The sequence below is a fragment of the Geotrypetes seraphini genome, chromosome 17 (assembly GCF_902459505.1).
Source record: "Geotrypetes seraphini chromosome 17, aGeoSer1.1, whole genome shotgun sequence".
Lineage (NCBI taxonomy): Eukaryota > Metazoa > Chordata > Amphibia > Gymnophiona > Dermophiidae > Geotrypetes > Geotrypetes seraphini.
The window spans coordinates 41,286,714-41,420,552 of record NC_047100.1 but is presented as its reverse complement, the minus strand read 5'-3'; the positions used below and the strand labels follow the sequence as shown (position 1 = coordinate 41,420,552).

Genomic DNA, 133,839 nt, shown 5'->3' with positions numbered 1-133,839 from the left:
TCGGTCCTTGAGGGCCGCAATCCAGTCGGGTTTTCAGGATTTCCCCAATGAATATGCATGAGATCTATTAGCATATATAGAGATCTCATGCATATTTATTGGGGAAATCCTGAAAACCCGACTGGATTGCGGCCCTCGAGGAGGGACTTTGACACCCCTGCTCTAAAACAGTGTTCTTCAACCTTTTGACACCTATGGACCGGCAGAAATAAAATAATTATTTTGTGGACCGGCAGTTGAAGATCACTGGGCTAAGTCGTGCCAATCTCCGCCCCATAATAGTACTAATTGTAACACCATTTTTTCCATTCATTTTTCACATATACAGTGGTGCCTCACACAACGAACTTAATTGGTTCCAGGAGCAAGTTTGTTATGTGAAACGTTCGTTGTGTGAAACGAAGTTCGTTGTACGGATCAAGACATAAAGTTCGTTGTGCGCAGCGTTCGCTGTGCGAGGCGTCCGTTATGCGAGGCACCACTGTACAAACAATATACTTGTATTAACAACACATAATGGTTAACCACAAAATTAAAATACACAAAGCACACTGTATGCATTTCAACATTTATTCCTACCAGAAAACAGATAACCCCATGCAAATGCAGGACCAAAAACTAAAAGCACTAATATTTACAAACAAACCCTAAGATGCAATACTCTGCAAGCAAATGCATTTCTTCCTGAACAGACAAATCAATCACTAAATAAAAAAATAAAAGCATTCCCCCTACCCTTGTTGTCTCTCTCCCTCCATGCTGTGCCTTGCCTTCTGGCCTCCCCCCACCCCCACCCCGCTGTTATCTTTGGCCGGTGCACGGTGCGATCAACGCAGCGTCTTCGGGCCAGCTCCCTGACTGCTGCAGTGCACAAAGCTGTGGGCAGTGGCTCCTCGCGCATGTTCCGTGCCTCATCTGGAAGCTTTCCCTCTGACGTTGCGACATCAAAGAGAAGGCTTCCAGATGACTACGACAGCAGTTCACAGCAGCCATTTCCTATTGGCGATCTACACGGGGCAGGAGCGTAGGAAGTTCGCTCCTGCCCTGAAAGCCCGCTAGACCACCAGGTAAGGAATAATCTGTGAAATGCTGAATTTTAAGTCCTCTAGGGAGGCGGGAAGGTCCTAATCTATGCTTTCCCTCCCCCCCAAAAAAAAAATTGCGGATAATCAAAACTGCGAACTCCGAAACCGCGAATAGGGAGGGGGAAGTGGAACAAATGGATAGAAAAAAATTCCATTACTATTAGAACTATTATTATGGGGATGGGGTCAGGAGCGGAGCTTGGGCGGGTCAGGGGTGGTGCTTGGGTGGGGGTACTCAGTTGATATTTGTTAGACTTAGGGGGTACTTGGCTTAAAGAAGTTGAGAAACACCGCTTTAAAAAAAGTACATGTCCTGGTTTTCCCGGACCTACTTCCCTGTAATGCCCCAGCCTAATTCTGGAAGACCCACTTCAGCTGATGAGATAATGCACTCCTATACCTAGTGTGTTGGTCTCAGACCAGTACCTTTTTGGGTTGGTGGACACCTGCCTTCCAGAAGGACCTATTCCCTCCCCCCCCCCCCCCCCCTTTAGAACCTTTCTCAAGCCAGCTCATTCATGAGCGTCTTTATAATAATCTTGCTCTTGTTGTTTTTGTTTCCCAGTTGACTCAGCAGGGACCTGCCCAGGGCCGGTTCCAGTATTTCTGCATCAACTCTGGGCTTGTCCTCTGGTGAGTCAGTTATTCTAGAATTACTGCTGCTGTCCAGCCCTCTGCTTTCCTTATATTTTGTATTGACAAATTCTGCCTCTGTTCCCATATTTGCTTTGTTTCTGTTTGCCTCTAATTCTTGCTCCTTCTCAGGTTAATTCCTGTCGGTGTTTGTGGTGGATGCATTTCTGAGGTACTGTGGCATTACATTTACCTTAAGAATTACCAGGAATACATACTTCTGAACTTCTAAGTGCAGCAGGATTTCATACTGTTTAGCACTGAAGCTCTTGATCGTTCTGCTTTTTTTCCACAGCCTTTTTCTTTCTCTCTTTCCTGCGAATGACTCAGACGCTGGCTCCTGTTTTTTCTTTCTATCGGTAATTTCCTGGCATTTGTTGCTAGCTTTTATTTCCTCATTTTTCTTTCATAGATTTTGGACAGTATTTATTGATTGTGGCATGACTGGCTTGCTTGCTTCTTATTAAGAACAACACTGACTTTCATCCTTTGCTCTGAAGTCCCTTGCTCTTGCTCTTGCTGTGGTCAGATGGCAGAAAGCAGTAAAGCACTAAAGAAATAGGAGGGGTATAGTTTGGCCTTTTTACCTGCAGTAGCTTAAGGATATCGTATGGTTTTCATTACAGAACGAGCCTGGTTTAGGCAGGGCAGTCGGATGTATAATACATTTACTGGCATTTAGCCCCAATGGATATGAAGTCTGATTGCAGTGTTGCTTGGATGTCAAATAGGAACAGAAGAAACATTAAAGGGTGTGTGGCTTTTATTGTTTTCTATACAGTTTTAGTTGCTGACAAGGCTCTGTAAAAAGCTTATTGGTGTCGCTGTATTAATTAAGGCTATATATTGGACAGGGCTAATGATATGAGCATATAGATTATGTGCATTTCATTCTCTGCTTTGGGTTAGGAAACCAAAAGGATGAGTCTGCACCCAGCAGTGCCTAGAGGGCAGTTTCAAATCAAACCCTAGGTTTCCAAGTCATGGGGGTATTGCTGTAACTTGTGAAGGAATGGTATCCACTTCCAGAATTCTTGTCTCTAGAGATGCCTAGTCTCATTCATAAAAAAAAAGTCTCACTCTTTTGAAGGCTGTCTCTAACACTGGATTGAGACAGAAATATTTGGGACTATAACACTATCACAGGGGGTGACCAAGTCAAAGAGACATTTCTGCATATCATACCTAGTGTGACCATATGGCTCCAGAAAAAAGGGGACGGATTGAGACATCCGGGTTTTACTTCCATTGAAAGCAATGGAAGTAAGGAGAACAGATTGAGACATCTTGGTTGCTTTCAATGGAAGTAAAACCCGGATGTCTCAATCTGACCCCTTTTTTCTGGAGCCATAAGGTCACACTAATCATACCCCTCCTCCTCACTTTTAAATTAGCAATAAAGAACATTCCCCCCAGCCAGTTTCTGCAAACCAGTAAAACTACCATTATAATTGATAGCTTATAGCAGGGGTAAGGAACTCCGGTCCTCGAAAGCCGTATTCCAGTCGGGTTTTCAGGATTTCCCCAATGAATATGCATTGAAAGCAGTGCATGCACATAGATCTCAGGCATATTAATTGGGGAAATCCTGAAAACCCAACTGGAATACGACTCTCGAAGACCGGAGTTCCCTACCCCTGGCTTATAGCATCATTCAACCTATGTGGAAGTGAAGTCAGAATCTCAGTTTACACCCTGAAGCTCCAGTTCTGTTTCACAACAATGGAGTTATCCTCTTTACAACTTACCACACACCCTGAAGCTCCAGTTCTGTTTCACAACAATGGAGTTATCCTCTTTACAACTTGCCACACACCCTGAAGCTCCAGTTCTGTTTCACAACAATGGAGTTATCCTCTTTACAACTTACCACACACCCTGAAGCTCCAGTTCTGTTTCACAACAATGGAGTTATCCTCTTTACAACTTGCCACACATCAAAAAAAAAACATTCAAATTGTCATAAGAACATAAGAATAGCCTTACTGCAGGGGTGTCCAATGTCGGTCCTCGAGGGCCGCAATCCAGTCGGGTTTTCAGGATTTCCCCAATGAATATGCATTGAAAGCAGTGCATGCACATAGATCTCATGCATATTCATTGGGGAAATCCTGAAAACCCGACTGGATTGCGGCCTTTGAGGACCGACATTGGACACCCCTGCCTTACTGGATCTAGCCCGTCGTCACGGAGGCCGATCCAAGTCACAAGTACCTGGCAAAACCCCAAATAATAGCAGCATTCCATATCACCGATCCAGGGCAAGCAGTGGTTTCTCAACAACAGATTATAAACTTTTCCTCCAGGAACTTGTCCAACCCTTTTATAAAACCAGCTACATTAACCACATCCTCCAGCAACACATTCCAGAGCTTAACTGTTGTCGGAGTGAAAAAATATTTCCTCCTATTGGTTTTTAAAGTATTATTCCGTAACTTCATCGAGTGTCCCCTAGTCTTTGAAAATCATGATGCAGTAAAATATCAATCCACTTGTACCTGCTCTACACCACTCAGGATTTTGTAGACTTCAATCATATCTCCCCCTCAGCCGTCTCTTTTCCAAGCTGAAGAACCCTATCCTCTTTAGTCTTTTTTCATAAGAGAGGAGCTCCATCCCCTTTATCATCTTGGTCTCTCTTTTTTGAACCTTTTCTACTGCCGCTATATATATAACCTCAGGAGCAGCACCTGCTCCTTCCACTGTCAGCCACTTTGTTTAAAGCAGATGGGTTTTTGTTTGTGTGGTGACTATAAGATATGGAAACCACTAGTCCTAAGCAGTTCAAAATCTTGTCGCTGACATTTCATTCTTTACAGTCTGGTCATTCTTTTGATCTTGTGAAATGGATTGCACCATACTCCCTTGCACATATGCTCAGATCCCTGCAACAACATCTAATATTTCCCCCCACCACCACCACCCTTTTTTTTCTCTCTCCATATTTGATTCAGAATCACTCGCCATTGTTCCTTGTTTGTTTGTCTAGACCAGGGGTGTCAAACTCAGTCACATAAGGGGCCAAAATCTAAAACACAGGCTAAGTCGCGGGCCGAATTTTGAAATACAAATTACTTAGTATTAATAAAAGATACTTTGTATTAGTAGAAGTATAGATCCTTCCTCACCCTCAGACACCTGTGGTGCGGTCAGGCACTTGTGTGGAGTGCCCTGCTCCAACCTAACTGTTACACTGGCACTGGGGCCTGCAAATAGATACTGAGCTAGTGTAGTGAGGAGTTTGGAGCACTGCTGGGAGTGGGGCTGCACAGTCAGGCGTTTAGATGTGGCACAGTCACCGTGGACCACATAAAATGGCCAGGTGGGCCGGATTTGGCCCCCGGGGCCTTATGTTTGACATGTGTGGTCTAGACTCTTTGTAAAATAACACAAGATCCTGCAAAAAGGCACTCAAAACCTACGAGGGGTATTCAATAATTTATCTACCTGAGTGTGAAAGAAAGTTGCAAGCATGTTGAAACAAGTCTGTACATGTTGCCACATGACTCAAGATTACTCATACACAGTTGCGGCTCAGTGCAAATCTAACATTGCAAGAGACAGGATGTCAGGAGAGTCCTCGTGTGAATCAAGTAAGAATCTGCTTGATTTGGAGTACCGTTCAGTGATAAAATTTTTCACAAAAGAAGGGGAAAAGCCAAAGAAGATCCATGAATACATGACTGCAGGTTATGGTGAGTCTGCCCCATCATCCTACAAAGTAAAATTTTGGAGCATGCAGTTTAAGTGGGACAGAGAGTCCATCAAATATGACCCTCACGCTGGATGGCCTGTGGAAGCAACTTCCACAGGCATGTGCAAGGAAGTCGAGGATTTCATTTTCTCAGACAGATGAATTAAGGTTTCCTAAGTAGATGAAGAAATGGGCATCTCGGCAGGTACAGTTTGGAAAATAATTCATGAAAGGTTGGGCATGTCCAAGGTTAGTGCAAGATGGGTTTCAAGAATACTGATGCTATGTCAGAAGGCCACAAGGCTCCAGTGCTGTCAGGAGAACTTGGAGATGCTCCGTGAAGAACAAGTGAATTTTTTTTTATTGTTTGGTGACTGGTAATGAGACTTGGGTCTATCACAGAAATTCAGAGTCCAAAATGGAGTCACTGCAGTGGAAGCACAAGTCATCCCCCACCCCAAAAAAGTTCAAGACAGAAAACTCTGCAGGCATGGCAACTGTCTTCTGGGATGATGAAAGACTTTTGCTTCTGGAATTCACGCCACACAAGACAACCATAACTGGGAAGAGTTATGCCAACACAATGATCGCTTTGCAGGAGTCAATCAAGGAGAAAAGATGAGGAAAAAACTTACAGCAGGCTTCTTGTCACATGTCACGACAATCACAGGCCGTCCTCAGAGAATGTGGGTTTCAGCAGTGAGCCATTCATCCTACAGTCCTGACCTGGCTCCCTCGGATTATTTCCTGTTCCAAGTTTTGAAGAAATCTCTCCTTGGACAGTGGTTTTCAAGTAATGAAGTCATCAAGGAGGCTATGACGTCCCGGTTTGAAGGTCAAACAGAAGAATTCTTTTCAAAGGGGTTAAAATCATTGCAGGAAAAGTGGATGAAGTGTATGGAACTATCAAGGACTATATTGAAAAATAAAACAAAATTTTTTGAATCTTTTCTTTCCTAGTGAGGTATATAAATTACGAATGCCCATCATATATAAGAAATTACATTACATTACATTAGTGATTTCTATTCCGCCTGTGCCTTGCGGTTCTAGGTGGATTACAAATTAGAAGAGATCTGGACATTACCGAGAGAATTACATAACAGTGATTCATGTACTTTACATGGTGTGGTAGAGGATTATAAGATATCTGGATTTTTCCGAAAGAATTACATAGCAGAGAATCAAGTGATAACAGGATACAGTGGAGAATATCAGTATATACGGGTTACAGAAGAAAAATTACCAAACAATGAAGGAAGAAGTTTGTTGGATACTGAAAGTAGATGCTTATTTAGGAATCAGAATATTTTTGGAAGGTAAGGTTCTAGGAGTTGACTAATGTGTTATTCATGAGAGGGAGAGCTTGTGCGAAGGGGGAGGAGATTAGTTATTGGGACGTGTTTTTTTAATAAACCATGAGAGCCTTAACTCATGAATGAAAAGACCAGTGCTATAAATATTACGCTAGGCCCCAAGCACCTTTATACCTGCTACTCGGAAGCTGGACTATTACAGATTTTACAAGGACACTACATGCTTCACATGGAGAACATGAACACAAGGTTCCCTCTAAGGACCGAGTTCATGTGGGCAAAAACTTTTTTTCGTGAACAAAAGACTGAGTTGATGTTATTAAAAATTTTCGGTTGCATTACCCTGATGGTATTACACTTCTCCCTCCATATTTGCTGTGATAGGGGATTAACAGAACCGCAAGTACAGAAAAACTGCAAATAACTTTTTCATGTTATTCGCTGTATTCTATTAAAAACCATCGTGAATATGGTGAAACTGCGAATAACATGGTGGGAGACCTGGCCTGTTCCTGAAGGAGAGGCAAAACACGGTGAAGAAAGTGCTGGGAATCGGAGATTTTCTCTGTAAATGCTTGGAATCAGCGATTTCTCTATGCAAGCTGAAGTCATTTGGGGGGAGGAGCCAGCAAGCTAAAAAAACGTGAATAACCAAAACCGTGAATGCTGAAACCGCGAATACAGAGGGAGAAGTGTATACAGACTAAACATTAAGAATGACACGGGAGCGAACATCAAGCAATTGAAAGAGTCGTGGAAAACAGGAAAGCCTGGCGAGGACAGGCCTACAGAATATCCAAGGGCCGGACGTGACTGAACGGATATGACGCGATCTACCTCTTTCTTGAAGCACAATTAATTCTTTCCAAATCTTTCGTAAATATCTGAAGACTATCCTACTATTTCAAACACTTTTACTAAGGTGCGCTCTGTGTTTTAGCATGTGGTAAATATACGCCCACGCTAACCGCTAACTCGTCTATAGACTAAGAAGCACGTGTTAGCATTGCTTAGCACACCTTTGTAAAAGGAGACCTAAGTTTGTCTAATTTAGATGATCTAGTTTCATTGTGAACCACATTGGGCCTTTTTTTTAGGGACAATAGAATATATAAGACCAAAGATTAGATTGTAAGCTCTATTGAGCAGGGATTGTCTCTTACTTGTTTAATGTACAGTGTTGCGTACGTCTCACAATGCTATAGAAACGATACGTAGTAGTAGGGTCTAGTACCCCAATCATGAAAAGTTGCTTTTATGACTCACTGCATGCACAAATGTTTAGAATACGAGAATACTGTATATACACATAGGTGTCCACTTACACCTTTATATGCCAGTATGCTGCCTGAGTGCTATTCTGTATATATTCAACTATCTCGCAGAGCGCATATTGCAAGGGGGGCATACACATGAGCGGAGCTTGCATAGAACATAAGTATTGGCAAACTGGACAGAAAGAAGGTTCATCTCTAACAGTGGCCAACCAAGGTCACAAGTTTCTGGCAAGATCCCAAGCAGGAAACCAGATTTTATGCTGCTTATACTAGAAATAAGCAGTGGATTTCCCCAAGTCCATCTTAATAATGGCTTATGGACTTTTCTTTTAGAAAATGATCCAAACATTTTTTTTTTAAACCCTGCTAAGCTAACTGCTTTTATCACATGCTAGAGTTTAATTACCCATTGAGTGAATAAATATTTATTACTTAGTAGCCTCATTGCATGCCTTCTAGTCTAGTATTTATGAAATGAGTAAACAAACTAGTCATGTCTACACATTTCACTCCATTCAATATTTTATAGACTTCTAGCATATTTCCCATAACCACTTTAGCTTGGGTGGGACACAGGCAGGGTTCCCACTTGCATATGTAACTTTCAGAATATTGTAAGTTATGCATATCTCTGCTGCATTTAGATGCCTACACTTATACCAACTCTATGGTTTTTGTAAGATCAAGAAGTTAAATGTTAGGCATTGATACTGGGTTTTACTAGTATTCTGTAGTGGAACCCAAGTTATAGAATAGGCTCCTACCAGTCACCCTTGGGCACTTCAATGACTTGGTTGTAGAATTAGCCTCAAAGCCTTCACAGAAAGGGGAAGGGGAAATAAGATGAAATAGCATTCTGGTGGAGGTGTTGGAAATAGCAAACAATTCAAGAAAGCTTCTATAAGCATAATGGATCCTAGTCTATGAAGGCATGCAGAGGAAGCCATTTACTTTATGGCAAAACATATAGGATGAATAGCACTAAAAAATGACACTAATTCCCTTGCCTAAGTTTGGATAGATAGTGAAGATGGGGCTAATGCAGTGTTCTCCCTAGCGTCTTTTAGCCGGGTGCTCAAATGACGCGCTTCCCCCCTAGTCGGTGTCTCACCTTTAAAACGCAGTGCAGAGGTTTTTAGTGCGGGCCAGCGAGGTAAGTGCTCCGCTGCTCGAGCGCTGTGCTGGTCCGCGCTAAAAACTTGTCACAAATGAAGATCCAGGAGTAAATATCGAAACCCGAAAAGAACAAATCATATGATGAACAGGAGATGCTAAAATGTGATGTGATATATAGTGAGTGCAAGTCAATACAGTAAACACCCACATATACATAGCAAAATAAAAAAAATTTCAGCTTGTGGATAAATGGTCGAGAAAGTAAAAATGGGCTGAAAAGTACGAAAATACTGTATTTCAAATACAATGGCGCCATCTGGTGGAAACGGAAAAACATGACTGAATGTGAATGGGCTGAAAAGTAAAAAAAATACTGTATTTCAATTACAATGGCGCCATCTGGTGGAAACGGAAAAAAAAGACAGCGAATGTGAATAGGCTGAAAAGTAAGATACAGTATTTCAATTACAATGGAAACAATACAAAAGCAATGAATGGACTGGCTCCTGCGCTAAAAACTACGATAGCAGTTTGGATAGAATAGTTTATCACATGGACAAATTATGATGTAAACAACTTGATAGGCATTGCAATCGGATGAATGATGTATATTGAAACCTTTATTAGTTTGCGGATCTGTGAAGGAATCAATGCATACCACATGTTTGCAGACAGCAGCAACCACAGGCTAGTTGGCCAGTGTGTGCAGGTAGCTGAGTGTCTGAGCCAGGTAAAATAGATGGCATCAAGATCTCACATACGGCCTATTTTACAAAGCCGCGCGGCAACAGCCCCGAAGCCCTTTAAATCTCTATGGGCTTCGGGGCGTTAGCGCAGAAGCCGATAGATTCCTGTTTCTCGTACGGGCAATAGTAAGCCTCGCCTTTAAAGCATGAATGGCGACCAGGCAACATCAACAATATTTTATATACGGAAGAAAAGAGACTCAGTTATCAGCTTAATACTCTTCACTATTATGGTCTGAATGCTGATATTTATTATATTGCCCTTTTAAAACATTTAAACATTTATTTATTTAATACATCTTTTTTTCACTTCATTGTCCTTTGTGATGGTTTCCACCAGATGGCGCCATTGTATTAGAAATAGAGTATTTTGATTACTTTTCAGCCTATTCACATTCACTTTTTTTTACCGTATCCATCAGATGGCGCCATTGTATCAGAAATACAGTATTTTGATGACTTTTCAGCCTATTCACATTCACTCTTTTTTACCGTTTCCACCAGATGGCGACACTATAATTGAAATACAGTATTTTTTTATTTTTCATTGTGTTTTTTACCATCTGCACGAGATGGCGATACTACTACATTACTATTATACATAGATTTCCCCCATCAGTTTCAGCTTCTTTTAAATTCTATGTTTATTTTCTCGCCCCCGATTTACCTACAGGTTTTTATTTTATTTTGCTATGTATTTGTGGGTGTTTTCTGTATTGACTATATAGCCACATGGCATCTCCGGATCTTCTCTCGTGATATATGATGACTTACCCCCTCTTCTACAAAACTGCTATAGCTAATAGAAGAGGGCCAAGTCTTTTCTCTGCATGTCCCTAGGGGCTTTGGTGCATTTCTCCCTACTGCAGCTTTGAAAGGGAAGCCTTTGGGGATTTTTCAATGTCTTTGGGCTGGCGCGATTCCTTTTTCTCGCTGACCTCTTTTGGTTCCTTTCCGTTTATAAGGTGAGAGAACAGAGAGTCATGAGCTTCATGCCCATCACCTTTTCCGTCTGAATACTGAGACTTGCTTAAACATTTATTAATTTCATCTCTTTTCACTCTGCAGCCTAGATGGCGCCATTGTAATTGAAATACGGTATTTTTAACTTTTTTCAGCCTATTCACATTCAGTCTTTTTTTACTGTTTCCACCAGATGGCGATAGAATGCGCATGCGCACTTCTACTCTCGTCGTCTTCGGCCACCCCCGAACCCCCTTGAGCCTCCCATCCACCCCGAAACAATAAAAACCCTTCCGGAACCAGCAGCGTCCCCAGCACTTAAAAGACGCGGCTTTGCGACCTTCTAATGCCGATTTCCTCTGTCGCGTCTCTGTCTCTAATGATGTCATCAGGGTCGCGAAGCCGGTCTTTCAAGTGCTGGGGACGCTGCTGGTTCCGGAAGGTTTTTTTGTTGTTTTGGGGTGAATGGGAGGCTCAACGGGGTGGGCTGCACGGTGGGGGGAGATGGAAACAGGCTGATCACCGGTTCTACTACACAGGGGGATGGGAGGCAGGCTGGCTTCGGGGGTGGGGTTGGGTCAAAGTCTGGAAGGCAGTGAGGGGGACAAAGGAAGGAGGCACTGGGGGTACTATGGACACAGGATAGAGGCACTGGGGGCACTTATGACATGGGAAGGAGGCACTAAGGACGTAGGGAGGAAGCACTGAGGGCACTAAGGATATAGGAAGACAGCACTGGGGCCACTAAGGACATGGGAAGGAGGCACTGGGGGGTACTAAGGAGGTAGGAAGGGGTATTAAGGACATAGGAAGGAAGCACTGGGGGGCACTAAGGACATAGGAAGGGGCACTAAGGACACAGGACAGAGGTACTGGGGCACTAAGGACGTAGGAAGGGGTACTAAGGACATGGGAAGGAAGCACTGGGATACTAAGGACATAGAAAAGGGCACCAAGGACATAGGAAGGAGGCACTGGGGGGCACTAAGGACATAGGAAGGGACACTAAGGACACAGGAGAGAGGAAGGAGGCACTGGGGGGTACTAAGGAGGTAGGAAGGGGTATTAAGGACATAGGAAGGAAGCACTGAGGGCACTAACGACACAGGAGAGAGGCACTGGAGCCACTAAGGACATGGGAAGGAGGCACTGGGGGCATTAAGGGCATAGGAAGGGGCACTAAGGACACAGGGGGCACTTAGGACATGGGAAGGAAGCACTGGGGGCACTAAGGACATAGGAAGGAGTCACTGAGAGATAGGCAGGCATGGTGCAACAGAGAAATACAGGGGGCCAGGGAGACAGAGACAGAAAGAATGACAGACAGCGTCCAAGGAGAAAGAGACGAAGAACCCCCCCAAACAAACAAAAAAAAAATACATCTACTCTAGCATCCGTTAATGTAAAGGCCTAAAACACTAGTTATACATATATTTTCCCCATCAGTTTCAGCTTCTTTAAATTGTATGTTTATTTTCTCGCCCACCATTTATCTACAGGTTGATTTTTATTTTATTTTGCTATGTATTTGTGGATGTTTTCTGTATTGCCTAACACTCACCCTCTCTTTTATTAAACTGCGCTAGCAGTTTGTAGCGCGGTGAGCTGCGCTGAATGGCCCGCGCTGCTCTCGACATTCATATGAACTCTACGAGCGTCAGGAGCAGCGTGGGCCATTCACTGTGGCTCCCCGTGCTCGAAACTGTTATCACAGTTTTGTAAAAGGAGGCCACATATTTCCTATGAGCGTCGAGAGCAGTGCTGGGCATTCAGCGCAGCTCCCTGTGCTCTAAAAACTGCTATCGTGGTTTAGTAAAAAGGGAGGGGGGTATATTTGTCTATTTTTGTATGGTTGTTACTGAGGTGATAGTGCATAGAGTCATCTGCTTTGACCTCTTTGAAAAACCCTGGAATAGGAATGATAATTAACATTTTCTATGCGTACAGTGTGCGTTGTGTTTTTTTTAAATTTTATTGTTGGTAGATCATTTTGACTTGGTCATTTTAAAAGTAGCTCGCAAGCCCAAAAAGTGTGGGCACCCCTGCTCTACATGTATCATTTCATTTGTCATACTTGTGTATCAAAACTTCTAGATGTGTGATGGTCGCATGAGACTCTGCTGAAAATCTGCTTTCCAGCTATCTGTATTGTGTTCATGCTGTTATGACTATCGGGGAAACACTCGCATAGGGCTCTGAAGATCTGCTCTTCAGCTGTCTGTGCTGTATACAACTGTGTGCATCTTATTAGAAAATTCTCAGGAGGAAATCGAATACCGAGGAACATTGGTTATTTCACTGGTTTTTGAGCAGGACCTGAATTTAATTATGAAGGCCTTTTTTCGATTTCCCCATAGTCTTTTTATGGGACAAAAAATTAGAATTTTCCCAGATGTTACTAAAATAACATAGGACTGCAGAAAGTTGTTTCTGAGGGAAGAAGCTGTAAAAATGGGAGCAAATTTCTTGTTATCCTATCCATGTAAATGTCAGATAAAATATGTATTTGTTGAGCCAGAGCAACTTCGAACCTTTCTGGATGCAAAAAAAAAATAATGCAATAGTATTAGAGCTGTAAAGAAAAGAAGGCCGGTTTATACCGCGTTAAGCTTTACTTGTGCGATGTCTTCTACTGAGAGCCCTGCCACCTGCCTCGCAGGCCCCTGGCTATGCACCATCTGGTGACCCCCGCTCAGGACCGGGTGAGCCGCAGGCTGAGCCCCCACAAGATCGCCACCTGCAAGGCCCACGAGCTGGAGAACCACAGCATATACTGTGTGCAGTGCAAGATGCCCGTCTGCTACCAGTGCCTGGCGTTGGGCAAACATTCCAGGGGCCATGTGGAAGCTGCACAAGGTGAGTGCACATAATTAGTGCCGGAGGGGTGCGGCAGCAACCAACACAATCCGTGCATTGGCACTCCACATGGGCGGGCCACGTCGAGGGATGGCAGGATGGGCAAGCTGCAAGCATAGAGAGGTTAAATAAATAGCTTAACCCAGGGGTGTCCAATGTGGGTCCTCGAGGGCCGCAATCCAGTCGGGTTTTCAGGATTTCCCCAATGAATATGCATGAGATCTATTAGCATACAATGAAAGCAGTGCATGCAAATAAATCTCATGCATATTCATTGGGGAAATCCTGAAAACCCGACTGGATTGCGGCCCTCGAGGACCCACATTGGACACCCCTGGCTTAACCCAAACTGAAAGGATAATTGGGCTACCCTGTGTTCATTTGGTTGATTTTGCGGGCACGGTGGGGGCGGAGAGCAGTGATGCACGCTGCAAACTTCCCTGAGGACTTGTGGGAGTTGTGTGTTCTCACTGCTTTTCCTTTCTCAGAGTGCATTGCCAAAATCCAGGCTTCCTTTTCTGCAGTGCAAAGGATTTTCTGCAGAAAAGGGGCAATAGCAGAGTTGTGGAGGTGCTAGGCAGTTTGGCTACTGAGGGGAAAGGCAATACCTAAAATGTAAACTAATCTGACCTTTCAGAAGGAAGCAGGGTAACAGGAGGGGCCTAGTTACTAAAAATTTGATCCCGTTTGGTGCCTATGGCAATGGAAAAATATGAGTTCTTAGGAAATAGGGCTCTGGTTTTAGATTTTCCTTCCAAAGCCAGTTCTATTCAGGTGCACTGTTAATCTCTGTGCAAGTGGACTTAGCAATCAAGTCTGTATGCATTCTAGCTGGATATAAACCTAAATGACTCAAAATTGATGTTTGAAAGGTTTAAATTTAGGGAACTTAGTTTTACTTTAACACAATTTGACAATGTTCAAACAAAAATAACTTTCCTATCCAGAGCCTAGAGTGCATCATCTGCTCTTTCCTGATTCATTTGTGCTGTGTATTGTGTTTTCTTTCTTCCTATGTTGTCATCCCAAATTGATATCAAATACTTGAGCAGGTAGGGGTGAGTGAGGGATGACTTTAGCAGGTTAACAATTGTATAAGGTGGTTAGAAAATGCACTTTACTCTTCATTTCATAACTTTTAGAAACAGAGAATTTCAGAATAATGGACAGGTAGAATTTTGCAAATGAAAATAATATGCATTGAAAAACAAGTACTGGAGTATTATGTACATCTGATACAGCTAAATGGAACTGCATGGAATTGCTGTGAAGAATATACAATTGATCGGTTTTCATAAATATTGCAGACTAAAATCATTAGGATAATTTTGTGAGTCTGTTCCTCTTGTATGCTTTTCAGCTTTGTTAGTGCCCCATGACCCTTCATTTGCAACTACGACGTGCTGCTGAAAAGTTTTCAGCCCAACCAAGCAGAGCAGTGTTCTCCCTAGCGCCTTTTAGCCGGGCGCTTCCCCCTCAGCATCCTCCGGATTCCCCCTAGTCTCACTGTCTCACCTTTAAAGCTAATTACGGCAGCCTGCAGAGCGAACCTAGCAGGCTGCCGTCGGCCTCCGCAGAACATTCCCTTTGCCGCCCCTGGGTACCGTGACCTGGATTGGCCACCATGAGAACGGGCTACTGGGCTTGATAGACCATTAGTCTGACACAGTAAGGCTATTCTTATGTTCTTAACGTGCTGCGGAGGCCAACAGCAGCCTACTAGGTTCGCTCTGCAGGCTGCCTTAATTAGCTTTAAAGACTGGTCCTCGATAAGCGGCGGTCACAGTGTGAAAAATGACCTCTCACGCTGGGTGTGGGAAGCAGCTGAGGTAAGGCCCCGCCCGTCGTGAGGGCCCCAGCGGAATTGGGATTGCCATAGAGACACTGGATCTGGGAGGGAGAGAGACAGAAAAAGACCTTGAGGAGGGACGGGAAAGCAGACTTGAACCAAAAGGGAGACAGGGACAGGGCAGATGCTGGACTAGAGGGGGTAGATATGGGAAACACCCTGAACTGAGGAGAGAGAGATGCCAAGCCCTGGAGAGGGGGGTAAGACAGAGTGAGAGAGACAGAAAGACCCGGATCAAAGGTGGGAGGACTCAAAATGTTAGAAGGAAGATAGAGAGAGGGAGAAACCTGAAACAAAGAGGCAGAAGAGAGGGGGCAGATGTTGGACTTAGGGGTGTATAGAGGGAAGAGAGTGGGAGAGACTGCAGAGAGGTGGAAAGATTCTGGACCAGGGAGGGAGGGAGGAAGGAAGAGAGAGAGAGGTAGAAAAAGGAGAACAAATGATAGACATGGAAGGGAGGGGTGTTGTAAGCAGAAGAAAGAGAGAGAGAGATAGACCTGGACCAAAGGGGAAAGACAGGAAGCAGATGCTGGACTATGGGAGGTGCAGACAGTAGAGACAGAGGGAGAGAGACCCTGAGGAAGAACAGAGAGATGCAAGATCATAATAGAGGAGGGAGAGAGAGGGAGACATGTTACCAATAGGGGTGGAGAGAGGAAGAAAAGTTGGACTCATGGCGGGACAGAGAGAGATGGTGGTTGGGGGAAGGGAATGCACAGTCAGAAAGAATTCCTCCCAGAAATTAATTAAATCAGCAGACAACAAAGTTAGGAAAAATGATTTTATTTTCAATTTAGTGATCCAAATGTGTCAGTTTTGAGAATTTATAATCTGCGGTTTATTCTTCTATAGTTGTTACTGAGGTGACATTGCATATTTTAAAGGCATCTGCCTTGACCTCTTTGAAAAATGAAACAAATATAAATGATAATTAACATTTTCTCTGCATACAGTGTGTTTTTAATTTTCCCCGCCACCAAATTTTCCCATCCCACCCCACCCGGCTGGAAAAAATTTCTGGGGTGTACACTGTAATGGATCCTTAAAGTTCTATATTTTGATGGAAGGTCACAAATACCACAGTGAGGTGGTATTCCAGTAATTATTTTGTACCATTGAGAAACTCCCAACGGTATTTTGTATGTTTATTCATAAGCATGTATAATCTGCCAGGGCAGTAGAGAGCCCTACCTCTCAAGAGATGCAGGTACCATTTTCTTGTGCTGTCTTTATGGAGATTGGCCTGAGCCTTTGTGGTCCTCTGTTTCCTCTGTCTAGCCCAGGAAGATGGCTCCCAAGCGCAAGGCCGCAACCAAGACCAGCGTCTCCAGAAAAGGGAAGAAAGTGAAAACCGAGCCAGAGGAGGACAACTTCCGATCCACCATGGAGGCCCTGAAGGCTGCTCCCAAGGAGAAAAGAAAGGCCAAAGTTGATTCAGCCTGTTCTCTGAGTCATTCCGGCAACTCTGAGGTAAGTGAGTCAAGTTGGAGACAGACAGGAGAGGAGGCTGTAGTGTGGCATAGTTATGCAGGTGTTTACTTTTGATGTGTAATGATACGAGGGTTCTTCACAAAGTTTCCGCACTTTCATAAAGGAGTTTTACCTCATGCAAAATTGTCATTTCTTTAATAAGACATTAACTATTTTTTTTCTGAGGCCATCCAAGTACCTACAAATCCAAATATGGCCCTACAAAGGGTTTGAGTTTGAGACCACTGCTCTAGAGGGTTACTTTTTTTTTGCTTCACTCTCTACTTGCGTATAGGCCAAAATTTCACTTAAGCACTATTCTGTAAATACACACATATATTACATGACTTGTACAAATGGGAGGAGCATGGGCAAAGCTTATAGAATATTATACGTTGCATACATCTCTGATGCAGCTGTGGACAGCTAATGAATATCATCCCTGATGCCCTGTCAGAATCAACAGCACTTTTGTTTTTAACAGACACTGGCTGCAGAAAGAGTGAAATTTTATAAACAGCTAAGCAAAAGACTGAGTTTTGTACTTCTGGTAATACTGTATTGGTTTAAAGAATGGTTTCATATATCAATGCTGTATAAAACTCCTAAAATAAAGAGTAATGAAGTAAATTATATGTATACTAGTCTTTAAGCCCGTTACATTAACGGGCTAGAGTAGATGTCTGTCTGTCTGGGTACTTTTTTTCTTTGTCTCTCTCTCCTTGCATGCTGCCTGTCTGTCATTTTTTTCTGTCTGTGAATCTCCCTGTGTCCTTAGTGCCCTCAGTGCCTCCTTCCTATGTCCTTAGTGCCCCTTCCTATGTCCTTAGTGCCCCCAGTGCCCCTTTCTATGTCCTTAGTGCCCCCAGTGCCTCCTTCCTCCTCTCACCCCCCTCCGATGCCAGCCTGCCTGCCTCCCATCCCCCTTCCACTGAAACCCCCCACCCCACCACCGATGCCAGTCTGCCTGCCTGCCTCCCATCCCCCTGAGCAGCATGTTTCCATGGAAACCACTGCCCTAATGCCATCCTGCCTGCTTGCCTTCCATTGAACCCCCCACCCCCCTCCGATGCCAGCCTGCCTGCCTCCCATCCCCCTTCCACTGAACCCCCCCCCCCGATGCCAGTATGCCTGCCTGCCTCCCATTCCCCTGAGCAGCATGTTTTTAAACCCCCCCCCCGCGCCAACCCTAGGCACACCACTAACACACCGTGACTCCCCCCTCCCCCGCTGACCCTACCCGGCACAACAGAAACCACCGTTGACCCTCCCAGCGCTAGACGGCTGACAAACCTGGCAGCTCCAGCAGCGTCCCAGGCACACTAAACACGCTGCTTCGGGTCTTCTACTGGCCTAATCTCCTCTGCCACGTCCCTGATGACGTCATCAGGGACGCAGCAGAGGAAATTAGGCCAGTAGAAAACCTGAAGCGCTTTGAAGAGGAGTGGCAGCGGGAGGGAGGAGTCGCTGGCGCAGGCCGCGTGAGGACTGACACAGAAGCACACCTCACGCCACCAGGACTCACGATCGTTCAACAGCGCATGCGCGCTCTAGGGTTTTATTATTATAGATGTATGTATAAAGCTTGTAATTCTTTCACATACACTCAGAATTGTGTAATTCGGCCAAGAGCCGAAGCTCCTATAGCTGAACCCACCACCCAATCACTGTGTATGGAATTTTTGAAAAAAGCGCTGATAAATGTACTATTCAGAAAATAAAAAATGTTTTCAATGGCAAAAAGAAAGGGGGAAAGAAATTCCCACTTAGCTTTTAAAGGTATTCAACAGGTCCCGACATGGACCATGTTTCAAAGTTCTTTTTCAAGGAACCCAAAGATAAATCTGAACAACTCGAATGCCAAAGAACTGGTGATAGTGCAATTGGGGCAATAATCTTGCATTCTATTAAAAGAGAGAAAGACATAAATGTATAACAATCTAAAAGTGACTGTATTGAATCACTATAAAAGCAACACACACTGTGGGTACTTGCCATATATACGTGGTTAGGAGAAATACTTCTCTGCTTCTTCTTTCGTGTAATGGCTGTGAAAACGCCGACTTAGATTTAAAGTAGAGCATGCTGACGTCATCCCGCCTGTGCGGGGTGACGTAAAGACCAGCTGAGTCTGATCGAACTGTCAGTAAGAGCAAATGCTGAGGCCAACCGAAACCTACAAAAATGCTTGCCGTTCTATTTCGCGGTTTAGACCCTCGGGATGTAGAGTGTGTAATTTGAGAATCAAACGCTGTTCTTTAATCCATAAGACCCGGGAGAGGTCACCGCCTCTTGATAATTTAGGTACTTCTACAACTGAGAAACGGAAGTCTCCAACGACATGCTGTTTGTCCGTCCAGTGCTGTAATAAAGGAGCCTCCAGCTTATTAGTCTGCATATTGCTACATGGTTTCAGACAGCTTTTAAGCCTATGATTGAAGAAAAGGAGGATGAGCCTGATCGCTAAATGCTACCCAAGAGGCTTCTTCCTACCTGTTCTCGAAATACCAAGGTAACGATTCAGGACAATAGCCCCCTTCGTAATCCCACCCAGATCTGATCTTGTAAACTGTTAACCTCCGATCTCTAACTATGAATGCTCCATTCAATTTATGGAATTTCTCCAATTCACTGTAAATCGCACGGAACTTCACGGTCCTGCAGTATATAATCTGTTGCTATTATTATCACTGTTGTTACTATCAGATGTTCTCAGCTATACTCTGTAAGTCGCTGTCTGTACAGTTTCTCTTCGTTGTGAACCGCCTAGAAGTCGCAAGATTGTTGGCGGTATATAAGAATAAAGTTATATTATAAATTTTGGTCATGCGGTCATAAAATAAAATTGATTGAGATTGTATGGGTTGATATACAGTGGAAGTTTTCTTTATCATCTTTTTAAACAACTCTATGGCTGATCGCATCTAAATTAAAGGCGCCTATTTCTTCCAGTACAATTGTGTTCTATAACGGAAAGTCTAGAATTGCGTCTCTGCTTGTTCTAATTTCAGATTCATGAGGACTTTGACTGCATGCTGAACCAGACCAATATTGGCCATAACAACAACAAGTTCTACGTTATTCAGCTCATCTGCGATCAGGGTCGGTATTACTGCTGGAACCGCTGGGGGCGTGTGGTGAGTATAATAACCCCAGCTCACTGTTCTGTCATCCAGGACAGTATTACTGATGGCAGTGCACCTGAATCATACTGGAATGAAGAGGATCGTGTGGGGGCGGGGCTGGGGCAGAATAGGGCGGGGCCACATGTCCTCTTTTTTTGTTGTTGTTAAAGAGGAAATCTGGTAACCCTAACAAATATAAGGAGTGGCTTGGGGACAAGACCCAAACCTGTAACCTGGGAACAAAAATTGGCCGACTGGTAGCTGAAGAAAGTGCATAGCGGAGTCCCTCAGGAATTGGGACTGGCTGGGGCCTGTTGACTTTGCTGAAGGATTCAAAAGGAAAAGTTTGCCCTTTTTGTGGATTACAGAAAAGATTTACAACAAGAATGGTCACCCCGGCAGGAGTACAGAATATGAGGAGCAATCCACCAAACTAGAAGACTGGTATAATATTTAGCAGTTGAAATTTAATGCAAAGAAGTACAGAACGATGCAGTTGAGGAGCAGGGCCCTTTACCCAGATAAATAGTCTTATACAGCTCTGACTAGACTGTTGGTGTAATTTGGATAATCAATATAAATCCAGTGAAGAAAGAGAACATAAGTATATGAGGTATTGGTGAGTAGGAATACAATTGTGGTTTGTTTTCTGCTTATTTTGCTGAGCAGGGAGAAGTTGGTCAGTCAAAGCTGAGCCCTTTAGCCAGTTTGGATGCAGCAATAAAAGACTTTGAGAAGAAATTTAAAGACAAGACCAAGAATGACTGGAAGAATCGTGACTCATTTGTGGCTCACCCGGGAAAATACACTATGATAGAGGTGCAACACGAGGATGAAGGAAGCGAGATTATGGTGAAGGTGAGGGGTAAAGAGCTCCCAGTAAAGATAAGGAATGGCAGAGATGAAGGGAAAGGGCAGAAAGGTAATGGGGAAGATGAGAAGATGAGGGACCAGGTGCTGAAGGATCCCAGGGAAGGTAAGATGGCAGATGTTTTGTCTAACTTTTAATCGTTGTACCTCTTCCAGGTGGACACAGTTGATGGGGCTCATCAATCAGTAAAAAAGAAGGTGTTGCCATGTCGCCTAGACAAACCTACACAGGATCTGGTTTCACTCATCTTCAGCAATGACATGTTCAAGGAAGCCATGGAAACCATGAACCTAGGTAACCCCTTAAAAGACCATAGCAGACATGAATTTCCACTCGAAGCCTTTCTACATATCAACATAAAAGCATATGCACATATACCCAAGTACATACACACAGCCATAAGTACAGTGGTGTGCCGAAATTTAGGCATCCTTGTTCAAATTATATTTTTCACTCTGCTCGACACAACCTGTACATGATACCAAGTTAAACACAGCAATAATTATGCATTCAAATGTGCAGAAAGATATGATTTTGCTCATTTTACGACAGGTACAAAGTTTGACAAAAATTAATACAAAAACAAGTCTGGATATTTATAAATAAATAACATTACATTACATTAGAGATTTCTATTCCGCCATTACCTTGCGGTTCAAGGCGGATTACAAAAGATTTATGAAAGGGGGTTACAATGGAAGAACATTTGTCATTACTAAAGTTGTAAAGAGTAGATCATTTGTCAATATTTGAATGGTAAAAAGTGGAGAGGAGTAGGTAGAAATTTAGGAAGAAAGGGAAACTAAGGAAGATCATTTGTTGTTTTTCAGGTTGTAAAATGGAAGAACATTTGTCCTTTCTAGAGTTGTAGAGAGTAGATCTTTTGTCATTTCAAGAGTTGTAAAGAGTGGATCATGCCAGGATTGTTTCAGGAATTTCTTGAAGAGTATGTTTTTAATTTTTTTCTGGGGTGGTTATCAGTAAGTTAGAGATCTGGTTATCTAGAGAAGAATATACAAACTTTGTACCTAATATGCACCCAAAATATCCAGAAAACATCTCACCACATAGGGCTCCTTTTACGAAGCTGCGTTGAGCTGGCGTTAATTCTGGGTTTAGCACGCGCTAAAAATCTGCGGGCGCTGAAACCACTGATGCGGCTTCGTAAAAGGATCCCATAGTGGCCTCAAACTGACACAGTCTCATAAATACACTATAAAAAGCGGAGAAAAAACCTCAGTGTCTTAAGGGGAGCCAACAAGAACAGTTCCCTACACACAATCCTGACTCGAGGAGAGACATCCTTGGTCAGAAAAAACTCCTCCAATAGTCTTATAATTTGAAAATTTTCTAATCTCTGCATATCATCTTCACATAACATCTGTAGTAAATTCTGTAGCCAATAAGAAGACAAAAACTTATCTGTTGAGGCAAGAGCAGGGAAGGACAGAGTTGTTTAACCTTTTCCTATCCTGATGGGACATTCCAAAAATGTCGTTGCCATTATGGATAAACAGTCTGTATGGACTAATAAAGAGCCAGGAACACAAAATATTTGAATTTACAGACTTATGATTTATTTACAATATGTTTACAATAGCCGTAAATGATAACGGTGAATAATACAAAACTTTGCTAAAATAATTACGATTTGAACCAGCGTAACGTAAAATTTATTACGATAGGAAAAGGTTAAACCTAGAGCGTATACATCTGTTTCGCGGTAAGCAACTTCCACCACTGCAACGCTATCACTTCTTTTTGAATTTCCAATTTCCAACAGGGCCCCTGTTTCACCGTTGCTTCAGCGGGGAACTCAAGCACTAACCCTCCCGCTTCATCATCTGTTGAAAAAATATCCAGAAAACAGTGCTTGATTTCCCTGATGAAGTTACGGCGAAACAGGGGCCCTGTTGGAAATTCACTTATGAATGTTACCCTTAAATTGGGACAGCAACTAATATTAACTAACGTTCAGCTTTGATACAGAGAGAGAGAGAGGAGATTTTTATCCCGATAAGGTAATCTGTACCCTTTCTAATTAGAGAAGGGTAGTTCCCTAAAGGGGTTCTGAGGCTTTTCCTCCTCTAAACTCTCTGCTTCAAACAATTTATTCATGGCTTGTTGATGTTTTTGATATCATTTTTGGCTGTGCAATGGTTATTTTTGAGTGATTATAAGAACTCCACTATTTACCTTTCTCCACTGAGAATATTGACCATTTAAATCCACTCTCTGTTTTCTGTCTTTCATCCTGTTCTTAATCATTACCAACCCATCCCATAACTTTCTAATTTCCTCAGAAGTCTTTCATGAACTATGTATACTTTGGAGGAAAGGTGAGAGAGGAGAGATATGATAGAGATGTTTAAATGCGCATGAGGCAAGTGTCTTTCATTTGAACGGAAGCTCCAGAATAAGAGGTCATAGGATGAAGTTAAGAAGTGACAGGCTCAGGAGTAATATAAGTGAATACTTTTTTTCAGAAAGGGTGGTAGATACATGGAATAGTCTCCTGATAGATGTGGTAGAGACAAAGACTGTGTGTGAATTTAAGAAAGCTTGGGACGGGCACGGGGGATCTCTTAGGGAGAGGAGGAGATAGTGGATGCTCTGGATGGGCCTTTGTCTGCTGTCATGTTTCTATGTTATCCCAGAGTTGATGAAGAAACTGAAGATGAAGAGGTTGGCTTTTTTGGAACAATGATCTGAAACATCCCTCAGAATTAACAATGAAGAACTCAAGGAAATAAAGTTGAAAGTTTTGGAATGTGATTCATAGCCCCTATACTGTACAGGAATATCATAGAAAATGTAGGGGGGAATGTGTAGCCCTATTTTGTCTAGGATCAAGGCTGGACTCTTAGCATTCAATCCACATGCTTCTCTCTCCACTGGTACGCAACTCATTTCAGTCCAGAATTTTTTTTCTGAACCAAAGGCTTTACTTACAATTTAGGCACATCAATTTAGGCCTGCCATTCATTTGCTTAAATATACAAGTCTAATTTATGAGCTGAAAATCAGTGCCAAACTCCTAACTTCTTTTCTCTGCCCTAAACCCAACCCTTTTAACACCCATTTTTGATGCTCCTAAATGTAAGAGTTTAGTGAAATTTTCAGTAAAAATTTAGCTCTGGTAAATTTTCAAAGAAGCCAATTCATAAGCGTAACTCTCAAAGTTAGGAGCATACATCCTTTGTATTTCAGGTACCATGTTTTTAACTGAATCCTAAGGCACAATTTATCTTGAGAACTGTTAAGATTCCCAGGTAAAATCTTTGGAAAATTTCCCTCAGAAGTACTAGTTAAGCTCATACAGAGTGTTTTAGTGGTTAGATTTCGGCAGTGGGAACCCAAGCACAGTACCGGGTAGAGCTTTGGATTCTTGCCCAGAAATAGCTAAGAAGAAAAAATTTAAATTGAATCAGGTTGGGCAGACTGGATGGACCATTCGGGTCTTTATCTGCCGTCATCTACTATGTTACTATGTTAGAGCAATGGGCTGAGAACCAGGCAAGCCAGGATCCAAATCCACTTCGGCCCCCAACAGTCTATGTGACTTTGGGCAAGTCAGATTGTTTCAGGTACCCACTGAGATTGTTATTGAACAGCACTTATACATCCGCCACATTATATGTATATCTATATACCATGAAATAAATATTATGAGATTAGAACTGAGATACAATGAGATAAAATAACTTTAGTAAGTGGTGAGCTCTGATATTATATAATTAAGTGCTGATATTCCTAGTCTAGGCCACTTCTCCTTTCTGAGGCCATAGTAACAGTGACTAGTCACAGCTGTTTGTACTTTCTGGACCTGGTCAACTTAACCAGATGGATTTACATATCCCTTGCTGTCATCTACAGATGTGAAAAAGATGCCTCTTGGCAAGCTGAGTAAGCAGCAGATTGCCAAAGGCTTTGAGGCCTTGGAGGAGATTGAAACTGCCTTGGAGAAAGCGGACTCCAGGGCCCGGCTAGAGGAGCTGTCCTCCCGCTTCTATACCATCATCCATCACAACTTTGGGCGCACGCGGCCTCCTATCATCGATTCTGCTGCAGTCATCCAAGCCAAGAAGGACATGCTACTGGTAAGAGCTCTCCCACCCTCCAGGTGGCTCTTAAATCTCGACACTTGGCTCTTCCAGATCAGAGCTCTTTTGATTTTAACCATATTATCCACAATCAAGAAGTCTACGTGAAATCAGTATTTACCTCTTTAAATCTTGTCTTTTAAGTATTTATCATCCTTTGTCCAGGTAACTTGGTCCACATAAAACGTTATTGTGTCCAAAAGTACTTGGACATAAACACCTGGATTCTATAAATGGCACTGAACATTGTGCATGCAAATTTAAACACGTGCCCAATTTGCATATGCAACTTAATTGGTTAATAAATCAATTAACATCAATAATTAGGCCCTAGCATTAATTGTCACCAATTTGGATTTGGGCACATATCTTGGTGCTTTTCTATAAAGATTTGTGTGCAAATCTTCTAGCATAGCTGAAAAGGGAGCTTGGCCATAGGCGGATCAAAATTGTTCACCAAAGATGCCGCAATATTATAGAATCTGCGTGAGGATTTACACCAGCTTTCAGTTGACGTAAATTAAGTGCGGATCCTGGCGTTACACTATACCATAAATGGCACCCGACTTTGAGCACCGTCTATAGAATAGCGCTCAATGCAAAGGTTTTTTTCGGTACTCAGATTTGGCGCTAGGTATTGAATCTACCCCAAATTGCTGTGTGGCTGCATTTCTGCACACATTGGTCTAGCAAATGGCAGGCCTAAATTTATCTGGGCCAGAAATTCAGTTATCCAGATAAGTTATCTGCTCATCATCTTGTCATTTAGCTCACACCTTTTGATAGGTAGCTCAAGCTGACTTATTTTCATCACAATAGCTATTTCCCTGTCCCCAGAGGGCTTAAAACGTAAGGGGCCTAGTTACTAATCTGCGTGAATATAACAGTGGGCAGCATTTGCTGAAAATGCAGCTTATCGCAGGATTATTTTAGCCCAAGAGTAAGGAAACAAGAAGGCAGCCAAACTACTAGATCCACCGTGAGGAGTAATAGAGAAGCAGACCAAAATCCAAAACCAATCTTTACTGATATTCTCTCAGGACATAAAAATGCGCCTGATGTGGCCACGTTTTGCCAAATGGACTTGGGCATATTTGTATTGCAGCTTTGGTGTTTTCAGTGTGTCATTCACCAGCTGGTAAGTTTGACCGGTCGCAGTTATTTGGGCAAAACGCAGCCACATCAAGCAGGCTTTTATTAAGGTTGCCATATTTGTGAAGTAAAAAAAAGAGGGCACATGACACCGCCCTGGCCCCACCCCTGATCCTGCCCTGTCCCACTCTGGACCCGCCTCCCACAAGTCTCATCCCCACCCGCCCCACTTTAACCCCCCACCTTTCACCAGTTTCGCCCCTACCCTGACCCACTTTTCACCCATTTCTTAGTCCCCCGTCTCATCTTTTTAAGTTCAATTATTTTATTGAAACTTTGTAAATAAACATAAAACAAAGATAACAAACATGTATTGCATGGTACAAAGTGGTAATGAAAAGTAATATAAAAAAATTATTCTTCAGTGTAAGGCTTGTAGTAAAATGGTCAGCGCTTTCAGTGCTTCTCTTTCCTTCCCTCCAACCCCTTCCCCCTCGAGTTCTTCTCTCTCTTCCTCCACCCCCTCCTGTGGGTGCTTCTCTCTCCCTCCCTCCCTCCCTCCCTTCCCCCCCCCCCCGAGATAAATAAAAAAAAAAGATTTGACATCAATATGTGAACATTTATTAAGAAAGAACTGAATATTTCATGGGGTGTCTTCATTTTTTCACATGACTGTAAATACGGCAAGGGCATGTGCAACTTACAATATATTGTAAGTATGTGGGAGCCCCAGCCTTGCAGTTATACCCTTGCAGAATGGCACTTAAGCATCCCCCTAGCATTTAGCGTGAAAGTTGTCGTATTCTGTGATTTTACATGCATAAGTGCTGTGTCAATGGAAGCACTCTGTTCTGAAATTTCCCAGATAAACGCATGTGAAGCAGCTCATTAAGATGCAAATTGAATCACACAATACGCGTTATTCATGGAAAAAAGGTTCTGGGGAGCAATTGAAATGAGAAGATACTTATTGAAAAGAACACACCCGCCGTATAATTTCCCACACTTACTGATCCCTGTTCAAAATGCTGCTCCCCTCTGGACTCCTTGTGCCCCCTCCAGTACCTTATAGTGTGCACTAAATGAGTTTACGGCACATTAATGATGAATTTAATGCATGTTAAGTCAATTGGCATTTATTAAAACATTTTCAATGCACATTATTTTTTTTTTTTATTATTAAAATGAACTGAGAAAACATCTAAAAATGCGGGGAAAAGTCCAGCTAAACTGAAAATGTTTGCCCTATGCACATTAGACGTGCCCGATTCCCGATTCGAATCAAATCGATTCACTGATTCACTTCGGGTGAATTGATTCGTTTCCAGAAAAAAACAGACTCATCGATTCATGAGCACCAGCCCCCTTGCCGCTGATCTATTTTGCAGAGGCCTTTTTGGGCTTTCCCTCTGCCGGAGTCCTTCCATCTAATGTAACTTCCTGTTTTGCGAAACAGTAAGCTACATCAGAAGAAAGGACTTCGGCAAAGGAAACACTTGAGCGGACCTGTGTGAGCAGATCAGCAGCAAGGTGAGCCCACATCTCCCTGGCTTCTTTTCTTTTGCCTTTTCTTTTTTTTACTGGTTACTCCTTCCCGGAATCATTCCTGTCACCCTTCTCCCCCAACAGCATTTATCTAATTCCCCGCCCCCGCATCTACCTTTAATTCAATGCAAAAGTTATTGCCGAGCGGTGAAACTGAATGCAATTCACAGAGCTACCCTGCCGCTAGTCCCGGTGTCTTCTCTCCATTGCGGCTGACCCAGCAGAAACAGGAAGTTGTTGCTGAGGGCGGGCTGCAAAGAGAGAAGAAGCCAGGAGTGGCAGCAGGAGAACTCTGTGGATCGCTAAATTCGCTACCGCCACCGGCAACAAATTTTACAACAAAATAAAGGTAGATGCGGGGGGGGGGGGAGATGAAGGAGAGGGAGAGATGGACTTGGGAGAGAGGAAGACATGGACATGGGAAGGTAGGGGGAGATGAATTTGGGGGAGGAGGGAAAACTGGGATAAGGAGAGATGAACAACGCAGAGATAGCAGAGGAGGGACCCAACAGCTGAACGCAGTCTGCTGACACCTGAATTTATATCAAGCCACAACATTTAGCAATTCAAGGAACTAGGGCAGTGTATTGCAAGTTGTGTGTCTGAGATTTCAGGTGTGCTGCATCACACTGGAGAGAAGGAGAAGCACTGGCTTACTGCCTACAGGACGAGCCTCTCGTGGCGAGAAGCACATCCTGTAGGCAATCAGCTGGCACCTGTCCTTCTCTCCAGCCCTCTTCCCTGCTAGCACCACCCCTTGTTTCTAACTAATTTTAAAGTGATGTTATAGATTGGATGTTCCTGTTTTTGACATGATATTGCCTTGGCTAAATAAAATGTTTAAACTTAAAAAGCTGTGTCATTGAAAGTGAATCGAATCGAAAAATCGATTCAACAGGGCAAATCGAATCAAAATATTTTTCTCTGAATCGGGCAGAACTAGTGCACACCCCTAGTTTTGCTTAATTATTGCCATAGGTAGAAAGTAGCTGCAGTGTTTGTACTTGTGTTTTTCGTGGGTAAAAATCTAAAGGAATATGATGGGGTAGATAGTCAAAGCAATTAAAAAAGCCAAGAGAGGCTGTATTTTTGCTAGTGCGTATTATACCACTCATTTGACTACTGAGTTTTTGGTAATGACTGTGTTTTTAATATGTACATCGTCTAGAAGTTTTATAGATGATACTATCAAATTTTAAATAAACCTGAAACCATTCAAGGAGAGAAGATAGGGTGGAGCAGAAACTTAGCTAGTTAGCAGTGATTTATCAGTTCTAATCATCTGTCCTAATTTTATGCGCCAAATTAATTGGACACTGGTCTGGGTGGGTTAACATCTGGGTCATTGATTATAACAAGATATTCGGTGCCAGGAGCCATGCATGTTTTGGCATTGAATATCTGGAGTTAGTTTAGCCCTTGGCTGGATATCGCTTTCCAGCCTCTTACTGCCATGGGCGGAATATCAGGCCCGATATGTCTAAATTTGAAAACGCAATCTAAGTGTGCGCTTTTTCTCCCTGACTTAATCATGCCTTTGGAAACATGTTCTGACAAAGAAGTAAAACTAGATGCTCACTTTAACCCACATTGAGGGTAACTTTATAGAGGCATCTTCACACACACACACATGGGTACATTCACATAGAATATCTCTTAGAAGACTGACCCGTACGTAAAAGTACATGCGAGGTCCAGACACAAGTATGTGATCCTGGTGTAAGTCAATTTTGGGTGAGGTGTACACTAACCTGTAAAAATGCCAGTTTCTATAAATTTATGCATGCAAGTCGTGCGTAAATGTGGTCAGGCAGTTCTAGAATATATGCCGTACATACAAAGAGCCCCTCAGAGGCTGCGGGGTCATCTGGTATGTGCTCTACAAATGATGAACCATGACAGCGGTTCTTGCCTCATTCCTGCTGTTACCTCTTGGCAGGTCCTGGCAGATATTGAGCTGGCTCAGACTCTGCAGGCGCAGAAGGTGAAGGAGGAAGAGGAGGTGAAGGAAGAGGAAGTGCCTCACCCTCTGGATAAAGACTACGAGATTCTGAAGTGTGAGCTCTCCCTGCTCGATCCAAAGACCGAGGAATACAAGGTAGGGCACGGAGCCTGTGGGGATGTCCTGCGAAAGCGTTACATGGAGCCGTCTCGGTCAAGAATGCACTGTGATCCGTGACCCCCATCAGAAAGGGAGCAATTCTACAAAGGATACTAAAAATAAGGCACTAAAGATTTGCATGCTAATCCAGTGTTCTATAACGATACATTTTCACACAAAAGCCATTATAGAATGCAAGCAGAAGTCATTGAACATGTGCCTAAAGTCAACTGTAACAACTTATTTATTTAAAAAAATGTATGGTGATGCTTTACATTTCTCAGTAACTTACATTTGCTCTGTGGCAGGTGTAAATAGTCACTCCTAAATGCACTATGTAAGTAACAGGATTCTAGAGAGCGTAGATGGAATTCCCATGACCTGACAACACCCCACTCACATTAAAGCAAGATTAGGTTCTCACCACAATAATCTTCTTTCTTGTAGATGTGTCTAGTGGTTCTGAATGCTAGTGTTATTCATCTGAACCTGCAATTTGCTTGCAAAATTCTGTCAATCACCTTTTAAACTCCGTTCCCTTTCCAGGGAGCTGCTTCTGCCCCCTCAGTTTGTACAAAAGCATTCAAGTAGATCGTAATGAAAGACATAACTGGAAGGAGAGAAATGAGGAAAAATCCCTAACACTACAATTCTGTTCTGCTCTGTAAAAAAACATTAATTAACATTATGACATTCAAGAAACTGCTCAAACCAGACACAAAAAGGAGTGCAACCGACGGTAATCTTATATAGAGCTCATAGCTACTGGCATGTCCTGCTATACAAACTTTACATTAAGAACATAAGAACATAAGCAGTGCCTCCGCCGGGTCAGACTATAGGTCCATCCTGCCCAGCAGTCCGCTCCTGCGGCGGCCCAAACAGGTCACGACCTGTCTGAATCACCAGAAGGGGCCCCCTTGCCACCTTGGTTTCCCATTGAGTCCTATCTTCCCATCGAAGTCCTAACCCTCCGGTCTTGCACATGCACTACCTGGTTGGGTTTCTATACTTATTACCTGGTTAGCTTTCTATACCTGTGTTACATCCCAGCACCTCTCTCAGTATCCCACGATCCCTTTATCCCTCAGGAATCCGTCCAATCCCATTTTGAATCCCTGTACCGTACTCTGCCTGATCACTTCCTCCGGTAGCGCATTCCAAGTGTCCACGACCCTTTGGGTGAAAAAAAACTTCCTTGCATTTGTTTTGAACCTATCTCCCTTCAGTTTCTCCGAATGCCCCCTCGTACTTGTTGTCCCCTTCAGTCTGAAGAATCTGTCCCTATCCACCCTCTCTATGCCCCTCATGATCTTGAAGGTCTCTATCATATCTCCCCTGAGCCTCCTTTTTTCCAGAGAGAAGAGCCCCAGCCTATCCAACCTCTCGGCGTATGGGCAGTGTTCCAGCCCTCTTACCAGTTTTGTTGCTCTCCTTTGGACTCTCTCAAGTACTGCCATGTCCTTCTTGAGGTACGGCGACCAATACTGAACGCAGTATTCCAGATGTGGACGCACCATCGCTCGATACAATGGCATGATGACTTCCCGCGTCCTGGTTGTTATGCCCCTCTTTATGATGCCCAGCATCCTGTTGGCTTTTTTCGAGGCTGCTGCGCACTGCGCAGATGGCTTCAGTGATGCATCCACCAGCACACCCAAGTCTCTCTCTAGACTGCTGTCTCCCAGCAATGCCCCCCCAATTTGTAGTTGAACAACGGGTTCTTTTTCCCTATATGCATGACCTTGCATTTTTCCACGTTAAAGCGCATTTGCCATTTGTTTGCCCAGTCTTCCAGCTTGTCCAGGTCCCTTTGCAGGTCCTCACACTCCTCCCTGGATCTAACTCTGCCGCACAGTTTGGTATCGTCTGCAAATTTTATAACCTCGCACTTTGCCTCCTTTTCCAGGTCATTGATAAATATGTTGAAGAGTAACGGCCCCAGCACCGATCCCTGTGGCACACCGCTCGTGATTCCACGCCAGTCAGAATATTGTCCCTTTACTCTGACCCTCTGCAGTCTACCCGACAACCAGTGCTTGATCCATCTGTGCACATCCCCTCCCACCCCGTGGTTCCACAGCTTCCTAAGCAGCCTTTCATGTGGCACCTTGTCGAAAGCCTTTTGAAAATCGAGGTAAATGATGTCTATGGGTTCCCCATTGTCCACCCGACTGCTTATTCCCTCAAAGAAGTACAAAAGGTTCGTTAAGCATGACCTTCCCTTACAGAATCCGTGCTGGCTTGTTCTCAGTAGGCCATTTCTCTCGATGTGCTCGCAAATACCATCCTTGATCATAGCTTCCACCATCTTCCCTATAATTGAAGTCAGGCTCACCGGCCTGTAGTTCCCGGGGTCAGCCCTCGATCCCTTCTTGAAGATAGGTGTGACATTCGCCAGTTTCCAGTCCTCTGGTACCTCTCCAGTTTTCAAGGATAGGTTGCAAACATGCTGGATTGTGCCCGCTATTTCTTGTCTTAGTTCCTTCAGAACCCTTGGGTGGATCCCGTCTGGGCCCGGCGATTTGCCGCATTTTAACCTGTCTATCTGTTTGAGGACATCCTCCTTACTTACCTCTATGTGTTCCAATTTTTCAGCCTGTTCCCCACTTATGAGCTCCTCTGAATCCGGTATGTTAGATGTGTCTTCTCTCGTGAAAACCGACGAGAAGAACGTGTTCAACCTCTCAGCTACCTCTTTATCCTCCTTAATCACTCCCTTCCTATCCCCATCGTCCAACGGCCCCACCTCCTCTCTCGCTGGTCGCTTCCCCTTTACGTAACTGAAGAATGCCTTGAAGTTCTTCGCCTCCCTGGCCAGCCCCTCTTCGTAGTTCCCTTTTGCTTTTCTAACCTCCCGGTGGCATTCCTTTTGGCATTTCCTGTGCGCCTGGTGATTTTCCTCCGTTGGGTCCTTTTTCCATCTCCAGAAGGATACTTTTTTGTCATTTATTGCCCTCTTTGCTTCTGTTGAGATCCAAACCGGGTCCTTTGATCGCTTGTTCTTGCCACCTTTCCTGAAACTGGGGACGTACATTCTTTGTGCTTCCTGCAGGGTGTCCCTGAATAGGGTCCAGGCGCTTCCTACAGTCTCCATCCTAAGGATGTTTCTGAGCTTTCTCCCCACCATTTCCCTCATAGCAGCATAGTTCCCTTTCCTGAAGTTGAGCGCAGTTGTTGCGGTCCTCCTTACTGTGGGTGTCCCCCTTTCTAATGTGAATCTGATCGCATTGTGGTCACTGTTGCCTAGTGGTCCTCCCACTTCTACCCCTCTTGCAGGCCCCCCTAATCCGTTTAGGATGAGGTCAAGAGTAGCACTCCCTCGCGTCGGTTCCCTGACTAGTTGCTCCATGAAGCAGTCCCTCACAGCTTCTACAAATCCTGTTTCCCTAGCGCAGTTGGAGTGACCCGTACTCCAGTCAATCCCCGGGTAGTTGAAGTCCCCCATCACTGTTACACTTCCAGTCCTGCATTCTTGTCTCAGTTCAGCTTCCAAGTCGTGTCCGACTCCTTCCGGCGTACCAGGTGGGCGATAGTACAGCCCCAGTTTTATGCCTGCACTCTTGTTTCCCGGCAATTTGACCCATAGTGATTCCAGCCCCTCTGCCTTCGTTGCCATATCCATCCCGACTGAGTAGATAGAGTCCTTTATATATAGTGCTATGCCTCCCCCCTTCTTGTGGGTCCTGTCCCTCCTGTAGAGCTTGTACCCCGGCAGCGCCACATCCCATTGATTCTCCTCTGTCCACCATGTTTCTGTAATTCCAATTATATCCAGGTCCTCCCCCTTGGCCACGACCTCTAGTTCACCCATCTTGGCCATGAGGCTTCTTGCATTTGCGTATAAGCACCGCAGGTCCCGTCGTTTTCCCTCCACCTCTGTATTTACCTGGGCCGCCTCCCCTTGAATTTCGGGCAGTTCTCCTGTTCCCTGTGCTTCTGCTTTGCCCTCAGCCTTTACCCTCATAGCTTTCGGTTTCCCCACATTCCTGCCACCCCACTTCCCCGCTTTTCCTCTGGGTTTTCTAGCCCTACCGGCCCCCTCCTGGGCTATCATCCCTTGAGCCTCCATTTGATCCCCCTCGCCTTGTGGCACCTCTATATTGCCCTCAGCTTTTGCCCTCGTGCCACCCAGTCCCCTTGTGTCTCCATGCCCCTTAGTCTCCTCCCAGCAAGCTCCCCTTACCTGATGTTTCCCTCGCTGTCTGATCATAAGATTCACCGGTCTCTCTACTTCCTCCTTGCAGTCAGCCCGTTCAGCATCTGTTCTGGATACTGTTGTCCGAAGCGTCAACATCAGATCAGCTATCGGCTTTCCCCCTCTCCTCAGTTTAAAGCCCTCTCGATCTCCTTCCTCACATTGGCTGCCAGTAGTCTAGTTCCCGCTGTGCTCAGGTGCAGGCCGTCCCGCCGGTAGAGCTTACTCTTTCCCCAGAAGGACGTCCAGTTCCTCACAAAGTGGAAGCCCTCCTCCTGGCACCATCTCCTCAACCATGCATTCACAGCCTGGAGGTCTGCCTGCCTCTTTGCATCTGCTCTCGGTACAGGCAGGATCTCTGAGAATGCTATCCTCCGGGTACTCCGCTTCAGCTTTCGTCCCAAGACCCTGAACTGGTCAGTCAGTGTGGCCATGCTGAAGTTCTTCCGGCTCACATCATTCGTTCCGACGTGGATTATCACCGCAGTCTCCTCTGTCTCTGCTCCGTCCAGGATCCTCTCGATCCTATCAGTGACGTCTCGTGTCTTGGCCCCTGGGAGACATGTCACTAGCCGGTCCTCGCTTCCTCCAGCTACGTGACTATCTACCTCTCTCAAGATCGAGTCTCCCACCACAATAGCAGACTTCCCTTTCCTCAGCAACCTCTTCTGTCTCAGGTCCGTGTCCTTGGTGTAGTGCGGTGTCTCTCCCTCGGGGTCCCGGTGAGTCACGGTCTCCTCCTCTTGCGTGGTTCCTCCGCTAGGTCCTTCCCCGGTGTCACCTTGTGGATCCTGGGTCTCGTCTGCCGACATCCGTCTGTGCAGCTGCTGGTCCTGTTCCTCCACCTTCCTCCTATAGGCCTCCTCGATGAATCTCTCGAGGTCCCTCACCTGATCCACAATGGGGCCTCTTCCGTCTGTGTCCTCGGTTGACCAGCTCGTCTCCTCTGTGTTGCGCAGTCCCTCTAGTCCCTCCAGTTCCTGGACCCTGACCCTCAATCTGCCGACCTCCATCCTCAGGCTTTCCAGTTCCTGACACCGACTGCATATGTACTCCCGCCTTCCCAAGGGGAGGTAGTCATACATATTACACTCTGTGCAGTATACCGGAAAGTACCTCTGGGATCCTGGGTCCTCCATCGCTCACGTGAAGTGCTGGTGTGCTCCTGCTGTGGGTAAGAGAGAGAGAAAAGAGAAAAGAAAGTGAATTACTTGGCGTTCCTGGCTCCCTCGCAAGGCTCCTACGCAAAGGCGATCTTGCTAAGGCGAGCGCCTTTGCCGCTCGCCTTCGCCGTGCGCCGAACGGCTGGGCGCCGTTGGCTCCCTTCTAATTAAAGGGGGAGCCCGGGCCCGATGCAACCTGTGATGCGGGTGGGGGTGGGCGGAGCTAACTCTCACCGCGACCCCGGTCTAAACAGCCTGCTCCGGCTGCTTCTTCCTGCCTTCCCCTCGCTCCTGTAAGGAAAGAAAAAAGAGAAACAAGCAAAAAACGCTGCCGAGGTTTGCCTTGTGCCCTGGCTCCCTTCTAATTAAAGGGGGAGTCCGGGCCCGATGCAACCTGTGACGCGGGTGGGGGTGGGCGGAGCTAACTCTCGCCGTGACCCCGGTCTAAACAGCCTGCTCCGGCTGCTTCTTCCTGCCTTCCCCTCGCTCCTGTAAGGAAAGAAAAAAAGAGAAACAAGCAAAAAACGCTGCCGAGGTTTGCCTCGTGCCCTGGCTCCCTTCTAATTAAAGGGGGAGCCCGGGCCCGATGCAACCTGTGACGCGGGTGGGGGTGGGCGGAGCTAACTCTCGCCGCGACCCCGGTCTAAACAGCCTGCTCCGGCTGCTTCTTCCTGCCTTCCCCTCGCTCCTGTAAGGAAAAAATAAAATAAAAATAGTGCATTCTGGAGCGTTTTCCTTTTGTTCCTTATATATCCTCTCAGTTCATCTGAGAGACAGAGAATTTGCCAAATTCAGACTGATCTTAAGACAGAAGGCAGGCAAAGCTCACTGACACATCTACAAGAAAGATTATCGAGGTAAGAACCTAATCATTTTTTCTAGTGCAATGTGTCTAGTGGTCCTGAACGCTAGGGACATACCAAAGCAGTCCCCAGAATCTAGGGTGGGCCCGCTGAGCCTGCCTTCAAAATGGAGGACCGCCCAAGAGATAGCAACTCCTCTAGTGGAGTGTACTTTTAATGCGATTGGCGACTGCTTACCACAGCCCACATACGTGGGGAAAATGCCCATTTTAATCCATTTGAAAATCGAGGCTTTAGATGCTGGCTTCCCTTTCTTTGCATGACTGGTCAGAACAAAAAGGATATCGAATACATGAAACTCGTTGCTAACTTTGAGGTACCGGAGGAGTACTCAGTTGACATGCAGCAAATGCAAAACTTTATCCTTTTTCTTAGACCCCCGTAGGGTGAAAAGCGGGCAAACAGACTTCCTGATTGACATGGAAGGCTGAGACTACTTTTGGTAGGAAGGTCGGAACCGTGCATAAGGAGAGCCCTGCTTCCATAATTTTATGGAACAGTTCCCTGAAGAAAAGAGCTTGCAACTTGGAGACTTGTCTTGCTGATGTAAACGCAACCAAGAACACTGTTTTGACCATAAGATCCAGAAGGGAAGTCTCCTGTAAAGGCTCATACAGAGATCCACTGAGACCCTGCAATATGGTGTTAAGATTCCAGGAAGGGAAAGGGGGACGCACTAGAGGGCGCAACTGAAGAGCCCCTTTCATGAACCAGGTGACATCTGGGTGAGACACTAGGGGAGCCTCTCTCTCTCAGCACTTGGAAACAGGAAAGGCCTGCTATTTGCACTTTCAGTGATCCGACCAACAGACCCTTCTGAAGTCCCTCCTGCAAAATGTCCAAAACTACCGAAATTGGAGCTGAGAAGGGCTCTACATTCTCCACAGTGCAGTAGGGTTGAAAGGATTTCCAGGCTTTAGCAAAGGCTGCCACCGTCGACGGCTTATTAGCTCTGAGCAAAGTGGTGACAACCACATCTGAATAACCTAGCTCATTAGGGCTGCCCATTCAAGAGCCATGCTGTAACCCAAAGTGTTCCGAATTCTCGATAGGAACAAGTCCTTGAGTGAGAAAGTCCTCTTGGAACAGCAGTCTAAGACAATCGTCCCTCTGGAGATGGATGAGGTCCACATACAACAGCCTGCAAAGCCAATTGGGTGCCACTAAGACTAACAATCCTGGATGACTTCCAACCCTGTGAATGACTCAACCAAGTATGGGCCATGGGGGAAACACGTATAAGACCTTTTTCTCTGTCCACAGCTGGACTAACTTGGCCAACCCCTTGTTTCTGGGATCGTATCTTCAGCTGTAAAAGCAAATCATCTTTGTATTTACTGCCAAGGCCATCGGATCCATTTGTTGAGGCCCCAACCATTGAATGCCCGGGGGAATAGAGACCATTCCCCTGGGTCAAGTGTCTGCTGACTGAGAATCTAATCTAAGCCTTAGATTTATATACCATATCATCTCCTGAAGTAGGGGCTCGACTCAGTTTACAAAAAGACTTCAAAAAAACAGGGAATTAGTTTAACTAACATGTGAATTACTAAGTACCATTTCCCAAAACTGTTGAAACAGTATTGTTTTCATCAATTTACGAAAAATCTGGAGAGAGAAAAGGGTTCTAATATAACTAGGAATTTCATTTCAAATCATTGTAAACCTATACAAAAAGAGAGCAAGAGATGTAACCAACAAGCTTTATCCCTTTCACTGAAGGAAATGAAAGTTTGTACTTCTGAGAATTCCTTGAAACAACAGACCAAAGAGAATTCCATGTTAGAGGGACTATAAGCAAAAATAGACCATGGATAATTTTGAATATCATACAAGCGCATTTAAATCAAATTCTAAGAAGAATAGGGAGCCAGTGAAGATTTCTCAGTAATGGAAATACATGATCAAATTTCCTTTTTCCAAAGGCCGCCGTATTCTCAATCAATTGTAACCGGTTTGCGTTAGCAGAGTCTGGATGTCTCAGCTCCAATTTCCATGTTCTATGTAAAATGGGGCCTCATGTGTTGTAGAAATGAGAGGGGGGGGTTCTTTCTAAGTTCAGTTCAGAAGTCTTTTCTTCTTGGCACCTCTCTGATGCTTCTTCTGCTTATGTTCCTTTCATTTCTTCCCTCATCAGGTCATTGAGACTTATGTTGACATGACGGGCTCCTCCTCCTACATGAAAGTGAAAATCTGTAATATCTGGAAGGTGGACCGAAAATGTGAGGTAAGGAGCAAGCAGCAAGTCTGTGAGAAGAGTTGTGCTCTCCCCATCCCATTCCCAGCCTCCTCCATTGCAGGTGGTTTGCTCTACTGCCCACTTCTTACACTTTTTGTTTAAGTGGCTGGATATAAATTGACACTGCGCTGGTGACTGCAAATGGCTCCTGATGTCCAATCCCTGATGAGATAACTCACCTGTTAGGCTTTGATTCACATGTTTAGCGGGTGCCCACACAATTGCAGGTCCAGAGAGAGACACTGGTTTTACCCCAGAGCATGCCTGAAGGTGTAGTTCTGATTTCTTTAAGAAAGACAGGACTTTATTTTGAGACCTGCAATGGGGTAAAACCGAGATTATGATGAGAGTTCACGGCAGCCATTTCCTATTGGCGATCTACACAGGGCAGGAGTATAGGAAGATCACTCCTGCTCCGAAAGCCTGCTAGACTACCAGGTAAGGTTGGGATGCCTGGGGGAAGGCGGGAAGGTGGGAAGGCCCTAAACTATGCTTTCTCCCCCCCCAAAAAAAAATCATGGATAATCGAAACCGCGAATCCCGAAACCGCGAATCCCGAAACCGCGAATAAGGAGGGGGAAGTGTATTGTAGAACTAAGACCAGTACTGGGCAGACTTGCATGGTTTGTGTCTGTATATGACCATTTGGGGAAGGATGGGCTGGGGAGGGCTTAAATGCCTGGGAGGGTGTAGATGGACTGGAGTGAGCGTTGACGGAGACTTCAGTAGTTGGAACGTAAGAGCAGTACTGGGTAGAGCTTTAGATTCTTGCCCAGAAATAGCTAAGGAGAAGAAGATAAACAAAAAAAAAAAACCCAACAAATTTTTAGATTGAATCAGGTTGGGCAGACTAGATGGACCATTCGGGTCTTTATCTGCCATCATCTACTATGTTACTATGTTATTATTAACTGACATTGTAAGTTGTTCCCTTTCCCGAGGTATGCCTGGGTTCTAACCGTTTGCTAACCACATTGAACTGACATGGGTATATGTGGAATATAAGCATTGTATTAGTAATAGTAGATATGACCTCACTTCCTGCTTTCCTTTTGTAGGGAGATCGCTTTAAGGTTCACGACAATCTGGATAACCGGCGCTTGCTGTGGCATGGGACCAACATAGCTGTGGTGGCTGCCATTCTGAAGAGTGGGCTGCGCATTATGCCACACTCTGGTGGCCGTGTGGGCAGGGGGATTTACTTTGCATCAGAGAATGGCACCTCAGCAGGATATGGTAAAACTCTACTATTCTTCTTCCTGTGTCAGAAAGATATGGTGGCGCTGGCGAGAGTTCATAGAGGAGCGACCAAGATGGTAGGGGGGGATGGAACTCCTCTCGTGTGAGGAGGAACTAAAAAGGTTGGGGCTCTTCAGCTTGGAAAAAAGATGGTTGAAGGGAGATATGATTGAAGTCTACAAAATCCTGAGTGGAGTAGAACAAGTGGATCGACTTTTCACTCCGTCATGACTAGGGGACACTCGATGAAGTTACAGGGAAATACTTTTAAAACCTATAGGAGGAAATTTTTTTTCACTCAGAGAATAGTTAAGTTCTGGAGCGCGTTGCAAGAGGATGTGGTAAGAGCGGATAGCGTAGCTGGTTTTAAGGAAGGTTTGAACAATTTCCTGGAGGAAAAGTCCATAGTCTGTTATTGACAAAGACAGGGGGGAAGCCACTGCTTGCCCTGGATCAGTAGCATGGAATGTTGCTACTCCTTGGGTTTTGGCCAGGTACTAGTGACCTGGATTGGCCATCATAAGAACTGGCTACTGGGCTTGATGGACCATTGGTCTGACCCAGTAAGGCTATTCTTATGTTCTTATGTCAGGCTCTCTAGTGGAAGGGGAGGAGGAAAGGGCAACTGGTAGAGTAGAAGTTGGTGAGAGCTAGGAGGGAGAGTCAGGGACAGATTTGTCCTTTTGGGTGTAGGAAAGGAGGATCCAAAGAGAAAGGGGGAAGTAGAAAGAAAAAGGATGTGTACTGAGCTCAGATCTTTATGGCTGATGTTTCTGTCTTCATGGGGCTCCTTTTATTCTGGACACAGCTGAGCTCATTAGTGGTTTCACAGCAGATACACTGCTTCCAATGTGAGAGAGAGCTGCATTCTGCTATCTGGGCCATAAAGAGTCACATAAAGAAGGTTTCCATCTATGCTGTGTATGAGGACAATATCCAGAGAAGCACCTCTGATCTCTTTGTACACAGGGAGATTAGTCTCAACTGAAGTGGCTCTGAGCTGAGTGTGTATAGGGAGATCAGCTGCCTCACAATAAGTTCCCCCGAGCTTAGAATTTATGGGGAGGACAGTCTCAAGAGAAGCACCCCCAAGTTCAGTATATGCAGGGAAGGTAGTCTCATACTAAGTGCCTCCAAGCCCAGTGTTTATGGGTATGAGAGTCTCAACAGAAGCATCCCCTAGCTCAGTGTACACAGGGAGAGCTGTCTTATCAAAAGTGCCCCCAAGCTGAGAGTTTACAAGGATGACAACCTCAAAGGAAGGTGCCCCCAAGTTCAGCATGTGCAGGGAGTCTCAACAAAAGGTCCTATGAGCTCATTGTGTACAGGGAGGACACCCTCAACAGAAGCACCCCTGAGCTGAGAGTGTATGAGGAGGTCAGGTATGCTCATAGAAGGGTCATTCCACATCAAGTGGACCACTTTTGAAAATCGTTCACACTTGACCTCCAAATTGAATAAAATTTTGTGTGCACATTCACTAGGGTTTCAAACTAAATCATGCAAAAATTTTTGGCTGGATCTTTATTGGTTTGCGATTTACAGGCAGCAGAATGGAGGTCAACTTCAGAGTGCCACACTCCATAGTAACATAGTAAATGACAGCAGATAAAGACCTAAATGTGCCATTCAGTCTGCCAAGTAGTCACACATTATACATTCATGGTCAATTTATCTTTTTTTTCTTTAATATTTCTGGGCCATAGACCATAGATGTCTGCCCAGTATCATCTTTAAGTTCCTACTACTGAAGTTGCTGTCAATGCTCACTACAACCCATCCTAATCATCCTGTTATTTGTAGGATACAGACCGTAAAGTCTGTCCAGCACTATCCTCACATTCCAAATCATTGGAGCTTCCGTCAAAGCCCTCCCCAGCCGATCCTAAACCAAATCACCATATATAGACCACAGACAGTGCAAGACTGCCCAGAACCAGCCTTAGCATAACACAAAACAGCCACTTTGTCCAGGCGCTGCAGACCAACAAAACCTGTCAGTAGACTGAATTTTTTTGGATTACTACAATCCCTGGTACTAAGCTCTTTTGCAAAATTTGGAACTTAACATGAGCTTGCCTCTCTTTTTATGGGCCAGTAAACTATGTGAAAGATGTTACAAAAAGAAATTTAAGGCCTACTTTAAGGCCTCAAAAGTGGTTTCATAGAGGAGACAATAACGTGCGCTTTCTTCTTATTCACTTTTGGCATTTACTTTCACTACACTACATTGAGTTTGTCCATACTTCAAGACAAAAGAGGGCTATTTAATAAGTTCCATACAACTGTTAAGACTCCTGATGCAGGCTGTGTAGGCCAAAACACATAAAATACTTTAAAACCCAGAGGTTGCCTTCACTGCAGTGGCGTACCTAGGGTATGTGGCACCCGGGGCCCATCATTTTTTGACACACACCCCCCCCCCATGTAAAAAAATTTTTTTTTTTTTTTTTTTTGCAATAACCATGAAATGGAATAAATGGTCAGAATAGAAACAGGCAGTGAAAATTTTCTTTTATTGAACCTCATATATGTAACCATTATTCCAAACATAACATAACATAAATTATGTCTAAATTGTCATGACATTAGAAGTACATATGGAGTAGTTGCAGGTGATGCTTGGGACAGTTCTGATTGTGTTAGTTCGGTTTTATGTGTTTTTTGAATAGAAGGGTTTTTATTTCTTTTTGAAGGTTTTGCAGTCTGTGGTTGATATCAATTGGTTGTAGAGTTGGGGGTCGAGTGTTGCAGCTCGAATGGCTAGGAGGTTGTCGAACAGTTTTTTTCTTTTGACGTTTTTGGTTGGAGGGTGTGTGAATGGTGCACAAGTTCTCCTATGTCTGTTTGAAGTGGATTGAATTATTTAGCTGAAGAAATTAGTTACCCCCCATTCCACACACATTAATTCTCTTCCATTTTTGTTCCCATTATAAAAAACACTGATAAGTTCCCAGAAAAAAAATACATTAAAATAAGAAGTGAAAACAAAGGCCCCTACAGATTAGAACATAACATAAGAATAGCCTAACTGGGTCAGACCAATGGTCCATCATGCCCAGTAGCCCATTCTCATAGTAGCCAATCCAGGACACTAATACCTGGTCAAAACCCAAAGAGTAGCAACATTCCATGCTACCGATCCAGGGCAAGCAGACACTTCCCCCATGTCTTAATAACAGATTATGGACTTTTCCTCCAGGAATTTGTCCAAATCTTTCTTAAAACCAGCTACACTATCTGCTTTTACCATAACTTCTGGCCACTTCATTTTTAAGTTTAGATCTTTCCTTTCAAACAGAGACCTTGCTAGATGTCAAATACAGCACAAGGTAACTTCACATGGACTTAGCTGTGCAGGAAATGTGAATCTCCTCATACACCCACCATATAGTGCAAAAATGTGCAAAGGTCTGTTTTTTTCTTTCGATCACTACATAGCCTAATGCCACACAAGCAGCGCTGTTACAAACATATTCTGTAGGTCAATGCTAAGGATAACAAAGTTTCCTTCCTTGGACCAGAAGGAGATAAACCACTGGAAGAGATCCCAAAACAACACCCAAAGACCCACTCAGTGTGTGAATCAGTTGAGTGGAGTGGACTAACTGGGGGGTGGAAATGGGCCCGGAGTTTGCTCAGCAGAATTTCCCAGACCACCTCTTCCTCTCAACACATTGACACGCTGCCACCATCATCACTAGGAACACCTCACTGGGTAGGCCAGCTATGCTATAAACTTTATAAAACACATTATTATATTTTCTTATAAAGCACATATTTTAACTGACCTCTCTGACATCCTCAGCCTTTCCATTCACAAAAATAGAAGGAAGAAAAGTTCCCATTTCCTGCTGTCTCATGTCCCCGGCCTATACAATATTTTTTTTCTGCAGACCCTTCAAAAGTCTGACCAAATCCTCGTTTCACTTGCATTATAAAGTACTGAGGATGCCATCTCTCCCCAATCCCAGGTCCTAAAGTCTAAGACAGTAGCGCAAACTAATGCTGCCAGATACAGGAAAAAAAAATTTTGATTCGATTCAGCCCTATTGAATTGGTTTTTCAATTCGATTTTCCTGCCCAGTTGGGTGATTTTTTTCAAAACTCCTGGTGGGTTTTATAGCTTTTTCACCCCCTTTGGCTTCTCCTAACCACACTGGCGCTGTGGTGTAAATAAAATAAAGAAACAAAAAGGACTTTTCCTCTTTCTGTTAAATCCTAGCTCACGTTTGCAGTCCAACACCAGCTCTGGCAGGATACACATTTCAAATCTGACATGTTATAATCACAAAACAGAAAATAAAATTAATTTTTCTACCTTTTGTTGTCTGGTTATATTTCAAATCTTGTTGGTCCAAGGCTCTGGTTTTCTTCTGATAACTTGCTTGCCAGGGTCTCCTTCTTTCTGCATGCTAACCATCCATCTGCCAACTCTGTCCTCCCTTTCCATTTCCCTTCCCTTCCCAGGAAGTCTGGTATCTTTCCTTTTTTTCATCTCCCTCCACAGATCCACCTTTTCTTAAATACCCTTTCATCCGGCATCTCTCCCTCCTTCCCCACCATCCCAGAGTCCACCATCTCTCCGTTTCTTTTCCTAATTACCCTCCTATCCAGTATCTCTATCCCTCCTCCACACCATCCCTTGTGTCCAATTTCTCTCCCTTTCTGTTCCTTCCCTCCCTAAATCCCATGGTCCATCATCTCTCTCCCTCTCCTCTATTTTCAGACCCATTATTTCTTCTCCCCCCCAAAGTTTGGCATATGCATGTCTCTTTGAACACCCCCTTCCCTCCGTGTACTTCTAAATCATGGTCCCCCCCCAAAGGCCTGTCCCCCCCTTAAAGGTCTGCCTGTCCCACCTTGAAGGCCTGCACCCCCCTTGAAGGCCTGTCCCTTCCCCTTGTAGGCCTGTCCCCCCCTTGAAGGCCTGCCTGCCTGTCCCCCCCTTGAAGGTCTGCACCCCCCCCGAAGGCCTGTCCCCCACTTGAAGGCCTGTCCCACCCCCTTGTAGCTTCTCCCCCCCCCTTGTAGGCCTGTCCCCCCTTGAAGGCCTGCCTGCCTGCCTTTCCCCCCTTGAAGGCCTGTCCCCCCTTGAAGGCCTGCACCCCCTTGAAGGCCTGCACCACCCCCCTCGAAGGCCTGCACTCCCTTGAAGGTCTGCACCCCCCCCCCGAAGGCCTGTCCCCCACTTGAAGGCTTGTACCACCCCCTTGTAGTTTCTCCCCCTCTTGTAGGCCTGTCCCCCCCTTGAAGGCCTGCCTGCCTGCCTTTCCCCCCCTTGAAGGCCTGCACCCCCTTGAAGGACTGCACCCCCCCCCCCGAAGGCCTGCACTCCCTTGAAGGTCTGCACCCCCCCGAAGGCCTGTCCCCCCCCTTGAAGGCCTGTCCCACCCCCTTGTAGGCCTGTCCCCCCCTTGTAGGCCTGTCCCCCCTTTAAGGCCTGCCTGCCTGCCTTTCCCCCCCTTGAAGGCCTGTCTCCCCCTTGAAGGCCTGCACCCCCCTTGAAGGCCTGCACCCCCCCTTGAAGGCCTGTCCCCCCCCCTTGTAGGCCTGTCCCCCCCCTTGTAGGCCTGTCCCCCCCCCCCTTGTAGGCCTGTCCCCCCCCTTGAAGGCCTGCCTGCCTTCCCCCCCTTGAAGGCCTGTTCCCCCCCTTGAAGGCCTGCACCCCCTTGAAGGTCTACACCCCCCCAAAGGCCTACACCCCCCCCGAAGGCCTGCACCCCCCCTGAAGGCCTGCCTGCCCCCCTTGAAGGCCTGCACCCCTTGAAGGTCTGCACCCCCCCCCGAAGGCCTGTCCCCCCCTTGAAGGCCTGCCTGCCTGCCTGTCACCCCCTCCCCCTTGAAAGCCTGCTTGCCTGCCCGCCCGCCCCACCCTGAAGGCCTGATGCCCCGACCCACCCCGAAGGACCGCTCGCCCTCCTGGCCTCCCCGCACCACCTATGAAGCAGCCGCAGCAGGATCGCGAAGTCAGCGTCAGCGATCCCTGCGCTGCTTCCTGCGCCACGGTCCCGCCCCTCCTCTGACGTCAGAGGAGGGGCGGGATCGCGGCGCAGGAAGCAGCGCAGGGATGCTGACGCTGACTTCGCGATCCTGCTGCGGGCTGCTTCACAGGTGGTGCAGGAAGGTCAGTGGGGCGAGCGGTCCTTCGGGGGTGGCAGGGGACTGAACGGCAAGGCCGGGAACACCCCCTTAGGGCTGGTACCCGGGGCGGCCCGCCCCCCCCCCCCCCTAGGTACGCCACTGCTTCACTGTTCTTTGTTTGACTTCTCCGGTGTGAGAAGGCATTTTCTCCTGTGTCTGCAGTTTTCATTTTGGTTTTTGCTTGCTGCTTGGTTTACTGCAGGTTTTGTTGGATTTTTCTTCTGAGAAAAAGTGGGCACCATACCCTCCGGCGATCAGAGCGCCAAACAATAACTGCGAAGCTGAAGGTAGGCGAATGCAGACCCCTCATTCCATCCCCACCGATCCTGACACGCCATAAAAGAGGAGACCACCCCCGACCCCAACTCAGCAACCTGCCCCACAAATTGACATCCAAACCTCCGAGCTGAGGAAAAAAAGGCATGAAACGAACCAGCAGGGAACCTAGGATTATCCACAAATTCCGTAAAAGGCAAAGGACCCACCACTTTCTCCAGAGAAGATCGCCGCCAGCACCATGCCATGCTCGAGGGTCGAAGCATAGGAGCGCAAGCCCCGGCCCCGTGCCACAGGATATTAAAGACCGACGCCGGGGCCATCAAGAGATGCCAAAACCCTACCGGAGCAAACTTGTCTTCACTCGTATAGATTTCATGCACCCACCTCATCAGAGCAGCAATATTGTAGAGACGCAAGTCAGGCAAATTCGCGCCACCCTGCTCTCGCTCTCATACTAGCTTGTGATACCCAATTCTCGCCCAGCGTGAGCACCATACAAAAGAAGAAACAACCCCCTTATAAGCCTGCACATCCTTCTGCTTAATCCAAATAGGCATCATTTGGAGAGGGTAAAGTAGCTTCGGTAAGAGGTCCATTTTAATAAGGGCAATACGTCCCCCCCCCCCCCCCCCCCGGTTTTCTAATTTACTCAGAAGCCTTCATGAGGTACTTTGTCAAATGCTTTTTGAAAAGCCAAACACAAAATATCAATTGACTCACCTTTATCCACATGTTCACTCACTCCTTAAAAAAAATGCAGATTAGTGAGGCAAAATTTCCCTTGACTAAATCCATGTTGGCTTTCTGTCATTAATCCACGCTTACATATATGTTCTGTCATTTTGTTCTTTATAATAATCTCTACCATTTTGCCCGGCACCAACGTCAGACTCACCAATCTGTAATTTCCTGGATCACCTCTGGAACCCTTTTTAAAAATTGATGTCATGTTGACCACCCTCCAGTCTTCTGGTACTATGCTGGATTTTAAAGAAAAACTACAAATTACTAACGATAGCTCTGTAAGTTCATTTTTAATTCTGTCAGCGCTCTGATATGTATACCATCCAGCCTAGGTAAGTTGCTACTTTTCTAATTGGTTTATTACATCTTCCAATGTTACAGAGATTTGAGTTTCTCTGATTCATAAGAATGAAATAAAATTTCTGGCACTAGTAATTCGCCCACATCTTCCTTGGTGAGGAATGAATAGCCCCTTTTATCCCTCGGTCATCTAGCGGTCCAACTGATTCGGCCTGCCTGTAAGTCTTGAACCAATAGAGATCCAGCCCAAAAAATTTGTATTATTTTGCTTGAGACCCTAGGGAACACCTGCTCAGCAAGGTGAGGGGGGAAGAGAGGTTATAATTTCTAGTCTGATTTTGAATCTACCGGTAATAGCTAAGATGAGGCTGATCCTCTAGTGTGCACCACTGAAACCAGACACTACTTTTGTAGGTTAATATTTTTGTTTCTCTTTTTGTCTGTCACTTTTCCCCATTTCTTCTCCCCCTTACTTTCCTTTATATATTCACAACTTGTCTTCCTCCTTGTCCTTTCTCCCATCCCCTCTTTTTTCTCCTGTATCTTCTCCTTCCACCCACTTCCCTTCTTGTCCCTCTTTGCCTCCTTCATCTCTTCTTTATATTTACTTTTCCCCTTCCTTTTCCTTGTCCTGTCTTCCTCATTTTTCAGTCCGTTGCACCTCCCAGAACATTGGGATCATGTTTCTGAATGAAGTGGCCCTTGGTAAGGAGCTTCATATCACCAGAGATGACCCTTCTCTATGTGGAGCCCCAGCAGGGTATGACAGCGTAGTGGCACGTGGATGGACAGAGCCAGGTGAGCTAATTACACTCACAGATCAGAATAATTCCTTTTCTCCACATCTGCCTTCCCTCTCCTTATTTCCAGATACAGAACTGGCAGTATAAGATCATTCAGCAGGGGATACTGATTAATAGGAAATGATTTATATAATATATATCAGTGTTCTTAAACTGCTGGTCCGTGGACCGGTATCAGTCCACAGAAATTTTCTGCCGGTCCACAGAACCGGCACATGCATCGGGCCCGAGACAGTGTTATTTAGCCACTGGTCTGCGATGCAATCGATGTGGTGTTATCTTTGGGCCGGCTCCCTCTTCCTCAGTGTTGTAGTGCACAAAGCTGCGGGCGGCGGCTCCTACTCGCATCCTGCACCTGAACCGGAAGCCTTCTCTCTGACCTTGCAATGTCAGAGGGAAGGCTTCCAGATGAGGCGTGGGACATGCGAGGAGCCGCTGCCCGTGGCTTTGTGCACTGCAGCACTGAAGAAGAGGGAGCTGGCCCAAAGATAATGCCAAGGGTGGCATAAAACGGCCAGACGGGAGAAGGCCAGAAGGTAAGGCACAGCATGGAGGGAGGGAGACAACAAAGGTAGGGGGAATGATTTTAGTTTTAAATTTAGTGATTGAATTGTGTCAATTTTGAGAATTTTAATCTGCTGTCTATATTTTGCACTGTTCAGGAAGAAATGTATTTGTTTCTTTTTCTCTGGGGTTGTACTGCATGCAGAGTCTTGAATCTTAGAGTTTCGTTTGTATATATTAGTACAGTAATACCTCGGAATCCGAATGCTCCAGAATTCGAACAACTTGGAATCGTACAGACTTGTACGGTCTGTGTCTGTGCATGGCCGTTTGGAGGAGGATGGGCAGGGGAGGACTTCAATGGCTGGGAGGGTGTAGATGGGCTGGAGTAAGTCTTAACAGAGATTTCGGCAGTTGGAACCCAAGCACAGTACCGGGTAAAGCTTTGGATTCTCGCCCAGAAATAGCTAAGAAGAAGAAAAAAAAAATAATAATAATTTAAATTGAATCAGGTTGGGCAGACTGGATGGACCATTCGGGTCTTTATCTGCCGTAATCTACTATGTTACTATGTTACTATGAATCCGAACTATTTTTTTTTTATTAAATTTTGCCCCGGAATCCGAACACTGCTTTGGAATCCGAACGTATGGGAACTGCAAGCGTTGCTCAGCTCAAAGCGTCCCCTCTGATGCAGCTTCCTGTTTCTGCCTGGGTGGTTTGCATCAGAGGGAAGCTTTGGACTGAGCAGTTGCCGATCTTGCTGCCTATTCGAAAATCTGAGTTTGTGGGACTAAGGAATGGATTAATCCAGTTTCTATTATTTTCAATGGGAAAAATTGTCTTGGAACTCAAACGGGGTTCTGGAATGAATTAAGTTCGGATTCCGAGGTACCACTGTACTTTGAGTTTTTGGTCCTGTATTTGCATAGGTGTTATCTGTTTTCTGGTAGGAATGAATGTTGAGAAGCATATAGTGTGCTTTGTGTAGTTCAATTTTGTGGTTAACCATTATGTGTTGTTAATAAGATTATATTGTGTGTATATATGAAAAATGAATGGAAAAAATGGTGTTAAAATTAGTACTATTATGGGGCGGGGTCTGGGGTGGAGATGGGCGGGGTCTGGCCCACGACTTAGCCCAGTGTTCTTCAACCGGTGCTGGTCCACAAAATACTGTAATTCTTTTATTTCCGCTGGTCCATAGGTGTCAAAAGGTAGAACACCGATATATATGATTGAGTTCATGTTTAGGTTTATTTGTTTTGTAGAAAAAAAAACCTAGTGAACGTGAATTCATAATGAGAAAATGAAGATGAAGGTGAGAGGATGGAATGGAGAATGGAGAGAGAACAGTCTGGGTGCTGCATATCAGCTACACTGTTTTGAATGCTTAACCTCTCAGCCTTGGAGGCAGCCAAAGAATACAATGTGAGGCCTTACAATGGCCAACAGGAGGCCTTGAGTTGGGTGTGATCCCATGATGGTAATACCCATTGTGATCAGCCGAATCCTTAGCAGCTGAAAAATAGGAGGAGATAGTTCAGGCAGCTGATTTTGATGTGGGTCAAAAAGCTTTCAATAATGTCTTCTTGTAAGACAATTTTCAAACACCGTTTACTTGTGTCTGTTATAGAACATTAGCGTAAGTTGGCATTGGTGAGCATACTTTACATGCTAAGTCAGTTGTGCACTCACATTATAGAATACCGCTGAGCACACAATTCACACTTAGGGGGGTTATGCTCTAAAGGTCTCCCAAAGTTAGGCTCCAGGATGATGCATGCTAAGCGTGAATTCCATAAAGGAAGTTCTGCAAGGAATTGCCTTTATAGAATACAAGCCTACCATGCAATTTCATGCTTAACTTTGGGCATGAGCACTTAAGCCAGCCAAGCATTGGTGCAACTGTTTGTCAGGCGCACAAATTCAAGTATTCATATCTCCTAGCAAATGCTACCCCTAAATTTAGAGCTAGCCTCATGCAATGGATACAAACTACACTCACGGAAGATCAATTCCCAGCAGAACTAGGTGAGATTATAATCACCCCACTATTGAAAGATCTCAAAGGCCCAATAGACAACCCCTCCAACTATAGACCCATTGCCTCAATCCCATTATACGTTCAACTAATAGAAGGTTTAGTTGTACAATACCTCACCAACTACCTTGAAGACCATAACATACTCCACCCCTCTCAATCATGATTCAGAACCAACCATAGTACAGAGACACTACTAGCAACTCTACTAGACACAGCCCGACAGCATCTTAGTAAAGGAAGAAGGATGTTGATAATCCAACTCAATCTCTCTGCTGCATTCGACCTAGTAGATCACACCATACTACTTCAGATACTAGACGCCATAGGGATCTCAGGCGGGGTATACAACTGGTTCCAAGGATTCCTTAAAACAAGATCATACAGAGTAAAATCAAATGATCTTTAATCAGACCCCTGGTCTAACCCCTGTGGAGTATCACAAGGCTCACCATTGTCGCCCATGCTCTTCAACCTCTTCATATCCTCCCTCGGTACCACGCTAGATACTCTAAATGTAACATCATTCAGCTACGCAGATGATATAACCATACTCCTCCCCTTCGACACCCAAGACCCCACCTCAACAGGCAACCTGAAAACAACACTGGAAGCAGTGGAAAAATGGATGTTAGACCACAAACTAAAGCTAAACTCGGACAAAACAAAATTTCTACTACTTGAAAAGGACAAAACCCCATCCATAACAGAATTAGAAATAAATGTCACCAAATACCCCATACAGTCTTCTTTAAAAATCCTTGGATTGATGCTGCACAATGCAGGACCAAATCAACAAAACTACTCAAAAAACATTTTTCACCATGCGCAACCTACGGAAAATAAGAAAATTATTCGACAAAGAGCAATACAGGATCATAGTCCAATCCCTTGTCCTAGGACTATTGGACTACTGCAATATCCTCTTCCTACCATGCCCCACAAACTTGATAAAACAACTACAGACCATTCAAAATACAGCCCTCAGACTGATCTACTCACTTGGAAAATTTGACCATATCACCAATGCCTACCTAGACTCACACTGGCTACCGATACGAGCTCGAATTCAATTTAAATTTTACTGTCTATTATTCAAAGCAATAAACGGAATTGCACCTACCTACCTACACAACCGCCTAAATCAAAACCTCACATCCAGACTAAGGAGAACCCAGACCCCATTCTCCTACCCACCACTCAAGAGTACTTAGCGCAAGAAGATGTATGATGGCCTCCTAGTGACGCAGGCCGCAAAATTGGACCCATCTATTTCCAACCTGCTGACAGCAACAAGTAACTTTAAATCATTTCGAAAAGAACTCAAAACTCTGCTATTCAAAAAATCTATAGAGTTCTCTCAACACTCTTAATCTATAGAGTTCTCCTCACCTTCCTTGCAATCTCCCTGTTGTCTTCCTACCACTCTTGTAATTTCTCCTCAATAACTCAATCATGTAACCAGCCCCTAAGCTGTAACTTCCCTAAATTCAATCCTCTTATTTCTATCTATCCTCAATTGCTCCTCAAAGCCTCTACTACTATGTAACTAACCCTAAATTGTAACTTCCTGGAAATGTCCAGCCATCTTCTAATGTAATTCGCTTAGAACTGCAAGGTACAGGCGGAATAGAAGTCACTAATGTAATGTAATGTATTCTATAACCATGTGTCTCAGAGGCCAACCAAAACTAAATCTGTGGCCGAACTGAAGCTGAAACTGAAAAGCTGTGCCTGCCTCCTATACCCCTCGGTGGAAGATACAGCCCACCCCCTCTCCCCATGGAGAATGGATCCCAATGGGCTGACACTGTCCTTCCCCCAAAGCATCAATAGGCCCTCCTCAGGCCTACCTGAAGAAGCGCTGGCGGTCTATTGGCCTCTTTGGAGGAAGAAAAGAACCCCATTCTATTCTACCCACTGCTCTGCTACCACTTTAAAATGGCTGCCAAGATCTCAACGAGGCTGCTGTAGGAAATCCTAGCAGCCATAATAAGATTGCTCTTGCTTATGCTGATGCCAGTCTCAATATGGCTTGCCAGACCTCCTGCGGCAGTCTCAGCGGCCATTTTAAAGCAGCAACAACAGCAGAGCAGTAGAGAGGAAAAAGTTTGGTCTTTCCTGTCCCCAAAGAGTCCATTAGACCACCGGGCCTTGTTAAGATAGGTCTGGGGAGGTCTTACTGACATTCGTGGGAAGTGGGGGATGGAGAGTTTTGGTTTCAGCTGAAAATATTTTCAGAAAAATTTCAAGTCAGGTTTTGGTGGTGGACCTGAAACCAAAGTTCAGTTGGCCTTTATTTAACATACCTAAATCCTGGGAATGTCCCCATTTTGCCCATGCCCCTACCCTGGGCATGTGTTAGGTGTGCAGATTATAGCATAGAATCATAGGGCAGATCCACATGTAACTAATGACTGTCCATTGGTGCTAGTTAACGCCAATAATTATCATTTAATCAGTCAATTAGTTTATGAGCAGACCTGTGACCCAGAATCCAGCAGTTAACATGTAATTGTGCATTAGACATGTAAATGTGCTAGTATTCTTTAACGTGCACAAATGGTGTCTAATGTTAGATGCCCTGTTATAGAATGAGCAGGAAAGTGTCTACGGAAGAAGCGGGCACAAAGAGCGGTGGGTACTTTGTGCTCACAACAATTTTCAAAGCAAAAGAATGTGCAAGCTCTTTAAAAATAGGTACAAAGACTGGGGTTAAAATTACCTCCCATTTGCAGTATTTGGGAAATTTGAAAATGTATGGGAGTTTCCACGTGTTAGGGGTTGCACCACATGATCCTATATAGTAAGCCATGGCTTTTATTGTGTTTACTACTGTTCTTTGCAGATCCCAAGAAGAATAAGGAAATAACCTTGGACGGAAAGAAAGTCGTTGTGTCACAGGGGAAACCCATTCAGATGCTCAAATACAAGGACTCGAGTTTTAGTCAGAGCGAGTACCTGGTGTACAAGGAAAGTCAGTGCCACATCCGCTACCTGCTTCAGCTCCAGTTCCAATACTGAGTGGACAGGAGACCATGGTTTGCCCCTCCTCCATATTACTCCACTGCATCTGCCTGGTTCCAGTTTAAGAAATGCTTTCTTCTTAACGTGCTCCATTCTAGATTTCCACAGTATCCTTCTCCCATCGACATATACTCCACTGCAATCCTCCAGTGAATGGCTGCTTACAGCATCACGCTCTTGGTCCTGGTCTTCAGTTCTAAAACCATTTCACAAACTGATATTAACCTAGGACTATATTAACATAAGAACATAAGAACATAAGCAGTGCCTCCGCCGGGTCAGACCATAGGTCCATCCTGCCCGGCAGTCCGCTCCCGCGGCGGCCCAAACAGGTCACGACCTGTCTGAATCACCAGAAGGGGCTCCCTTGCCACCTTGGTTTCTCATTGAAGTCCTATCTTCCCATCGAAGTCCTAACCCTCCGGTCTTGCACATGCACGACCTGGTTGGGTTTCTATACTTGTGTTACATCCCAGCTCCTCCCTCAGTATCCCACGATCCCTTTATCCCTCAGGAATCCGTCCAATCCCTGTTTGAATCCCTGTACCGTACTCTGCCTGATCACTTCCTCCGGTAGCGCATTCCAAGTGTCCACGACCCTTTGGGTGAAAAAAAACTTCCTTGCATTTGTTTTGAACCTATCTCCCTTCAGTTTCTCCGAATGCTCCCTCGTACTTGTTGTCCCCTTCAGTCTGAAGAATCTGTCCCTATCCACCCTCTCTATGCCCCTCATGATCTTGAAGGTCTCTATCATATCTCCCCTGACTATTTTCTCTTCCCTTCAACTGTTTCTCCATGGTTTTCTGAGAGGGTTAATTCCTTACACATTACAGTTCATCATGCATGTTACCTATAGAAATGACACTCTCCCTACTCCAGCCAAGCAGTCCAAAAAGCTTTTTTTTCACACCCAGTTATTCTTCTCAGCTTCTAGGAGCCCCAAGATGTCTGCTTTCAGCAAACCTGTCTTATCGGATTCAGGATAACTTAGTCATGTCCTAGTCCTTAGATACTTATAACTCTAAAAGGACTGCAATTTGCTATAGACTAGCACTTTTCAATTTGTATAAAGTAATATAATAATAATAATAATAATAATATGTAAACCGCATAGTTGTATGCGGTATATAAATTTTTAAATAAATAATAATATAATTTCTTGACTACATTTCTACTAGCTGTTGTTTATTTTAGGTGGCCTGGGATTTGGCAGATGGGTGAAAGCTCCAGTAGTGAAGACCAGTGGAGAAACCTACTTTGGCAGAGAATATACCGTATAATTGAAGACCTTAGTTAGCCAATGGAGAGACTGAAAGTTGCTATGTCATCCCCCTGGGAAGGATGTAGATTAACGGGAGATTACGGGAGGTATTAAATGAACAGTACAATACAACCAGCACTGCACCCAAAGAAATGCTTCATATTGAAGTGCTCTCATTACATACATTGTAGTTTGACAGCCCTTTATAAATTATTATTGGGCAACTGGCTGATTGCCAGCCAGAGCTTAATAAGTTCAACCAAAACACTGTTTCAGAAAGCCAGTGCATAAGAACCTAGATCAGAGGCAAACGTTCTGATGGGAATGGGAATGAGAGGAGGTTAGCAGCCATCATTCTCATTTGAGGCTGGTGCAGACTTCCAGAATCAGGTGTCTTTTTTTCTTTTGATGCAGATGACGGTATGAAGAAAGAGGAGTCTATCGCTTGACCCTGGAAGTAGGGTTAGCTCAGTTGTGATCGATAGTTGTCCAAGCCATAAGAACGTAAGAATTGCCATACTGGGCCAGACCGAAGTCAATCAAGCCCAGTATCCTGTTTCCAGGTCTCAAGCACCTAGCTAGATCCCAAGTAGCAAAACAAATTCTATACTGCTTATCCTAGGAATAAGCACTGGATTTCCCCAAGCCATCTCAATAATGGCCTATAGACTTCACTTTTAGGTAATTATCCAAACCTTTTTTAAACCCTGCTAAGCAAACTGATTTCATCTAGGATTCCCCCAAAGACTTACCGTATTTTCACATAGATAACGCGCACCCGTGTAAAACGCGCACACGGGTATAGCGTGCAAAAAACACAAATTTATGTACAGAAATTTTTATATACCGCGCACACCCATATACCGCGCATGCTGCCCGACTCTCCCGTCGCCGCCTGACTCTCCTTTCGCCCGCCCCGACTCTCCTCTGGCCACCCCGACTCTCCTTTCGCCCGCCCGACTCTCCTCTCCCCCTTGAAGTCCTGTCCCCACCCTGAAAGCCTGATGCCCCCCCCGACGTCCGATTCACCCCCCCCCAGGACCGCTCGCACCCCCACCCCGAAGGACCGCTCGCACGCACCCGCACCCCCACCCCGAAGGACCGCTCGCACGCACTCCCACCCGCACCCGCACCCCCACCCTGAAGGACCGATCGCACCCCCACAGCCTCCCGACCCCCCCATCATGTAGAAGCTCCTACCGGTGTCCTGCTGCTTCCTCTTAGCGGTCCCGACTCCCCGACACGATTGGGGCAAGAGGGAGCTCAAGCCCTCTTGCCCCAGCCAACCGCGGCACCCCTGACACGATCGGGGCAAGAGGGAGCTCAAGCCCTCTTGCCCCAGCCAACCGCAGCACCCCCGACACGATCGGGGCAAGAGGGAGCTCAAGCCCTTTTGCCCCACCGACTCCCCGACACGATCGGGGCAAAAGGGAGCCCAAGCCCTCTTGCCCCGCCGACTCCCCAACTCCCCGACAATATCGGGCCAGGAGGGAGCCCAAGTCCTCCTGGCTTTTGCGACCCCCCCCCCCCGCTAGTTGTTCGGGCCAGGAGGGAGCCCAAACCCTCTTGGCCACGGCGACCCCCTACCCCCACCCCGCACTACATTACGGGCAGGAGGGATCCCAGGCCCTCCTGCCCTCGACGCAAACCCCCCCCCCCCCAACGCCCGCCCCCCCCAAGAACCTCCGACCGCCCCCCCCAGCCGACCCGCGACCCCCCTGGCCGACCCCCACGACACCCCCACCCCCCTTCCCCGTACCTTTGTATAGTTGGCCGGACAGACGGGAGCCAAACCCGCCTGTCCGGCAGGCAGCCAACGACGGAATGAGGCCGGATTGGCCCATCCGTCCCAAAGCTCCGCCTACTGGTGGGGCCTAAGGCGCCTGGGCCAATCAGAATAGGCCCGGGAGCCTTAGGTCCCTCCTGGGGGCGGGGCCTTGGGCACATGGTCGGGTTGAGCCCATGTGCCTCAGGCCCCGCCCCCAGGTGGGACCTAAGGCTCCCGGACCTATTCTGATTGGCCCAGGCGCCTTAGGCCCCACCAGTAGGCGGAGCTTTGGGACGGATGGGCCAATCCGCCCTCATTCCGTCGTTGGCTGCCTGCCGGACAGGCGGGTTTGGCTCCCGTCTGTCCGGCCAACTATACAAAGGTACGGGGAAGGGGGGTGGGGGTGTCGTGGGGGTCGGCCAGGGGGGTCGCGGGTCAGCTGGGGGGCGGTCGGAGGTTCTTTGGGGGGCGGTCGTTGGGGGGAGGGGGGTTTGCGTCGAGGGCAGGAGGGCCTGGGATCCCTCCTGCCCGTAATGTAGTGCGGGGTAGGGGTAGGGGGGTCACCGTGGCCAGGAGGGTTTGGGCTCCCTCCTGGCCCGAACAACTAGCGGGGGGGGGTCGCCAGGGCCAGGAGGACTTGGGCTCCCTCCTGGCCCGATATTGTCGGGGAGTTGGGGAGTCGGCGGGGAAAGAGGGCTTGGGCTCCCTTTTGCCCCGATCGTGTCGGGGAGTCAGGGGGGCAAGAGGGCTTGAGCTCCCTCTTGCCCCGATCGTGTCGGGGGTGCCGCGGTTGGCTGGGGCAAGAGGGCTTGAGCTCCCTCTTGCCCCGATCGTGTCGGGACCGCCAAGAGGAAGCAGCAGGACACCGGTAGGAGCTTCTACATGATGGGGGGGGTCGGGAGGCTGTGGGGGTGTGAGCGGTCCTTCAGGGTGGGGGTGAGGGTGCGGGTGGGAGTGCGTGCGAGCAGTCCTTCGGGGTGGGGGTGCGGGTGCGTGCGAGCGGTCCTTCGGGGTGGGGGTGCGAGCGGTCCTGCGGGGGGGGTGTGTGTGAATCAGACGTGGGGGGGGAACTATGTAAAAAAATTTTTGTACAACGCTCTCACGCGTATAACGCGCAAGGGTGTGCGCGGTACATAAAAACCACGTATAACGCGCGCGTTATATGCGAGAAAATACGGTAATCCTTCCCTGAGCACAACAGTTCTCAGCCTAGCTCTCAGATTCCCCCTAGCCTAGTGTTTCTCAATCTGTGTGCCACGGTGAATTCTCAGGGGTGCTGCGGAGAAGATGCAAACAAAATGTCAGTCCAGCATTTCACCTCCCCTCGACAGAAAACCTCTCTTCCCCATGCTGCAGAGTACAATCTTCAAGCTTTCTCTCAATCTGGAAGCTTTCTCTCTGCTGTAATGTCCTGCTTCTGCAGGGACAGGAAGTTAAAGCTGAGGGGAAAGCTTCTGGGGCTGCCAAAGGCAGTGTATGCAAGCTGCCAGCAATCCAGAGATCACAAGCTACTGCATGGGGGAGAGAGAGGTACTGGATTTTGTCAGGAAAGAAATGCTGCACCTGATTGAGAGGAGTAAGTGGAAAACCTACTAAACCAAGGGAGGAGGGGGGGAGAAAGGAGACATATGCCAGACCAGGGAATGGAAGGAATCACAGAGTAGAAGAGAGTGATGGCAGATCACAGGAAGGGAAGGAGAAGAGAGGGACGGATACTCAAAGATTGGGGGGAGGAGAGAGAGAGACAAGATTAGGTGTGTGGGGGAGTTAAAGAGAGATGCCAGACCATTGTGGGGGAGTCGAGGAAGCCATTAGGTATTCCTGACTTAGGGAATACCTAATGTAAAAAACATTACTTACACACTAAGGGTGCCTTGAGCCTAAAAGGTTTGGGAACTACTGCCCTAGCCACTGTGTTTTTTGGAATATTGGAATAATAATGAATATGCAGGTATTTTTGGAATAATAATGAATATGCAGGTATTATCTTCCTAAAATCTGGTTCCTTGACCCATTCTATGCAAGTATATCACTATGGATATCCTGGAAATCGGACTGGCTAAGGGAGGACTAAGGACTGGGTTGTGGTAGGATTTGATTCTCAAGTTTTTAAAAATTATTCTGCTGCTAGGGATGGACTACTTGGATCTTGGTACAGGCTATACCTTCAGCATAGAGCTGTGGGCAAATGCATGTCACACATTTACTGTGAATCCCTTTGCCACTGACAAAATGCTGCAGTACAGATTTCTCCAAGCAATGTTTTTTTTAGCTCCTTGTGTATTAGAGAGATTGGATTGACTCTACACAGAAGATACTGGGAATACTCTGATTGTGTGACTTCCAACTGACCCCTGATGCAGGCAATATGCCAAAGCATGGGTTCTATCGGGCCCCTAACAAACAGCGCTTCCTTATCCCTTTCTTGTGGTCCCTTCTCTGCTGTGTTGAGGATTTCTCTGTTTCTTCGACTGGATGGAAAGAACTTGGGCCCAGATTTTAAAAAGTTTAATGGCGTCGCTAAACTGTTTTCTGACGGTTTAGCCTGCACGCACTTCAGCGGCAGATTATCAAAATGGCTTATCTCTGTTTTTAGCAAGGTTTATAGCAGTCTCTGACAGGGACATGCAAATGGGTTCTTCAATATTAAAATGAGCACTCTGATGGATTCTCCAAGAGCGGCGTCAAAATCAGCGACTGGTCTAGCGGTGCCAGTACAGTGAAAACCCTGGCATAGCAGTGTCAGAGACTGCTAGAAAAGAAAAGCCATTTTGAGAAGGGTCACCCCCCCCCCAGCAACGAAAGATTAGCAAGGGTAAGAACCTAATCTTTCATTCTTGTTTAATCCCACTCTATTCCTGGATTAGTGGAACGTAACAGAGCAGTCCCATAGAGTCAGGGTGGGATTGATGAGCCTGCTGTCAAAACAGAGAAACCAAAGGCAAGAATCCTGTTTGGCCGCCACATTGATCCAGTATGCAGTATGCAGTATGCAGGGAGGACCAGGTAGCAGCTCTGCAAATCTCCTTCAATGAGATCGCCGAGGAGTCAGCCCAAGAGGGTGAAATGTCTCAGGTAGAATGAGTCCGCACCGAGAGGGGGGGCTTTTTACTGACCGCTATGTAAGCAGAAAAGATAGCCGAACGGATACATCTGGAGATGGTGGCCTTGGAAGCTGGCCTGCCGTTGCGGACAGGACCTGCCAGTACAAAGAGATGGTTGGAAAGATGAAACTCGTTTGTAATCTCCAGGTACCATAATAGAATCTTGCTCATGTCCAGGGACCACAACACCCAGTCCTGCTCCCTTGAACCAGAGGAAGCAAATGCAGGAAGTCAGACTTCCTGGTTAATGTGGAAAACCGAGGCCACTTTTGGAAGAAAGGAGGGAACAGTGTGCAGTAGCACCACACTGGAATCCGTAATACGCAGAAAGGGATCTTGGCAGGAAAGAGCCTGAAGCTCGGAAACCCTGCGAGAAAAACAGTCTTGATCGTAAGATTTATTAAAGAGGCCTGCTCCAAAGGCTCATACAGTGGATGGGCCAGAGACTGGAGAACCAAGTTGAGATTCTAAGTAGGACAAGGGAGCCGCAGTGGGAATCGAAGCCTCAGAGCTCCCCACAGAAAACGGACGACATTCGGATGAAAGGACAATGAGCCCCTCAGGGGTTTAGGACCTATATAAGAGAGAACGGCAATCTGGACTTGGAGAGAAGCCACAGCCAGGCCATTCTGAAGGAACTCCATAATCCGGGGAACTGACAGGCTAGATGGATCTTCGAGTTTCTTCTGGACACACCACGCCTGATAACATCTCCAAGCCTTAGCATAGGCAGTTACTTGGACTTCTTGCTGTGGAGAAGAGTGGCAACAACAGCCGATGAATAGCCCCTGCTAACTTAAGGCCGTGTACTCAATAGCCAGGCTATAAGACCAAAGCAGTCTGGATCCTGCAGCACAATCGGGCCCTGCTTGAGATGAAGATGACAACGAAGCTGAAGCCCCTGATCCTGCTGGAGCTGAACCAGGTTGGCATACCTTGGGCACCTCGGCCAATTGGGCATGATGAGGACCACCTGACCACTGTGGGTCGCTATCCTTCTCAATAGATGCCCGAACATGGGCCATGGAGGGAAGACATTCAGAAGACCTTCCCATGGTCATGGCTGAACTAGAGTGTCCAGGCCTTCGCTTTCTGCCTTGTGACACCAACTGAAGAACCGAGTTGCTTTCTTGTTGGCCGCTGAGGCTACGATGTCGAATGTTGGATGACCCCAGCAGTTGAATGATTTTGAGGACAGGGACCACTCCCCAGGGTCCAAAGTTTGATGACTGAAGTAATCCACCTGGTTGTTGTCCACTACGGCCACGTGCACAGCTGACAGTGCCACGCGGTTTCTCTGCCCACCGGAAGAAGAGCTAAGCCTCCATGCTCAGGGAGATGTTCCTGGTGCCCCCCTGGTGACTGATGTAAACCACCACCATGGCATTGTCCAAGAAGACACAGATGGCCCAATGATAAAGACGACCCTCAAAGTGGAGGAGGGCCAACTGAATCGCCTGGAGTTCCAGGCAATTGATTGCCCACTTCCTCTCGGATAGGACCCACCGGCCCTGAACTGGAAGGCCTATGCAGACAGCACCCCAGCCTCTGAGACTGGTATCCATTGTCAGGATAATCCACTCAGAAATCCAAAGGGGAAGATCCCTAGACAGAGAGAGAGGGTATAGCCACCAGGCTAAACTGCTCCAAGCCACCATCATCCATGGCAGCAGGACATGCTGGGCATCCTGCAGCGAGCACAAACAGTCCCTGGCCGAGGGAACCACATTGATCATCGCCACCTCTGTTCCCAGAACCTGGAGATACTGCCAGGCTGTTGGAACAGGAGCAACCAAGAAATCCCTGACCACCTGGTGCAACTTCTCCTTGTTCTTAGCCATGTAGAAGCGAACCCCCAGATTTTCCAAGTCCTGCGTTGGCTGGAAGTGACTCTTCCTGAAGTTGACCACCCAGCCCAAGTGCTGAAGCAACTGGATGACTTGATGAACCACCTGACGGCCCTTAGATTCCGATAGGGCCCTGATTCAGCCAGTCCAGATACGGGTGAAACAGAATACTCAGGGTGCACAGATGGGCTGCCACCACCACCATCTTGGTGAAGGTCCTGGGTACTGTCATCAACCCTAAGGGCAGCACTACAAACTGACAATGCTGCTGCAGAACATGGAACCTCGGGTACTTCCTGTGGTCCGGAAAGATGGGAATATGGAGATAAGACTCTGTCAAATCCAAGGAGGCCAGAAACTCCCCCAGAGCCACCGAGGTGATCATCGAACATAGAGTCTCTATTCTGAAGCGAGGCATTGACCGCATTGAGGTCCAAGATCGGACTCTAATCTTCAGAGCCTCTCTTTGGAACAATGAAGTATTTAGAAAAAAAATAAACACAAGCAGAGAAGACAGGCTCCTACAGGCAATCTTGAGGTAAGAGGGGAGGGGCTAAAGACCATGTGATGAGGCTTCCTACAAGCTCTGACTAGTATGGAAAAATAACTCAGTAGTCCAGGAATAGAGTGGAATTGTATAAGAATGTCCCATTATCTTTACAATGTCTTAGCAGCCTCTGAAAATCCCAAGCCATGCCTTAAAATGCATACATATTATGAATTCCAAGAGAACGATGGATATGGAGGACCCCACGTTGGTCAGAAAGGCAAAAAAGTAGCAAGTCCCCCCCAAAAAACCCGGTCCAATAGAATCAAGTTTCTTTAATATTTCCATATAGCTACAAAGTCCAAGGTGCAGAATTACTTGACATGGTCGATGGCATAGCGAGCGTAGAGTGCCTTCCCTCTTTAATTCTTCAGCGGTGTGAGCATTATCCCAGGACAAGCAGGCAGTCTAGTCTTAACATATGGGTGACATCATCCACGGAGCCCGGATGTGGACAGCTTCGCAAGCAGACTTGCTTGTAGAACTTTAGAAAGTTTGCGAGTGCCTTCTTACTCAGTACAGGGTGCGCATCTCCTCAGTTCTTAGTTTTCCACGAAGCCTAGAAGTCTTGTTTTCGACGCTCTGTGCTAGACTCAGTTCTAAACTTCATGCCTTCTCTCACCGCGGCTCGTGTTTTGTTATTTTTCAGGGTCACTGTGTTTTTTGCGCGTTTTCATTTTAAAAAAACAAAACAAAAAACAAAACAACTTTAATTATATTTCTTTTGTCACGGCAGGCCCTGCTTTGCGGCCTCCGCCGGCGGGTTTCGATTTTGCTGAGGCCATCTTTCCATCTATGTTCAGGCCAGTCACAGGCTTCAAGAAGTGTAGCCGTTGCCAGTGTGCTATCTCCTTCACTGACCCACATAGGTGATGTATTCAGTGTTTGGGACCTGACTATCGTCCGGAGTCGTGTACTCGCTGTGCTACCCTTTAACCTTGAGCCCACAAGCGTCGTCGAGTTCAGGTGAGGAACTCTTTGTCGGTTTGGATTCCCTTGCCCCGGTCTCGACTTTGCATCCGGTCAAGCTTAAGGGGGTTCCACCTTCTGCCTCAACCTCAGCCTCGTCTTTGATCAAGCCTGCCTCGTTCGACGGGACCTCGTCTTCTAGTAAATCTGCTAAGTCTTCTGACAAGACGCTTGCCTCGCTGTCTCCCTTAGGTCAGGTGCCAGCAGTGGTTATCAAGCTGTCTAAGAAGCCTGTCTCCAAGTCGAAGGGTCATTGTTCCTCGGAGACTGTTGCTGCACCAAAAGTACCAGATCCTCCATTCTTGGAGTCACGTTTAGAGGCTCTGATCCAGACCATTTTGGATCGTCAGTTGGGCAATATCCTTGCCAAACATACTCTTGCCTCGATTCTGCTTCCTGCAGTCCAGCCTGAGCACTCAGCAGTAACATCTGGAATTGAGTCCTTGGCTGAGCCTCGAGCTGAATCTCCTCACTCTATAAAAGGAATCGAGTCCTTGGGAGGGCCTCGAGAGGATTCCACATCGCCAACTCCTCCGCGTGTACTCCTGCCACTGCCTGCTATACTTCTCTAATGTCCTCAGTCATGGTGTTAACATGTGCTTCCACCGCATCTTGCCTTTTCACGAGCTCCCCCAGGTCTTGTTTTAAATGTCACTGCTTTTGTGACATTGTGGCGCAGGGACTGCATTTCGGGAAGGGGTAAAACGTGGACCTCACGGACCTTACGGACCTCGCGGATCTAAACCCGCATGTCCTTAAAAATCCGAGGTCCATGCCACTTTTAGGATCCGTCAGAGTTAAATTGTCATAGAGCTCTGTCAGAGCCAGACTAAAAGTGCGCGGATCTCGGATTTTTAAGGATGTGACGTGCAGTTCAGATCCGTGAGGTCCGCGAGGGATTCGGGGGCCTGAGCTGAGCTGCAGGGAAAGCGAAGGCAGACTTCAGATCCTCTCGCAGTTTGGGTTGAGGAAAGAGAAGCCCCAGTTTGGGTGGATTGGCTTAATGTTGTTAATGGACAATCAATGGACACATCTGTCCTTTCTTTAGAAAGCTAAAAGCTCATCCTCTTCAATTTTTTTCCCTCGCTCGGCTAATGGTAGAAACTAGTAATCCGTTTTAAAAGAACTAATAACATCTGTGTATTCAGCTAGATGTGCTAAAGACAGGCAAAAAAGGGGGGAGGGTTTCTTTGTTTCTACCATCAGAACTGGCTGTTGGGAGGATCCTCTGAACAATCTATTCGTCCCCTTCAACAAATCGTTCAGGGGTCCTACACAACAGGACCTCACGGACCTGAACTGCACGTCACATCCTTAAAAATCCGAGGTCCGCACCATTTTTCAGGTCCGTGCCACTTTTAGTCTCTGGCTCTGACAGAGCTCTATGACAATTTAACTTTGACGGATCCTAATGCTTTTCCCTCCCCATGCTAGGATTCGTCACAGTTAAATTCTCATAAAGCTCTGTCAGAGCCAGAGACTAAAAGTGGCACAGACCTTGGATTTTTAAGGACATGCGGGTTTAGATCCGCGAGGTCCGTAAGGTTCGTGAGGTCCGCGTTTTACCCCTTCCCCTGCATTTCTTTATGAATGTCCAACAGCAGATCCCTCAGGGAGTCTGGTGCCTGCTCACCACTGCCTGGCAAATCCTGGAGTTCTGCATCGTCCCCCAAAGCGTCCTCCGACACCGCCATCTTGGCCGCTTGCGTCGGGCTTACTCCCGTTGCCTTCGGGGCTCCTTGCTTCTTTCTTGCAAACCCGTAGCTGTCCAACTTTCTCCTTGTGGACATTCTACGTGTCCGTCAGCCAGGCGCGGTAATGCGGGGGTCACAAGTGCTGCTAGTGGGACGGTTGAGGCAGAGGTTTCCGTGGTGCACCGGATCTCCCGGCAGAGTCTCCACCACTATAACAAGTCTCCCAGGCACTCTCCACACCACCACCCCACTCCGGTGTGCTCTGTTAACAAGGCCAACTAAGTCCTCTCACAGGTAGGTGATTAGGTTGGGACTAGGGCCTGCACGAGGCGGAGCGACTGCAGGGGTCGGGTGATTCCCCACCCGAGCCTGGGAGTCGGAGATTTACAGTGAACACTTACCCTTTGGAACCATTCAGGGTAAGGGAGAATGCTCATAAGCAACACGAAGGCACTGGGCCACCTCCAATCACCGGTGGGTACTGCACCCGATCTGTACAATCAGCCGAAGGAAGAGCGCGGAGCCCATCAGTCAAGCGGCCCGCAGGAAGTGCACTCTCCCGAGCTCAGGCTTGCAATCTCGCCGTCTTCAGCACTGTGTACTGGCAGGGAAAAGGTAAGCCCAGGAGCTGCACATGCGCCATGTGGTCAGCGGGCCGATGTTCCGGCACCCCAATGCTGTCCAGTTGCATCCGTTTCGCTCTTTGTTTTTGGGATCCTGGCGAGTTTGTCCCTCTCTAGCACCTAGGGAAGAGGCTTAGAGCCTCCGTTGGCGACAGTTACATTGGGATAGCTTGCGGCTGAAGACGGAGCCTCTGCTCTAGGCTGCCATCTTTGTCGGTGACGTCACTTCCTCCTCTTTCCAGGTTTATTAAAAATTTGATATACCACCTTATCAAATATCAAAGCGGTTTTAGGGAAGGGGTAAAACAAGGACCTGACAGACCTTGTGGATCTAAAACTGCACATCTTTAAAAATCTGAGGTCCGTCAGAGCTAAATTGTCATACTGGTCTGTCAGAGCCAAAAACTACAAGTGGCACAGACGGACCTCAGATTTTTAAGGACGTGTGGTTTTAGATCCGCGAGGTCAGCGTTTTACCCCTTCCCTTGATTTTACAAAGTACTGTATTATAAAAAATACATTAAAAACATATTTCAATACAATAACAGGCATACATATAGACAATGACTTACTGGTACAAAAGGTAACTGGGCAGAACTACAATATTTAGAGAGAAAAGGAGGGGGGGGGGGACGACAAATGGAAAGGGTAGCAGGTAAAACAAATTCCTGAAGCAGCTAAGCTGAGTTAGGAAACTGAAATGTCTGCAGAGTATTTCCAGATGAAGCCTCAGGCAGGATTTATCCATTTCTGTTGCTGTGGGGAAACCCTTTGGTAAAATAAACCTATAGGTGGTCACACCCTCGGGTAAACTGCAAGATACAGGCCAGGATGACCGAGTGCAAACTGAACTTCAGAAATTCCTTTCAGTGCAGGTTTAATACTTCCTAAGTGGAGTTTTAAGATTTAGCAACATGCAGATGAGAAAAAGCAACAAGTAAACCCGTTCTGAGCTCCCTTGGGAGAACGATATAGAAAATTGAATAAACAAAAGCGCCTGTGCAAACAACTTCTTATCTTGTGAAGCAAACCGAGCCCTAAAATCACCTGATGCACTATTAAATCTGTTTAGATCAAAAGGAGTTCCTGTTTAGGGTCAGGTTTTTGCGGCTGCAGCACTGGAAGTGGGCAAGAAGCCAGAGACACTGAAGGGAAGTAGATTTAGGAGGAGAAGGAGGGGCCTTAGAGCATGTACAGGCTTGTCCTGATTTAGTTTGCCCGAGATAGCAAGGTTTGCTTTCTCTGGAGGGGAGCAGGGAGCCGCGGCAGCAGCAGGAAGGAACCGGCTTTCTCAAACAGGTGAGTGTCCACCGATTTCGACTTTCTTGACAAGCAAATTGCAGGCCTTTCATCCAGCCTGGCTTTTGCAAGGAAATAAACAAGGCCTGCTTGGCTAGGCAAAGAGCAGCTTAAGCACTGCCACTCGCCAGTTGCTTGCATTAGACATCAAGTCACTTTCTTCTCTCTGTCCCCTTGTCTTTTCCTAACCCCCCCCCTCCCCTCCCCTCCCCTCCCCGCTCAATTTGAACTCTGCAAGAGTTGAGAAGATATCATTTCCTCTGTTCTGTACTAGATTTTTTTATTTTTATTTTGGGGGTTTTAATCTGGTCTTTTCAAGGCTTGTCTGTGCTAAGAGGTTCCCTGTGGTTCTGAGCCAGCTGTGCCTGGGAGAAGGGTCAGACGCTGGGGGGAGGGGGGTAGCCAGGAGGCCACAATTTGAAAACAGCACCTGCCTGACTGGTCTGCGTTAACACTTGGGAGGTCAGGGTTAGGTTTGTTTGTTTGTTTATTTCTTCCCCCCCCCCCCCCCTTATAACATAACAAATTTTTATTTATATACCACAAAAGTCTTTCGGTTCTATGCGGTTTGCAAAAGAGATGGGCAAGGCCAAAACTGGCCAAACCCCCTAGGTTTGGCCCCCTAGGAGTGGTGCTCGTCCCTGCGGAGTCGGGCGCTTGAGCTTAGGCTGATTTGACACTGTGACTGGCAGGGACTGGGAGTGGTGCTCGCCCCTGTGGAGTCGGGCGCTTGAGCTTAGGCTGATTTGACACCGTGACTGGCAGGGACTGGGAGTGGTGCTCACCCCTGCGGAGTCGGGCGCTTGAGCTTAGGCTGATTTGACACTGTGACTGGCAGGAACTGGGAGTGGTGCTTGCCCCTGCAGAGTCAAGCGCTTGAGCTTAGGCTGATTTGACACTGTGACTGGCAGGGACTGGGAGTGGTGCTTGCCCCTGCAGAGTCAAGCGCTTGAGCTTAGGCTGATTTGACACTGTGACTGGCAGGAACTGGGAGTGGTGCTTGCCCCTGCAGAGTCAAGCGCTTGAGCTTAGGCTGATTTGACACTGTGACTGGCAGGGACTGGGAGTGGTGCTCGCCCCTGCGGAATCGGGCGCTTGAGCTTAGGCTGATTTGACACCGTGACTGGCAGGGACTGGGAGTGGTGCTCACCCCTGCGGAGTCGGGCGCTTGAGCTTAGGCTGATTTGACACAGTGACTGGCAGGGACTGGGAGTGGTGCTCGCCCCTGTGGAGTCGGGCGCTTGAGTTTAGGCTGATTTGACACCGTGACTGGCAGGGACTGGGAGTGGTGCTCGCCCCTGTGGAGTCGGGCGCTTGAGCTTAGGCTGATTTGACACAGTGACTGGCAGGGACTGGGAGTGGTGCTCGCCCCTGTGGAGTCGGGCGCTTGAGCTTAGGCTGATTTGACACCGTGACTGGCAGGGACTGGGAGTGGTGCTCGCCCCTGTGGAGTCGGGCGCTTGAGCTTAGGCTGATTTGACACAGTGACTGGCAGGGACTGGGAGTGGTGCTCGCCCCTGTGGAGTCGGGCGCTTGAGTTTAGGCTGATTTGACACCGTGACTGGCAGGGACTGGGAGTGGTGCTCACCCCTGCGGAGTCGGGCGCTTGAGCTTAGGCTGATTTGACACTGTGACTGGCAGGAACTGGGAGTGGTGCTTGCCCCTGCGGAGTCAAGCGCTTGAGCTTAGGCTGATTTGACACTGTGACTGGCAGGGAGGCTTGGTGGAGGTCGGCTGCGTGCCCCCCCCCCCTCCCCCTGAAGAATCTTGTGGGAGTGTGAGGGTTCTAGAGTTTCAGGTTTTGGAACCTGACTAAAAGGCAGCCTGAAGAGACAAGCGGCTGAAGCCTACCTTGCTTGTTTAAGGCAGAAATTCCTTCTCTATTTCTAGCTGCATTGAGAAGCTGATGCAGGCACAGAACATGGCAGGTCTGTTAGTATGGCTTATTACTATCTATAGGAAAACTGGGGTGGGTCTGGTCTAGGCAAAACGAAAGGGTTCTGAGATTGTCCCTAAGGTTCCCCACCTCAAAAATCTTGTTTTAAATAATTTTGAACTTTTAATTTTGCTCCCATGGGCCGTTTTTTGGCATCAAAATTCTATCACAGTGGCCCTTTTGGATTTGCCAATTTTATTTTTAAAGCTTCTTCCTTATGCTTCAAATTGCCTTGTTTTTTTACAGAAAGCTATTGTTATGGACCCTTCGGGTGGTTTAGAGCCCATATCGTAAGCAAAACTGTGGATACGAAGTACTTGATGTCAGAGTTTTATTACAATAATTCTTCACAAAAAGACTTCAGAGATGAAACACGGACCATATTGGGTCCATACCACAATTCGCTCTTGTGTGATATTATTTTATATGGGAGGATTGATATCAATTTACTTGCACCACTTGAAGTCTTTGTGAAGAATTAATAAACTCTGACATCAAGTACCTTGTAGCCACAGTTTTGCTTTTGGCTTCCCTTTAATTTTCTGTGGATTTTGTTGGTCTTTCTTTGGTTGCGGAATTAGTGCCCACATAATGCCAGTTTAGCACTGGATGGGCAGCTGAAGAGCATCCTTGTTCTGTGTGCCACGAGCCATGGGCTTAGCCCCCTCTGGTCATTCCATGGGTCATGAAGGATAGAAAGCCCGGTTAGAGTTTCTAAACTGAGACTCGGCATCGTCAGCGAAGCGCCTTTGCACAGAAGCCCCTAAGAGGTGATGTGGTAGATCAACTGAGCTCCTCGGTGGTTCCAGGTCAGGTCTTTGACCCTGAGTTTGTGTTTTTGATGTCTGCAGCTTATGAAAAGCACAAGAGGTTGTCGACTCAGTCTGTGAACCTGCCGAGCAGTGTTCGGAGGAGTTTTTCTTCACAGAGCAAGGTCTTGCGGCAGCGATTAGAGCTGCCGAATCCAGAGATACAGTCAGAAAAGGACTGGGATGATTTGGGGTTGGATGTGATTCCGCTACTCTCCCATCGTGCTTTCTTTTTGGAGGATTCAGGGTCCTGGTCTGGGGCTGCCAGCCAGGAGTTGGTGATAGCTCTAGACCAGGGAAAAGACCTGACATTCACCGGCTATTTAATCCTGTGTTTCTAACTGAGGTAACTAGTTTCCCTGTGAGAGTTGGATCTTGAAACCCTGCAAGTTTCTCCTGCTCAGCTCTCATTGCTAAACAGCACTAAGTCACAGTCCAGAGATTACCAGGATAACAGAGCATTGGAATTTGCCAGAGGGTCCTCTGTCAGGGGGGCCAGAGCGATGATGAAAATGTATCCTATGGCTTTTGATTTCCAGCAATTGTTTACCACTCCTAAAGTGGATTCTCTGATGGCAGAGAAGTTCTCTTAGGAATTTGTGCCTAGTGAAGAGGGAGTGGTCCTGAAGGAGTCTCAGGATCACAGAGTAGTCTTAGTCCTCAAAAGGCAGAGACATGTGTCTTACTTTGTGGTGCGAGTCTGCCGTATGATGCTTTGCCAGAATCTGGCCTCAGGGAGGATGGAGAGACCTCCTGTTTTACTTGCCAGAGTGGACTATGTGGTGGATGCTATTTACGACATACTCGGAGTCATGATTAAAGTGTCAGCTTATACAATTTCTGCCCCCAGAATGCTATAGATCAGGCAGTGGGCAGGAGATTCAGCATCTAAGGCCACTTTGAGCAAGCTCCCTTTTAAGGGTCAGATGCTCTTCAATCAAGGGCTGGACAACTTGACCAGCGTGATGGATTGATATTCCAAATCCTTGCCGGACAGCAGACCACAAGGTTCTGGGAGTTCCAGTTGTGGTTCTTTCTGTGGCTACAGAAAACCGCATTATGGGTCTATGGGTTTCTCATCCCAAAGGTCCTGTCTGGGCTCTAGACGGGTTTGGAGACTCCAGGATAGCCTCTGCATCTAGCTCTCGCTCAGCAACTAATGCTAAGAAGTCTCAATGATGCTAGGTTGGCCTCAGACATCTCTTGTATAGGAGGGAGACTATCCGAGATTTGGGAGACTTGGACACTGATTTCTTCAGACCAATGTGTGCTGACCATTATTTGAGATGAGTGCAAACTCGAATTCTGTCAACCTCTCAGGGACATATTTCTGAAGTCTCAGGCAGGAAGACAGGAGAAAGCATCCAAGGTTAGCGCAACTGTTTAAATGCTGTTACAAATTGGAACCATTGCCAGACTCAGGCTCAAGCAGATTCTATATATATTTCATCATGCCCAAGAAAGACTCAGAAGATTGGAGACCAATTTTGGATCTCAAGGCAGTCAAAGTGTTGAAGGTTCCTCGATTCAGGATGGAAACGGTGGGATCAGTCATCACCTCGGTAGATCCAGGCAAATTATTTTGCCTCACTAGACCTGGCAGAGGCTTACTTACATATCTGCATCTACCCAGATCACAGGAGGTTTCTCAGATTGCATGTGCTGGAGAGTCATTTTCAGTTCTCAGCGTTGCCGTTTGGTTTGGCAACAGTGCCTCGCACCTTTGTGCAAAGCAGGTATCCATGTTCATCCGTCCTTGGACGATTGGCTGATCAGAGTGCCATCTTCAATGGTATGTTGCTGAACAGTGTCTCGGGTAGTTCAGTTCCTCTAGGATTGGGGTGGATTATAAATTTCAAAAAGAGCCACTTGGAACCAACTCAAATCTGGAGTATTTGGGGATTGGGTTCAGCACTGTAGAGGGCCAAGCTTTTCTTCCAGAGCCATGCAAACAGAAGCCAGATGTTAGAATCTTGGCAAATCTGACACCTAAGGCACGGCATTACTTGCAGGTACTAGGATCCACGGTAACGACCATTGAGGTGATTGTTTGGGCAAGAGCCTACCTGCGTCCCCTGTAGAGCACTCTGCTAGCACACATTGGTCGCCTCATAAGGACTCTCTCCAGTCACAGCTTGGATAGCAGAGGTGTGCCAAAGTCTACAGTGATGGCTGTGACCAGAGTTGTTATCCAGAGGACTCCCTCTTCACATAATCTTGGGTGATCTTGATGACAGATGCCAGTCTTTACAGGGCGGGGGGGGGTGTCTTTGCGAGGGTCATTCCATACAAGGGTGTTGGTTGCCCTCACGCAGGGCATGTTCCATCAACAGATTGGAGTTGAGAGCCACCTAACCCCTCATTGTCCTGGGATGGCCAGGGGTGGTGCTGGCAGTTAAGCCTGCTGTGGAAACTTGATGACCTGTGTGACGTCCCTTCAGAAATAAGGATAACCTGAAGAATCCAAACTTGTTCATTATTCATGCCAAGCAGGTTTATCATTCTACAATTCTTTAGATTTTAGAAGATCCCAGATTTCCTTTCAGTTAGGCCCTATGTTTGATTTGGAGGCTTTTTGTTTACTTACCTTAATTTATTTTGAAATCACTGTTTGTGAAAGGTGTCAACACTGAAAACTGAAAGCCTTGTACTAATAGCAGTAAAGCAGCAGTTATAGGCATCTTCTCCCCCTTCTCACAAGAGAACACCAACACAGGGACAGCAACAGTTATAGGCATCTCCTCCACCCTCCCACCCCCCAATATGCAGTTCCACTAGAGAACAGTGGCAGCAGGGGTGGTACAGTTTTATAGGCATCTACTCCTCCCTTCCTTCTCCATACACTGTCCCATTAGAGAACAGGGCCAACAGTGTAACCTTCTCCCACACTGCCCTGTAATGCATCCCAGCCTAGTTCTGGAAGTTCCATTTCATTTGATGAGATAATGCACTCCGTATACCTGGTGTGTTGGTCTCGGATCAGTATCTTTTTTGGGTTAGTGGACACCTGTCTTCCAGTTGGATCTATTCCTCCCCTTGGGGACCAACTTGTCTTGTAATAATCTTAAGCATAGAAACATGATGGCAGATAAAGGCCAAATGGCCCATCTAGTCAGCCCATCCGCAGTAACTATTAGCTCTTCTCTCTCTTAAGAGATCCCATGTGCCTATTCCATGCTTTCTTGAATTCAGACACAGTCTCTGTTTCCACCACTTCTTCCGGGAGACTGTTCCACGAATCTACCAACTTTCTGTAAAAAAAAGTATTTCCTTAAATTACTCCGGAGCCTATCGCCTCTTAACTTCATCCTTTGCCCTCTCATTCCCGAGCTTCCTTTCAAATGAAAGAGACTCAGCTCATGCACATTTACACCACATAGGTATTTAAACATCTCTCTCATATCTCCCCTCTCCCGTTTTTCCTCTAAAGTATACATATTGAGATCTTTAAGTCTGTCCCCATATTCCTTATGCCGAAAAATACGCACCATTTTAGTAGCCTTCCTCTGGACTGATTCCATCCTTTTATATCTTTTTGAAGTTGTGGTCTCCAGAATTGTGCAGGAAGCAGAGTGAGGATTTATGGCTAACGTGTGGACTATGTGGATGAAGGATTTTGAGTGATCTGTGGGGTTTTTGTCTTTTTGATTTTGGATTATATATATTTTTTATGCACTTTATTGAGCATTCTGGGGATTTGGTTACACACAGTTTTGATGCCAGCTGGTGAAGGACGCCTTTGCACTTTAAGGACAATACCCCCCTGCTTGCAATTTATGAGAATCCATTGAGCTAAGTAATTTACTATTTTTCATATTTTCAGTCATGATTTTAGGTGCTATGAGTACACTTACAACGGAGGCAGGGAGGGCGTGTGCAATGATGTAAGGAGTTGAATAGCAGGGGTGTCCAACCTTTTGGCTTCCCTGGGCCGCATTGGCTCCAAAAAATGTTTCTGGGGCCGCACAAACGCTGCTGCAAGACAGAGGATGGAGCCGGCAAGACGGTAAATATCCGGGGGCAGCAGAGGAAAACACTGTATCGCCCTCGACTGGGTCCACACAAAATACTTCATGGGGCTGCAGGTTGGACACCCCTGTCTTATAGCCTTTCAGTGGCATTTTTGAATGTTCACGTCACTAAGCAGATATTATTTCATTTTGTGAGATTATGCTTATTTAAATTCTCTAGTGCTAGGACCTTAAAATAAAAAGCCAAGCAATTACAAGATTACAAAGTAACCAAATTTGAAAAGGCAAGTCGAAAAAATAGGCTTTCAAACTTTTCCGAAATGCCAAAAAATCAGAGGTAAGAAAGAAAGTAAAGGTCCAGCTACTTGGAACATACGTGATCGATTTGTAACTTTGGTGACAGAACGAAGTGTGGGAACAGCCATAAAAGCTCTGTCTTGTGATCTGAAAGAACGAGAAGGCACAAAAGTCTACAGCAGGGAAGAAATCACCTTGGGCAATAGATCCCGGACAGATTTGAATACCAAGGTTAGAAGCTTAAATTGTATTCTCCTAACAACCGGTGAAGTTCAGCCAGCACAGATGTAACATGGGAAGAGTGTGGCGCAGTGGTTAAAGCTACAGCCTCAGCATCCTGAGGTTGTGGGTTCAAACCCACGCTGCTCCTTGTGACCCTGGGCAAGTCACTTAATTCCCCCATTGTCCCAGGTACATTAGATAGATTGTGAGCCTGCCAGGACAGATAGGGAAAAATGCTTGAGTACCTGAATAAATTCATGTAAACCATTCTGAGCTCCCCTGGGAGAACGGTATAGAAAAATTAAAAATAAATAAATAATGGGGCATTCTAGCTATTACCCTGGCAGCAGCATTTGAGACATCTGAAGTGCTTTGAGTGAAGTCTTTGGCAAGCTGCAAAAATGAAAATTACAGTAGTCTAGATGCATGACTGTGCATTTCTTAGTATCTTGCTCTTGATTCTGTTTCCTAATTGGCCCATGGCTGGTTCCTATATTTCTGTAGCAACTCTGGGCTTGTCCTCTGGTGGGTCATTTTGTCCTGTGCTGTAGCTCACTGGTTGAGCTGCTGCCTCTGCAAGCAGAGGTTGAGAGATCAAATCCCGGTGCTGCTCCTTGTGACTCTGGGCAAATCACTTAATCCTCCAGTGCCCACTGCTTTGAATATCAGCTTTGAAATGCCAAAGCCCCAAAAAGGCAGTATACAAGTCCCCATTTCTTAACCTTTCCTTAGATTTTCTATTGACAAGCTCGGCCTCTGGTTCCTGCTCCTTCTCAGGTTCCTTAATTCTTGTGTCTCCTGTTGTGTTTCTGGTAGATTCACTTCTAAGGTACTGTGGCATTACATTTACCTTAAGAATTACCAGGAATACATACTTCTGAACTTCTAAGTGCAGCAGGATTTCATACTGTTTAGCACTGAAGCTCTTGATCGTTCTGCTTTTTTTCCACAGCCTTTTTCTTTCTCTCTTTCCTGCGAATGACTCAGACGCTGGCTCCTGTTTTTTCTTTCTATCGGTAATTTCCTGGCATTTGTTGCTAGCTTTTATTTCCTCATTTTTCTTTCATAGATTTTGGACAGTATTTATTGATTGTGGCATGACTGGCTTGCTTGCTTCTTATTAAGAACAACACTGACTTTCATCCTTTGCTCTGAAGTCCCTTGCTCTTGCTGTGGTCAGATGGCAGAAAGCAGTAAAGCACTAAAGAATTAGGAGGGGTATAGTTTGGCCTTTTTACCTGCGGTAGCTTAAGGATATCGTATGGTTTTCATTACAGAACGAGCCTGGTTTAGGCAGGGCAGTCGGATGTATAATACATTTACTGGCATTTAGCCCCAATGGATATGAAGTCTGATTGCAGTGTTGCTTGGATGTCAAATAGGAACAGAAGAAACATTAAAGGGTGTGTGGCTTTTATTGTTTTCTATACAGTTTGAGTTGCTGACAAGGCTCTGTAAAAAGCTTATTGGTATCGCTGTATTAATTAAGGGTATATATTGGACAGGGATAATGATATGAGCATATAGATATGTGCACTCCTATGGGAGGGGCCTTAAACAACTTTGGCCAATCAGCCTCAGACTCCTCCCTGGATGCATCAGGAAGGTTCCTAGGGCTCTGATTAGCCCAGACCCCCCATAGGCAGGATCTTAGGCATCCGGCCCAATGAAAGCCTTAGGTCCCTTCCCGATGCAAAGGAGGGGCCTTAAACACCCAGGGCCAATCAGAGCCTCAGGCCCCTCAGGGAGGGGAATACCCAGTTTAGACGACGCAGCAGTAGCTGCAATAAGGATGTCCATCTCCGTCTGGCTCATCTGTTCAGGTAAAGTGGACAGAGGTAGGGAGTCACTACTAGTGGGGGAGTGGTCGGGTTGCAGAGGGTAATTTAATGCAGCAGGAGAGAGAGAGATCATCTCTCCTGCTGCCAGGGGAGGGAGGGGGAGGCGCATCCAGGTTAGGTTAGGCAGGATTTTTAAAATTATTTTTTTATTTAGGGCAGCAGGAGAGAGTGGGCATCTCTCCTGCTGCGGAGGGGAGGGGGGGTCACGGCCAGGATGTTAGGGAAGGGGTGTTGTGATGTAGTATGGGTGTTGTGATGCAGTAGAGAGATGGGCATCTCTCCTGCTGCATCATAACACAGGTTTTCTAGCACCCTTGGACCAGTTGCTGCTTTTATTTTTTATTGCCAAAAGCCGATGCCCCTTTTTGAAAATGGCTCGGCATTTTTTTAAGAATCCACCGAAGGGCTCTTTTCAATTTTGCATGTAGTGTTGGAGACTGTAAAAACCTTGCTAAAGATACAGATAATCCATTTTGATAATCTGCTGCTAAATTGCGTACAGGCTAAACCAATGGAAAACAGTTTAGTGACGGCGTTAAACTTTAGAGAATCTTGCCCCTGGTGGCCTTGTAGCTTTTAAAGTACAAATGCTTCTTTAAAAAGAAAGCATTTAAGATTTCCTTGAAATTGGGGAGGAAGTGACGTCATCGCCGCGGATGGGAGCTTAATCTGAAAGCTCCGTTCGGGCCCGGCGATCTAACTCTTCAAAGTTGTGTAAACGGCGCTTTTTCCTGCTTCCCGAGTGGTGGTGCGGTGGGTGAAGGCTGGGAGAACCCCATGGCAACGCAGAAAAAAATTCCCGGAGACAAACCCGGCCAGCGCACGATGGAGCAGGCGCTGGGCCGGGTAGCACATGGCGGAGCGGGCCCGGAGACCAGCAGCAGGGAAGCGGCGCGCTTGAGTGGCGCTATCACGGCGGTTGCCGACATGCTGGTTGAGCCTGTGCAGGTGGATGCCCCGCCAGAACCACTTACTAAAGCGGACATGCAGCGCTGGATTACTGAAGTAAAATCGGAAATTTCGGCTGTGGCGGTGCAGGTCCGGGAAGCGGTGCAAGAGCTACGCACTGATTTGGTGGAGGTGGGCTCCAGGGTGGAGGTTGTAGAGATGAGACTGGATAGCTGCGAGGAGAATGTGACCGGGGTGCAAAGATCCTTAGAGACTGCCTCTGCTGATTATCAAATCCTCCTGGATAAGGTTGAGGATCTGGAGAACCGCACCCGGCGCAATAATTTGAGGGTGCGGGGCCTACCGGACTTACCAGAGTATAAAGATATGCGGGCCACTACTATTAAGCTGCTTAGGTGGCTGTTACAGGATGATGCCTTGGAACTGGGTCTTGAGCGGGCGCATCGAGCTTTGGGTCCTCGGACCTCTGATCAACCTAAGGATATTGTCCTCTGCCTCCTGAGCTTCACTCTTAAAGAACGGATCTTCCGCAGAGCCCGGGAGATGGGCACAGTCACCTGGGAAGGACACCGGCTGGAGTTCTATCAAGACCTGGCAGCGGGCACGCTCCAGAAACGTCGGGCGTTCAGAGAAGTGACTAAAGCAATGCAGCGTAGTAATTTGCGCTACCGATGGACTTACCCCTTTGGGGTGGTGATTACTATCAATGGAGTTCACACAAAAGTCACTACAGTGCGAGAGGCTTGTGGCTTGTTGCAACAGGCGGGTGTTGAAATTCCGGAGGTGGCTGTTCCTGCTGGGGGAGTGGTATCTCATAGAGTGGCGCCTTCCACCCCCTCCCGATGGCAACGTGTGGAGAGAGGATCCCGGAGCGGGAGAGGCGGCCGAGGAGGTGGACCTCCTCTTCCAGTCGCCGCTTCTACATCCAGTGCCCCCCCCTGAGGGCTGCCTGACTGTGTTTGTGTGTATGGACCCCTCCTTGGAGCTGGGTGCCTGGACCTGAGTATTGGAATGGTTCAGCGAGGGGGTTATCCGTGGACTGGCTCTGGGGGGGGGTGGGAGGGGGCAAGTTGACGGGTTATATTGGTGCGCTGAGGGGGAATGTTGTCTTGTGGGGAAGGGGGTGGGAACAGAAGGGGAGAGTGATGTGGGGGACTGTGGGGGTTGGCGGGTTGGATGTTGGGGATTGTTGTGGGAATTGTATATTGACAGTTAGTGGTGTGTTGTGGGGTTTGTGTAAGGGGCCTTGGGGATGGATCACTTCCTTGACTGCTGGTGGGAGATCTGTGGACTCTCACTATGGGGGAGGGGGGAGGGAGGGGGGGAGGTGGCGGGAGAATGTGGGGACAAGTTGGCGGGGGTTGGGTTTGCATTGCTACTCTTTATACTGGATTATGGAGGGATTCCGGTTAGTCTCTTATAACATCAGGGGTCTCAATTCCCCCAATAAGAGATGAGCTTTTTATAGGGAACTGCAGCGCTTGCGGGCTGATGTTTGTTTTGTCCAGGAGACACACCTACTCCAATCCCATGAATCCCTAGTTAGGGATTCTAGATTTCCTCAGGCCTATTGGGCTTCCAGGGTGGGCACTTCTAAAAGGGGTGGGGTGGGTATTCTTGTTCGTAAGGGGATTCGATGTGAAGTGCGGAGGGTGGTGAGGGACCCACAGGGTAGATATATAATGTTGGAGGCTTTGATAGAGGGGGTCTTGTACTCCCTGGTTAATGTCTATGCTCCCAATGAGGGGCAAGGGATCTTCTTTCGTGAGTTGGTGCCTAGAATTCTCCGGTTTAAGGGGGGTGCCCTGGTTCTGGGGGGGGATTTTAATCTTACCGTGACCCCTCATTTGGATAATTCAGGGAGGGCGGATCAGTATGGGAGGTGGGATCGTAAACTGTTAAGGGAGGCCTTAGCTACTCTGAATGTGGTGGATTGCTGGCGGTGGCTTCATCCATCGGTTAGAGATTATACTTATTTTCCGGGTATTCACTCCTCTTATTCTAGAATTGATTTCATTTTTGTGGAGCGGGGACTGCTCCGGAGGGTGGAATCAGCGGGGATTGAGTCCCTAACATGGTCGGATCATGCCCCAGTTTGGTTGCGGGTACGGGGAGAGGGGGGTGGCTCGGGACGCAAATTCTGGCGTTTTAATGATAGTCTCCTGGATGATCCTGAGGTGGGAGCACAGATTGAAAGATGGATACAGGACTATTTGGATGTGAATGTGGAGTGTGGTGCTTCGTTAGAAGCGGTTTGGGAGGGGTTAAAGGCTACCCTCAGGGGCAGATTGATATCCCTGGCCTCTGCCCGGCAACGTAAACGACGGGAGGAGGCGGCGGCTTTGCTGATTTTGATTGGTCGGTTGGAGGGCTTGCATAAGCGTAGCCCCTGGGATGTTGCATTACGGGAACGTTTGTTTCAGGCACGCCGGGATCTTCAGGCTTTAGACCTGGAGCGTTTACACCACAACTTACAGCTTCTCAAGCAGCGTTATTTTGAATTTTCTAATAAAGCTAGCCGACTAGTTGCCCATCGTCTGAAAGTGAGGCAGACGCGCAATCAGATTCTCTCGCTACGTGCAGCCTCTGGTGAGTTGTTGCGGAAAGAGGATGCTATTCGGACACGTTTTGTGGAGTATTACTCCCATCTCTACGCATCGGACACTTCTGGGTCCTTACCAGACCTGGACGCTTATTTGGCTTCAGCGGAGTTGCCCCGGATTGCGCAGGATGATGTGGCACGGTTGGATCGTCCTCTCACGTTGGTTGAAGCTCGTGGAGCGTTGCGTTCTATGCCCCTTGGTAAATCGCCTGGATTGGATGGTTTTACTGTTCGATATTATAAACGCTTTCAGGATCTTTTGCTGCCTCCTTTGTTGCGTTTTCTTAACTCCTTGCAAAAGAATAGTGCCCTCCCCTACTTTATGAGATTAGCGGGTATGACGGTGTTGGCCAAGGAGGGGAAGGATCCCCTGCAATGTGCTTCTTATAGGCCGATCTCGTTATTGGGGGTCGACACTAAGCTTTTTACGCGGATCTTGGCTGACAGATTGATGAGTTGGATCCCTCGGCTGATCCATCCGGATCAGTCGGGTTTTGTAACGGGAAGACAGGTGGGTGACAACACTCGTCGGGTTTACAATTTGTTTGAAAGGGCAAGGGGGGGGGAGTGAGGGAAACGGTGTTTCTGTCGGTCGACGCTGAGAAGGCGTTTGACAGGGTCTCCTGGCCTTTCTTGTTCAGGGTTTTGGAATCTATTGGTTTGGGTCCGCGCATGCGGGACTGGATCCAGATCCTCTATACTTGCCCCATTGGATGTGTTAAGGTCAACGGGGGCTACTCGGAGACTTTTTCGCTAGCGCGGGGAACGCGTCAGGGGTGTCCTCTTTCACCTCTTCTTTTTGCCTTAACGATAGAACCCCTGGCGCAGAGGGTGCGGCTGAATCGGGATATCAAGGGGGTTACGGTGCCGGGTGGGGATTATAAGTTAGCATTGTTTGCGGATGATCTCTTGTTTACGGTGGAGGATCCTGAGGGTTCCCTGCATGCTATCTTACGGGAGCTGGATGCTTATGGTTGGGTCTCGGGATTTCGTGTCAATGTTGGGAAGTCTGAGCTCCTTAACATCAACTTGGCTGATGACCGAGTGGCTTACCTCCGAGATCGGTTTTCGTTCCGGTGGGTTCAGCATTCTCTCCGTTACCTCGGGGTTTACTTTGGACCTCTGGGAGTGGATCTCTATGATCTTAATTTCTCCCCGCTATTTCGCCGTATTCGTCAGGATTTGCTTAGTTGGAAATATTAGTATTTCTCTTGGTTGGGTAGGGTGGCAGTTGTGAAAATGATGATTTTGCCGCGCCTTTTGTTTTTGTTTCAAGTACTGCCGCTCTGGGTGAGTAGGAACACGTTGGAGGGAGTTCAACGGCATATCTCTCACTTTATTTGGGCTGGAAGGAGACCTCGGGTGAGTAGGACGGTCTTATGTATGGGTAGGGGTGATGGCGGGTTGGGGGTTCTAATGTGGTAAAATATTATCAGGCGGCTTAGCTGCGCACCCTTTTAGAGTGGCAGACGCAGACACCGAAACTGTGGGTGGAGATAGAGCAAAGTTTAAGTGGAGGGGTGCCTTTGTTACATCGGCCTTGGTTATCGGGCAGGGTGCGGATGGAGGGTGGCCTGTCCTCGGTGGGAACTTCATTGAGGGTTTGGAATCAGACCCGGGGTAGTCTATTGCTGGGTAGGCGCCATTCCTGGTTTACCCCATTAAGACACAATCCAGATTTTCTACCGGGAAGGGGTGGTGGAGTGTTTGCTGATTGGGAAACTAGGGGCTTAGTGTGTGTGGGTCAATTGTGGGATCCGGTTCTGGGCCGTATTCGACCCTTTACGGAGCTCCGGGGCAGGTTTGGATTTGGGGTGAAAGATTTGTTTCCCTACATGCAAGTGGTGCATTATATCAGGGCCTCGGGTCTTTTGAGGGATCTGAGGGGGGGTAAGACTCTCTTTGAGCTGTTGTTAGGACCGGTGCTCAGGAAGGGAGCTCTCTCTGCTGTATGTAGATGCCTCAGTTGTCGGGGGACCCCACATTCCTACGTGGGGGCTTGGGAGGGTGATTGGGGCTCTGCTGTATCCTGGGACACCTGGGGGGATATCTGGTCGGAGATTTCTTCGGCGGGTATAGCGGCCTTGTTGATTGAAAATGGATACAAGGTTCTTTTTCGCTGGTATTATACCCCTCAGGTGGTGGCTCGTTGGCAGGGAGGTGCGAGTGCTCTTTGTTGGAGGGGCTGTGGGGAGGTGGGTACCTATTTTCATATGTGGTGGCAGTGTGGGTGGGTGTCTGGGTTCTGGATTGAGATTTTTTTTCGGGTGTCTCGGATCCTGGATATCCCCATTCCGGTGGATTGGCGACATGCCTTGTTGTTCTGGCATCAATTGGATTTAGCTTGGGGTGATTCTATGTTCTGTAAGCTGGCCTTTACTGCTGCTAGATTAGCTATTGCCTCCCTTTGGAATCAGGTGCTCCCTCCCACGTGGGCCATGGTGGAGCATCGTTTGCTTACTTGGCAACTTCTTTACCATTTAACATCTCTACGTCATGGCAAACTTCATGGCTATGCTCATATTTGGCGCAGATTTCGGGCATCTGTGGGGATTAGTGGCAGGGGTGGACTGGGGCACTGAGTCGACTATGCGGCTGGACTGGGATAGCGGAGACTGGGGGGAACCTTTATTTATATCCCTATTCCATTCTTTGGTTTTTCTCTCTGCTATTAGATGCTTCTCGACCTAATTGGGTGATGTGGGAACTGTGTTTTGTCCCTGGGGGGTGGGGGGGAGGGGGGATTTTGACTGTATTTTGGTGGGTTTTGTAGTTTGTTATTGTTGAATAGGGGGGACGATATTTGTATTTGTTCTTGGCTACACTTCGGGTGTTTTTCTTTTTTGGAGTGTGGTTGATTGCACTTTATTTTCTTGCTGCTGTATGCTATATGTTTATGTTATGCTTGAGGTGTATTTCAATAAAAGCTGTTATTAAAAAAAAAAAAAAGATTTCCTTGAAATCTATTCAGATTAGTTTCTTCTCTCAAGTGTGCAGGCAGCAAGCTCCATATGTGGGGAGCTGTCGCAGAAAAGATCGTTTAACTGCTTCACCATAAAAAATTCGGCACTAAGCACTATTCCGTATAGGGCACATGCCCTTTATAGAATACCGTATAGCGCTATCTATGCTTTATTTTGGGAGCTAGACTTGCACCTGATGAAACCTGGTATAAATGTCAGCATCCAGGTTAGGCACGCTTACTCATGATTCCATAACTACACGCATAACATTTTGGAACGTCCCGACACGCCTGGGCTCCTCCCATGGCCATGCCCCCTTTTGGGTACATGTTATGGGAGTTAGACGTCCTGCCTTATGAAACAATGTGGAGCCAGATGTGCACACAAATTTTCATGAGTGCAAGTAACATCAACAACTGGTTGTTAGCACTCAATTATTTTGTGGTTAAGAGCTCGTTAATCATTTGCCTAGTTACATTGATAAAGAATATATTACATAAAATATAAAAATAATAGATTTTCATGATAAGTCAGCTGGTGCCTGTGATGTAAAACTAGCAATGAAGATGGGGATAATGGATTCTGTTTGCCTTAAATTTCTTTGTTTCGATGGAAGGTCACAAATACCACAGTGAGGTGGTATTCCAGTAATTATTTTGTACCATTGAGAAACTCCCAACGGTATTTTGTATGTTTATTCATAAGCATGTATAATCTGCCAGGGCAGTAGAAAGCCCTACCTCTCAAGAGATGCAGGTACCATTTTCTTGTGCTGTCTTTATGGAGATTGGCCTGAGCCTTTGTGGTCCTCTGTTTCCTCTGTCTAGCCCAGGAAGATGGCTCCCAAGCGCAAGGCCGCAACCAAGACCAGCGTCTCCAGAAAAGGGAAGAAAGTGAAAACCGAGCCAGAGGAGGACAACTTCCGATCCACCATGGAGGCCCTGAAGGCTGCTCCCAAGGAGAAAAGAAAGGCCAAAGTTGATTCAGCCTGTTCTCTGAGTCATTCCGGCAACTCTGAGGTAAGTGAGTCAAGTTGGAGACAGACAGGAGAGGAGGCTGTAGTGTGGCATAGTTATGCGGGTGTTTACTTTTGGTGTGTAATGATACGAGGGTTCTTCACAAAGTTTCCGCGGGAAATGGTTGGGGCGGGAGAAGTGAAGGCATTAAGAATTTAGTTGGACACTGGGAAAAATGTATCACAAAACAGGGTGATTATGTGGAAAAGTGATGTAATTTGTTTTTGAGATATTTAATAAATAAGTGTTTAAAAAAATAAAAGTGTGGAAACTTTTTGAAGTTCCCTCGTACAGTCATCCATGGAGCTGAAGTTTCTTCACTCTTCCTTCATCTGAGTTATTAGTTTTAGGATTCCAGTGCCAAGGAAGTGAGAGAAGCTCTGAAAGAGCAAAATGGTATCTTTTAGTTCATGTTATTCTTTGAAGTATCCAAATAGTCTGCTGGATATTCAGTGGCACTATCGGGGCATGTGACAATGAATAATATCCTGGTTTGGCCCAGTCAGTAGGAGTTAACTGGGAAGAGGCTGTTCTTACCCAGATAACTCCCTTTGAAAATGGATCCCTTTATCTGTGACCTTGCTGACCCACATATATGAGGGGACACTAACATTCTTCCATAACCCTTTTCTTTTAAATCTTTCACATAGCCTTGATTTTAAATGTTGTCTTCAAGTCTTTCAGTCACTGAGGAGCTGATTCTATAAACGGCCAAAGCCTAACAAAAATGGCATCTGCTGCGTGTCAATCACACTTAGGCGACATTTACAGCAAAGCTCTTGTGGGCATGCCCCTGTAAGTTCTGCCCCAGTAAGTTCTGCCCAATGCTTAACAGCAACATCGACAAGTCGATGAAGCCGTCCACACAATGTGCAGCAGCAGCAAAAAGGGCAAACAGAATGCTAGGAATGATAAAGAAGGGGATCACGAACAGATCAGAGAAGGTTATCATGCCGCTGTACCGGGCCATGGTACGCCCTCACTTGGAGTACTGCGTCCAGCACTGGTCTCCGTACATGAAGAAGGACACGGTACTACTCAAAAGGGTCCAGAGAAGAGCGACTAAGATGGTTAAGGGGCGGAAGAGCTGCCGTATAGCGAAAGATTAGAGAACAGAGGAGATTGAGAGGGGACATGATCGAAACATTCAAGGTACTGAAGGGGATAGACTTAGTAGATAAGGACAGGTTGTTCACCCTCTCCAAGGTGGGGAGAACGTGAGGGCATTCTCTAAAGTTGAAAGGGGATAGATTCCGTACAAACGTAAGAAAGTTCTTCTTCACCCAGAGAGTGGTAGAAAGCTGGAACGCTCTTCTAGAGGCTGTTATAGGGGAAAACACCCTCCAAGGATTCAAGACAAAGTTAGACAAGTTTCTGCTGAACAGGAACGTGCGCTGGTGGGGCTAGTCTCAGTTAGGGCGCTGGTCTTAGACCGGAGGTCCGCCGTGTGAGCGGACTGCTGGGCATGATGGACCACTGGTCTGACTCAGCAGTGGCAATTCTTATGTTCTTATGTTCAGTGTGCATATAATTTGCATGTTGTTAGTGTTGAGCGTGTTAGATGCCATCGACTCGTGTTTGAGTCCTAGTGACTTGATGAGTTATAGATCTCGATTCTTTATGACTCATCAAGTTTTCTTGGTAGAATACAGAAACAGATTGCGGGGCCTTCTGCGCAGTATAAATTGCATGTTGTCGCCATTGTCGCATCAAACATAATCCTCCGCCTCCAACACTGCCCATCTGCTGCTGCCCAGATGGGTGATACATCTTTAATCCGGCATCTCCACTAAATCTTGTCCGCCTTGGGAGACTCTTCTGGTAGTGAAACTACCGATGGCGTAGCTTTCAGCTTCTTAGATGCGCACAAGCCTTGGTGGCACAACAAGCCCATGTACCAGTATATAATTACTCTCACAGTGTCTCTGCTTGTTCTAATTTCAGATTCATGAGGACTTTGACTGCATGCTGAACCAGACCAATATCGGCCATAACAACAACAAGTTCTACATTATTCAGCTCATCTGCGATCAGGGTCGGTATTACTGCTGGAACCGCTGGGGGCGTGTGGTGAGTATAATAACCCCAGCTCACTGTTCTGTCATCCGGGACAGTATTGCTGCTGGCAGTACATAGAGAACTCTGAGGATTTTCTTAGCGATCAGCCTCCACAGGTGACCCTTGAGGGAAGGAATGCTGGCCTTGGACCTAACTCTCAGTAAGCCTGGTTCTAAGAGAAAAGTTGTAGAGGCTGAACATTAAGCATAGTTTTCACAGCAACCTGTGAACTACTGTCTGCCTCGGAGGAGATCAAAGAATTCCACGCTCAAGTGTAGCTAGCTAGTCAAAGCTTTGAGTTTCTGCATTCTCCAAAATAATGGGACATCAGAATGGCTTCCCAAATACAGGTGACTGGCCAGTTTATTGGAAATTGACATTCTTAATTAATTCATAATTAAACATACGTAGGTGGTACATCTTCCAATCGCAATCCATTTACAGATATTCTATTGGTTTCCATTGAAATCACATGGTCTGCTATTAATTTTACTTTGCTAATAATTTCCTTAGCAACAGTGACTTAACTCATCATATGCTATTCGTCCCACCTCTTGTCAGCAATAGAAGGAAGTGGACAACATGCTGAGGTCACGCTGATCGTGCAGACATGTTCTATTCTATTGCAAATATGTTTTTATAAACCAATGTGTTAGGGTGACTTTAGCTCATTAGCAGGTCCATCTTGTTCCAAACATTAAACCAAATTATTTCCTTCTATGAAGGAAAAATATGTACTCTGCTTGCTGTGCTGTTTATGCTTTGCTGTGTCACAAGTGTCTGAAGGATTTCTATTATTCATATAATATTAGTGTCTTAAAGTCTTAACTAAAAGTGTATCTAATACATATTGGTTATGCCCCCCCCCTTATATTCTACATAATTCAATTATCCTTATTAGTGTGAAGGTGGCGGACCTCAAGCATCACTTAGATAGGATATTAGATAGTGTTGGGGAGGAGACATCTGTGTTGGTATATGTAGGTACTAATGACATAGGAAAATGTGAGAGGGAGGTTTTGGAAGCCAAATTTAGGCTCTTAGGTAGAAAGCTGAAATCCAGATCTTCCAGGTTAGCGTTTTCAGAAATGCTCCCCATTCCATGCACAGGACCCAAGAGGCAGGCAGAGATCCGAAGTCTCAATGCGTGGTTGAGGGATTTAGATTTGTTAGGAACTGGGCTACCTTCGGGGAAAGGGGGAGCCTATTCGAAATGGATGAACTCCACCTTAACCAGGATGGAACCAGGCTACTGGCATTAACGTTTAAAAAGGAGATAGTTTAAAAGCTGGGGGGAAGCTGAGTCGACCAGGAGCAGATGGTTCGTTGTGGAGCATCCTTCAAGGATACTGTTGAATCAGAACACACAGGGAGTCCCGATAGAGAAGTTTCAATAATGGTGAATAAATGCCGAGTGCTTAAGAAGGAAGTGGAGTAAAGATGTCAAGTTGTAACTGTCAACTTCTTAGTGCCCTGTAAGTACAAAGAAAAAACACAATTTGAAATGTCTGTGTACAAATGCTAGACGTTTAAAAAATAAAGTAGGAGAGTTAGATAAGGTCAGTATTATAGGCATCTCAGAGACTTGGTGAAAGGAGGACAATCAATGGAATACTGTTACCTGGGTACAAATTATATTGCAATGATAGTAGTTCAAATTGGAGGGGGGGGGTTGTGCTATATGTTAGAGAGAATTTAATCAAACAAAATAAACATTCTGCATGATACAGATTGTAGTGTGGAATCCGTATAGATAGAAATTCCATGTGTGAAAGGAAAGAATTTATAGGTAGGGTTATACTACCATCCCCATGGATATAATGAGCAGACAAATAAAGAAATATTTTCAGAGATTAGGAAATCTGGCAAATTGGTATAATAATGGGTGATTTCAACTACCAACATTGAGTGGATAAATGTTACATCAGGGAGTGCTAGAGAAGTAAAATTCTTAGACATCATAAATGACTGCTTCTTGGAGCAACTGGTCCAGGAACCGACAAGAGGGGGAGCTATTCCTTAGTGGAATGCAGGATTTCAGCAAAGCATTTGACAGCGTACCACACTGTAGGTTGCTGAGCAAGATGAGTTCTTTAGGATTGGGCGACCAAATGGGTTGGGAACTGGCTTGGAGGTAGGCTTCAGAGGGTAGTGGTGAATGGCACCCCCTCCGAAATGTCAAAGGTGATAAGTGAAGTGCCACGGGGCTCCGTCCTGGGCCCAATCTTGTTCAACATCTATATAAGAGACTTGACAGAAGGGCTCCGAGGTAAAATAACATTATTCGCCGATGATGCCAAACTAAGCAATGTAGTGAGCAAAAGCACAACAGACAAAAATTCAATGGCAGACCGATATGATGCATGACCTACTTCTACTGGAGTGCTGGTCTAAGTCCTGGCAACTCAGTTTCAGTGCCAAAAAATGCAAAGTCATGCACCTGGGGAGCCGAAATCCATGCAAGGTTTACACCCTAAATGGCGAGATCCTGACAAGAACTGAAGCGGAAAGAGACTTAGGGGTGATTGTCAGGGAAGACATGAAATCTGCAAACCAAGTGGAGCAAGCTTCATCCAAAGCAAGGCAAATCATAGGTTGCATACACAGGAGTTTCGTCAGCCATAAACCGGAAGTCATTATGCCACTGTATAGATCCATGGTGAGACCGCACCTGGAGTACTGTGTGCAATTCTGGAGGCCGCATTACTGCAAGGATGTGCTGAGACTGGAATCAGTCCAGAGAATGGCCACCAGGATGGTCTCGGGACTCAAGGAGCTCCCATACGAGGAGCGGTTAGAGAAGTTGCAGCTCTACTCACTCGAGGAACGTAGAGAGAGGGGAGATATGATCGAGACATTCAAGTATCTCACGGGCCGCATCGAGGTGGAGGAAGATATCTTCTTTTTCAAGGGTCCTGCGGCAACAAGGGGGCATCCGTGGAAAATCAGGGGCGGGAAACTGCACGGTGACACTAGGAAGTTCTTCTTCACTGAAAGGGTAGTTGATTGCTGGAATAGTCTTCCACTCCAGGTTATTGAGGCCAGCAGCGTGCCAGATTTTAAGGCCAGATGGGATAGACATGTGATCTCTATCCGCAAAGATAAATAGGGAGGGTCATTAGAGTGGGCAGACTTGATGGGCCATGGCCCTTATCTGCTGTCTTTTTCTATGTTTCTATAGTACAGGGAGGTAATTGTGTTGAGTCCTCTGGAAAACAGTGATCATAACATGATCAAATTTGAACTGGTAATGGGAGTGACGTCGCTAAAGAAATTACTGTAGCAGCAATTAATTTTTGCAAGGGCGATTATGATAAAATGAGGAAAATGGTTAAAAAGAAGCTAAAAGGGTCTGTGGCAAAAGTCAGAAGTGTAAACCAGGTGTGGATGTTTAAAAATACCATTGTGGAAGCCCAGGTTAGATGTATTCCACATATTAAAAAAGGTGGAAAGAAGAGAAAACGAGAGCCAACAAGGTTAAAAGGTGAAGTAAAAGAGGCTATTATAACCAAGAAAACATCCTTTAAAGAATGGAAAAAGAATCCCAAAGAAGAAACTAAGAAGAGACATAAGCATTGGCAAGTTAGATGCAAAGCATTGATAAAGAAAGCTAAATAAGAATATAAAGAACAACTTGCCAAAAAGGCAAAAACTCATAGTAATTTTTTTTTTAAGGTACATCGAAAGCAGAAAACCTGTTAGGAAATCCGTGGGACCACTGGATGACCAAGGAGTAAAAGGTGCGCTCAAAGAGGATAAGGCTATAGCGGAGAGACTGAATAATAATAATAATGTATTTTTATATACCGCCAGACCAGGAATGGTTCTAGGCAGTTCACAACAAGTAAAACTGAACATGCAGCGAAATATACAATTTGAAAGTGGAAATACATCAGATAGTAAAACATAAGAAATTCATTCTTTGCTTCGGTCATTACGGAAGAAGATGTAAAAGATCTATCTGAAATGGAAATGGTTTTCAAGGGTGATGAGGCGGAGGAATTTAAAGAAATCTCTGTAAACCTGAAAGATGTAATAAGCCAAATTGACAAGTTAAAGAATAATAAATCGCCTAGGGAGGTATTACCTCACCAATTTGCTTGACTTCTTTGAAGAACTATTGGTTGGGCAGTATATAAAAAAATAAAATTATTATTATTATAAACATATGGATTAAGGCAAGCTGGTTGATGTAGTGTATCTAGATTTCCAAAAAACATTTGACAAAGTTCTCATGAAAGGCTCCTGCGAAAATCAAAGAGTCGTAGGATAGGAGGCAATGTTCAATTGTGGATTAAGAATTGGTTATTGGACAGAAAACAGAAGGTAGGGTTAAATAGCCATTCTTCTCAATGGAGGAGAGTAAACAGTGGAGTGCCGCAGGGATCAATACTGGGACCTGTGCTATTTTACTTATTTATAAATGATCTGGAAATTGGAACGAGTGAGTTGATTAAATTTGCAGTTGACACTAAATTGTTCAAAGTTGTTAAAATGCATGCAGACTGTGAAAAACTGCAGGAAGATCTTAGGAAATTGGAAGACTGGACATCTAAATGGCATAAGAACATAAGAAATGGCTTCGCCGGATCAGACTCTAGGTCCATCCAGTCCGGCGACCCGCACCCGCGGAGGCCAAGCTAGGTGTTCTCTGCTGAGAAACCTTGTTTACTCGTATCCCCCAATGTGATTCGCAAGAAGGTGCATATCCAACTTGCTCTTGAATCCCAGAATGTTGGTCTCCATCACGACCTCCTCAGGGAGAGCGTTCCAAGCGTCCACCACTCGTTGTGCGAAACAGAACTTCCTTATATTTGTCCTGGGCCTTGTGCCCCTCAGTTTCAGCCCATGACCTCTTGTCCGGGTCACATTTGACAATGGCAGATGGAATTTAATGTGGACAAAGTAATGCACATTGGGAGGAATAATCCAAATCATAGTTACCGGATGCTAGGGTCCACCTCGGTGGTCAGCGCTCAAGAAAAAGATCCTAGTTGTCATCGTAGATAATACACTGAAACTTTCCGCCCAGTGTGCGTCGGTGGCCAAAAAAGCAAACAAGATGCTAGGAAATATTAGAAAAAGGATGGTAAACAGGACTAGGAATGTTATAATGCCTCTGTATCGTTCAATGGTATGAAATGGTACAACCTCACCTTGAATATTGTGTTCAGTTCTGGTCTCCTTATCTTAAGAAAGATATAGTGGCACTTGAAAAGGTTAAAAGAAAAACGACCAAGATGATAAAGGGGATGGAAATCCTCTCGTATGAGGAAAGACTAAAGAGGTTAGGGCTCTTCAGCTTAGAAGAGACGGCTGAGGGGAGATATGATTGAAGTCTACAAAATCCTTACTGGTGTAGAATGGGTAGTGGATCGAAATATATATATATTTTTTATATACTACATCAAGATTTACAAAGACTAGGGGACACTCTATGAAGTTACGGAATAATACTTTAAAAGCCAATAGGAGGAAATATTTTTTTCACTCGGAGAATAGTTAAGCTCTGGAGCATGTTGCCAGAAGATGTGGTAAGAGTGGTTATTGTAGCTAGTTTTAAAAATGGTTTGGACAATTTCCTAGAGGAAAAGTCCATAGTTTGCTGTTGAGACAGATATAGGGGAAGCCATTGCTTGCCCTAGATCGGTGGCATGGAATGCTGCTACTATTTGGGTTTTTGCCAGGTACTTATGACTTGGATTGGCCTCTGTAAAGATGGGATGCTAGGCTGGATCATAGGGGAAGATAAGTGAAGAGAGATAGTGAGGGACAGACAGCCAAGTGAGTGCATTTGTGGATCAGTAAGAGAAGTTTGAATTGTAGTCTGAAATAGATGGGAAGCCAATACTGGAGCTTTGATGGAAACTCCAGTAGATGGAATCTAAGCACACTACTGGGCAGGGCTCTGGGTTTCTGGCCCAGAAATATCTAAGAAAAAGGACCATTTAAATGTAAATTAATTTATGGGCAGACTGGATGGACCACTCGGGTCTTTATCTGCCGTTATTTACTATGTTACTATGAAGTGACTTTAGGAGAGGGGTAACGTGAGTATAGCAGCTCTCCTGGAATGTAAGTTTCAAGTTTTATTAAGGCGTGATATACTGCTTGACTTTCCTAAGCAGTTTACATTATATAATTTTAAAAATTAATTTAAAAAAAAGAAGAAAAGGGGGGTAAGACTTATATGATTAAAATAATAAAACTAGACAGGATACAAAAGGGAGTAGATAGGGTTACATTGCTTAAAATAAAAATTGAATGAGGGAGAATAAAAACACAAGGGCATGCGGAATGACTTGGATTAATCTCTGAGTCTACAGTAGACTTCGTACGCATCTTTAAAGTCGTGCAGCCAAATTCTGGATGGCTTGGAGGGGAGTGAGATGGCTAAGTGGAAGGTCTGAGTAGCGAGTTGCAGTAATCTAAGTGCAAGGTGATGAGGGCGTGGATAAGTGTTTAGGTAGTGTGCTCAGAGAGTAAAGATCAGATTTTGGTAATATTATAGAGGAAGAAGCTGCAAATTTTAGCAATATGTTATATCTGGGTGGTGAATGAGAGAGAGGAGTCCAAGATGACCCCAGGATTATGAACATACAAAACAGGAAGGATGAGAGTGTTGTCCACAGAGACAGAGAACAAGGGAAGTAAAGAGGTAGGTCTAAGCGGGAAGATGAGCAGCTCTGTTTTAGCCATATTCAATTTTAGGTGGCGGTGAGACATCCAGGTGGCAATTACGGACAGGCAGGCTGAGACTCTGGTCTGGGTTGCAGTAGAGATATTTGGCACAGAGAAGTAGATCTGGGAATCGTCAGCATAGAGGCGATACTGGAAGCTGTGAGAGGAGATCAGAACTCCAAGTGAGGAAGTGTAGATTGAAAAAAGGAATGGTCCCAGGACAGAGCCTTGAGGTACACCAATCGATAGCAAGAAGGCTGTGGAGGAGGAACCACCATTGCATGTACTGAAGATGCTATGGGAGCGCTAAGAAGAAAATCAGGAGAGAGCAGAACCCTGGAGTCCCAACAAGGACAGCGTATCAAGGAGTAGGTGATGATCAACAGTATCAAAGGTGGCAGACAGATGGAAAAGGTTGAGGATAGAGTAGAGGCCTTTGGAACTGGCATACACGTGTGTGTGTGTGTGTGTGTGTGTGTGTGTGTATGTATGTATGTACGAGAGGCATTCAATAATTTATCTACCAGCTTATAAAAGAAAATATTATGTTGAAACAAGTCTGTGCATGTTTGACATGTCTTAAGGTTACTCAGGTGGCTCAATGTGAGTCTAACATACCAAGAGACAGGATGTCAAGAGAGTCCTTGTGCAAAATAAGTAAGACTAGATTTGGAGCACTGTTCAATGATAAAATTTCTCACAAAAGAAGGGAAAAAAGCCAAAGGAGATCCATAAACGCATGACTGCAGTTTATAATGAGTCTGCCCCATCATCCTACAAAGTAAAATTTTGGAGCAAGCAGTTATAAGTAGGATAGAGTCCATCGAAGATTACCCTCACATTGGACAGCTTGTGGAAACAACTTCCACAGAAATGTGCAAGAAAGTTGAGGATTTAATTTTATCATTCAATCGAATAAAGATTTTCCTGAATAGCTTAATAAATAGGCATTTTCAGCAGGTATAGTTTGGGAAATAATTCATGAAAAGTTGGGCATTTCCAAGGTTAGTACAAGATGGGTCCAAGAATGCTGATGCCATGAGGCTCCAGTGATGTCAGGAGAACTTGGAGATGTTCCGTGAAGACCAAATGAAAATTTTTTGTCGTTTGATGGCTGGAAAGGATACTTGGGTCTATCCATAGATATCCTGAGTTCAAAATGGAGTCAATGCAGTGGAAGCACAAGTCATCCCCCACCCCAAAAAAGTTCAAGACAGAAAAAATCTGCAGGCAAAGTCATGGCAACTGTCTTCTGGGATGATGAAGGACTTTTGTTTCTGGAGTTCATGCCACACAAGACAACTATAACTGGGAAGAGTTATGCCAACACAATTATCGCTTTGTGGGAGTCAATCAAGGAGAAAAGACAAGGAAAACTCACAGAGAAGTGTGCTGCTCTTTCATGACGATGTCATGACAATCACAGGCTGCCATCCAAGAATGTGTATTTTATCAGCTGAACTATCCACCCTACAGTTCTGACCAGGCTCCCTCAGATTATTTCCTGTTCCAAATTTGAAGAAATCTCTCCGTGGACAGGGGTTTTCAAATGATAAAAGACATTAAGGAAGCTATGATGTCCTGGTTTGAAGGTCAAACAGAAGAATTATTTTCAAAGTGGTTAAAGACATTGCAAGGAAAGTGGATGAAGTGTGTAGAGATATTGGTGGACTATATTGAAAATAAAATCAAAGATGTTTTGAAAACTCTTCTTTCCTACTGAGGTAGATAAATTATTCAATATCCCTCATATAAATAGATAGATTAGATAGATATGGGCACATGATAGTTTGCATCTTTACTAAGTCCTTTCAATTTGATCTTGAGTTTGAGTACAGGGAGATGAAATGAGTTGTTCAGAGTCACTTGGTATTTATTGCATAGGGCAGGGGTGCCCACGCTTTTTGGGCTTGCAAGCTACTTTTAAAATAGAAACATAGAAACATAGAAAGTGACGGCAGATAAGGGCCAAGGCCCATCAAGTCTGCCCACACCAATGACCCTCCCCTACCTCCCTTTGCGAAGAGATCCCACCTTTCGATCCCATTTGACCAAGTCAAAATGATCTACCAACAATAAATGATCTACCAACAATAAAATTTTTAAAAAACACAAAGCACACTGTATGCAGATAAAATGTTAATTATCATTTATATTCCGGGGGGGTTTCAAAGAGGTCAAGGCAGATGACTTTATGCAATGTCACCTCAGTAACAACCATACAAAAATAGATAAATATACCCCCTCCCTTTTTACTAAACCGCGATAGCGGTTTTTAGCGCAAGGAGCTGCTCTAAATGCTCCGTGCTGCTCTCGACACTCATGGACAACCTGCGCTAAAAACCGCTATTGCGGTTTAGTAAAAGGAGGCCATAGTGCAAAACATAGACATCAGGTATAAATTCTCAAAACGGACACATTTTGATCACTAAATTTAAAATAAAATCATTTTTCCTACCTTGTTGTCTGGTGATTTCATGAGTCTCTGGTTGCACTTTCTTCTTCTAACTGTGCATACAATATTTCTTCCCTTCTTTCAGCTTCCTGTATGCTTCCTCTCGTCCAGACCTCATTCCCTTCCCCAACTTTTACTTCCTCTCTCCCTGCCCCCTCCCCTTTCTTTCTGTCTCCCTGCCTCCCTTTCTTTTTTTCTCTCTCCATATCCCCTTTCTTCTGTCGCCCTGCCTGCCCCCTTTCTTTCTTTCTCCCTGCCCTCCCCCAAGCCACTGTCACTGCCATCGGGGAACAGGCCCCCAAACCACCGCTGCCCCAAGCTCTCCCTGCAGATTAGAAGCGTCGGGCCGACCAGCATTTCTCTCCCTGATGTCAATTCTGTCGTCGGAGAGGAAGTTCCGGTCCAGCCAGGCAGCAATTGGCTGGCCTGGAACTTCCTCTCCATCGGCAGAATTGACGTTGGGGAGAGGAAGGCTCATCAGCCCGGTAGATCGTGATCGACGTATTGGGCACCCCTGGCATAGGGGATTCAGGTATAATTTAATTTCAAAGCTTATATTTTGCAACTTTCAAACAATATGACTATAAAGCATGGGTTACAAAAAAATTTAAAATCACAATAAAGTCCTACAGCTCCATGCATTATGTAAACTCTGTGAGAATCTCTTCTCCATTAACTGAATATGCATGAGATCTATTTACATTCAATGCCTCCATTGTATGCAGATAGAACTCATGCATATTCATTATCAAAATCCTGAAAACCCAACATGGCAAAGGCTGAGGTTGGACACCCTTGGTTTAGCACATCTACTGAATCCCCTGATATAAATGTCACCGCATGCCACTGGTAGGAATACAATTGTGGTTTGTTTTCTGCTTATTTTGCTGAGCAGGGAGAAGTTGGTCAGTCAAAGCTGAGCCCTTTAGCCAGTTTGGATGCAGCAATAAAAGACTTTGAGAAGAAATTTAAAGACAAGACCAAGAATGACTGGAAGAATCGTGACTCATTTGTGGCACACCCGGGAAAATACACTATGATAGAGGTGCAACACGAGGATGAAGGAAGCGAGATTATGGTGAAGGTGAGGGGTAAAGAGCTCCCAGTAAAGATAAGGAATGGCAGAGATGAAGGGAAAGGGCAGAAAGGTAATGGGGAAGATGAGAAGATGAGGGACCAGGTGCTGAAGGATCCCAGGGAAGGTAAGATGGCAGATGTTTTGTCTAACTTTTAATCGTTGTACCTCTTCCAGGTGGACACAGTTGATGGGGCTCATCAATCAGTAAAAAAGAAGGTGTTGCCATGTCGCCTAGACAAACCTACACAGGATCTGGTTTCACTCATCTTCAGCAATGACATGTTCAAGGAAGCCATGGAAACCATGAACCTAGGTAACCCCTTAAAAGACCATAGCAGACATGAATTTCCACTCAAAGCCTTTGTACATATCAACATAAAAGCATATGCACACATACCCAAGTACATACACACAGCCATAGGTACAGTGGTGTGCCGAAATTTAGGCATTCTTGTTCAAATTATATTTTTCACTCTGCTCGACACAACCTGTGCATGATACCAAGTTAAACACAGCAGTAATTATGCATTCAAATGTGAGGAAAAAGATATGATTTTGCTCATTTTACGACAGGTACAAAATTTGTACATTCATCTCATTTATTCTTAACTACTTTTTAAAGTTGTTTATTAGGCCAAAAATAAACTGAGTCCTTAACCTTTCAGTTAGATGAATACAATTCCAAGATTGAACAAATACAGTACTCTTATCCTTCTAACTTCTCAGATTATGATTGTTCTTTCTACTTTCAATATTCATAGGCTTGTCTAAGCATTTGAAATCAAAGATAATTCACTCTTAAGAAAGCAGAATGTGGTTATAAAAATCCCTGCTGCTTTGATTAATCACCCATCAGCAATCTATCAATCTTTGTATATATAAAAAATGAACACACAAAATATGATACGTGCTTAATAGTGAACGCTCAGACCCACAACTATATCCCAGTGAAATATTTTACTGGGATATAGTTGTGGGTCTGAGCGTTCACTATTAAGTATTTCACTGGGATATAGTTGTGGGTCTGAGCGTTCACTATTAAGTATTTCACTGGGATATAGTTGTGGGTCTGAGCGTTCACTATTAAGTATTTCACTGGGATATAGTTGTGGGTCTGAGCGTTCACTATTAAGTATTTCACTGGGATATAGTTGTGGGTCTGAGCGTTCACTATTAAGTATTTCACTGGGATATAGTTGTGGGTCTGAGCGTTCACTATTAAGCACGAATCATATTTTGTGTGTTCATTTTTTATATATACAAAGATTGATAGATTGCTGATGGGTGACTAATCAAAGCAGTATTTTCAGTATCACCCTTGTTTTGTCATAATTCCCTCTCATAATAAGTATAAAAATCCCTAAAACACTTTCAGCTAGCAATTTTTAAGACATGGGAAATATGTGAAATTGTTGAACTCAAGGCAAGACCCAGAAAACCAAGAAAAAGACCTGATAGAATTACTCAAAACCTGATCACTGCAGATGCTGAAAATGGAGTAGTTGTCCACAGTACTGTGTTGCTTGTATAACAATGCTAATTTATAAGTCTCCATGATCACTCTCTAGGAAGTGTAAAGTGCACCTGGCTAGAACTTATCACAGCTATTTGTTTTCAGCACTATGGGGCTCATAATCATAACAAAAATACGTCCCAAAAACGACCTAAGTTGGTACTTGGATGACCTAAAAACAAGTTGTCCAAATGCCGATAATCAAAATTGGATTTTGGACGTACTCAGAGTCTTTTTAGGTCTCTGGTTCCCGCTGTGCACCCAGAGCTCAGAGGGGCGGTTTTGGAGGAGTGGGTAGGATGTGGGCCGACTTAGACTTAGTCATCCTGCAGTGATAATCAAAAGTTTTACAAGGCTGCCAGGATGGAACTTATATGTTGTGATTTAGACAAAGTCAAAACAGGTATAAGTGCCGCATTGGGTTGCCGCTGAGCTGATTGCGACAAGGGATCACCCTGCCCTGATCAGTTTAGCAGCCCAGACAACCCGTCCCCCCTGCGAAGACTACCGGCAGGAGGTTATGCCCAATTCCTCCTGCCGGAATCCCCCATGAACCCCAAAAACATTGCCGGCAGAAAGGATGCCCAGTCCCTCCTGCTGGACACCCCCCCCTCCCTCCCCCCCCCCCCCCGAAAGATCACCGGCAGGAGGGATGCTCAGTCCCTCCTGATGGACCCCCACCCCCTAGCCCTGGGCATCCCTCCTGCCAGTGAACTTTTGGGGGGGGGGGTGTTCAGCAGGTGGGACTGGGCATCCCTCCTTCCGGCAATGTTTTCAGGGTTCGTGAGGGTTGTCTGGCAGGAGGGATTGGGCAGGAGTGCCGGTGATCTTTGCAGGGGGTGAGGGACGGGTTTCCCGATTCTCTAATCAGCGCTTATAACAAACGCCAGTTAGAGAATCGTGGTGTTAGGCAAAGGACTGGCCCCTTATCTCCTAAAAGGTCTTGTTTGGGACGTGTGCAAATTTTTGGACAGAAATATGTTATAAAGATAGTCGTAGTGGCGGTCTGGGTGATTAAACGCCTTGACGTAGAAGTAGGCCATTCTCGACAAAAAGCCACATTTTGAACGGGTTTTTTAGGAATGGACATTTTTCTACTGCTGACTTTGTGTGACTAGCACCTTAGGCTAAAAAAGGACTTAGACATTTTTTTAATTATGCCCCTCTATATATCTGGCCTGAGTGTTAGAAGTAAGAGCTATGGAAAGTTGCATGTATCCACTTCCTTTACCACGGAGTTTGGCAAGGGATTGCGCTAGGAATTTTAAGCATTTCAAAAGCTAGTGGTGTAATTATCAAATTGCAACTCACCTGGAGAAACAGCTGATGAAAAAGTGTCCTGCCATTCTCCTGGCGTGCGTTGCGCAAAAGGATTAAGGATTCCATGAGACTGACCTTCGAGAGCAAGGCAGACAAAACTGATGTGAACAAAATCCTGGAACCTTTCGAAAATTAATGTTGGAGAAACAAATGTGACTTAAGAAAGGTGCGTCCCCATGGAGAAACAAGATGGTGACGGCGTAGTAGCAGCCAGAGCGAGCGCTCTGCCGTTTCTTGCAAGTTCTTACCAGCAGTTTGCTGTTTTTCATCTTGCCTGGGAATTTATTATGCCGCATACCAAACGTAAGGGCTTTCTCTGGGTGGACCCCTCCACGACCCGACAAGCCACGATGGAACGCTTCTTGGGTAGCTCTCTGTCAGTTTCAGGAGTGGTGACCCCGACATTTGCACCAGAGGAAGGAGCCTCCGGAGCTTCGGGATTTTAAATCTCTCTTTCCCCAACAGCTGTCCGATTGCCACCTTGCCTGGCAGGGGTAGATGTAGAGAACGTGCACGCCGACGACCAGAAGTGCCATCTGCGCTCACTCAGTGGAGGGCCTCTTGAGGACCAAGATGCCGAGACATCGAGCAAGCGAAGAACTGAGGATTTCGGTCCCTCGAAGGTGACCCTAGACAACATTTGGGCGATACTCCAAAAAACGTAAGTTTCCATTACCAATTCAGCAACAGAAGTCTCAACTCTAGTGAGTAAATTGGATAATCTGTCTGCATCAATACAAAATATAAATGTGGAAACAAATGCAAATTTTGTACAGATTGATAAAGAAATTGCCTCTTTGCAGAGTACCTCTGCTAATTTTGCTAAGGAAAAATTATTCATTCAGAGAAAAATGGAACAAATTGAGAACTTCAACAGAAGACTCAATTTAAGGATATTAAATTTTCCTAAAGAAGTGGCAATGACACTTAAAAAGTACTTAATAGAGAATCTTAAATTTACCCCAGACGCGATTTCTGCAATCAACCAAATATATTATCTTCCGAGAAAAAGGAATTCTACCCCTGAACTTAATCAAGTTGATAGATCACAACCCCTTGATTTGAACAATTTAACACAATTTTTGGAGAGCTCTCAAGAAGAAATTGAATATCGGAGCACTTTGCTCATATCTTTTGTCTTCGACTAAGACCTCAATGCAATAATGAAACTTTTTTCGTTCTTCTCAAAATCTTTTCTTTGGTCAAAAAATATGGATTTTCCCAGATGTGGTTAAGACAATGCAAGAGCGTAGAAAACTTTCTGAGCATGAGGCATGACGTTAGAAGCTTGGGAGCTACTTTTCTGGAACTAAATATGTGTGTTTTTTTTATTCCTGAGCAACTTTGTACCTTTTTGGATGCTAAGAACTTCACTCAAAGTTGAGGACAGCATTAAAAAATATAAAATACTGATGATTATAGACACGCTAGGATGTCCGGTGCAGTACTCAGAGAGACCCCCAGGAAAGGGACTTGGGCGTACTGGTCGACAAGTTGATGAAGCTGTCCGCACAATGTGCGGCGGCTGCGAAAAGGGCGAACAGAATGCTAGGAATGATTAAGAAGGGGATCACGAACAGATCGGAGAAGGTTATCATACCGCTGTACCGGGCCATGGTATGCCCCCACCTGGAATACTGCATCCAGCACTGGTCGCCGTACATGAAGAAGGACACAGTGCTACTTGAAAAGGTCCAGAGAAGAGCTGGAAGAGTTGCCGTACAGTGAGAGATTAGAGAAACTGGGCCTCTTCTCCCTTGAAAAGAGGAGACTGAGAAGGGGACATGATTGAAACATTCAAAACAATGAAGGGAATAGACTTAGTAGACAAAGACAGGTTGTTCACCCTCTCCAAGGTAGGGAGAATGAGAGGGCAATCTCTAAAGTTAAAAGGGGATAGATTCCTTACAAACGTAAGGAAGTTCTTCTTCACCCAGAGAGTGGTAGAGAACCGGAATGCTCTTCCGGAGTCTATTATAGGGGAAAACGCCCTCCAGGGATTCAAGACAAAGTTAGATAAGTTCCTGCTGAGCCAGAACGTACACAGGTAAGGCTAGACTCAGTTAGGGCACTTCTCTTTGACCTAAGTGCCACCACGGGAGCAGACTGCTGGGCACGATGGACACTGGTCTGACCCAGCAGCGGCAATTCTTATGTTCTTATTAGAGATCTCCTTCTCTCTTACCTTTTGTTTCTCTCTCAATATGTTCTTTTGAGGTTTGAGAGAGTTAAATTGTTACTTTTTAAGGTATAGTATATGCTAATTGATCGGATTTGAGTTCATAATTTTGCATGTTTTCCTTTTTCCTCATATATGTTATAATTTACTCTGGGTTGCTGTAATGAGTGGAATGCTTGTGAAATTTAAATTTGGAAAGTATAAAGAGAAAAAACAAAAGAAAGGTGCGTCCTGACTAAGAGGCAGCAAGAAACCAATTAATCTTTTGGCACACATCTAACAGAAGATATCCACTGGATTCTATAAATGGTGTGCTATCCTGAGATGTGTGCGCAACTAAATTGGCTGACAAGTCAAATAGCAACAATAATTAGCTGCTAATATTATTGGTGTTGGCAACATTTTGGATTTGCGCATGAATCTTGCTAGGCAGTATTCTCTAAAGGTCTGCATGCAATTTTTATTGCATGCAACTCAAAAGGCATGGGCATGGAAAAATCGGGCGGTCACTAAAGATGGGCGCTGTATAACTGAATACTAGGGAACCACGCACCAGGATTTACACCAGATTTCAGTTGGTATAAATCAGGGGTGCCCAACCTTTTGGCTTCCCTGGACCGCAATGGCCGGAAAAAAATGTTTCTGGGGCCGCGCAAACGCTGCAGCAAGACAGAGGAGGGGGCCGGCAAGACGGTAAACACGCAAGGGCAGCAGAGGAAAACACTATCGCCGTCGACCGGGGCCACACAAAATACTTCACGGGGCCGCAGGTTGGACACCCCTGGTATAAATCCTTGTGCCCAAAGTTTGGGTTGGAAATTGGCTCCAAGCTCTATTCTGTAAACACACGCAACTCAGCACATCATTTCTAGAATAGTGCTCTGCGTGGATTTTTTTTTTTTTTAAGCATCATTTACCGAATCTAGTCCTGAGCATCTAATAAAGTTGTGTGAGTACAGAAATTTAGAGGACTCATTCATACATGATAGGACTGTCATTGGCATTGGGGATGATGTGGCAGAAGCTTCTCCAGAAGAAAAAGCTAACCCTGAATGTGTGTCATATGAAGGACATGATCAATAGGGGATGCAGTACAGAAGCTCTTCCAGCCAAAGAGCACAGAGGGCTGCAAGTATACCAAAATTTCAGGTGGCTAAAAGCTGGGCAGAAGGGCATATCCTACCACTGTAACGGCAAATGACAAAAACCCCAAAGCTGCCGAAGATACTTAAGTCCCTCAATAGATGGCAGAAAATATCAACAGGGAGGAGTGTTGAAAGTGTTGTGAATTCTCTGCGTGGTAGTAAGCTCTAAGAAGCAAAGTTCAATAGGAACAGACGCTTCATTGTTTTATTCCAGTAAGCTCTGAAAACTTTATTCACTAAACACTTTGGAAATTAAGCCATTCTAGTTTGCATTCTTTCTCTATGTTTAGGAATTATGCTTACGTTATTGTTAACCGAGTCGAGCTCCTTTTGGTTGAAGACCCGGTCTATCAAATTAAGTTTTAGTTTGGTTTAGAAACAGCTCACATAGTCAGCCATACACCATCGTTGGATTACACATTGTGTGCATAATAATTGAGGAAATTAATAACAACTATACATTATAATAATAATTTAGTGACGGTGAAGTTCTATAACACTACTCCCTATGTTGTCAGCCAGATTGAATACAGAAAATATAATGATAGATGGTGAGAACTGTACTTAACTTATATAGAGCCTTGCATCTTGCAAACGCCGTAAAGATGTCAGCAAAGTCCTATTTGAGGTTCGACTAGGCTTGGTTTCAGGGAACAATAGACCTTCCTCGGGAAACCTTTTGGCAGTAAATGAGTTCAAGTGCCACAAAAGAAACAACCGCTCTGCACCGTTATCCATTGCCAGCTGAGGGTGTTATTTTGCTCACTTATTATGATAGTGTGTGGCTGAATATGTGAACTGTTTCTCATGCCGGTAAAACCCGGGTCTGGTAAAGTACTGACGCTTCTGTTCTTATTGAACTTTGCTTCTCAGAGCTTCTTACCACACACTGAGGATTTTTTGCCTCGGAAACAGCTCCAAATGGATCCAGACTTGAAATCTTCGGAGTGCCAGACGGCCGGAGACTGACTACGACCTGTGGCTCCACAGATCCTCGTCCACGCAGTTGGGGATGGGAAAGGCAGCCTCTAGATGCATACACCCTGCGCTTGAAACCTGTGACAAGGTCACCGGCCAAGCAGACTCCCAGGGGTTAGGGACCCTGAGTCTAGAAATGGTGGCACACAGCAGGCTGGCTCCACAGATCCACTAGAGTTTCTTTGTGAAGCAGCAGTCCAGCACTGTGGGCCTGAATCCTTTCTTCCGACAGGCGACCACTAGGAAGGGGTCTCAAGACACTGAAGCCACCGAGAAAACAAACTTTAAACGTAAAATAAGAAAAAGAAGCAGAGAACCGCAAAAGACTTCTGCTCGGATTGCTTGCAGAAATTGTAACTGGATATGTTTACTATCTCTCAGGCTAAGGTGAGTGGAACAGGTGCTCAGAAAAGTGGATTTGTGCAACTCCTGGATTGCAGGTTGGGATTGAATACTTAGCGTATGGAATATAAGATCATAAGAATTGCCACTGCTGGGTCAGACCAGTGGTCCATCGTGCCCAGCAGTCCGTTCACGTGGCAGCCCTCCGGTCAAAGACCAGTGCCCTAACTGAGACTAGCCTTACCTGGTTCTGGTTCAGCAGGAACTTGTCTAACTTTGTCTTGAATCCCTGAAGGGTGTTTCCGGAAGGGACGTAACAGAAATAATATTATTACAGATGGGATTAGAACTAAGATACAATAAGATAAAATGACCTGCACATAGTCATTGGTGAGCTTTGATGTTATATAAGGCTGCCTCCTGAATAACAGTCCAATGCTGATATTCCTAGTCTAGGCCACTTCTCCTTTCTGAGGCCATAGTAACAGTGACTAGTCACAGCTGTTTGTAGTTTCTGGACCTGGTCAACTTAACCAGACGGATTTACATATCCCTTGCTGTCATCTACAGATGTGAAAAAGATGCCTCTTGGCAAGCTGAGTAAGCAGCAGATTGCCAAAGGCTTTGAGGCCTTGGAGGAGATTGAAACTGCCTTGGAGAAAGCGGACTCCAGGGCCCGGCTAGAGGAGCTGTCCTCCCGCTTCTATACCATCATCCCTCACAACTTTGGGCGCACGCGGCCTCCTATCATCGATTCTGCTGCAGTCATCCAAGCCAAGAAGGACATGCTACTGGTAAGAGCTCTCCCACCCTCCAGGTGGCTCTTAAATCTCGACACTTGGCTCTTCCAGATCAGAGCTCTTTTGATTTTAACCATATTATCCACAATCAAGAAGTCTACGTGAAATCAGTATTTACCTCTTTAAATCTTGTCTTTTAAGTATTTATCATCCTTTGTCCAGGTAACTTGGTCCACATAAAACGTTATTGTTTCCAAAAGTACTTGGACATAAACACCTGGATTCTATAAATGGCACTGAACATTGTGCATGCAAATTTAAACACGTGCCCAATTTGCATATGCAATTTAATTGGTTAATAAACCAATTAGCATCAATAATTAGGCCCTAGCATTAATTGTCACCAATTTGGATTTGGGCACATATCTTGCTTGGTGCTTTTCTATAAAGATTTGTGCGCAAATCTTCTAGCATAGCTGAAAAGGGAGCTTGGCCATAGGCGGATCAGAAGTGTTCACCAAAGATGCCGCAATATTATAGAATTTGTGAGGATTTACACCAGCTTTCAGTTGACGTAAATTAAGTGCGGATCCTGGCGTTACACTATACCATAAATGGCGCCCGACTTGGAGCACCATCTGTAGAATAGCGCTCAGTGCAAAGGTTTTTTTTCGGTACCCAGATTTGGTTCTATGTATTGAATCTACCCCAAATTGCTTTGTGGCTGAATTTCTGCACACATTGGTTTAGCAAATGGCAGGCCTAAATTTATCTGGGCTACATTACCTGGCAATTCAGGTATCCAGATAAGTTATCTGCTCGTCATCTCGCCAGTTATCTGGATTTAGCGTGCAACCATGGGTCTCTTGCCCTGACAGCTCCTAAAATCAAAAAGACGGCATCAGCCCCCTTGTGATAGCCTTGAAATGCCATTGCTAATGGGGCCAGCTTAAGGGACTGTAGCACCCTGAGCCATCTTTTGCATTGGAGCTTTCCCTCCCCACAACCGTAATCTAATAGCTCTCCCTGTATCTCAACTCTTCCTCCTTTCCTTCTAGATACTGGTGATAAAGGACATCAAAATCCTGAATATCAGTCCAGTTTCTCTCCTTCTCCACCCATAGAGGGGACAGAAGAGAGAGGGAAAGATGCTGGACTGGGATTTTGGTGCCCTTTATCACTGGCACCTTGGGCCATTGTCTCACTTGGTCCATAGGTTGAGCCAATCCTGATTGCTAAGGTCAGGCCACCAAGTAAGGGATTCACTTTCCAGAAATCCACTTTGTAGTTTATGCTTTCTGGATACTTTGTGTGTTCATCTACTGCTTACGTGGGAGAAAAGGTTCAAATAATGGTCAGCACATAAACACCCTGAGCATCCTCCATTTAGGGGACCCAAAGGCACACAGTAGGAACCTAATCTATAATAGAACCTAGAGCTGGCTTGAGAGTGAATGCCTAAAAGCAGCAGATATCTGCATAACTTAAAGTATTTTGTAAGTCATACGTGTAAGTGGGAGCCCTGCCTTTGCACTGCCCATTTGTACGCCCCTTGCAAATATGCCCAAATAGGCCCAATTTTTGCATTTTCATGGGTATGTGTGCACACATGGGCGTCGTCATGGTGGGGGCACTGGTACCTCTCTGCCCCCCATACCTGTTTAAATCTTTGCCCGCGTGAGCAGTTTTTCCAGCCTGCTGCTCAAGCTGGCCTGGCTCCCCTCTGAAATCACTTCCTGGTCTCGGGGCCAGGAACTGATGTCGGAGGGCAAGCCAATGCCGGCGTGAGCAGCAGGCCAGAGAATCTGCTCGCGCTGGTGAAGACTTAAAGAAGCATGGGGGGAGGGGGAGTGGAGGGCACAAGTGTGGCATGGGGAGGAGTGCCACTGCCCCGGGCGTCTCCTACCCACGCTACACCACTGCACATGGGCATGCATGCCGTTGTTCTAAACATGTTTGTGTTTAAGTTATAGAATAAGTCCTGTTGTTATCTCCTTTTGGAATTTAACAGAAAATTGAAATGAAAGGTGGTACTTAGCACCAATAATCAAATTATGTGTTTAGTTTTTGTTAGGGAGGCACATTTGAAAGTGATCATTAAGTCTATTAGTGTGCACTAAATGAGTTTACTGTGCATTAATGATGAATTTAATGCATATTAAGTCAATTGGCATTCATGAAAACATTTTGAATGCACATTAATTTTTTTTTAATTAAAATGAACTGAGAAAACATCTAAAAATTGGGGAAAAAAGTCCAAATAAACTGAAAGTGTTTGCTCTTTGCACATCCCTATTTTTGCTTTTAATTATTGCCATAGGTAGAAAGTAGCTGCATTGTTTGTACTTGCGTTTTTCGTGGGTAAAAATCTAAAGGAATTTTATGGGGTAGAAAGTGAAAGCAATTTAATAAGCCAGGAGTGGCACTTAACCAGATAATGCCACTAAGGGGGAAATTCATCAAGGGGCGGCAGCTGATTTAAAGCACACTAAATTCTAAGATACCCATTTTTATCGTCCCTCCAGACCAGCATAGAAACTGATGAGTTTACTTCAATAGTGTGTAAACTCATGGAAACACTAATTAAGCATAAATTAGATACGATCTTGAATGAGGGGAGTCTCCGGGATCCCAGTCAACATGGATTCATCAAGAGTAGGTCCTGCCAATCCAATCTCATCAGCTTCTTTGATTGGGTAACAAGAAGGCTGGACTTGGGAGAGTCTTTGGACGTCGTATACCTGGACTTCAGCAAGGCTTTTGACAGCGTCCCACACCGCAGGCTGCTGAACAAGATGGAATCGATGGGGTTAGGAGAGACACTAACTGCATGGGTTAATGATTGGCTAAGTGGCAGACTTCAGAGGGTGGTGGTTAACAGTACCCTCTCTAAAACATCGGAGGTGACCAGCGGAGTGCCGCAGGGCTCAGTCCTGGGCCCACTCCTCTTCAACATATTCATTGGGGATCTGACTCAAGGGCTTCAAGGTAAGGTAACCTTATTCACTGATGACGCCAAACTATGTAATATAGTAAGCGACTGCAATCTACAGGATACTATGGCGCATGACCTGCGTACATTAGAAAGTTGGTCCTCGACCTGGCAACTGGGCTTCAACGCCAAGAAATGTAAGGTCATGCATCTCGGAAGCGGAAATCCATGCAAAGCTTACACCTTGAATGGAGAAACTTTAACCAGGACTACAGCAGAGCGAGATTTAGGAGTAATCATCAATGCAGACATGAAAACTGCCACTCAAGTGGAGAAGCCTTCATCTAAGGCACGGCAGATGATAGGTTGTATCAAGAGAAGCTTCGTCAGCAGGAAGCCTGAAGTCATAATGCCATTGTACAGAGCCATGGTGAGACCTCATCTGGAATACTGTGTGCAATTCAGTGGATGGCCACCAGGATGGTCTCGGGGCTCAAGGGTCTCTCGTACGAAGAAAGACTGAACAAATTGCAGCTCTACAATCTCGAAGAACGTAGGGAGAGGGGAGACATGATTGAGACATTTAAGTACATCATGGGACGCGTCGAGGTGGAAGATGATATCTTTCTTCTCAAAGGACCCTCGACCACAAGAGGGTATCCGCTCAAACTCAGTGGAGGGAAGTTTTGTGGAGACGCCAGGAAGTACTTCTTCACGGAAAGAGTGATTGAGCATTGGATCAAGCTTCCAATGCAGGTGATCAAAGCCAGCAGCATCCCAGACTTTAAGAATAAATGGGATACCTATGTGGGATCCCTACGAGGGTCAAGTCAAGGAATAGGGTCACTAGGGTATAGACTTGAAGGAGCGGGTCTGTAGAGTGGCAGTATAAATAAGGGGGTCAGTAGACTTAAAGGGGTGGGTCAATAGAGTGGGCAGACTTGATGGGCTATAGCCCTTATCTGCCGTCATCTTTCTATGTTTCTACGCTCCTCTGCCAGCAGGTGGAGACTGAGACACTAACTTTTGACATCGGTGCAGGTGGGCTGTGCAAGTCTCTCTTACAATCAATCTTTTCTCAGTCTCCAGCAGGTGGAGTGGACTGTGCAATCTGTGCTGAGGTTTAAGGCCTGTTGGATCTGGTTAGTGAATCTTTCTTTTCCCTTTGTCCAGACTGAGCTTCGGGGACCCTCCCGGGGGTCCTTCCGACCTCAGGAGTGTCACACTCGGAAGGGTCAAGTCCCTCCCACCATTTCCCCCACCTCCCCAATATTTGCTGAATTTAGAGGAGCCTCAACTGTACACCTGGCCACCGATACTGCTACAATTTAGAATGCCAGTGGGTTTGCCTTTTTTTGATACAGCTGGTTAGCTGTGAGAAAAAATAAGACACAAGAAATAAAAGGAGTTTTGTATGGGGAAAAAAGTGCCTGAGGCCGCCGTTTTTTTCACGGCACTGTTGTGCATAGGTTTTTGGCGCTTTTATTATGAGTACTTCTTAAAAGCATAACAAGTGCATTTTATGTGGGTGCCGTTCAGTGCATGCAGCTGGCGAATGCGCAAAATGTTCCAGCTGCATCGCGGGAGACCCAGCTTTGGGAGTTGGGTTCTCCTTTGTACGCACATCTTGTGTTGGCCTGGCGGAGGAGCCCCAGCCTTCTAAAGTCCATGCCAGGATTTCCTCAGCTGTCGGAAGTCCATGTATTTCGGTGCCACATTTGGTTTTCTGTTGCAGTTTATCGATGGCCCTTCCCTCAGTTTTTTGGTGGGAAACGTGTCTAATTTGCCCTTGGCCTCGGGTGACCTTCCTCCTGTCTATGAAAGGCAAGAACAGGTCTGAAATGTTGCTGCTGGGGTTTTTATTCCCCTAATTTGTTGTTGACCATGTGCAAGGCTTATTTACAGGTGGCAGGGGGTCCTGCTTCAGTGCTAGGGGTCTCGGGGTCGTCGGGAGTGTTGATTCCTTCCATGGTCACCCCCTATTCTCTCTCCTGCTGTGGCTGCTTCGGTCCAGCCCCCTCAGCCATCGTCCAAGCAGCAGTGGGTGTCTTGGGATGTAGATTCTTTTATGGTTGATCAGTCTTTTTCTCCCGCCAATTGGCGAGGATGCGTTTATTGTGCGCATATTTTATGGAAAAAAAAGTTGCAGGAGCTCATTCTTCAGGTGTCTTTGGTTTTGCACTTTGAAGAGGAAGCTAAGGACCCCCTCTTGCGTGGTGGACCCTCTCCTGAGAGGGATCCAGTCAGCATCCCGCTCTTTCCCTATGCATCGGGATATTCGAGATGTAAAGCATGCTCTGTGGTATGTTTCGGATGCGCCTTTTCACATGGCGTGGTACGTGGCCAGACTCTACCCCATCTCTGGTGGCGATAGAGACACTTTTCAGTCTCCTGTTGTTGATGTGGTGGTCTCGGCTTTCACACATACAGATGTACCCTGCCGATTGAAGGCGGTTCAGCCCTGAGAGACCCTCAGGCCCGTACAATGATGTGGCTGCCCTGGTTGTCCAGGTAGCGATTTGTAGCGGTCTTGTGACCCAGCTTTGTTTCCGGTGGTCTGAATGAGTTCTTTATCGCAAGTCCTTAGTGGATCAGGAACAGGCTAAGTTTGAACTCAGAGCTTCTCATCTATATGATGCTATGTGTGATTATTTTCGTGCCTCAGACAAGTCCATGGCTCTTGGAGTATCTACCCGCCGAACCCTGTGGCTTCGGGAGTTGGTCGGTGGATGCGGCATCTAAAGCTCAGCACTGTATGTTCCCCTTTCGGGGCTCCTTTCTCCTTGGGGAGGAGTAGGATAAGCTGGTTCAGGCCGTGAGTTACTCTATAAAGTGCCTAGGTTATTGGAGGATTGACCTCGCCAGACTTCACGTGGTGGTTCTGCCCAGCTGCACTTGTGTGCTTGCAGGGGTGCAACCTCTTTTCCTTCCAGAGGATGGTTCTTTCTATACATGCTGTCCTTTCGGAAGGCCTGCCGGGGGTCGTGACTCTTCCAGGGGTTCCTCCACCACCTATCTGGCCCAATGACTCATTGCGGGTTCTTCCCCCGGTTCTAGTCAAAGCCCAGTAGAGCGAGTTTTTTTTTACGGATGTGGGCCGAATTCACTGCGGATCTGTGGGTCCTGGAAGTGATTCAGGATGGGTATGCTCTGGAGTTTACCAGATCATTTCCTCTCCTTGTCAGGCGACTTGGATGAAGAGGGCTTTTCACTGTTCAGGTTGCTGGCCATCAAAGCGGTAGTCTCTGTGCTTCCTCAGGAGCTGCGCGCCGGCAGGTACTCTATTTACTTCGTGGTGCCCAAGTAAGAGGGATCATTTTTTAATCTCAAGGGTGTCAACAGGGCTCTCTGGGTTCCCTCTTTTCCCTGATGGGCCGCCGCAGGTGTGGACTGCTGGGCGTGATGGACCTCTGGTCTGACCCAGTGGAGGCAACTTCTTATGTTCTTATGTTCGCAGTGTCCCATTCAAATGTTCGATCCGGGTCCCTTTTGTCTTACAGGTTGGCTCTTGAAATGGCTCGCCTAAGGAAAAAGGGGTATTCTTATAAGATGATTTCCACTCTTTTGGGATCTAAGAGGCTTTCTACCTCTCAGGCCTATGTGCGTGTTTGGCACTGCTTTTCCTCACTTCTTGGAGTTTCTGCGGGATGGCCTGGAGCGCAGCCTCTCCTGGTCCTCTCTTCGGGTGTGGATTGCCGCGATGTTTTCCTTTCGCGGACTCTTGCATGGTTGGCGATTGGCCTCTTCTCTGGATGTGATTAGATTTTTGAGAGCTGCAAAATTGCTCAGACCACCTGTTAGGCCGTTGGTTCCTGCCTGGGAATCTGGTGCTCTCTGTGCTTGTTTGTCCTCCGTTTGAGCCTCTCGGTTCCTGTATGTTGAAGGACATTACTCTTAAGACGGTCTTCCTCGTGGCCATTTCTTCCACAAGACACATTTCTGATCTGCAGGCTCTTGTAGGCCGCTGTTCCTGGAGTTCTCTTAGGAGCAGGTCATGCTTCGGCTGGTTCCCTCCTTTCTACCGAAGATGGTTTCGTCTTTTCATGTCAACCAGTCTGTGGTTGTCTGTAGGGTCCTTCACTCTTATGTTTAGCGGGCCCGGGAGTTCTGGAAATCAGATCATCTCTTTGTCCTCCTTGCGGGTCCTCGTAAGGGGACAGTGCTTACAAGGCTATTGCTTCGGCATACCTTTTTAAAAAGGAGCCTGTTCCGGAATTTCTTACAGCTCACTCCACTAGGGGTCAGGCAGCCTCTTGGGCTGAGTCTTCTCTGGTGTCTCCGGTGGATATCTGTAAAGCTGCGGTTTGGTCTTCTCTCCATTCCTTTGTGACACTACCGTGTGGACGTTTAGGCACATTGGGACGCAGTGTTCGGTGAGTGCATTCTAGTGGTGGCTCTTTGGGGGTCCCACTCATGATAGGTACTGCTTTGGTACATCCCATCAGTTTCTGTGCCAGTCTGGAAGAACGTTAAAGAAAGAGAAATTAGGTCCTTACCTGCTAATAGTCTTTCTTTTAGTCCTTCCATACCGGCACAGAAACCCGCCCTGTCATGTTATTCTGTGTGTTTTCGTGAAGAGTACGTTTTTTTTTTTCTGCAGGTGTTGGTTGTTTTTGGGGAGTTAGCTCATCTGGTTTAGCTGGCGAACTGTGGGATGTTTTGGAGAAGGTTCTTGTTCTATTCAGTATCCAACAGTGTTTTCCTGGTCTGTTTGGGCTCCAGGGGTAGGCAATTCCGGTCCTCGAGAGCCGGAGCCAGTTCAGGTTTTCAGGATATCCACAATGACTATGTATGAGATGGATTTGCATGCACTGCCTCTTTGAGATGCAAATCTATCTCATGCATATTTATTGTGGATATCCTGAAAACCTGACCTGGTTCCAGCTCTCAAGGACCGGAATTGCCTACCCCTGGGCTAGGCTTATATCTTCTCCGTGTGTATATGGGGGTCGTATGTTCTGGAATAAACCTTGTAATTTTTTACTTGGCTATTCGTAAAGACTTTAAGAGTTACTGCACAGCCCACTTTATTGATGTCAAAAGTTTAGTGTCTTGGTCTCCACCTGCTGGCAGAGGAGCATAAACCCATCGGTTTCTGTGCTGGTCTGGAGGGACTAAAAGAAAGAAAATTAGCAGGTAAGGACCTTATTTCTCCTTATATTCCTATGGGCATCTTAGCATTTAGTGCATACTAAATCAGTTAGTGCCCTTTGATGAATTCCACCCCCTCCTTAATATCCCCTCTAACTCTCCATGCCAGAACTGGCTAGTTTGAATGGTCCAGGGGAGGAGGTATGGCAGAGCAGAAACTTAGCCAGTTAGCAGTGATGATCAGTCCACTAAATAGCTAAGTGACCACATAAAGTCAGGACAGTAAGACAGCCATCCGAATTTTATGCACCAAATTAATCGAGCACAGGTCTGATATCAGCCAGTGCCTGGTTAACTTCTGGGTCATTGATTATAATAAGATACTCGGTGCCAGGAGCCATGCATGTTTTGGCATTGAATATCTGGAGTTAGTTTAGCCCTTGGCTGGATGTCGCTTTCCAGCCTCTTACTGCCATGGGCGGAATATCAGGCCCAATATGTCTAAATTTGAAAAACGCAATCTAAGTGTGCGCTTTTTCTCCCCTGACTTAATCATGCCTTTGGAAACATGTTCTGACAAAGAAGTAAAACTAGATGCTCACTTTAACCCACATTAAGGGTAACTTTATAGAGGCATATTTACACACACACATGGGTACATTCACATAGAATATCTCTTAGAAGACTGACCCGTACGTAAAAGTACATGCGAGGTCCAGACACAAGTATGTGATCCTGGTGTAAGTCAATTTTGGGTGAAGTGTACACTAACCCGCAAAAAATGCCAGTTTTCTATAAATTTATGCATGCAAGTCGTGCGTAAATGTGGACAGGCAGTTCTAAAACATATGCCCTACATAGAAAGAGCCCCTCACAGGCTGCAGGGTCATCTGGTATGTGCTCTACAAATGATGAACCATGACAGCGGTTCTTGCCTCATTCCTGCTGTTACCTCTTGGCAGGTCCTGGCAGATATTGAGCTGGCTCAGACTCTGCAGGCGCAGAAGGTGAAGGAGGAAGAGGAGGTGAAGGAAGAGGAAATGCCTCACCCTCTGGATAAAGACTACGAGATTCTGAAGTGTGAGCTCTCCCTGCTCGATCCAAAGACCGAGGAATACAAGGTAGGGCACGGAGCCTGTGGGGATGCCCTGCAAAAGCGTTACACGGAGCCATCTCGGTCAAGAATGCACTGTGATCCGTGACCCTCATCAGAAAGAAGGCAATTCTACAAAGGATACTAAAAATAAGGCACTAAAGATTTGCATGTTAAGCCAGTGTTCTATAACGATACTTTTCACACACAAGCCATTATAGAATGCTAGCAGAAATCTCCTCACCTTGCAAATAGCGCGTTTATTACCTTCTTGTTACTGCCATTCTGCTCCCTGTTAGCTTGAGTAGTGTGGTGCGAGAAGTTCGGGCAGGTCTCGCAAGATTCTAAACAGAAGTCGTACTAAATTTAATTATTCTATTCTGACCATTCTTGAGAAATATGTTGTACTTTTACTATTTGTATTTTGTAATTCGCTGATTGTCCAGCTCTCTTCAGCGTAAACCGCCTAGAAATCACCTGATTGTGGCGGTATAGAAGAATAAAATTAAGTTATATCAGGGGTCTCAAAGTCCCTCCTCGAGGGTCGCAATCCAGTCGGGTTTTCTGGATTTCCCCAATGAATATGCACGAGATCTATTTGCATGCGCTGCTTTCAATGCATATTCATTGGGGAAATCCTGAAAACCCGACTGGATTGCGGCCCTCAAGGAGGAATATTGAGATCCCTGTGTTATATGTATTGGAAAGGTTAGTAGAGCATTTGTAACTATGACCTAACTGTACTGATCTACCTGTACTAGCAACTCTTTTGAATGTCCATGTCAATCTGTCCATTGTAATTTGTAATGTAATCCAACTTTGAACTGAATAGATAAAGGTAGAATAGAAAACCTGATTAACATTTTACAAAGAGGATACATGTGTATGGTGGAAAATGCTTGTGGAGAGATTTACAGCTGCTCAGAAGCAAGCACGTTCGTTTTTATAATTGCTTATTCTAGCCAGGGCTTTGCACAAGGGATTAAGGGAGGAATTCCCCTTAATCCCATGGGAATTTGTTGTCTTCTACAAAGGAACCAAGTTTAAAAAAATTGAGATCTCGCTACTTAGTGTCACTTAAATGCAAAGGTTTGTTAGAATGGGGCAGCTACACATTGAAGTTATGAAATTGCCTCTATATAGAAGCTGCTGGGTCTGTGCCGTTTATGTTTTTTCAATGTACAGTATATATTTGAAGAATGGCTGCTCATGCTGCATGTACTGGCATATACAAGTGCATTAGCAGAACATTTTCTAAAATACCACCTGAACTGAGTACATCCCAACCTGGATGTCCCAGCTCCAATCTCCACATACTGTGTAAAATGGGGCCTTGTGTGGTAGAAGCAAAGCGGGGGGTTCTTTTTTATGCTCAATTCAGAAGTCTTTTTTTCTAGGCACCTCTCTGATGCTGCTTCTGCTTACGTTCCTTTCGTTTCTTCCCTCATCAGGTCATTGAGACCTATGTCGACATGACGGGCTCCTCCTACATGAAACTGAAAATCTGTAATGTCTGGAAGGTGGACCGAAAATATGAGGTAAGGAGCAAGCAGCAAGTGTGTGAGAAGAGTTGTGTTTTCCTCATCCCATTCCCGGCCTCCTCCATTGCAGATGGTTTGCTCTACTGCCCACTTCTTACACTTTTTGTTTAAGTGGCTGGATATGAATTGACATTGCACTGGTGACTGCAAATGGCTCCTGATATTCAATCCCTGATGAGATAACTCACCTTTTAGGCTTTGGCTCACATGTTTAGCGGGTGCCCACACAATTGCAGGTTGTTCACCCTTTCCAAGGTAGGGAGAACGAGAGGGCATCCTCTAAAATTGAAAGGGGATAGATTCCGTACGAACGTAAGGAAGTTCTTCTTCACCCAGAGAGTGGTGGAAAACTGGAACGCTCTGCTGGAGTCTGTCATAGGGAATCCCTCTAGGGATTCAAGACAAAGTTAGACAAGTTCCTGCTGAACCAGAACGTACGCAGGTAGGGCTAGTCTCAGTTAGGGCGCTGGTCTTTGACCAGAGGGCTGCCGCGTGAGCGGACTGCTGGGCACGATGGATCACTGGTCTGATCCAGTAGCGGCAATTCTTATGTTCAGAGAGAGACACTGGTTTTATCCCAGAGCATGCCTGGAGGTGTAGTTCTGATTTCTTTAAGAAAAACAGGACTGCATTTTGAGGCCTGCAATGAGGTAAAGCCAAAGGTGCCAATTCTGTGGGTGTTAACCCTCCCCCCCCCCCCATATTGAGAAAACTCCTTCCATGTCCAGGTAGGAGTAATTGTGTTGTGATTAGCACCTAAACGCAGAATTATGGTTAGAGTGTTCTTGTGGGCAGTGGCATAGCGAGGGTGTATGGCGCCCCCCCCCCCTTTGTTCTCGTGTCCCGCCACACGTGGTTCCTTTCCCTTCCCCTGTACCTGTTTTGCTCCCTGATGCGAGCAACATCTCTAATTTCAGCATCAGCTCTACCTCTGATGTTGCTTCCGAGTCATGGGTCCCAGAAGTAACATCGGAGGGGAGGGCCGAGGCCAGCATGATCAGCAGGTTAGAACTGTTGCGCAGCGGGGGAGAAGTAGGAAGGAGCAGGAGGGTGGAGAGATTTATGTTTATTAAAAACTTTATATACCGCGTAACAGCCAAAAAAGGATCCAAGAAGTTTGTAATATATATTTCACATTCATTAAGAAAAGAACTCCATTTAAAAATAGAAAAGAAAAGAATAAAAGCCAAAGTTGTTTGTTTGGTTTTTTTAATTCATAAAATTCTATAACAATCAAAATCTCAGTAATAAACTATAACTATTTAATACAAACAGAAAATTTCTTAAAATTTTTTTTTTTTTTTGTGGGCTAGATGGACTTCCTTTATTTCTCAGTTTGAAATGTATATTTACTTTTCTTGTTTTTATATATTCATATCTTTACTTTGTATTTTGTAACATTGTAAGAAATATTTTCAATAAATTTTAAAAAAATTTCTTTAAAAAAATCAATCACTACATAAATACAGATTACAGTGCCAGACTCATTTCTTCAAATTGAAAAAGCCAATTGGAAAAAAAATGTGCTTTTAAATGTCCTTTGAAGTTTATGTATGATTCTTCTTTTCTCAATTCTATGGGCAAATTATTCCATAATGGCGGAACTAAATTTAAAAAAAACCACACACAATCTCTAGTTGAGCAAGATGTGTCTTCAAGATATGGGGAACGACTACCCTATTGTCATTCAAAGATCATAATAACCACCTTGGGGCATAAAATATGAGGTGCTGGTGATCCCACCAAGATGGTGCCCGCGTGGTCCACCCCACCTTTACTATACCACTGCTTGTGGGAATGGAAATATCTTAACCATTCTTCACCTACCTCAAGATATTAACTTCCCCAAATAACCCACCTAAACACCTTCCAAGCAAACAGACCCCAAAAATTAGATGGTAATCTTACCTACTCTAACTATATTCTCTTTGTCCATATCACACAGTTCGGCACTGTCATTTTACTATCCAACCCCTAAATCCCCTTAGGAATCTATCCAGCTATCTCTCCTCTGTCAAAAAAAAAAAAAATTGTATCTTCACTGGAAAATGTCCAGTCAAATCTTTTGTAATCCGCCTTGAACTGCAAGGTATAGGCGGAATAGAAATCCGTAATGTAATGTAATGTAAATACACCAAACAAAAAAGTAGGATCAGGACACTGGACTCAAAAAAAAAAAAAAAAATCAAACCAGGTTTACTGACAATACAGAAGATGACTTGACATGGAGCCGTTAAAATGTGTACTTCCTCTGATCTGCAACCAAGATAAATTGACTCATGAGGCAGGCAGGCAGGTTGTTTGCCAAAATATGGCTCTGTGTCGAGTCATCATCTTTATTGTCAATAAACCTGATTTGATTTTTTTTTTTTTTTTGAGTCCTTTGACCTGACCCTACTTTTCTGTGTGGTTTTGTTATGTACATTTGTGGGGTCTTTCCTTTTCCTTGTGCTTCTTTTGCAATGGAAATAAATCCCCAGAGGGCTGTGCTAGTAACTATAGATTTCAGTTTGGGTTTATTTACTTCATATAACGTTCTTGGAAATGATCATCAAAATGGTTTACAGAGTTCAGGGAGAACACAAAATTACATAAAGTAATAGTAAAACAACAAACATCAAGAAGAAAGATACAAGAGAACAGGTAATTTTAAAAAAAGAGCTGAAGTTGTTTTTAATTCAGCAAATCTATATACCGTATTTTTCCCCCGCTCCAAAAGACGCACCGGACCATAAGATGCACCCTAGATTTAGAGTAGGAAACCCAGAAAAAAAACATTCTGAACCAAATTGTGTACTAATATATACCAGGCTCTGCACCCTGTCTCCCCTTCCCTGCCAGGCTGCTCATTTCATTTTTCTTATATATACAATACACACAGCAGATATAAATTATCAAAACTGACACATTTTGATCACTAAATTGAAAATAAAATAATTTTCCTACTTTTGTTGTCTGGAGATTTCATGAGTCTCCTTCCTTCCTTCCTTCACTAAGGCCCAAGAATTATCCCTTTCTTTTCCCTCCCTCCCATGTCCCGAGTTTGTGCCCAGGGCAGGACTACCAATAGGCCAAGTAGGCATGTGCCTAGGGCCCGAAATGGTCAAGGGGGCCCGATGAAGGAGGGCATCAACATTGTGTTTTCCAAAAGGCGATGGGCCCCTCCAGCATCAATAGGCAACGCCCCCCCCCCCCCTCCATCGATGGAAAGTAAGACAAGCAAGCAACGTGGGTAAGAAAGGCAACAGGAACTGTAATTGTGCAAGTGGTGCAAAGCTTCCCTCTGACGCAACTTCCTGTTTCTGCCTGGACGCATGGTGGGGTGGGGGGCCCAGTGTACTTGTGTGCCTAGGGGCCCTCGACGAATTAATCCTGCCCTGTTCGTGTCCCCTCACTGCCTTCTAGCCTTTGTCCTTCATTCTCCCCTCCCTCCCTCCCTCCCTCCCATGTCTTGAGTTCGTGCCTCCTCACTGCCTTCCAGCCTTTGTCCTTCGTCCTCCCTGCTACGCTTGAAACTGCTTTCTTCCCTCCCTGCGTGCCTACCCTCTGCCGATTCCTCCTCCTCTAGCCCCGGTCTGCTGCCGCTGCACCACAACTCAAAGAAGGAAAGGGACAGCATGCAGCGATTGCATGTCACCGGCCTACAAGCCTTCGCCCTACATCAGAACTGACGTCAATTCTGACGTCAGGAGAAGGCTTGTGTGCCGGCGACGTGCAATCGCTGAACGCTGGCCCTTCCCTTCTTTGAGTTGCGGTGCAGCGGTGGCCAACAGGGAGCAGCGGCGAGCAGCAGTCAGCCCGCGTACCCCCAATGAGTGGGTCATTTTAAAAAGGTACACCAGGGTAGGTGGGGGTGTTTTAAAAAAAGGAATTTGGGGTCAGTTTTGCCATCTTCCCCAAAATTTGGTCAGTCTCTACTTCAAGGTACATTATGATCAAAAGATCGAATGTTATTACGTTTTCCAGGGACTAAAAGAATGCGATCTTAAGTACGATTTTAGTATCTACTTTTGCTTATCAAGCTTCAAAGATGTGGAATGACCTTCCCAAGAATATTAGAATAATCACTGATTATCTGCTTTTCAGAAAACATTTAAAGATGTAGTTGTTCCAAAGGTTTTGTATTAGAAATAATGATTGAATATTATTGACTGACTTTCCCCAGTTATGCTTGGGCTCTGATAATTTGTTAACTTCATTGAACTGATATGGGTGCTGATATGGGATAAAAGCATTGTATTACTAGCAGTAGAGATCACCTCACTTTCTGTTTTCCTTTTGTAGGGAGATCGCATTAAGGTTCACGACAATCTGGATAACCGGCGCCTGCTGTGGCATGGGACCAACGTAGCTGTGGTGGCTGCCATTCTGAAGAGTGGGCTGCGCATTATGCCCCACTCGGGTGGCCGTGTGGGCCGGGGGATTTACTTTGCATCAGAGAACAGCAAATCAGCAGGATATGGTAAAACTCTGCTCTTCTTGTTCCTGCCTCAGGCTCTCTTTACTGGAAGGTAGCAGCTAGAACAGGAAATGGTGAGATTTTGGAGGGAGAGTCGGGGAAATTTATGCCCTTTTGGGGGCTGGAAAGGAGGTTCCAATGAGAAAGGAGGAAAGTGGGAAGGAAAGGGAAGGCAAGAAGCTCAGATCTTTATGAACCTGGGCAAGTCACTTAATCTTTCATTGCCCCAGGTACAAAATAAGTACCTGTATATATGTAAACCTTTGCGTGTGGTAGTATAACTACAAAAAGGCGGTATACAAATCCCAATGCCCCAGCCCCTTTCTTCTATGGCTGGTGACTGTCTCCATGGGGTTCCTTTTATTCTGGACACAGCTGAGCTCATTAGTGGTTTCACAGCAAATACACTGCTTCCAATGTGAGAGACATCAGCATCTTGTTATCTGTGCCATAAAAAGTCACAGAAAGAAGGTTTCTATCTATGCTGTGTATGGGGAGGGCAGTCTCAAGAGAAGCCCCCCCTGTGCTCAGTGTACAGGGGGGGGGAAAGGCAGTCTCTTGTTGAAACCTGACCTGCTATTGTTCATGTTTTCCTAGAATTTTAAGATACAGTGTGGGGAGGATGAATTCCAAGAATACACTTAAAAATGTGTTGGTTTTTATTGTCTCCCTGGTTATACCTGTTTGTTGTTTGTACATGGATTTTAAGATGATTTGTATGTAATTTGTAAACCGCCTAGTTCCTATGCAGTACACTATATAAATTTTTTAACAAATAAATAAAATAGATGAGACTGTTCCTCTACTGAAGCCAGACAATACTTTTGTATGCTAATATTTTTGTTTCTCTTTTTGTATGTATGCCACTTTTTCATCATTTTTTCTCATGCCCTCCCTTACTTTCCTTTATACATTCACAATTTGTCTTCCTCCTTGTCTTCTCTCCCATCCCTTCTTTTTCTCCTATATCTCCTCCTCTCACCCACTTCCCTTCATGTCCCTCTTCCTCCTTCCTCTCTTTTTCTCTGTTTACTTCTCCCCTTCCTTTTCCTTGCTCTGTCTTGTCTTTCTCTCCCTCATTTTTCAGTCCATTGCACCTCCCAGCACATCGGGATCATGTTTCTGAATGAAGTGATCCTTGGTAAGGAGCATCACATCACTAGGGACGACTCTTCTCTACGTGCAGCCCCAGCAGGGTATGACAGCGTGGTGGCACGTGGATGCACAGAGCCAGGTGAGTTCCTCATCTCCATGTCTGCCTTCCCTCTCCATACTTTCAAATACCAAGCATTCAGCAGGGGATACTGATTAATAGGAAATAATTTATACAATTTCTAGTACAACAGAATCTCTATTCCTGAACCTGTGGGTAGTCAACCTCTTCTTGTGAGAACTCTTGTAGGGAGCTTATTTGCACTTTTTTTGCTCCTCTTCCCTCATTGCTGGGCTGTTCTTCAGCTCCTTAGTTGTCTTCCTACAAGCGAGACAATGGGAGCTTGTCTTTTCTGCTCCGTGTATTTTTTTCATTTTAAACTCAATGGTTTTTTTTAGCTAACCATTGCGAGGCTTTTCGATGCTGCAGAGGATCATCTTTGTGGAACAGTTCTGGCTGCAGGAGAGTGCATGCAGACTCTGAGGTCAAGAGGCAGACTTCTTTGCAGTGCACCCACTTGGACAGCATGCACTACCAGTTTGAGAGCTCAGGGTCTGTTCCCTTGGGAGCACAGCTCGCCCCAGGTTCGTCCGCAGTGGGCTTGAGCACAGGCTGTGTGGCTCCATAGCAGTTTATGAGGATTAGAGCATGACACGGGGACAAACTTTCCCCGTCCCCACAAGAACTCATTTTCCCATACCTGTGAATTCTTTTCCTAATAGTAGTATCAGTAACCCTGCCCCATTCCTGCAAGTTCCGTCCTCATCTGCACAAGCCTCAAATAATTTAAAATAAAAAATGTTCGAGGCTTGTGGGATTAAGGCAGAGCTTACAGGAATGGGGAGGGGACAGGGACAGCTCTGGGATGCTGGACGCTAAGCGTGAATTCCATAAAGGAAATTCTGCGAGGAATTGCCTATATAGAATAAACATAGTAACATAATAGATGATGGCAGATAAAGACCCAAATGGTCCATCCAGTCTGCCCCACCTGATTCAATTTAAATTTTATCTTCTTTGCTATTTCTGGGCAAGAATCCAAAGCTCTACCCGGTACTGAGCTTGGGTTCCAATTGCCAAAATCTCTGTTAAGACTTACTCCAGCCCAACTAAACCCTCCCGGCCACTGAAGCCCTCCCCAGCCCATCCTCCACCAAACGGCCATACACAGACACAGACCGTGCAAGTCTGCCCAGTACTGGCCTTAGTTCAATTTTTAATATTATTTTCTGATTCTAGATCCTCTGTGTTCATCCCACACTTCTTTGAACTCAGTCATTGTTTTACTCTCCACCACCTCTCTCGGGAGCGCATTCCAGGCATCCACCACCCTCTCTGTAAAGTAGAATTTCCTAACATTGCCCCTGAATCTACCACTCCTCAACCTCAAATTATGTCTTCTGGTTTTACCATTTTCCTTTCTCTGGAAAAGATTTTGTTCTACATTAATACCCTTCAAGTATTTGATCGCCTGAATCATATCTCCCCTGTCCCTCCTTTCTCTAGGGCAGTGGTCGGCAAACTGCGGCTCGCGAGCTGCATGCGGCTCTTTAGCCACTTGAGTGCGGCTCAGCTAGCTAGAGCAGGGGTACCAAACCTGCTTCTCTTCCTCGTAAAGATAAAGTGACCATATGTCCCGTTTTGAACGGGACTGTCCTTTTTTAGATTCCCTCTCCTGTTGTCCCCACACACAGCTTTGGGACACCGAAATGTCCCATTTCAGGGACAGCGTCCCAAAGCTGTGCGTGGGGACAATGGGACAGGCGATCGCTCCCCCTTCCCCCCGGACCACCCCCACAGTCTACCACCGCTTCAAACACCCCCCACCCCCCCGGTCTGCCACTGCTGCCGGCCGCCGCAACTAAAGAGAAGGAAGGTCAAGGCGCTGGCCCACAAACCTGCTTCCCAACGTCAGTTCTGATGGAGAGGAAGTTCCAGGCCAGCCAATCGCTGCCTGGCTGGCCCAGAACTTCCTCTCCGAGGTCAAAATTGACGTCGGGAAGAAGGTTTGTGGGCAGGTGCCTGGACCTTCCTTTGCTTTAGTTGTGGTGGGCAGCAGCGGCGGACCGGGGGGTGTTTGAAGTGGTGGTAGGCAGCAGCAGCATGGGCTCATCCGGGGGGGGGGGCAGGCTTTGGCACTGGAGGGAGAAAGGGAGGCAGGCAGGTTGGCTTTAGCGTGGCAGGGAGGGAGGTAGGCTGGCTAGCTTCAGGAGAGGGGGAGGAACAAAGGCTGGAAGGCAGTGAGGGGGACATGGGAAGGAGGCACTGGGGGCACTAAGGACATGGGAAGGAGGCTCTGAGGGCACTAAGGACACAGGAAAGAGGCACTGTGTGCACTAAGGACATGGGAAGGGGCACTAAGGACATAGGAAGGAAGGAGGGAGAGAATAGAAAGGGACAATTGTTGGGCCTCAGTGCAGAAAGAAAGAAACGAATGAAAGGATGCACAGTCAGAAGGAAATGCAACCAGAGACTCAAGAAATCACTAGACATCAAAATGTGTTGGTTTTAAGAATTTTTATCTGATGTCTATATTTTGCACTATGGCCCCCTTTTACTAAACTGCAATAGCGATTTTTAGCGCAGGGAGCCTATGAGCAGCGCAGGGCATTCAGGACAACTCCCTGCGCTAAAAACCGCTATCACGGTTTAGTAAAAAGGGAGGGGGTATAGTTTTGTCTATTTTTGTATGGTTGTTACTGAGGTGACATTGCATAAAGTCATCTGCCTTGATCTCTTTGAAAAAAAACCTGAAATATAAATGATAATTAACATTTTCTCTGCGTACAGTGTGCTCTGTGTTTTAAAAAATTTTATTGTTGGTAGATCATTTTGACTTGGCCACGAAGGTAAGGGAAAGGGAGGGGAGCTGCTGAAAGACATCTAGTAATCTTTGCAAGGAATTATTTTTGTAAAATCATGTTTTAGCATGTGACTGGCATTATTTAGACTTTAATTTCTATGAATGAATAGAATGAAAATGATATAAAATTGCTTGCTTGTTTTTATGTGCGTGGGCTGAGAACACTGAAGGGAAATGGGGAAGAGAGAGTGGGAAGAAGATGCTGATTTATAAATTGACAATTGTACAGAATATTGTTGATTTTTTTTATACTTTAATATAATAACTTCAGTATAAAACTATTCGAGGCTTGTGTGGATGGGATCAGATGGTTTGCGGAGACAGGGACCGAGCTTGCGGGGACAGAGACGATTTTTTTTCCCTTTGTCATTCTCTAGGCTCTGCCACGAATCGATTTCGACTATGTGCGGGCGAGCAGTGTGTCAGTCGGGTTGACGTAGCTGTCGTAGCGCACTCAAAAGAAATCTTAATCGTTGTACTGTTGATCTTTGGCTCTTTTGAGTAATGAGTTTGCCTACCACTGTTCTAGGATATACATATTCAGGGCTTCCAGTATCTCCTCATACGTCTTGCGCAAACCTCCTATCAGTTTCATCGCCCTCCTCTGGACCACTTCAAGTCTTCTTACGTCCTTCGCCAGATACGGTCTCCAAAACTGAACACAATACTCTAAGTGGGGCCTCACCAACGACCTGTATAGGGGCATCAACACCTTTTTCTATCTACTGCCTATGCCTCTCTTTATACAGCCCAGCATCCTTCTGGCAGCAGCCACCACCTTGTTTTTTTGCCTTTAGATCTTCGGACACTGTCACCCCAAGGTCCCTCTTCCAGTTCATGCATATCAGCCTCTCGCCTCCCAGCATATACGGTTCCTTCCTATTATTAATCCCCAAATGCATTACTCTGCATTTCTTTGCATTGAATTTTAGTTGCCAGACATTAGACCATTCTTCTAACTTTTGCAGATCCTTTTTCATATTTTCTACTCCCTCTTCGGTGTCTACTCTGTTACAAATCTTGGTATCATCCGCAAAAAGGCAAACTTTCATTCTAACCCTTCAGCAATGTTACTCACAAACATATTGAACAGGATCGGTCCCAGCACCGAACCCTGAGGGACTCCACTACTCATCTTTTCTTCCTCCGAGCGACTTTCATTAACCACCACCCTCTGGCGTCTGTCCGACAGCCAGTTTCTAACCCAGTTCACCACTTTGAGTCCTAACTTCAGCCCTTCAAGTTTGTGCAAGAGCCTCCTATGAGGAACCATATCAAAGGATTTGCTGAAATCTAAATAAATTACATCTAGCATGTACAGGTCATTGGTGAGGCCCCACTTGGCGTATTGTGTTCAGTTTTGGAGACCGTATCTGGCGAAAGACGTAAGAAGACTTGAGGCGGTCCAGAGGAGGGCGACGAAAATGATAGGAGGCTTGCGCCAGAAGATGTATGAGGAGAGACTGGAAGACCTGAATATGTATACCCTAGAGGAAAGGAGAGACAGGGGAGATATGATTCAGACGTTCAAATACTTAAAGGGTATTAACGTAGAACAAAATCTTTTCCAGAGAAAGGAAAATGGTAAAACCAGAGGACATAATTTGAGGTTGAGGGGTGGTAGATTCAGGGGCAATGTTAGGAAATTCTACTTTACGGAGAGGGTGGTGGATGCCTGGAATGCGCTCCCGAGAGAGGTGGTGGAGAGTAAAACTGTGACTGAGTTCAAAGAAGCGTGGGATGAACACAGAGGATTTAGAATCAGAAAATAATAAATATTGAACTAGGCCAGTAACTGGGCAGACTTGCACGGTCTGTGTCTGTGTATGGCCGTTTGGTGGAGGATGGGCTGGGGAGGGCTTCAATGGCTGGGAGGGTGTAGATGGGCTGGAGTGGGTCTTGACGGAGATTTTGGCAGTTGGAACTCAGGCACAGTACCGGGTAGAGCTTTGGATTCTCGCCCAGAAATAGCTAAGAAGGAAAAAAAAAAAAAATTTAAATTGAATCAGGTTGGGCAGACTGGATGGACCATTCGGGTCTTTATCTGCCGTCATCTACTATGTTACTATGTTACTATGTTACTATGTCCTCGATCTAGCTCTCTGGTTACCCAATCAAAAAATTCAATCAGGTTAGTTTGACAGGATTTACATCGGATCCTGTAACTCATTAGATTCCAGGAAGTACACTATCCTTTCTTTCAGCAACACTTCCATTATTTTTCCATCAACTGAAGTGAGGCTCACCGGCCTGTAGTTTCCTGCTTCATCCCTGTGACCATTTTTGTGAATAGGGACCACATCTGCTCTCCTCCAATCCCCTGGATCTCCTCCAATCCCCTGGTACCAGAGATTTGTTGAACAAATCTGTAATAGGACTCGCCAGAACCTCTCTGAGCAGCCTTAGTATCCTGGGATGGATCCCATCTGGTCCAATTGCTTTGTCCACCTTCAGTTTTTCAAGTTGCTCAAAAATACTTTCCTCCGTGAACAGTACAGAATATACTCCATTTTCTCATGCTACTTTGCCAGACAATCTCGGTCCTTCTACAGGATTTTCTTCCGTGAACACAGAACAGAAGTATTTGTTTAGCACATTTGCTTTTTCCTCATCACTCTCTACAGGTCGGTTCCCAGCATCTTTTAGTTTAGCAATTCCATTTTTCATCTTCCTCATTTCACCAATATATCTGAAAAAATTTTGTCTCCTTTTTTTACATTTTTAGCCATTTGTTCTTCTGCCTGTGCTTTCGCCAGATGTATCTCTCTTGGCTTCTTTCAGTTTCACCCGATAGTCCTTTCTGCACTCCTCTTCTTGGGTTTTTTTATATTTCACGAATGCCAAGTCTTTTGCCTTTATTTTCTCGGCCACTAGTTTGGAGTACCATATAGGTTTCCTTTTTCTCTTACTTTTATTTATTTTCTTCAAATAAAGGTCCATAGCCATTTTTATAGCTCCTTTCAGCTTATACCACTGGTTTTCCACTTTTCTTATGTCCTTCCATCCTAACGGTTCTTTCTTCAGGTACTCTCCCATTTTATTAAAGTCCGAACGTTTCAAATCTAGGACTTTAAGTATCGTGCGGCTGCTCTCCACTTTAGCCATTATATCAATTCAAACCGTTTGATGATCGCTACTTCCCAGGTGAGCACCCACTCAAATATTAGAGATACTCTCTCCATTTGTGAGGACCAGATCCAATATCGCTTTTTCCCTTGTGGGTTCCGTCACCATTTGTCTGAGCAGAACCTCTTGAAAGGCATCCACAATCTCCCTACTTCTTTCCGATTCCGCAGTTGGAACATTCCAGTCCAAATCTCCCAACAGCAGCACCTCCTCTTTCCTTCCAATCTTTTGGATATCCACAATCGGATCCTTATCAATTTGCTGCAATTGAGTCGGAGGTCTGTAGACTACACCCATGTAGATAGAAGTTCCATCTTCTCTTTTCAGAGCGATCCATATTGCTTCTTCCTCTCCCCAGGTCCCTAGCATTTTGTTCGCTAGATATTGATCTTTATATAAAGAGCTACTCCACCTTTTTGACCATCTCTGTCCTTCTTAAAAAGATTATATCCTGGTATGTTTACATCCCATCCATGGGATTCATTGAACCATGTGTCTGTGATAGCGACAATATCCAGATCTGCCTCTAACATCAGGGCTTGCAAATCATGAACCTTGTTGCTTAGACTAAGAGCGTTTGTGGTCATCGCTTTACAGCTATTTTTCAGCGGTAATCTCCTTTTTCGAATAGATTTTTGTTTCGTTTCAGTTACCGTTGCAATGCTAATGACTTGCTGATATTGTTTGTTGCAATCTTTACTACCATCACATCTTGTCTTTTGCCAGGGATGGTCTCTATAATTGTCTTTCATAAATACACCATCCCCACCTTCTAGTTTAAATGCCTAGAAACATATTGTCTAAATTTCTCTGCAAGGTTTCTTTTTCCTGCTGTAGTAATATGTGCATCAGGTCAATATAGCTTCTTGTCTTTCCCCATTCTCCTATTTACCTAAAGCCTTTGAGCCATCTATTAAAGTTCTCTGTGTTTTTTATTCTTTGCTCTCCCTATCTATATGCAGGCAGTATTTCAGAAAAAGTGTACCACGCAATTTCATGCTTAATTTTGGGCATGAGCCCTTAAGCCAGCTAAGCGCTAATGCAAATGTTTGCACCCAACTAGTGTCAGGCGCACAGATTCAAGTATTCTATAACCACGTGTCTTAAGAGGCCAACCAAAACTGAATCTGTGTCTTGGTTTTGGCCAGAACTGAAAAGTTGTGTCTGCCTCCTATACCTGACCCCCTCCAGTGGAAGATGCAGCCAACCTCCAATGGAGAATAGTTGTGCCTGCCTCCTGTACCCCTCAGTGGAAGATGCAGCCCCCCCTCTCAATGGAGAATGGATCCCTGTGGGCTGCCATTGCCCTTCCCCTTCCCTCAAAACATCATTAGGCCCTCCCCAGGCCTACCTTAACAAGCCATGGTGGTCTAGTGGCCTCTTTGGAGGCAGAAAAGAATCCCATTTCATCCTGAGCACTGCTCTACCCATTTCTGCTGCCGCTTTAAAATGGCTGCCGAATTGAGACTGGCACTAGCATAAGCAAGACCAATCTCAATATGGCTTGCCGGACCTCCCACTGCAATCACAGCAGCCATTTTAAAGCAGCAACGGGCAGAGCAGTGGGCAAGAAAGAGTGGAATTCTTTCCTGCCCTCAAAGAGTCCACTAGACTATAGGCCTTGTTAAGGTCTGGGGAGGTCCTACTGCTGTTCGGGGGGGGGGGGGGGGGGGGGGTGTGGCACCACTGGGGAGATGGCTGGGTAGGATGAGGAACAGAGTTTTGGTTTCAGCTGAAAATATTTTCAGCCAAAACCCAAACCCAGATTTCGGGTCAGGTTTTGGTGGTGGACCAGAAACCAAAATTCAATTGGCCTTTATTTAACATACCTAAATCCTGGGAATGCCCCCATTTTGCCCGTGCCCCTACCCTGGGCATGCCCCCTTTGAGGTTGCGCATGAAATGTTAGGTGTGCAGGTTATAGCATAGAGTCATAGGCAAATCCACATGTAACTAATGACTTAACACCAATAATTATCACTTTAATCAGTCAGTTAGTTTATGAGCAGACCTGTGACCCAGAATCCAGCAGTTAGCATGTAATTGTGCATTAGACATATAAATATGCTAGTATTCTTTAACGTGCACAAATGGTGCCTAATGTTAGATGCCCTGTTATAGAATGAGCAGGAAAGTGTCTACGGAAGAAGCGGGCACAAAGAGCGGTGGGTACTTTGTGCTCACAACAATTTTCAAAGCAAAAGAATGTGCAAGCTCTTTAAAAATAGGTACGAAGACTGGGGTTAAAATTACCTCCCATTTGCAGTATTTGGGAAATTTGAAAATGTATGGGAGTTTCCACGTGTTAGGGGTTGCACCACATGATCCTATATAGTAAGCCATGGCTTTTATTGTGTTTACTACTGTTCTCTGCAGATCCCAAGAAGAATAAGGAAATAACCTTGGACGGAAAGAAAGTCGTTGTGTCACAGGGGAAACCCATTCAGATGCCAAAATACAAGGACTCGAGTTTTAGTCAGAGCGAGTACCTGGTGTACAAGGAAAGTCAGTGCCGCATCCGCTACCTGCTTCAGCTCCAGTTCCAATACTGAGGGGACAGGAGACCATGGTTTGCCCCTCCTCCATATTACTTCATTGCATCCGCCTAGCTGCAGTCTGAGGAATGCATCCTTCCACTACAATCCTCCAATGAATGGCTGCTTACAGCATCACGCTCTTGGTCCTGGTCTTCAGTTCTAAAACCATTTCACAAACTGATGTTAACCTAGGATCATTTGCACAGGGTAGTGTTCTCTTCCCTTCATCTGTTTCGCCATGGTTTTCTGAGAGGGTTAATTCCCTACACGTTCAAGTTACCTATAGAAATGACACCCACCCTACTCCTGTCAAGCAGCAGCAGCTACAGTCCAAAAAAGCTTTTTTTCACTCCCAGTTATTCTTCTCAGCTTCTAGGAGCCCCAAGATGTCTGTTTTCACCAAACCTGCTTTATTGAATTCAGGGTAACTTAGTCATGTCCTCTAGTCCTCAGGCACTTATTACTCTAAAAGGACTGCAATTTGTTGTAGACTAGCACTGTTCAAGTTGTATAAAGTAATATAAAATATAATCTCTTGACTATATTTCTACTAGTTCTTGTTTGTTTTAGGTGGGCTAGGATGTGGCAGATGTGTGAAAGCTCCAGTAGTGAAGACCAGTGGAGGAACCTACTTTGGCACGGAATATATAACTGAAGACCTTAGTTCAGGTCTTGCCAAACTCCAAAATGAAACAAGTTCAGTCATCAGTTTTTGGATATGATGGACATAATTTGAGACCTATGGTCAAAGCATTATGGGAGAATCTTAACAGTCCCCCAGCAGACTGGGTAGTGCTGCACATTTGGTACTTTTGGTCATTTTCAGCAGTCCATGGATTTAAAGCCAATGGAGACAGTGAAAGTTGATGTCATCCCCCAGGGAAGGCTGGAGATTACGGGAGGTATTAAATGAACAGTACAATACAACCAGCACTGCACCCAAAGAGGTGCGTCATATTGAAGTGCCCTCATTACATACATTGTGGTTTGACAGCTCTTTATTAACAGTCGAGTCACATTATTATGACCACCTCTGACTTCAGGGACACACAGCCAGTGAACAAATGCATGTGGCATATGCAGGCTTTGTGGGTATATATGGTAGGATGTCAGCAAGTTGCCAATATAGCAGCCATGGCTGTCATTGGGGGGAAAAAGTGCGATTTATCAGACATTGAAAAAGGCATGATCGTCAGCTACTAGACAAAGGGTGGCAGCATTTTGGAAATGTGAACTGTTCATATGCTGCTGTGGTTAAAGTCTACCGTGATTGGACAAATAGAATCTTTTCGACTCGGTGTGGCTACTGGGGGGCAGTACGAGCCATCAATGCGAAAGGTGAACATCTACTGCATGTTTTGGTTTAAGCTGTTCAGCACACTACCGTAGAGCCAACTCACTGTCCAAATGAACCAGGGAGCTACCAGATGTGTGTTCAAAATGACTGTACAGTGAAACCTTTTGCAAATGGAGCTCCAGCACAGACAGCTGGTGAATGCACCCATGCTCATGAGAGTTCATCGCAAAAAAAACGGCTGCAGTTTGCACAAAAGTACCAACATTGGACTTGCACCGACTGGCAGAGGGTTGCCTTCTTTAATGAGTCATGTTTTGAGCTCCATCGAATGGATGGATGTTGATGTGTCGAGCGTGAAATCACCGAGAACAAACAAACACTCAGCAACCATTGTTATATGTACACAAGCTGATGGTGGAAGCGTTGGGGAATGTTTTGTTGGTATGGTCTGGGTCCTTTGATACCTATGGAAGGCACGCTCAACTGATATGTGTATCTCTCCATTTTTGCCAGTCAAGTACACTTGTATATGTTGACAGTCTTCCCTGTGGCTGATGGGCTCTTTCAACAGGATAATGCGACATGTCATACCAGCAGAGTTGTTTGCAAGTGGTTCACAGAGCATGACCAAGACTTCCAGTTACTTCCCTGGCCTCTGAACACACCAGACCTTAACCCAATTGAGCACATTTAGGACCACCTCAGTCGACATGTTCGATGACTTGTTCCACCACCATGCACTTGTCGGCAACTGTTGGACGCCCTGCAGTCTGCACGGCTCCAGAAACCTCTAGCAACCATCCAGCATCTTATTGAGTCATTCCCATGGTGTTTTGCTGCTGTCCATTCTGCCAGAGGTGGTTATTCTGGTATTAGCAGGTGATCAGTTTGAAGTTGTAAGCGAATGGGAGAGACAGACCACGCTTTTTGAATGATGTCTTAAGGATCTTTTGAAGCAGCTGTTGCGAAATGAATTGGGACCCAGAGCCTTTACTGCAAGTTCTTACAAGAACAAGATAATTTTTTTTGTGTTTTTTTTTTTGCATTCTTTGAGCTTTGCCGTTAGTAAAAACCTGTGCGATGATCAAAGTGTGAAACCACAGCATTTAACAACTGGGCTTGTCTCAATGTTTGGTCTGAAAATTACACCAGTTCTGAGCACGGTTTGGCATTAGTGACAAGAGTTGTCCTCTATATTTATGGATATTTAATGTGCAATGTGCCTCTTCAGTTTTTGTGATCATAATAATGTGACTTGACTGTGTCAATCATTATTGGGCAACTGGATGATTGCTAGCAATAGTTTCAAGTTTATTTTAATTTGATAAATCGCTTAATTTAGGTTTTACTAAGCGAGTTACAGTATATAAAAAATAACATATATTTTGACATAATGTTTAAAAAGTTTACACAATGGTTATGTTTAAAAAATGTTTAAACAGTAATTATAACTGACAGATATACAGGTACATTAGGTAAAAAAAAAAAAAAGGTATAACTACAATAAAAAAAACAACCAAAAAACATTTGGAGGGGGAGGGTAAAAATATAAGAGGTGAAGTAAAAAATTTGATGAACATAATTTATAGATTGAAGGCATCTTTAAATAAGAAGCTTTTTAAATTCCTTTTAAATTAGCTCAGATTGTTTTTCTCTCTTAATTGTAGAGGTAAAGTATTCCAAAGTTGTGGAGCTATTACCGAAAACATATCTTGTTGACGGGTTCTAATAATTTTCAAGGATGGAACTGCTAAGAGTTTTTGGCTAGTTGACCAAAGGGAGCGCGATGTGTTATACGGAATAAGTACTTTACTAATAAACTGGGGTTCCTTAGTGTCAAGGGTTTTGAATGTTAACAATAAAATTTTAAAAGTTCAACCAAGTTCAACCAAAAAAATTGTTTGAGGAAGCCAGTGCATAGCAACCTGGATCAGAGGTGACTGTTCTGATGGGAATGAAAGGGTTTTAGCAGCTGTCATTCTCAGTTGAGGCTGGTACAGACTTCCTGTATCAGGTGTCCTGTTTCCTTTTCCTTTTGATGCAGATAATGGTATGAAGAAAGAGGAGTCATCGCTTGCCCTGGAAGTAGGGTTAGCTCAGTCGCAATTGACAGTTGTCCAAGCCACCCTTCCTTTGCTGCTCTAGACGCACACACTCTCTTCCTGAAGAATTAGCTTTTTATAGAAATTGTAAGTTGATGCTGGGGCAGCATCCGATTGCCCACTAATAACTTATAATGCACTTTGACCATTTTTTCTGTGTGAAAAGGCACATTTCATCTTTAAATAAACTGTTTACCTCCATACTCAAAGAAGCAATTTCAAAGAGTGATATCGGAAACAGAAAGCACAGTGCTAGTTTATTCTACTGTTGCTGTTTCAAACATGGTTTCCTAAAATCATGCCTGGTTGTAGGATGACGGCAACTATGAGGAAGAGCTCTACCACCTGCCATTCCAGGCACAGATCATTTCCTAGCAACACATCAGGCGAGATTAACTCTAATCAGAAAAAAGAAAGTTATCTCTGAGAGATAAGAGTCCTCCTGCTCAGTGGTGCCAGGTAAAAGGTAGAGTGAACTCCTAGCTTCCACAGGCCGTATGGAAGGAGGAAATACTGCTGCTTTTTTATTCTGCTATCTGGCACTTCATCTAAAGCAAAAACAGGATAAACATACCTTCCAAAGCGGGTTGTCTGGAGAAGAGTGAAGTATCTATTGGTAGGTTAGGTGAAGCACTGTTAAGTTTTTGGCAGACTAGACACATCCCTGGGGAACGGGGTTTGATTCCCACTGCAGCTCCTTGTGACTGAGCAAGTCACTTAAGGGAAGATTCTAAAAACTTTAATGTGGTTCCAGACGGTTTAGCGTTCATGTATTTTAGCAAAGGATTATCAAAACTGCTTACCATGATCTTTTAGTCTCTGACTCTGCCATGCAAATGTATTACAAAGAGGTAATTAATATTTAAATTTTCTATTATCGCCAAGTGATTCCCTAACCTCACTGTCCTACATTTGCGAGCAAAATTTTCCAGCAGGTCTGAGCAGCCTTGCTATTTGATCAGTGCCTGAGCGCTGATTGGCTCAGGCATTGACAGGAAAATAAAGCTTGACAGCTCAGACCTACCAGAAAATTTTGCTGCCGCCAATCAACCCCCCCCCCCCCCCAGCAGCAGGAATGATGGTCATTCACTCCCGCTGCGGCTGTTAACAGCCCTCCCTCCCACCCCGGCAGCGGCTCTTAAGCAAACTGGGCTAATCAGAGCCTCAGGCCCCTCCACGGTGCATCCCAGGATGCACCGGAAGGGGAAGGCCCACCATTTTGAAGAGGTGGGCCTTCTGGCCGGAGGTAAGAGGCATCCCTCTGGCTGGCCTTTGTAAACATGGTAAGGAGGGGCAGGGGTCCTCTGTACGATGGTCCCCCACCACCTCTCCCGCTGGCTCGGTGGCAGGAGGGAATGGGCATCTCTCTCTCTGCAGGAGGGCGTGGCTGGGGGGTTGCTTGGTGGCAGGATGGAGTGGGCATCCCTCCTGCCAATCTTTGATTCGGGGTCTTTTTATATTTTTTTTTTGTGCATTTATTCTGCACATGTGCCGCTCAATATCAACAGTGATTGGCACATGCAAATTTAGCAATTCTCTGCCAACCTTATTTGCATACCTTTTTTTTAAAGAATGATTCGCTCTTTTGAAATCATTACAGTAGTGCCACAACAGTTGCCCGTTGGATTTTACTACCAACATTTGAGAATTTTCTCCTTAACCTTCTGTTGTCCCAAGAATGAAAACTTAAATTGTGAGCCCATTAAGGACAGAGAATGTACCTGCATATAATATATGCAACCATTTTAGTTATACACAGAAAAGCAGTATAGTATTTCTAGAAACAAACACATGATGAACTTATACAGGATAAAAGTGGGAGAAACTACAATGTAGACTAGAAAATATTCTACTAGCTATTTCTAGGAATAAACAAATACTGTAGTCTTAATATTATTATTTCAATAAGAGAGGGAAATAAAAAGATAAGTGCTCAGTTTCCTAGGCTAAAGACATAGGGGGAAGGAGAGGCCTAGTGGTTATAAATACTGCTTTAGCACCCCAAGGTTGCGAGTTCAATCCTAGCCTGCTCCTTGTGACCCTGGGCAAATTACCCAACCCCCTTCATTGCCCCAGGTACCACAGCTGG

The 133,839-nt window shown here is 45.5% G+C and overlaps 2 protein-coding genes across 3 annotated transcripts; both read left to right on the top strand.

Moving 5' to 3' along the window:
• The first annotated feature begins 11,210 nt into the window (after nt 1–11,210).
• Nucleotides 11,211–53,699, top strand: LOC117351384 (protein mono-ADP-ribosyltransferase PARP3-like). Of its 2 annotated transcripts, none has more exons than XM_033926610.1 (11): nt 11,211–11,272; nt 16,814–17,005; nt 20,017–20,142; nt 20,800–20,988; nt 21,157–21,295; nt 24,878–25,101; nt 29,681–29,839; nt 38,204–38,293; nt 39,364–39,541; nt 47,663–47,809; nt 53,211–53,699. In XM_033926610.1, exons 1-11 carry the CDS (start codon nt 11,213–11,215, stop codon nt 53,384–53,386), a joined length of 1,680 nt encoding a protein of 559 aa, XP_033782501.1. In that variant the 5' UTR covers nt 11,211–11,212; the 3' UTR covers nt 53,387–53,699. The 2 variants fall into 2 exon arrangements, with proteins under 2 accessions (XP_033782501.1, XP_033782502.1); XM_033926611.1 differs by lacking the exon at nt 11,211–11,272 and adding an exon at nt 12,922–13,686.
• Nucleotides 53,700–66,069: 12,370 nt separating this feature from the next.
• On the top strand, nt 66,070–128,897 carry LOC117351315 (protein mono-ADP-ribosyltransferase PARP3-like). Its single transcript, XM_033926466.1, has 11 exons — nt 66,070–66,501; nt 82,879–83,070; nt 85,012–85,137; nt 95,157–95,345; nt 95,514–95,652; nt 103,387–103,610; nt 112,542–112,700; nt 114,124–114,210; nt 118,498–118,675; nt 119,760–119,906; nt 128,191–128,897. The coding sequence occupies exons 2-11, from the start codon at nt 82,888–82,890 to the stop codon at nt 128,364–128,366; spliced, it is 1,608 nt and encodes a 535-aa protein (XP_033782357.1). The 5' UTR covers nt 66,070–66,501; nt 82,879–82,887; the 3' UTR covers nt 128,367–128,897.
• The last annotated feature ends 4,942 nt before the right edge of the window (nt 128,898–133,839 follow it).

Coding starts and splice junctions, on each gene's coding strand:
- LOC117351384 (XM_033926610.1), top strand. CDS start 11,213: ATGTCATCAGGGTCGCGAAGCCGGTCTTTCAAGTGCTGGGGACGCTGC. Junction 20,143..20,799: donor GGAACCGCTGGGGGCGTGTG/GTGAGTATAATA, acceptor TTTGCTGAGCAG/GGAGAAGTTGGTCAGTCAAA. Junction 29,840..38,203: donor CAAAGACCGAGGAATACAAG/GTAGGGCACGGA, acceptor TTCCCTCATCAG/GTCATTGAGACTTATGTTGA.
- LOC117351315 (XM_033926466.1), top strand. CDS start 82,888: ATGGCTCCCAAGCGCAAGGCCGCAACCAAGACCAGCGTCTCCAGAAAA. Junction 85,138..95,156: donor GGAACCGCTGGGGGCGTGTG/GTGAGTATAATA, acceptor TTTGCTGAGCAG/GGAGAAGTTGGTCAGTCAAA. Junction 95,346..95,513: donor GAAGCGAGATTATGGTGAAG/GTGAGGGGTAAA, acceptor TACCTCTTCCAG/GTGGACACAGTTGATGGGGC.